Source organism: Ylistrum balloti, unplaced genomic scaffold (assembly GCF_031769215.1).
Source record: "Ylistrum balloti isolate Yb309-2 unplaced genomic scaffold, AGI_CSIRO_Ybal_v1 Utg369772, whole genome shotgun sequence".
Lineage (NCBI taxonomy): Eukaryota > Metazoa > Mollusca > Bivalvia > Pectinida > Pectinidae > Ylistrum > Ylistrum balloti.
Window position 1 is genome coordinate 2,270,741 of NW_026781965.1, and position 123,521 is coordinate 2,394,261.

Genomic DNA, 123,521 nt, shown 5'->3' on the forward strand with positions numbered 1-123,521 from the left:
CCAACAGACACATTTGAGGACACTAGTCTGCTATTGTACTCACCTTTGAAGGTCAGCGACATAAGGTGGAACTTTGAACAGTTCCTCATTAACAAAGACGGCAAACCAATTATGCGATACTCGTCGGATGTCAACCCGATGGTGTTAAAACCAGAAATTCAGCGAATGCTCCAGAGTGTACCGGAGCAGGGAGAGTCGCTAAGGTTTAGAAGTAATATGTGACAGATATGTGTGGACATTTACGCTAGCATTTTATCTTGGGTTAAAAATTACTTTGTGTTTTAATTATTCGTTATATTTCATCTTATTATTTTCATTAATAATTGTGTATAGTTATGGTGAAACTATAAACTACAAATATATTTGCTGATAAGTAGAACTTTTCTTTTATTACCGAATGACGTGTTAACATAAACCAGCGACAGCTGAGGGTTAACCTTGATAAATAGAATGACTTTCAACTTTGTGCATTCAGTTGAAGACTCACTTTTATTGTAGTACAAAAGTAAAGTTCAACACGATGCAAATAAATCTTGTTATCTCTTATTTTGATTTGTTTGCGTTCTTGTTTTTAAGATTTTGGTAATGAGCACCTCCACTTGAGGATCGGGCTACCAGTTACCATCATACCAACATATGACAAAGGCAATTCAAATCAGAAGAAATTATCACTTTTTAAGATTCGTGTACATGCGTGCACTGCTGATTATACAAAATATTAAACTTTCTCATTGTTCCTCTCCTTTTGATTTAATGAAAATGTCATTGCCACAGTGACCAGTAATTCACGTACAGGAACGTTATGACCGATACGAAAACTGATTTATCACAGCTTCAAACTACTCTACTTATCAAAGCGGACATACGTTAATTCTGTTTCTCACTTAATCGGTTGGATCATCTTAGATAAGTTTTCAGACTCTCACTTAATTGGTTGGATCATATTAGATTAGTTTTCAGACTCTCACTTAATTGGTTGGATCATATTAGATAAGTTTTCAGACTCTCGCTTAATTAGTTGGATCATATTAGATAAGTTTTCAGACTCTCACTTAATTGGTTGGATCATATTAGATAAGTTTTCAGACTCTCACTTAATTGGTTGGGTCATATAAGATAAGTTTTCAGACTCTCACTTAATTGATTGGATCATATTAGATAAGTTTTCAGACTCTCACTTAATTGGTTGGGTCATATAAGATAAGTCTTCAGACTCTCACTTAATTGATTGGATCATATTAGATAAGTTTTCAGACTCTCACTTAATTGGTTGAGTGATATTAGATAAGTTTTCAGACTATCACATAGTTTATGGCTACATCGTGACTAGGCATAGCCGCTTTACATCTAACACAGCTTAAACAGAAAGTCGAGCAGAAATCAGAAATGTCCAGAACCCCCTTTATCATTTGAGTTGAAGAAGAGAAATTGTAAAGGAAGAACAGTAGAAATAAACATTCTATATTTACCTACCTTTTGTAATCAATGTAAATGTGATCGGAGGCGCATATCCATGAACACAGTGAAAGAAGCACGAATGAGAGACTTCACCTAAAACTGGCCATGTCTTCATTTTATCTGATTTCTGCTACTTTAAAATATCTTATTAATAAATAAAATGATATAAAAAAAAACAGGAAATGTTTTGATTTCGATTTGTAGACTATTAATACACACACTTGTATATATATATAGATGTTGATTTCATTCCTTTCTAGTATATTCATACGTAGAATTTAGTAAGTAATATCGACAGTATGGTCCAATATTGGTTCTGGATCCTAACAAACACATGTTCGTTGGATGCGTATTCCTGGGATAGATATATGATCAATGAGCTAATAGCAAATTGTTTTATGTTCTATGTATGTAATGTAATTTCTGTAATATTTGTGTCTTGATAAAGGGGCAGGTTGCCTCGAAAGTTGTCCGTACTGTTGCTATTATTTCATTGATATAACACATACATACAAATATATATATGATTTGGTGTATAATTATTGAATAGTGTCAATATATTAGTTTCATTATTAGTTTAAATGCAATATTGCATTTATTTTTAAATCTGAACACACAGAACACAGTGTAATCAAAGACAATACCAAACAGCTTCCAATATCAATTTATTTCATGGAAACTTTCTTCATTTGAATTACTCCTGTACATTAGTGCTTTGTATCCATATAGAGAGTCAGAAGACTTGTTCGCCTTTTACACGAAGGGATTGGTAACTGTATTCGGGAGTTTTGGGGAAACTTTTATCCGTCGCTTAAAGAGGGCTGAGCTAGTGTCCGTTGCGAACTATGCCTTGCTTCCGGTCAAACTTTCATACATTTTGAAAGTTATATTGATGATAAATAATATGCAATTTACACTGCATCAACAAAGGTCAATTTAACCAATAAGATGAACATTTCACATAGGAATAGAATGATGAAAGAGAAACGGTTCAGTGTTGAGACTAAGGTTTTCATGAATGTATTTCTTGAACATACACTTAATGTTATGCATGTTTTAATACCATTATGATAAACCGTTTGAGGTGTATATGCTGTAAAGTACAATAGACAAATAAAACCGAAAATGTTATTCAAGATTATAGAAGGGAACTAAACAGGATCTTTTTTACTATGAAGTTGTCTTGTGTACTGTCCTCCGCTGATTTTGGAGTAGACTGTGGAAGCAATTATGAGTTATCTATTGTTGTGTATGGCCTTAAAAAATAAGAATGATAGAAAAGTCTTAAATACAACCAGAATAGGCTCATTGTACCAAATTAGCACTTGTGGACTACAACCATATAGTGAAATATTGACATTTGAACTGGGAGGAAGGCTCATAAAACATTAAAAAAATCGTTCATGAAAAAGACAACACCTTTTCTTTTACGGAAAAAGACATAGCTTTCCATGCCTTAAACTAGAAATCGGATGGATAGAAAATTAAATGTACACTTATCGTAATTGGTTATATTTTTTTCAACACAATTTAGGAAACACGCGTGACAAACCAATAAGCTATAAGTTTCTGACGAGTATTTTAATTACATCAAAATTAAATATGTTTTTATGCTAAATAAATGTGTGTAAAGATAATTAATAAGTCGATATGATTAACCAATATGGGCAGCCTAACCACTAAGTTATATGATTCCAATATCTTTATTGTGAATCTTCCATTTCTGTATAGCATCAGCCCTTCTTCCCCAACCTATGGTGATTACATGACGTATTTGATATTCAAGATCTGGCACCAGTATCACGTGTTTCGTGCAAAATGTCGAAAACTGACCAACTCACAACACATGGTTTCGAGAGATGCAAGTTGATGAAAATTAAGGTTTCACGGTCGTCATAATGATTGAAAAAAGTCTACTTCGTGTGATATGAAGTTTGGCGTGTTTGACACTCGTCTGTTTACCTGTTCTGTTGTTCTTTACATTGTTCTCATTTGAGGTCCTGACATTACCTACTTGAATTGACCAAGATTTACAATGCGGGTGTCGTCGATGAAACAGAGGACGCTTAATCTTCCGGAACACCGGATATTTTTTTCCATGTACATTTTCAGGAATCTGTGTGTAAAACTTTGTTTTGTTCATATTTTGCCATTGTTTCATTAAATTTGAGTTTGGACTAAGATCATCACATATCGGTATCTATCTGGTCTGAACTTCTCTTAATTTGAACCGGGTGCAATAAACTGTAATATGGAGGAAATACACCGCTTCAGTTAGACTTGCCAATCAAATATGATTTTTGTTTACTCATGAATAAAAGAATATAAATAACAAAATGAACAACAGTCGATAATTTGATATGGGTATCCATTCTGATGTTTACGGACTTGAATACCTGTATGGCGAATAAATCAATACACACCTATCCAAACGGAACCCGTATCAATGTTTCATGATGGAATTAAGCACTGCAATATACCTGTATATACAATTATTGTTATCGGCACTATTTATCTGGTCATGAATTGCAAATGATCAACATTGTCTTTCTCTTTATTGATTAATATGGGGAAACAAGTATATATCTATGTATATGTTAAAAGGGATCAATACTCTCTACACATGTATAAGTTGATAGTGATGACCTTTATTTACCTGTGTATAAGTTGACAGTGATGACCGTTATTTACCTGTTTATAAGTTGACAGTGATGACCATTATTTACCTGTTTATAAGTTGATAATGATGACCAATATTTACCTGTTTATGACCATTACTTACCTGTTTATAAGTTGATAGTGATGACCATTATTTACCTGTTTATAAGTTGACAGTGATGGCCATAATTTACCTGTTGATAAGTTGATAGTGATGACCATTATTAACCTGTGTATAAGTTGACAGTGATGACCATTATTTACCTGTTTATAAGTTGACAATGATGACCATGATTTACCTGTTGATAAGTTGATAGTGATGACCATTATTTACCTGTTTATAAGTTGATAGTGATGACCATTATTTACCTGTTTATAAGTTGATAGTGATGACCATTATTTACCTGTGTATAAGTTGATAGTGATGACCATTATTTACCTGTGTATAAGTTGACAGTGATGACCATTATTTACCTGTTTATAAGTTGACAGTGATGACCATTATTTACCTGTGTATAAGTTGATAGTGATGGCCATTACTTACCTGTGTATAAGTTGATAGTGATGGCCATTACTTACCTGTGTATAAGTTGATAGTGATGACCATTATTTACCTGTGTATAAGTTGACAGTGATGACCATTATTTACCTGTTTATAAGTTGACAGTGATGACCATTATTTACCTGTTTATAAGTTGACAATGATGACCATGATTTACCTGTTGATAAGTGGATAGTGATGACCATTACTTACCTGTTGATAAGTTGACAATGATGACCGCTACTTACCTGTTTATAAGTTGATAGTGATGACCATTACTTACCTGTTTATAAGTTGATAGTGATGGCTATTACTTACCTGTGTATAAGTTGACAGTGATGACCATTATTTACCTGTGTATAAGTTGACAGTGATGACCATGATTTACCTGTTTATAAGTTGATAGTGATGACCATTATTTACCTGTTTATAAGTTGATAGTGATGACCATGATTTACCTGTTGATAAGTTGACAGTGATGACCATTATTTACCTGTTGATAAGTTGACAATGATGACCGTTACTTACCTGTTTATAAGTTGACAGTGATGGCCATAATTTACCTGTTTATAAGTTGACAGTGGTGACCATTATTTACCTGTGTATAAGTTGATAGTGATGACCATAATTTACCTGTTGATAAGTTGATAGTGATGACCATTTTTAACCTGTGTATAAGTTGACAGTGATGACCATTATTTACCTGTTTATAAGTTGACAGTGATGACCATTATTTACCTGTTTATAAGTTGATAATGATGACCAATATTTACCTGTTTATGACCATTATTTACCTGTTTATAAGTTGACAGTGATGACCATTATTTACCTGTTTATAAGTTGATAATGATGACCAATATTTACCTGTGTATAAGTTGACAGTGATGGCCATAATTTACCTGTTGATACGTTGATAGTGATGACCACTATTAACCTGTGTATAAGTTGACAGTGATGACCATGATTTACCTGTTTATAAGTTGATAGTGATGACCATTATTTACCTGTTTATAAGTTGATAGTGATGACCATGATTTACCTGTTTATAAGTTGACAGTGATGACCATTACTTACCTGTGTATAAGTTGATAGTGATGACCATAATTTACCTGTTGATAAGTTGATAGTGATGACCATTTTTAACCTGTGTATAAGTTGACAGTGATGACCATTATTTACCTGTTTATAAGTTGACAGTGATGACCATTATTTACCTGTTTATAAGTTGATAATGATGACCAATATTTACCTGTTTATGACCATTATTTACCTGTTTATAAGTTGACAGTGATGACCATTATTTATCTGTTTATAAGTTGATAATGATGACCAATATTTACCTGTGTATAAGTTGACAGTGATGGCCATAATTTACCTGTTGATACGTTGATAGTGATGACCATTATTAACCTGTGTATAAGTTGACAGTGATGACCATGATTTACCTGTTTATAAGTTGATAGTGATGACCATTATTTACCTGTTTATAAGTTGACAGTGATGACCATTATTTACCTGTTTATAAGTTGACAGTGATGACCATTATTTACCTGTTTATAAGTTGACAGTGATGACCATTATTTACCTGTTTATAAGTTGATAGTGATGACCATTATTTACCTGTTTATAAGTTGATAGTGATGACCATGATTTACCTGTTGATAAGTGGATAGTGATGACCATTATTTACCTGTTTATAAGTTGACAGTGATGACCATTATTTACCTGTTTATAAGTTGACAGTGATGACCATTATTTACCTGTTTATAAGTTGACAATGATGACCATGATTTACCTGTTGATAAGTTGATAGTGATGACCATTATTAACCTGTGTATAAGTTGACAGTGATGACCATTATTAACCTGTGTATAAGTTGACAATGATGACCATGATTTACCTGTTTATAAGTTGACAATGATGACCATTATTTACCTGTTTATAAGTTGATAATGATGACCAATATTTACCTGTTTATGACCATTATTTACCTGTTTATAAGTTGACAGTGATGACCATTATTTACCTGTTTATAAGTTGATAGTGATGACCATGATTTACCTGTTTATAAGTTGACAATGATGACCGTTACTTACCTGTTGATACGTTGATAGTGATGACCATAATTTACCTGTTTATAAGTTGACAGTGATGACCATGATTTACCTGTTTATAAGTTGACAGTGATGGCCATAATTTACCTGTTTATAAGTTGACAGTGATGACCATTACTTACCTGTTTATAAGTTGATAGTGATGACCATGATTTACCTGTGTATAAGTTGATAGTGATGACCATAATTTACCTGTTGATAAGTTGACAATGATGACTATTATTTACCTGTTTATAAGTTGATAATGATGACTATTATTTACCTGTGTATAAGTTGATAGTGATGACCATGATTTACCTGTTTATAAGTTGACAGTGATGGCCATAATTTACCTGTTTATAAGTTGACAGTGATGGCCATAATTTACCTGTTTATAAGTTGACAATGATGACCAATATTTACCTGTTTATAAGAACAGAACATAAATGCATATCGATTCATTTGATGATAAAAGAACGGATCGCCAGTATACCTGCGTTATAAATAAGACATAGTTTGGTAAAATAACATAATCAAAGCTAACGATTTTTTGAATACTTTGAAAACATAATCTCCCATCGCTAATATACCTAGCAATGAAATCAAGCGAATTGCTAACATTTCGTGTTTATCACATTTGGAGTGAAAGCGTTCCCGAAATAGGTTGTACCTGGTGAGTTTACAGGAAATCGTGTCGATGCTTACACATACTGCGCGGTAGGCCTTAATCATAGTCACAATGGAACAACGTCCGGCTCTTCTCACATCACTTATTTTGATAATGGTACGTTGGAGTGCAGAAATGAAAGACCGTCGATGATAACAAGCTTATAAATCATCGTGTATCGATTACCAAAATGTGCATGAATCAGTCACATATATTTTAAATGTGTTACAAACCACATGATTTGAAATATGCAGAAAACTAGCGTTCGGTTCACTTCAAGAACCACGAAAGGATTCAACTAATTACAATCAACAGCGATGTTGAAGATAATCTTGGTTTATATTAAATAATTTTTTGATAAAAGTCTACCTCATCATCGTCATTGCTTAAAGATCGCACAAAGAAATGATGGTGAATAACACATTAAACGACAAGTTAAACTTAAATTTAATTAAGAAAAAAAAATAAATATTTACACGGCTATGTTGGTTTCCTTGTAGAAAAGGATGAAGATAAGTGATTGATGTACAAAATGTCTGTCGCGTCCATGCTTTCCAATTCTGATGGGTATATAGGATGGACTTCGTCAATAATTTTTTTGTTATTAAAAGACGTAATTAATAAATTTTTGTAATATGTTTTTGACCTGAATTGACAAGGTCTTCGATAAATTCAGCCTCGAAAGCAAAAAAAAAAACCACTTAAGTCAACAGAGGGGCACAGTTTGTTCCCGTAGATTTGCCAATAGTCTGTTAAGGTTATTCAGTGTTTTATAGAACACACATGAATAACACCTTTAATATATATTTAGAGTTAGATACTGTAGAACCAAACAAGGAAACAAATCGCATACAGCTGTTCATTTTGTAATTTCCATAGCTCTGATAATTTAAGAAGAGCGTTAAGTACATGTGTATATTCTGAACCACGAATGAATAAAACTTGGCATGCAGATTATTGCAAACTTCGGGAAGTAAAAGTTCGCTAGCAGTGTCTACCATTTGCGATCTGGGAGACTGCACAAGAGACATACAACACTCAGAACACTCCCATTGATACCAACAGGCCATATCCAAATATGCCTTGCAATGATATGTATAGAAGATGATGTAAAAAGATATTAAACTCGTTACACACTCACCTTTTTATGTATTGAAAAACAAACAAAGAGGTTTTCTCCTCTAACCGCTGTGTTTATGTCATTACGATTTTTAAAGATATGACATTCATGTACCCCTCCCTACATCTTTACACGTCCGAGGGAGGTTGAGATGTTATCTACTGTTCTATCTGTTATTGATGCACAAACACACAAATAAATGGCATCTTTCGATATGATCGCGAAAAATAAAACTTAATCTATTTACTAATACGTCTTTTCTGAAGTATATTGTCATGATTTGGGCCAGAAGAATGGAAAACCATGAGAATGGTCAGCTATAATCGCCCAAGCAAAGTTTGAGATAGAGTGATATCCGTCTACACGATAGAATGCAGGGCTAAATCTATGAAGAATAATCAACCCTATAAAGACAAGCTAATCCTTTCATACAAACATATCACTTCGTAACTATAAACTTCCGTTTATTACCTGTCTAGGCGTTGTCATGAACACCAATCTGCTGAAGCAGTGTTGAGAACAAAAAAAAAAAAAAAATATGACATCCGCACGCTTTCACTCCAAGCGATGTTCTAGTACGGAGATCTTTGTTGACTTAATATCTCACTGTATTTTATTATTGGCATTCATATGAATCAATTAACTATCAACTCTTGATAACTATCTACATTTTATATTGATTCGGTTACAGCTAAATTAAAAACGTTCAAACTGAATTGCCACCTAATTACTATGTGTCAACTATGTAGCTGCGTGTCAAGTCAGCCCCCTCTAGCCCCCTCCCCCTCAGCATTTCATATGTACGAAAGTATTGTGTGAAGGATGTAAACAGTATATAGATTTTATATTTGATGAATTGTGATTACAATTTTCCATTTAATGTGACATTAATGAATCAATTAAATGTTCGAACAGATTTACAGTTTAAAAACTGAGAAAACATAATGACATAGAATCTCCGTTACCGATTCCGCTTTCATGCTACACCAGATTTTAGTGATTATTTCGGGGATAGGATAATTGTATCATTTTCCATTAAGGGACAAACAACAGGAAAACACTGTCATAATAGCAATAACGGTGAAACATGAAGGTTGCAATTTTCATTTATATTTTATCATTTTTACGAGGTAAGCAGTAACAATTATTCACATATTAACACATATAATGATTAAATCATGAAATCTGACTTTTAAATTGGGTGAAAACATTAAACGTAGGATACAGTTACAGTATCATTGATATACATACTGCCAAACACATATTCCTCTGGTATCAGTTGGTTACCATGTTCATGTAAATTGGCTTCGTTTTAGTGTCTATATTTTTCGTTATACCATCGAGAGCTGTTGTTCTTTATTTAAAACCATAGACTACGGCACTTTTAGTTTAAAAGCTGTTTAAAACAGTATCTAAGCAACTAACCTACAACCAATCCGGCCTGTACTTTATCTATTAAAGAAAAGTAGTCGATAAGTTCCTGGTGTTTTAAATAGTAAACCATGGGTTGAAACTTCCGAGTCGTTCAGAATCAATGCAATGCGGTAATGTAAATTAAGATGGCAATGAATAGAATGGCAGACGACTTGAATTGTAATTTCATAATATTTATTTATTTCGATTTTTTTCAAGCTGTCACATCGGAGCATTTCTCGATTGCAACCAAGGCTGTCCCCTTATATTAGAACACAGTATATCTGGGAACACAAATACGGGCATGGTGAATAGACTTATCACACCAATCCTAATTCCATTGACAATATATCATTTAAGTGCGTAATTTGTCAATGGACGTGTTTTGTTTTTGAAATCACTATGGACATGGGTTGTCATCGATATGGCGGTTAACGTGTTCTGTTATCTATATGACGATGGGCCAATGACAGTGGACGTGTTTTATTACCGATATGACGGTAAACGTGTTTTGTCGATATGACGATGGACGTATTTCATTATCGATAATCGAAAATCTAATGGATACTTTACAGAAACCATTAGGTGTCCATCATGTTCGAACTACGTTATATTCACTTCCTCTCTCCGTGCTACGAAAGCTTCAAGTGGATTCAGATAATACTGCTTCTGGTGACCTGTGGAAACCAGCTTGGAGACTTCAAAAAATTAATGATGATACGGCACAAATCAGGTTTTTAAACCTGTCCGTACAAATGTCCGCGGTCATCCAACAACTCACCAATTTATGAATGTTGAGTTTGTAAATAAGGGAGTGGATGCTATAAACATCAGCAATATTTTACACCAGAAGTCTGTTCAGGACGACATTCCACCATACTTACAAAGTAGAAACACCCCTCTATATTCCTACAGTTACTCCAAGCCCTTTGCATCTGAACTTTTCAACAACAAGCAAACGCTGCAGCAACTGAATGTAGATGACATTGGAACTATTCCTCCGTCAGCTTCCATATTACTTAAAACTATGGTCCAACTTGGAACATAGTAACTGGTGATTTAAGCATTTTTCAAAATGTTACGCTACGAGAGCTTTTCATGAAGGGTCCTAAGTATCGTGAGACCTTGTCCGTTAATTTAAATGTGAATTTCAGGATACTTATGGATTCTGTTGAAAACCATGCCACAGAATGGGCGAAACGAGAACATGCTGCGTTGGACTTCCTGAGTGGGTTAAGTCCATTCGGTCCATCATTCGTAAAAGAAGTTGCATTTTTAAATCGAAAATGAAAACAAAACACAGTTCAGCTCTCCTCGATCCTGATGTTAAATCCACACTTCAAGATTTACTTGACAGGTGTGTAATTGTGCCTGTAGATAAGGCGTCCAATAACTTGATACTTGTCCGTGAACATTAATAACTTTCCTGTATATAAAAAGAACTAGTCTTAATTGATAACGAAGTAAACCCCACCTTTACATGATGATACATCTTTCAAAAGACGAAATACTGGCTGATCATGCTTCCATATTACAATCATTTAGATCACCTATTAATGATAAGGATACAGACCTCCCCCGTTTATGCTGGATCCCTCAACTTCACAAGAATCCATATCAACAATGTTTTATAGCTAGCTCGTCCAACTACTAACCACCATTCTAAGTACCATCAAATATGTGTTTCAGTCTTATTGTGATGCTGTTTACTCCAGAAATGGAATCAATAGTATGTGGGGTTTGAAGAACTCCAGAGAGCTTTGGACCAATCTGCAACATTCTTTTCTGAAAAAAAAAATTTCTTCTTTAAGAACATTTGATTTTCCTCCTTGTACACTACTGTATCACATTCTAAACAGAAGGAATATCTTCGTTCTCTTGTTATGAAAGCTTTCTTCTCCAAGAAAAGTGAACAGATGATTGTAATCGACAAGATGATGGACGTGTTTTGTTATCGATATAACGAAGGCCGTTTATGTATTAGAGATATGACGATGGACCTGTCATATTAGAGATATGACGAAGGACGTGTTATATATGAGATATGACGATGGACCTGTTATATTAGAGATATGACGATGGACGTGTTATATTAGAGATATGACGAAGGACGTGTTATATATGAGATATGACGATGGACCTGTTATATTAGAGATATGACGAAGGACGTGTTATATTAGAGATATGACGAAGGACGTGTTATATTAGAGATATGACGATGGACCTGTTATATTAGAGATATGACGAAGGACGTGTTATATTAGAGATATGACGATGGACCTGTTATATTAGAGATATGACGATGGACCTGTTATATTAGAGATATGACGATGGACCTGTTATATTAGAGATATGACGATGGACCTGTTATATTAGAGATATGACGAAGGACCTGTTATATTAGAGATATGACGAAGGACCTGTTATATTAGAGATATGACGAAGGACGTGTTATATATGAGATATGACGATGGACCTGTTATATTAGAGATATGACGAAGGACCTGTTATATTAGAGATATGACGATGGACCTGTTATATTAGAGATATGACGATGGGCCTGTTATATTAGAGATATGACGATGGACCTGTTATATTAGAGATATGACGAAGGACCTGTTATATATGAGATATGACGAAGGACCTGTTATATTAGAGATATGACGATGGACCTGTTATATAAGAGATATGACGATGGACCTGTTATATATGAGATATGACGATGGACCTGTTATATTAGAGATATGACAATGGACCTGTTATATAAGAGATATGACGATGGCCTGTTATATATAGAGATATGACGAAGGACCTGTTATATTAGAGATATGACAATGGACGTGTTATATAAGAGATATGACGAAGGACCTGTTATATTAGAGATATGACGAAGGACGTGTTATATAAGAGATATGACGAAGGACCTGTTATATTAGAGATATGACGAAGGACGTGTTATATAAGAGATATGACGAAGGACCTGTTATATTAGAGATATGACAATGGACCTGTTATATTAGAGATATGACGAAGGACGTGTTATATATGAGATATGACGAAGGACCTGTTATATTAGAGATATGACAATGGACGTGTTATATAAGAGATATGACGAAGGACCTGTTATATTAGAGATATGACAATGGACCCTGTTATATTAGAGATATGACGATGGACCTGTTATATTAGAGATATGACGATGGACCTGTTATATAAGAGATATGACGATGGACCTGTTATATATGAGATAGGACGTGTTATATAAGAGATATGACGAAGGACCTGTTATATTAGAGATATGACAATGGACGTGTTATATAAGAGATATGACGATGGACCTGTTATATTATATATATGACAATGGACCTGTTATATTAGAGATATGACGATGGACCTGTTATATTAGAGATATGACGATGGACCTGTTATATTAGAGATATGACGAAGGACCTGTTATATAAGAGATATGACGATGGACCTGTTATATTAGAGATATGACGATGGACCTGTTATATAAGAGATATGACGATGGACCTGTTATATAAGAGATATGACGATGGACCTGTTATATTAGAGATATGACGAAGGACCTGTTATATTAGAGATATGACGAAGGACCTGTTATATTAGAGATATGACGAAGGACCTGTTATATTAGAGATATGACGAAGGACCTGTTATATTAGAGATATGACAATGGACGTGTTATATTAGAGATATGACGATGGACCTGTTATATTAGAGATATGACGAAGGACCTGTTATATTAGAGATATGACGAAGGACCTGTTATATTAGAGATATGACGATGGACCTGTTATATTAGAGATATGACGAAGGACGTGTTATATATGAGATATGACGAAGGACCTGTTATATTAGAGATATGACGAAGGACCTGTTATATTAGAGATATGACGATGGACCTGTTATATAAGAGATATGACGAAGGACCTGTTATATTAGAGATATGACGAAGGACCTGTTATATTAGAGATATGACGATGGACGTGTTATATAAGAGATATGACGAAGGACCTGTTATATAAGAGATATGACGAAGGACCTGTTATATTAGAGATATGACGAAGGACCTGTTATATTAGAGATATGACGATGGACCTGTTATATTAGAGATATGACGAAGGACGTGTTATATTAGAGATATGACGAAGGACCTGTTATATTAGAGATATGACGAAGGACCTGTTATATTAGAGATATGACGAAGGACCTGTTATATTAGAGATATGACGAAGGACCTGTTATATTAGAGATATGACGAAGGACCTGTTATATTAGAGATATGACGAAGGACCTGTTATATTAGAGATATGACAATGGACGTGTTATATAAGAGATATGACGAAGGACCTGTTATATAAGAGATATGACGAAGGACCTGTTATATTAGAGATATGACGAAGGACCTGTTATATTAGAGATATGACGATGGACCTGTTATATTAGAGATATGACGAAGGACGTGTTATATTAGAGATATGACGAAGGACCTGTTATATTAGAGATATGACGAAGGACCTGTTATATTAGAGATATGACGATGGACCTGTTATATAAGAGATATGACGAAGGACCTGTTATATTAGAGATATGACGAAGGACCTGTTATATTAGAGATATGACGATGGACCTGTTATATAAGAGATATGACGATGGACCTGTTATATATGAGATATGACGATGGACCTGTTATATTAGAGATATGACAATGGACCTGTTATATAAGAGATATGACGAAGGACCTGTTATATTAGAGATATGACGAAGGACGTGTTATGTATGAGATATGACGAAGGACGTGTTATATTAGAGATATGACGAAGGACGTGTTATATATGAGATATGACGATGGACCTGTTATATTAGAGATATGACGAAGGACCTGTTATATTAGAGATATGACGAAGGACCTGTTATATTAGAGATATGACGAAGGACCTGTTATATTAGAGATATGACGAAGGACCTGTTATATTAGAGATATGACGATGGACCTGTTATATAAGAGATATGACGAAGGACCTGTTATATTAGAGATATGACGAAGGACCTGTTATATTAGAGATATGACGATGGACCTGTTATATAAGAGATATGACGAAGGACCTGTTATATTAGAGATATGACGATGGACCTGTTATATTAAAGATATGACGATGGACCTGTTATATTAGAGATATGACGATGGACCTGTTATATTAGAGATATGACGAAGGACGTGTTATATTAGAGATATGACGAAGGACCTGTTATATTAGAGATATGACGATATTAGAGATATGACGAAGGACCTGTTATATTAGAGATATGACGAAGGACCTGTTATATTAGAGATATGACAATGGACGTGTTATATTAGAGATATGACAATGGACCTGTTATATTAGAGATATGACAATGGACCTGTTATATTAGAGATATGACGATGGACCTGTTATATTAGAGATATGACGAAGGACGTGTTATATTAGAGATATGACGAAGGACCTGTTATATTAGAGATATGACGATGGACCTGTTATATTAGAGATATGACGAAGGACGTGTTATGTATGAGATATGACGAAGGACCTGTTATATTAGAGATATGACGAAGGACCTGTTGACGAAGGACCTGTTATATAAGAGATATGACGAAGGACCTGTTATATTAGAGATATGACAATGGACGTGTTATATTAGATGATAAATGATACTACACTGAAGATATGACACAAGTTGTTTTTTAATGAACACGCAGTTTGAATCTGCTTCAGTCCTGACCTGGGCAAATTCCTTTCGATAACTAGATGAATTTATCCTAACATGAATTAGAAAAAAGATAAATAAAAAGTGATTGCTCATGTTACAGATCGTGTTTATCACGTGTTCGAATCTATATTAATCGATGCTTTCAACACTTGTCCACGACTCAATCCATACCGCTTTTACAGACTGGATATTTACAAAACGACCTGGCATATCTTGGTTTAACAATACCAAACAATGCAAGGCTGGAACCAAATCGATACAAATGTTTCAGTCTTCCCGACAGATATCTGAAGTCAAACAAGTCGTTGTTGTCCGTTCAGCGATGAAATTTTTTTCATTGTGCACGCTTACAAAAATAAACAAATGAAGTTTCTGTGACACCATTAAATTGATCAACTTTTCAATCACCATATGTTTTTGTTATGACGTGTTTAAAACACGGTAACATCGATACAGATTTCCATAGACGCGATGACGATTAACATAAAAACTGAAATTACAATCAATTAGTTGAAAGTCAGTCCATTTAAATTACAATCAATTAGTTGGAAGTCAATCCATTTGTCAGCTTTTAATGCGCTCCTTGCTCTCTAAAGTATCACAACACCAACATATCAATAGACGGACATTATGTAGTAAGTGCATTAGTAACCAAACCTCAGGTTAATTTATTTGTTATTTGAATTTCCCGTGAAGGTTTTAAAGCCATACTGGGGTAATAACCAAGATGCGATATTTATCTGGTTTAGAATCCGAACTGATACATGGTATCATTCAATTATTGATACCGAATTTCTATCATATTATGCGTAGTTGAGACGTGGAATTAATGAAAATTACCTGTCATGGCCACAACTAAGATGTCTTCTGTTCTAAAGTACTTTTGATATAGAGTGAAACCTCGTTATTAAGACCACTTTTGGGACTGGACAAAAGTGGTCTTAATAGCGAAGTGGTCTTGATAGTGAAGAGGATCAGATTGACCGCAAAGGCCCGTAACTGTGTTTAAAATAAAGACTTTAAATATATATATATATCAATAAGTAATGTACATGTATATTATTAACTAAAATGTATTGAAAATGTTGAATTTCAGGAAATGCATGTAAAAAAGATAAAACTGATGAATTGACAAAAGAATATATATATGTATATATTCCTTAGTTTATATCATAATATACATGTATATTTACTATTGTAAACATTTAATAAAAGAAAACAATCACTTTTAAATACAATAGGAATTAAACTGTTTTTTATTTTAATTTTAAATTCTGTATATCAGTCAACATTATCCTGCCAAAATGACATGCTAAACGTTGCATAAATCAGTAATCTTATATATGTTTTATCTACACTGAGAACGTGACATTACTGACATGGATTGAACAAGATTTACATCACTGTTGTCGTCGATGAAACAGAAGTCGTTTTTCTGGAGTCTCCATGAAAAATCTGACCAAGTTTTATTGAATTTGAATTTGGATTATGCTTCTGTTGTTGTTGTTTCCAAAATCGAAATTATCTTTTTTATATTTTATTTGTATCCTACTTTTCTTACATATTGTATTATCATTATTGTATTATTTATATTTTATAACTAATAAATTTTCTCTCTTATTTCGAACACTTTCAATCCGTTTTCTATATCTCAAAGTTGTGTTTTATAATTGATTTATTTGTATTACAGTATTGATAATCTACGACCAGCAACAACACTGTAAGTTATTTCACTATTTGTGTTCAATACGGATTTGATAGAAATAAATATTAATAGATAATAAAAAAATAATGATAATCCTAACACAGGAATGACGATTGTGCGATATAAATTAATTAGTCCTGCACTATCGTTCTGGATCGCCACATTTTATGGCTTTGTTACCGTTCACCCATAGTTATCTACATCATGGCTGGATGAGTATAACGACTGAATAAGTTTCTATGAGTTGGGTTGTTATAAACACAACACGACTATCGTATTACGTGTGGCTGGTGCCGAGATTATTCAGGTTTCCAGTCTTGTTCATACAATTTTTAGGTTGAAGACACCTTGTAGTTAATCTCTTCATCACCGCGAATCTTAACATTTACAAACAGCATTGTTATAATTACATTTACATTGCAGGTTTCTGAATTATGGACGTGCTCTGTTTTGGTCAAGATATAGGTTCTGTACGTGTTCTTGTCATTATCACAGGATATAATAACTTAAATGTCTTCCGTTTGAACATCTCATTCTGATTCTTAATGATTGCTGTATCTTTGAGTATATCAGGATTTGGTTACTGTATCTTTGAGTATATCAGGGTTTGGTTACTGTATCTTTGAGTATATCAGGATTTGGTAACTGTATCTTTGAGTATATCAGGGTTTGGTTACTGTATCTTTGAGTATATCAGGATTTGGTTACTGTATCTTTGAGTATATCAGGGTTTGGTTACTGTATCTTTGAGTATATCAGGGTTTGGTTACTGTATCTTTGAGTATATCAGGATTTGGTTACTGTATCTTTGAGTATATCAGGGTTTGGTAACTGTATCTTTGAGTATATCAGGATTTGGTAACTGTATCTTTGAGGATATCAGGGTTTGGTAACTGTATCTTTGAGTATATCAGGGTTTGGTTACTGTATCTTTGAGTATATCAGGGTTTGGTTACTGTATCTTTGAGTATATCAGGATTTGGTTGCTGTATCTTTGAGTATATCAGGGTTTGGTTACTGTATCTTTGAGTATATCAGGATTTGGTTACTGTATCTTTGAGTATATCAGGATTTGGTTACTGTATCTTTGAGTATATCAGGGTTTGGTTACTGTATCTTTGAGTATATCAGGGTTTGGTTACTGTATCTTTGAGTATATCAGGATTTGGTTACTGTATCTTTGAGTATATCAGGGTTTGGTTACTGTATCTTTGAGTATATCAGGTTTTGGTTACTGTATCTTTGAGTATATCAGGTTTTGGTAACTGTATCTTTGAGGATATCAGGGTTTGGTTACTGTATCTTTGAGTATATCAGGGTTTGGTTACTGTATCTTTGAGTATATCAGGGTTTGGTTACTGTATCTTTGAGTATATCAGGGTTTGGTTACTGTATCTTTGAGTATATCAGGATTTGGTTACTGTATCTTTGAGTATATCAGGATTTGGTTACTGTATCTTTGAGTATATCAGGGTTTGGTTACTGTATCTTTGAGGATATCAGGATTTGGTTACTGTATCTTTGAGTATATCAGGGTTTGGTTACTGTATCTTTGAGTATATCAGGATTTGGTTACTGTATCTTGAGTATATCAGGGTATGGTTACTGTATCTTTGAGGATATAAGGATTTGATTACTGTATCTTTGAGTATATTCTTGTTTCCCTGAAACTGAGGGGTTCTATGGATAAACTCACTGTCCGTTTTAACATATGTGTTTCTGCGTATCTTTTACGCAATGAAGACCAAAACCATTGTTTATTTAATTTGTTTCTTTTCCTGAAAATAAAAGCGAAATGTTCGTGACACAATTTGGTTTGATTTGATTTACTTTTAGTAAAAAAAGCTACAATGTTATTTTAATCTGTATCAGATATAGCCAAGATTAGCTCCAGAAAGCCCCTATAACAATACCAAGATAGATATACAAACCAATTATCATTTACACATCATCATCATCATCATCATCATCATCATCATCATCATCATCATCATCATCATCATCCATTAAGAAATCAATTAATCAATTAATCATCATCATCATCATCATCATCATCATCATCATCATCATCCATTAAGAAATCAATTAATCAATTAATCATCATCATCATCATCATCATCATCATCATCATCATCATCATCATCATCATCCATTAAGAAATCAATTAATAAATTAATCATCATCATCATCATCATCATCATCATCATCAATCATCATCAATCAATCAATCAATCAATAGAGTTTGGTGAAGTAATAATCAAGTAGCTGAGCTGAGGTTTCAACAAAGGATATTATGACATTTATTTTTGACATTAGGAGTCAAAGTCTACTTTTTCCATGCATTAATTGAAGATTTGAGATTAACTTATTTTTTTAACATAATTCAATTTAGGGATTTCAGTAAAGTCATCAGAAAAGTCAATTCCTGAAAAAGTGAACTAGTTTTCCCCACTGTATTCAGGTAAAAAAAAAGTGTCTTTGCTGTGCCTTTTACTTTCAAACAATACAACATTTGTCCATATTATGTTAAGTTCCGAGATTTTTGAAAAACCATTTAATTTCATTAACAGACTCCCTTAAAGATATTTGAGAACCATCTAGCACTAACCCAGTATCATCTACATACTGTAAATTCAACATAGGTGCATTTTCCACTTGATTTGTCTTAATATTTTCATTTCTTCTCAGTTTTGCTGCAAGTGTTCCAAGCAATGGGGTCGCCTTTACGACATCCACGTTGGATGATGATAAGAGCAGGGATATTACCACCCTGTTTATTGATGAATTAACATTAGAATGAAGTGTTTTAACTAATCTTTTGACATCATTTCCAAAATCTAAATAATTCAAAACATTTTCATAAAATACCTATGAAACAGAATCAAACAAGACATATTACTATTATTGTTCTTAATATGTTTTAGAACCTTACTTTCCTCGTCTATTGATAGCTCTCCTTGAAGGCTAGAAGTCCAAGTTATATCTAACTTTGGAACATTACAATCCCGAAGAAAATGGTCCAAATTACGATCCTTTACATCACTAAATTTATATAAATTTTCATAAAATAAATGTATTTCACGTAAAATATCTCCTTGTTTGGTGATATGTAGTTTCATCGTGTTCCTGAAGCTAAGGGATTATGCTTCGAATAAAATTTCGGTTTTCAAGGCTTGGAAAATAAGATGTGGATTTCTCTCTCTCTCTCTCTCTCTCTCTCTCTCTCTCTCTCTCTCTCTCTCTCTCTCTCTCTCTCTCTCTCTCTCTCTCTCTCTCTCTCTCTCTCTCTCTCTCTCTCTCTCTCTCTCTCTCTCTCTCTCTCTCTCTCTCTCTCTCTCTCTCTCTCTCTCTCTCTCTCTCACTCTCTCTCTCTCTCTCTCTCTCTCTCTCTCTCTCTCTCTCTCTCTCTCTCTTATAATACTTCCTTTAATTTTTCATACGTATACCTCTAATTCTTTTATTTTTGCCAGTAACACCTACCTGGCTGCTAATACTTATATCGCACTCTTAAGTTAATTTCATTTTCTTTGGGTTCTGCTCGGTTTTTATTGGATGCATATGAATTGGTTTTGCCTCTTATTTCCATCAACAAAGTTCCTAAAAACTTCTGATTATTAATCATAAACTGTATTAAACTATCTGGAATCAAAAGAGGATTTCGGTTGAATATATGAAGACAATATTGAAGCTCAACACTTTCGATCAAATTCCTGATTATTTCCAATATTCCTGGCAATACAATAGGGGAATTATTAAATTAAAAAAAAAAACCTTTACCTTTCTTAAAATCATGAAATTTTATTGTAAGCTGTCAACGGAAGAAGCTAAATTTTCAGATATAAGAGAAAAAAAACAAGCCTGGCTGGATTTCTGTGGTTCCTTTTCCACTAAGTAAAGGATCTACTGTCTGTGTGTGATGTTTCTAAATAAAATTTTAATATAATCTTAAAAATGTGTTTAACGAGACCGATTTAACACCGAAGGGAATAGAGTTCCTAACCGTGATTCCGTTTGGATAATGATTTGTTTTGGAAATGAAGCTTTACGTTTTTTGAAACTATAATATTTGCATTACATGTTCTCTTGTTTTAAACACTGGACAGATTTAGCCTACTGATTAACTCCCTTGGCTCTAACGTTATACCATACAGAACAGCAATAAGAACATAAAACTGATCCATTACATTAAAATGTATTCTACTGGCACAACAGTACACCTAGATATTTGTCAGGTTCTTTACAAACAACTATTATCAGAAATGGTACGGTTCAGTGACTTCTTGTTCTATATAGCAGGTCACGCGTAACACTCTTTGTAATCGAAACTTAAATAAATAATAACAAAACTACAATACAGAAAAACCGTCGTAAGCTAATAAACAAGGTTGGACCATTGTGATAATATATTTGTTTATCAGTTCAATTGTACTCCAACTTGTACACAATTTTAAAGACATATTATGTATATGACAAGCAGAAATGACAAGATTTATTTACCTTATTGACTGATTTTCGTTAATGTTACTGTAAATAATAATACCCTTTTTATCGGGAGCATACTTTTATATCATTCCTCTTAATTCTTATTGAGTTTAGTCTTGATGTTTTGCAGTTAACTGTATAAATTCGTATAACTGTGTTTGAAGAAGATTGAAAAGAAATACTAATACTGTTTATGAAACCATTTTATGTTAAGACTGCTGTATAACTATATAACATGAGAATGATCCAGTCATACTTCATTGATTTAACATTGTTTACAGATAGAATAATTATTTAAACAATTAGCATCGGTACTATAGATAAAGGAAAACATTCCAGATATAATGTTGTAAAGTCCATTAAAATTATATGTGACGTTGATGTGTAGCTACTTTATATTTTCATATTTTCCAATTGTAGAGTAGGTTTGAATAGATTGAATTGTTTAAGCGGAGGAAAATTGGCATGCAATTCTTCCCGATCCATTTAACAAACACAACAACGGTCAAGTTACGCTTCTTTTTAACATCCCGTTCAGTACTGAGCGTCGAGAAGGGAGCATATCTAATCCCAGTCAAGTCTAGTAGCATCCGTTACAAGTATGGCCGCTAAACGATATGAGACACTTTCGAGTGAGAAAGCTTATAAAGAAGAGAAGAAAAAGATACACCATGTTCGGTAGCCAAATGGGCTCATAAAAATGTGGAGAACATACACACTGTTTTGTTTTACTTGAAGGAAGAAATATTACGATGGTGATTTCTCAAGTCTTACCCTTACACCGCAAAAGGACTGGGGCCTGTACCTGTAAAATATTCAACAGGAAAAAAAATGTTCTCACATTTCTCAGATTTAAAACAGTGCAGAGAATGGACAATTGAAGAGTATACAAAATATTTAAAAATAATTTCAATTGGGGAGATAGAAATCTATTGTATTATTTCAGCTGGGAAGGACTAGTCATTGTTATAACGGTGTATAACTGGCAAATATTGTAGTTATTCTGTCTCAACTCCTTTTTTATCGTTCTTTGGTATGAATTCTTCAGCAAAGTAATGCTGATTCACCGGCTAATACCTGACGTTCGTGTCATTACGAGGAGGATATATCTGATAAGACAGACATTCCTGTGGGCTCCACTCTCGTCGCTTCGTAAGCCGGAAGAAATGTCTATTGTCTTCACGTACCAAATCATCATTTCGTTGCAGATTAAAAAAATGCTCAGAAACAATTTGCCTTAGCAGAACATTGATCAGCTGTTTAGATTAACGGTGGCTAGTCTTCATAAATACTTAAGTTACAAAAGTATATGCATAAAATAATGCAAGCAATTATTGTGTAAAATGGCAGGGGAAAATGTACTAGCAATTTATACTACGACAGATGATCATAATGTCATAGAAATTTTAACAAAAAAATCGAAGGTTGAAGATGATTTTCTCTTTAAATATATAAAGAGGTATTTTATGTTTGTACAATGTTCGGAAGTTGCCTTGTTTTTCCAATTTCCACTGCTGAAATTTGATATGTGTCACCCGACAACTTTTCCATATATCTTTGGCTTCCTTTTTCTAATTGTTTATGTCTTTGCGTACATGTAATTATATTTGCCTACTTTGTACGTTTGTATGAAACAACCTACCGTTATGTTCTGCATCTCAAACACATGCATCATCATGTGTAGTGGGTACAAAGTTGCTGCCTTCTATGGTAACCAAATTAACACTATGTACACCATAAACACAGGAAGACGACACCAAAATGCCTCCATATCAATCCAACTAATCTAAAAATCGACACAAAAAAGCAAGGTATTAAGAGAAGAAAGATGTATTCAGAAACTTGTATACACAGAGACTAAGACCAGACATTTTGGAAAGTAAAGCGTTTTTTACTTCTCAAACGACACCCTCCATAATGCATGTGTTCGCGAAACCTTCGTGTTTTGAACACATCTGTTTATACAGCACACGTTTTAATTTTATTGCTCGTGACTGTACAACTTACATATGCTCCTGTATTGCCATTTCTACATATAGTCTACCAACCGTTATAACTGTACATTAGTCCAAATTCCAAATGTAGAATCAGCTACTAGCAAAATGTCGTCCCTTTCGGATAGGATCGACGTCCATTTATAATTTCCGTGGTTATTCTGTTCTGAAAATCGCAGTCCTCTCCAAAACGCGAAAACGTAAGCAATTCCCGAAGAACGACTAGACACAAAGTTTCGTGAACTCTTACTGAGAGCAACATCACTTTCCAATGAAATAGGCGCAATTTTGTGTTAAACGTACAAAAAGGTACATTGTAAAATAATGTAATCATTTTAAAAAATGCGAGAGTTTACACTTTTATATCAGTATTCAAGTTAATATTTATGTCTATACTTTTTCAGTCAGTTCCTATTAAAAGATGACACGAGAAGCTATAATGTTACGGTTATTCCTGGTTTGAACGGGTGCTATTCTATTTATCTTGATTACGACAGCACGTTTATTTCTGTTATGAACACTTGTAGTGACTATAAAGACGATGCATTCTATTAGCCGTATATTTGTATGTTGGTTAGATAAGATGTACGATGTTTTTTCCTGTCTTAATTTCTTAAAATTTTAATTATCAGATGCAGTTCACACCTAAAGGAGTTAGAAAAGTATATCTTTCTTGTTGACGTCATTACTATCATTAGCCCTCCACCTCTGGGTCGCGGGTTCGAGTCCTACTTGGGGCAGTCGGTGCTTTTTTTTTCTCCGGGAACTTCACCACTATCTGGCACATCCTTAAATGACCCTGATTATCAATAAGACTTATAGCACCAATAAACCAAACTAAATTTCTCACGTAATAACTCGTACGTCTATTGGGACTCAGGAACTGTATAATCGTAGGAGACTATACAATTTGGGGAATATGATATCTTTACCTCTTTCAAAACAACTTCTTTCAACGCTGTGAATTCTATCGCAAGTAGAGACATACTAAAGATCATTTCATCTTATAACTTCATTCTTTCATTTTATCCCACAAAATAATATTAAATAGACAAGGAAATAACTGACCTTTTTCCAATGTCATTGTGATAAACGGTAGTATTTCCAGGCTTATGTGTAATACTTATTGAATTTTAGTATAATGACACAAAAATGGCCTAGATTGACCCCATCGTCCGTGGATATCGTCGTCTTTAAACTCCAATTAAATACCTTCGTGTTTTGTAGCTTAGGCAGAAAAATCGTTATGGGTCCACATTCATCCTGTCAACACGTCAGAATTTATGATAATTTGTTATTTATTAGTGTTTTTAGTCTCGGGTGTTGTCTTTTGTTGGCTTTAAGCTTGTATTTATTGCTCGTTATTGACAGGGATATATAATAATGTACTGCACATCCTGTTATTAATTGACTAGGTATTACATTTACAAATCATAAACATTATTAGACTGTTGGCACGAATAACCTGCTGTGCTTGGCTAGGATGTAGAAAATTTAAATACATGTGCTCTAAAACCATGGTGTTGGTATACCTTTATACCCAGTGTACGACCTTACACATTGGTTTGGAATCAATATGTGTCTATACTGTTAAAGCCGACATCGAACACAAATACCACGTGACGAACATGTGAATTGATGGCATCAGTAATGTCATGGGTATACGTTCTGTACTTTAATTCTGACCAAATATCTCAACACAATGCACTTATCTACATAAATCTACATGTGTATCTATCGTTATTTTTTTATACGATGATAGTTCATTGATTATCATTAGTCTATTACTTTCCTTTTCAAAATGAATTATGCATCGACGTCACGATCAATGTTGTGACAATAGTCTAAAACAAGAATGATTCTACAGCGTCCTGTTTATATAAAGCGACACCATCGTCTGATTGGCTGGCCCGGGGCGCAGGTGCGTGTCGATACCGACCAGGTATATCTCGACGTAAGTGTTGACCCACACACGATACCACGGTATGGAGTTTACTAACCATCACTATCTCCTCCTTTTGGTGAGTATATGATCTTCTATTTGGTACCCTCTTTATTGCAGTGTGGTAGAACTCATAATTACCATACTCTGCAATACTTGAGATTAAAAATTAACTAAATTGATCTCAGAGGAACAACTGATTGTATGTTTGTCGCATGGTCTAGCTAAATCACTATTCCATCAATTATTGTCTTTTTCTCCTTCCTTACCGTTTTAATTCTACTTTGGTTTTCAAATCATAATGTAACAATACGAAAGGCAATGAAAAGTGACTGCGATGCCAACACTATACTTCAGTATTATAAATGGGAGCTTTGGGATGACGAGGAAATTTATATTTTTTTAATCAAATTTAATGACTAAAAACACTTTAATCAATACATTTAACTAAGAAACGATGTTTGCTTATTAATGTTCTTGTTTCAGTTAGATTTTAATGATATGGTCAAACCATGATGTATTTATTATCAAATAACTTACATGTTTTAAGTGTTGTTTATCGGGCGTAAACAAAAGAAAAGAACATTAAACAATCGAACAGTTGCTGACAATAAATAGTGATATCTAATCCAACTTTTCAAAAACAATAAATCATATCTGGGTCCGAGGAATCTTTTCCTTTCTCAGTATTTTTCTCCTTCGGATATTCACATAAGTAATACACTTACTGACGATTACTGAAGGTATGTTTCACTCGTTTTTGTAAATGTATTTATGCAGTCTCTCTGGAATGTGACATTTATACTGGTATTCCTATTCTTTCCGAACATTAACCTTTATTTTTGTTCTCCTTGGCAATTTAGTTCTCTCCGTTAAAAATTCCCCGGGGTTTGTTCAGTTTTGCCCTGGTGTTGTTCACAGTTTGCCCTGGCGTTCTTCACAATTTGCCCTTGTTTTATCATACTTTGTTCCTTTTTCATATTTTCTCTGGATTACGCCCTTGTTTTTGTTCTCAATTTTGCCATGCGGTTCTTAATATTTTTTGTCCTGTTTTATTCATGATTTGCTCATATTTTGCACTGGTTCTTTCATATATTGACTTGGTTTGATCTTATTTGTATCGTTTTGTTCTCATCTTTGCTGAAACACCAGTTAATAGTCTCGTCACTTGCTTGTTGTCGACGATGAACAAGTAGACGTTTTTTCTTTTGGAAGATATAGTCATATTATGTCCTTCCATGGTTAAAGATGAAAAAAACATAGGTATATTTTTTTTAATTGTTTGGTTGTCGACATTATTTTGCTGTTAATGACTTACATCTAACCAGAAAATCAGCTTTTGTACGTGTACAGATATCGTTGACAGATAATAGCGCTGTATTTAGTTTTGATCGTGTATCGTTGATTGATATTACAGCGCTGTATTAATTTTGGTACGTGTATCATTGATAGATAATAGCGCTGTATTTAGTTTTGGTACGTGTATCGTTGATTGATATTACAGCACTGTATTTAGTTTTGGTCGTGTATCGTTGACAGATAATAGCGCTGTATTTATTTTGGAACGTGTATCGTTGATAGATATTACAGCGCTGTATTTAGTTTTGGTACGTGTATCGTTGATTGATATTACAGCGCTGTATTTAGTTTTGATCGTGTATCGTTGATTGATATTACAGCGCTGTATTTATTTTTGGTACGTGTATCGTTGACAGATAATAGCGCTGTATTTAGTTTTGGTAAGTGTATCGTTGACAGATAATAGCGCTGTATTTAGTTTTGATCGTGTATCGTTGATTGATATTACAGCGCTGTATTTAGTTTTGGTACGTGTATTATTGACAGATAATAGCGCTGTATTTAGTTTTGGAACGTGTATCGTTGATTGATATTGAAGCGCTGTATTTAGTTTTGGAACGTGTATCGTTGATTGATATTACAGCGCTGTATTTATTTTTGGTACGTGTATCGTTGACAGATAATAGCGCTGTATTTAGTTTTGATCGTGTATCGTTGATTGATATTACAGCGCTGTATTTAGTTTTGGTACGTGTATTATTGACAGATAATAGCGCTGTATTTAGTTTTTGTCGTGTATCGTTGATTGATATTACAGCGCTGTATTTAGTTTTGGAACTGTATCGTTGATTGATATTACAGCGCTGTATTTAGTTTTGATCGTTTATCGTTGATTGATATTACAGCGCTGTATTTATTTTTGGTACGTGTATCGTTGACAGATAATAGCGCTGTATTTAGTTTTGGAACGTGTATCGTTGATTGGTATTACAGCGCTGTATTTAGTTTTGGTACGTGTATTATTGACAGATAATAGCGCTGTATTTAGTTTTTGTCGTGTATCGTTGATTGATATTACAGCGCTGTATTTAGTTTTGATCGTGTATCGTTGATTGATATTACAGCGCTGTATTTATTATTGATCGTGTATCGTTGATTGATATTACAGCGCTATATTTATTATTGATCGTTTATCGTTGATTGATATTACAGCACTGTATTTAGTTTTGGTACGTGTATCGTTGATTGATATTGAAGCGCTGTATTAAGTTTTTGTCGTGTATCGTTGATTGATATTACAGCGCTGTATTAAGTTTTTGTCGTGTATCGTTGATTGATATTACAGCGCTGTATTTAGTTTTGGTACGTGTATTATTGACAGATAATAGCGCTGTATTTAGTTTTGATCGTGCATCGTTGATTGATATTACAGTGCCGTATTTATTTTTGGTATTTTTTATCGTTGAAAGATGATACAAATTTGCGCTGTTTTTAGTGTTTGTACGTGTACCGCATGTATATAACAGTGCTGTATATTGCTATTTAGTTTTTGTATCATTTAATATACCAACGCTGTATTTAGTTTTTGTACGTGTATCATTTAATATACAACGCTGTATATAGTTTTTGTACTTGTATCATTTAATATGCAACGCTGTATATAGTTTTTGTACGTGTATCATTTAATATACAACGCTGTATATAGTTTTTGTAAGTGTATCATTTAATATACAACGCTGTATATAGTTTTTGTACGTGTATCATTTATAAACAACGCTCTATGTAGTTTTTGTACGTGTATCATTTAATAAACAACGCTCTATGTAGTTTTTGTACGTGTATCATTTAATATACAACGCTGTATTTAGTTTTTGTACGTGTATCATTTAATATACAACGCTGTATATAGTTTTTGTACTTGTGTCATTTATAAACAACGCTGTATATAGTTTTTGTACTTGTATCATTTAATATACAACGCTGTATGTAGTTTTTGTACTTGTGTCATTTAATATACCAACGCTGTATATAGTTTTTGTACGTGTATCATTTAATATACAACGCTGTATATAGTTTTTGTACTTGTATCATTTAATATGCAACGCTGTATATAGCTTTTGTACTTGTATCCTTTAATATACAACGCTGTATTTAGTTTTTGTACGTGTATCATTTAATATACCAACGCTGTGTTTAATTATTACACGTGTATCGTTTAATATACCAACACTGTATACAGCGTTTGTAGGTGTATCATTGACAGTTTATGGAGTATTAACATCTATTGTAGACATTTGAGTGAGTTCAGGCTGTAGAAGTATTGTTTTATATTGTTTTCATTATCGATAAATTTTTTAAAATTATTACAGACTGTCAATTCGGTTACAAATTGAAATTATAAACTTAATGACGCCAATTGTATATCCTGGCCTGTAATTTTATTATTCTATTTACATAAATTTCATTATCAAAACTCGTCTTCTGCTAATTTTGCTTCTTATTTGCCAACAAAATGAGGATAATAACCTGTTTCTTTAAGAAATTCAATACTTAAATCCCCTATTGGATCACTTTTGACATTTATCTTCAGTGAATGTAGACTGCCGTTTAGTAAAGTCAACGGCCATGTTGCGTACCATAATACATAAATAGAAACGACTTTCAAGGTTATTAAGTACATTGGTATCTGCTCTAAGCGTTAACAGCATTAGAACACATAAAGATAAGTATCCTGTCAGTAAGACCTAAATTATTCACACGTTTAGGCGAGGGACAATAAATATTCAGTACACTTGCTATGTAAAGGTTACTAACATAGGAAAAAACATCCGCACAGAGAAACCGAAAATAAGGTTTCAAGATATTGAACAAATACCGAAAGCGACAAACTGTGAAACAATAACCCAATGTAGTTTTGGTAGAGCGATATTTCATTATTTTAAACAAGATTATACAAAAAACACACAAGAGAACAACAAAATATTACTAATTTATTTCAAAGTAACAGCATACTAATAAATGCTGTTTAAAGTGGGAGTTTCTTATATCCCTTAAAATGACGTCCTAATACACTGGATATTTCTCTTATAAAATAGTTTGCTAGAGGGATGATAGTTTAAAAAAACACTTTAAATGCCTTAATTTTGATATTATGAAGTCATGAAACGAAAACAAAGCCTTTACTATAGACAAACTGTAGAGCGTTTTTATGTTCATTGATACATATTCTTGTCTCTTCATAACGTAGTAAGGTAATTAAATTCAAGTATATAACATCAATAACGGTTAAGAATAACTTGAATAGACAAACAAGATGTGTATTCTTAATAGTGTTTAAACGACTACTGTTACTCGGGATACATAACCTCGAATTAATTTGATAACAACAAACATATCGACTTTCATATATGTATATTTTAGTGTTGAATGGCTCCATATCACAGGTTTCACAGTAATCAATTGGCACTTGTCCTACAACACATTGTCCTCCCTGACCTATAAATAAAAACACATGAATAACTATGGAAATTCAACTGTTCTGATAGCTAATTCAGTAACATGGGTATGGGTGTGACGAGAATTGTCTGGCATGATTATATTGGGAATGATCAATACTATTTACATGAAAACACACCTTAAATGCCAATCATGTCCTATCAATTTCTATCACCCTGCAGTGCTGTTATAATGTGACGTGATACCTCGTATGCTTTCTGTAATATTAAGGTGGAGCTAAAAACAATTTCCGGTTTCCATTGGGGTTGTAACTAACATATAGCTTAGTTCTACTGTAAAGAATATTCCAACACAGATTTTCTGTCCATCCTAATGTGTACTGTGTATGAGATGGTTTATAACCAATCAGAGATAATCTAAATATGAACTGGATACCGTTATAAAATTTTATCTTAAGTGACCATGCTAACCATTGTAAACATAAGTAATAGTAAAACTACTGTTGGTTATCTTTCCACACCTTCTAAGCCAAGTCCCTTCAGCTATGAAGAAAAATCCTTAACTTAGGGGTTTAATTATAAAAGTTTTTATCGCATTTGAAGAAATAGACCATAGAAAAAGACAATAACTTTCGATTCTATAATAAATAATATAATAATTCTATGATAAAAACTTCCTCGTAAAAAATCTGCGTCATAGCCTTTGCACGTTTTTTTCTTTTCTTATAATTTTTCTTTGTTTTGTCTTTGATAAATAATCACGATCTATTATTTATTTATTTTTATTTTTTTTTCACATTTATGTTATGAATCAAAATGAACCTTTTACATTTAACACTCACTTCCAGTATTGATATCAGCAATATTGTACGTTTCATCAGGTTGCCCATTGCAAGTATAATGAGTGAACCATTACTTGATCGTAACCTCTGATTACATGTCTAGCCTACAGCTGAGATGTGAGCAATTATACGTTGTATCGATTTTCTGCTGCAAACTTCAGAGTTTCAGTGTTCATTATAACAAAGTTTATAGATTATTCAACCCGGAGCGAGAATAAACAATTCTAGTTCAGTTTTAAGGCTTAATCAAACTCGTTAATCAAATGGAGAACACAAATGCTTTTTTTCTATCAAGAAGTCAAACTTTGTTACATCAGCGACTTTTTTTATCTAAAGAAAGTTAACATGTTTCCCGTTCATATTTTGCTAAGAAACGAAAAACGAAATCAAATGGTAAAGGCAGTGCCCAGATCAATATACATGTGTTAGTGTCTTGTTTTTGTTTGTTTATATGGATATGAGTGTGCGTTTGTGAATTTTGAACAATAATATTTCAAAACCCTTATGTCTGTGTTAACAATGACAAAATAAGATATGCATATATATTTGTATTTCCATTGAACTTAATATACCTACCAAGATGAACAGGGGATATTTTTCAATGAACTTTTCAATTGTAAATATATAATCTGTCATCTTAAAAGCTGGAATAATCTGCCTTTGCTCCAAAAACTATTTGTAGTATGGCTAGATTTACAGTTGTATGTCAATTTCAAAGTTTAACAACTGCTCTCTCCATTTTGAAAGCGCGAAGGAGAAACCAAATGCATCACTTTCAAAGGAATTTCGTTACCGTCTGTAGCTCCATCGACCACGAGACTTTGTTTATTTTTATTTTATTTACTTTGTAAAACTGGCCGTATTTATTCATATACATTGCCTTTCATGACTTAGGTTGTGTTACAAATAAAAGTTTAAAAATATATAAGAAGTACGATGCATGTTTCGGCAAGTTCTGTGGTAGACTTGCATAAGTCCAATTTTTATAAAGAACTTATGAGAAAGGTTTCAAAATCTTACTAAATATACATGAAAAGATTAAATACGCTGATGTTTATGATTATTAACGTTTGAGGGACTTGAAACAAACTGTATATACTGCGAAGAAGTTCATATGAAAGTCGTCTCCAGGATCATCTGAGGTTTATACCTTATAATCTAAACATTACATTTATCCATCCTTAAATTAACACTGCTGGGACCATAAGTCTATGTTAACATTGTTGGGACCATATGTCTATGTTAACACTGATGGCAACATATGTCTATGTTAACACTGATGGCACCATATGTCTATGTTAATACTGATGAGATCATATGTCTATGTTAACATTGCTGGGACCACATGTCTATGTTAACACTGATGGCACCATATGTCTATGTTAACACTGATGGCACCATATGTCTATGCTAACACTGATGATACCACATGTCGATGTTAACATTGTTAGGACCATATGTCTATGTTAACACTGGTGGCACCATATGTCTATGTTAACACTGATTATACCATATGTCGATGTTAACATTGTTGGGACTATATGTCTTTGTTAAAACTGATGGCACCATATGTCTATGTTAACACGCTTGAAACCATATGTCTAAGTTAACATGGTTGAAACCATATGTCTATGTCAACACGTTTGAAACCATATGTCTATGTTAAGATGGTTGAAACCATATGTCTATGTTAACATTGTTGGGACCATATGTCTACGTTAACACTGATGGCACCATATGTCTATGTTAACTAGCTTGAAACCATACACTGATGGCACCATATGTCTATGTTAACACGCTTGAAACCATATGCATGCCATAATATAATAAACCAAAACACTGAAGTCAAACGAACTGTTTCATCCTTATAATAACACCAATAATTACTGTGATATCTGTAGTACAGATATCGTTTGCCGAAATCTGTATTTTGAACGAATATTGATCCTCGGGTGACTTCATGTAACGTCGTCATGTAATAATTCCCGACTGAGATTACTAGACTTCACCATCAAATATCAATACAATTGTCAACATGTTTGATATACCGTGAAGCAGTGAGGCAGACTTAAATGTAGATGATAGTGCTACATGGCCGTGCCAAATCGATATAACTATTGTCAACATACAGGTAACTGACATTAAGGTGGTACTATTAAATGGTCAGGGACAATTGTCCTTGTTTGGATTATATACCAGTAAATCCATAAAACACGTGAGATTATTACAATTGTTTACCTACCAATTTGTTATATATTCCCATGGAGGATATTCCTTAAATTTATCAATATTAGAACATTGAATATAGTCATTTTTTGTTTGCAAGGAAGAAAAACTTTTACATTTATCCAAAATTAGAAATTCCATCGGTCATAGGTATGACGCATCCTATACTTACGACAGGTTATATACTCAATATTTTTAACAGATCACACACTCAATGTTCTTACAAAGCCAACGCTGAACCGTTACAAATAAATCACACTCGTATCTGTTCGAACAGATGATAACCACGCCTATTTAATAGTCACATCTTCATCAGTTCCAGTAGATCACTCAACATTTCTGATGCTATATCATAAACGCATCTGTTAGAATATATCAACACTAAAATTAGAAATACATCATTACACATTCAACGGTTCCAATAAATACTAGTCTAAACAGAAAATACCTTTAAACGTTCAACACGATTACTGACTCGTCAGTTTAAATCGATTGCAAAGTCGATCGTTGATATAAATCGCTCCATCAAAGGTTTGAATAGACACTCAATGACTCTGTTCTAATAGATCAGTACTTCAACTATGTAAATATACTCCGACAACTGTTCAAATTTTTCTTACTTTGAGCTATTTCATATAAACAGCATACAGTTATACAAATCATACAATTAATATCAGAGCTTCTATAAAAGAGAAAGACAAATAATTTAGTAAGCAAGTAAAATGTAGTGGTCTTGTAGAGAGTGTAATTGGCTTTTTTGCCTTTGGTAAAAACAAATCAAGCAAATTTTTTGTTTAATGTAAGAGAATCCGGAATGAATATATCCAAAAGTGGTTAATAAGACAGGAGATAGATTACATTAGTGTTTCGTTGAATACTCGGTTCAAACATTTCTGTCGGAACTTTAATACAACGATGACATTATAGGTAGTTTTGGTGGTAACTTTTCCTTCGTATTGTAGATCAATATTTTATCGGTTAACAATCAAATATTATTTTTTAACTCTTTATTTATTGAGTTTCATCTTTTCTGTTAGTGATATGCTAGATTAGAAATAGTTTCACATCTTAATTTTCTGATATTTTTCTCTTGCGTCTTTGCAAATATTGGCAGAGGTGGACCGAACCAAATTATTATACGTAAATTTTTACCGTTTGAAGTGAAAAAAATATTGTACTATTATTGATCTATCCATTACCCAGTGGGTGATTTGTTGAACCTTAATGTTGGGAAATAATATCTGTCCCCGTTTCATTTCTTCATCATCATCCCTGTTTGTGTTGAAATAATAATGGGCAACTTTTAATTGCAATCCTTTATGCGAAATTGTATAGTGCCTGTAACAATTATACGAGTACCAACATCAATAATTAAGTGGCAATGGGATATTTTATATATGCAAACTTAAGTTGTTGAAGCAAAACGTATAATAGTACGTTTATGTGCTGAATTAGAATGTGATTTCCTTATATGTTATAAAAGCGATTAAGAAATGCATTTTTTCCCATTCTTAGCATGTGTAAAGCCTTTTTTCTGTTTTATCAACATTTCCTTTTTTCTATGTTGTTGTCCAGCTCATGTTGACGACATTTACAAAGGCTTGGGATATGTAGAATTTTTCACTGGACCCAGCCTTCCTGAGGGCAACTGTCGTGGTTTAATAGCATACTTAAGACATTAGCAAGAACTTACTTATAGTACCCTGTGCCGATTAGTTCTTTCTCATACATCATTTTCATTTAAACTATGTGTTCATCAAATTCTCTATTTGAAATTAATTTTAATGGGTATATCTCCCAAAACCTTCGGACTGATGTCAGATTTCTAGGGAGACGACTTACCAAGTCTAAGATACGTTGTTCGGTACAATAATCGAATTGAGTCATGACGTATTTTCGAAAGCTTCTTTTAAAATAGTTTAAGAAATATTTTGTTTGAAAAAATGTTCTAAAATTTAAATTAAATACATTTTCGAATAACCGATGATTCGGTGACGACAACATCTACTGCAAGTTGTCAATAAGATAACAAACAACGGAATGTTGGATTATTTTTCACTGTAACCTTGGCATAATATATTTTTTCGAAAACTTGTATGTTTAAATGATCCATCTGTAAAAACTCCGAACGTTGTTGGTATGTAACTGTTACAATGAAGTCAATAAAGAGTAATCTATTAATTATTCATCAAAGGCTTAATGTATTGTAAAAAACACGAAATATGAACTGCTAACGATTATTAATTTATGGAGCACCTTAAAGCTCAAAACATGTCATTGGAGTGTATATCTGTGGAAATCAGGAATCATATATCCTGCCACATATTTGTTCCAGAAACGCTACCACGTAATAATCATTTCCAGTCTGTTATATTTTACGCAGGCATGACTCTACATACAATTCAATACAATGTAATTAGCAATTGGCAACCTACCTAATACTCATTAACGATCACTATACACATGGTATTGCTCATATATGACTTAGGTTTCTAAATTGATGGCAAACGTTTTCATTATGGTGCATTCGTCTATTGCCTTAATGAAGATAAACGTCGTTTTAGTCAATGTTTCTCATTCATGTCTATTTTTCATTCGTTGTAGATCTGCCTGATACACTGCACCGCTGCACTTAGTAAGTATAACCTGTTTTTAATTCCCATCACTTACACACTCGTCTACAATCAATATATCGTTATTTATGATTAATTTAGACTTCTCTTTAAGTGAACGTAATCGTGAGATTTTACTCCTAAAGTTTATTTCACCCTTACACAGTGTAAAGTATAGTGGTGTTGAGCCATTAGATACCTTTATCATTGTCTACAACAAATATCATAATCTCTACTGTTTTTAAGCTTTAATAACCAAGAAAACCTAACTTACGTCTAGTTGAGATACTCGTTGATCTAGCTTCCGTAGACAATAGTGTTTTGTACTACTAGTTAATGATGGCGGATAAGGACCATGTTAACGTTGTATCCCACAACTCTTCTGTAATTCTATGGGGAAGTTGTTGGTCTCATTACGTTGTATCCCACAACTATTTTGTAATTCTATGGGGAAGTTGTTGGTCTCATTACGTTGTATCCCACAACTCTTCTGTAATTCTATGAGTAAGTTGTTGGTCTCATTACGTTGTATCCCACAACTCTTCTGTAATTCTATGGGGAAGTTGTTGGTCTCATTACGTTGTATCCCACAACTCTTCTGTAATTCTATGGGGAAGTTGTTGGTCTCATTACGTTGTATCCCACAACTCTTCTGTAATTCTATGAGTAAGTTGTTGGTCTCATTACGTTGTATCCCACAACTCCCACAACTCTTCTGTAATTCTATGGGGAAGTTGTTGGTCTCATTACGTTGTATCCCACAACTCTTCTGTAATTCTATGGGGAAGTTGTTGGTCTCATTACGTTGTATCCCACAACTCTTCTGTAATTCTATGGGGAAGTTGTTGGTCTCATTACGTTGTATCCCACAACTCTTCTGTAATTCTATGGGGAAGTTGTTGGTCTCATTACGTTGTATCCCACAACTCTTCTGTAATTCTATGGGGAAGTTGTTGGTCTCATTACGTTGTATCCCACAACTCTTCTGTAATTCTATGGGGAAGTTGTTGGTCTCACGTTGTATCCCACAACTCTTCTGTAATTCTATGGGGAAGTTGTTGTATCCCACAACTCTTCTGTAATTCTATGGGGAAGTTGTTGGTCTCATTACGTTGTATCCCACAACTCTTCTGTAATTCTATGGGGAAGTTGTTGGTCTCATTACGTTGTATCCCACAACTCTTCTGTAATTCTATGAGTAAGTTGTTGGTCTCATTACGTTGTATCCCACAACTCTTCTGTAATTCTATGAGTAAGTTGTTGGTCTCATTACGTTGTATCCCACAACTCTTCTGTAATTCTATGGGGAAGTTGTTGGTCTCATTACGTTGTATCCCACAACTCTTCTGTAATTCTATGGGGAAGTTGTTGGTCTCATTACGTTGTATCCCACAACTCTTCTGTAATTCTATGAGTAAGTTGTTGGTCTCATTACGTTGTATCCCACAACTCTTCTGTAATTCTCTGGGGAAGTTGTTGGTCTCATTACGTTGTATCCCACAACTCTTCTGTAATTCTATGAGTAAGTTGTTGGTCTCATTACGTTGTATCCCACAACTCTTCTGTAATTCTATGAGTAAGTTGTTGGTCTCATTACGTTGTATCCCACAACTCTTCTGTAATTCTATGGGGAAGTTGTTGGTCTCATTACGTTGTATCCCACAACTCTTCTGTAATTCTATGGGGAAGTTGTTGGTCTCATTACGTTGTATCCCACAACTCTTCTGTAATTCTATGGGGAAGTTGTTGGTCTCATTACGTTGTATCCCACAACTCTTCTGTAATTCTATGAGTAAGTTGTTGGTCTCATTACGTTGTATCCCACAACTCTTCTGTAATTCTATGGGGAAGTTGTTGGTCTCATTACGTTGTATCCCACAACTCTTCTGTAATTCTATGGGGAAGTTGTTGGTCTCATTACGTTGTATCCCACAACTCTTCTGTAATTCTATGGGGAAGTTGTTGGTCTGAGTAAGTTGTTGGTCTCATTACGTTGTATCCCACAACTATTTTGTAATTCTATGGGGAAGTTGTTGGTCTCATTACGTTGTATCCCACAACTCTTCTGTAATTCTATGGGGAAGTTGTTGGTCTCAAGTTGTTGGTCTCATTACGTTGTATCCCACAACTCTTCTGTAATTCTATGAAGTTGGGAAGTTGTTGGTCTCATTACGTTGTATCCCACAACTCTTCTGTAATTCTATGGGGAAGTTGTTGGTCTCATTACGTTGTATCCCACAACTCTTCTGTAATTCTATGGGGAAGTTGTTGGTCTCATTACGTTGTATCCCACAACTCTTCTGTAATTCTATGGGGAAGTTGTTGGTCTCATTACGTTGTATCCCACAACTCTTCTGTAATTCTATGGGGAAGTTGTTGGTCTCATTACGTTGTATCCCTGTAACAACTCTTCTGTAATTCTATGGGGAAGTTGTTGGTCTCATTACGTTGTATCCCACAACTCTTCTGTAACAACTCGTTGTATCCCACAACTGTAATTCTATGGGGAAGTTGTTGGTCTCATTACGTTGTATCCCACAACTCTTCTGTAATTCTATGGGGAAGTTGTTGGTCTCATTACGTTGTATCCCACAACTCTTCTGTAATTCTATGGGGAAGTTGTTGGTCTCATTACGTTGTATCCCACAAGTTGTTGGTCTCATTACGTTGTATCCCACAACTCTTCTGTAATTCTATGGGGAAGTTGTTGGTCTCATTACGTTGTATCCCACAACTCTTCTGTAATTCTATGGGGAAGTTGTTGGTCTCATTACGTTGTATCCCACAACTCTTCTGTAATTCTATGAGGAAGTTGTTGGTCTCATTACGTTGTATCCCACAACTCTTCTGTAATTCTATGGGGAAGTTGTTGGTCTCATTACGTTGTATCCCACAACTCTTCTGTAATTCTATGGGGAAGTTGTTGGTCTCATTACGTTGTATCCCACAACTATTTTGTAATTCTATGGGGAAGTTGTTGGTCTCATTACGTTGTATCCCACAACTCTTCTGTAATTCTATGGGGAAGTTGTTGGTCTCATTACGTTGTATCCCACAACTCTTCTGTAATTCTATGGGGAAGTTGTTGGTCTCATTACTTTGTATCCCACAACTCTTCTGTAATTCTATCCCACAACTCTTCTGTAATTCTATGTGTAAGTTGTTGGTCTCATTACGTTGTATCCCAACTATTTTGTAAGTAATCCCACAACTTGTAATTCTATGGGGAAGTTGTTGGTCTCATTACGTTTGGGGAACGTTGTAATGGGTAACAACTCTTCTGTAATTCTATGGGTAAGTTGTTGTTCTGATTTCTTTGTATCCTACAACTCTTCTGTAATTCTATGAGTAAGTTGTTGGTCTCATTACGTTGTATCCTACAACTCTTTTGTAATTCTATGAGTAAGTTGTTGGTCTCATTACGTTGTATCCTACAACTCTTTTGTAATTCTATGAGTAAGTTGTTGGTCTCATTACGTTGTATCCCACAACTCTTCTGTAATTCTATGAGTAAGTTGTTGGTCTCATTACGTTGTATCCCACAACTCTTCTGTAATTCTATGAGTAAGTTGTTGGTCTCATTACGTTGTATCCTACAACTATTTTGTAATTCTATGAGTAAGTTGTTGGTCTCATTACGTTGTATCCCACAACTCTTCTGTAATTCTATGGGGAAGTTGTTGGTCTCATTACGTTGTATGCCTCAACTGAATTTAGTTAACCCTTAAGATCTATACATCATGGACATACAGACTCTTCTCCATTCCCAGCAAATCTTTTGTTATTCTTTAATATGCCAACAGCAATAGTTTTTAAACCTTAATTGTTGTTGTTGTTGTTGTTTTGTTGTTATTTTTTGTTTATGACATTTCCCCCCAACCAATGGTTGATCATTTCCATACTAGATATCGACAGCTGACGCCAGATGCATATTTATGGACATGAGTATGAAATAATTTCGTGTGTGATATGAAGATCCTTAAGGTTCATGCTCTTGTTTGTTACGTTGTTTCTTTTCTGATTCTCATTTTGAGAACGTGCTATCACCTGGATTGACCGAGACTATCACAACTGTCGTCGATAAGGAGGTTTCCTTTCTGAACTCTGGAACTTTCCTTGTTTTCCTTGCACATTTTCGTGTGTATATAATGTTGTAAATATATTTGGCTGTAATTTTAATGATATCGAGTAAATCCCATACTCTCGTTGTGCACTGCGGTATTTTTATTTTCAGAAAATACAATGCTGAGTAATACCCACAATCGATCATTCAGCGATAGTGATGGCGTCATTTGTATATTTATGCCTTAGTAATTTCTAATTATTTGAGGTTTTTACTTCGTGTATCCTCGGTTCCTATTGGTGACTTCATTTGTATATTTGTGCCTTAGTAATATCTAATTGTTGAAGGTTTCCACTTCGTGTATCCTCGGTGCCTATTGATGTATATCCTTTAACTCTGTCTCTTGTTGATCATACCTCTTTTCATGGTTGTTTTATCTGCTATTTCCTTCCCTTTTTCGGATTTATATTTCCTTTCGGATATTTCCTTGATTCACGATGTTTTTCCTTTTATCAGTGTCTCCTTAGTTTGCCATTTCGCTACATCCTTTGGTGTTTTTGCGGTTCTTACAGCTGTATTTGGGTTTCCGCTTCTTTTGATTTGGTTTTCAGGGAAAACACAGAATTTGAATTCAGCATGAACGCCTGTCAAATACCGTGAAAGATGATTTGTTTACTTTGTTTATCTCCGTCATTTTGTTAATTGCTAACAAACAAGTATTTTGCGCTATGATGTCGATACCTACTGTTTGAATTTTCCGTTACATCAGATAGAAACAGGACGTATTTATCTTCGTCTAAAACGTTATCAGGAAAATGTATCGACTGATGAATTCCTTGTTTAGCTTTTGGATGACGGCAACACTTTAAAGTGAATAAATATACCGTCCCATCGATTATGGTATGATCACCTATATTGGTGTATAAAGAAGTTCGACGCACATCACGTAATTTTATAAAAGGAGTGACAACATGATCGGCAGACAATGCACTTAAATAGGTGAGGTAAATGTCATTCAGATTGTGCAAGCATGTATTCATTACATGGAACGTTTGCTGAGTGTTGCTCTGGTGTCTTCTACTTAATGTGTTGGCCAGATTGTAGGTTGTATTACGTACTTTGTTTTAGAGCAATTATCTTTGATTGGTTGACCAAGATTTACATGGTAGGTAACGTCAAGACGATGACCCTTCCACAACGCCTGGTCTTATATACAATGCACATTCTCCTTGTACTTTGTAAGGGACCCTCTTGTGCTTTTGATTTCACTTGAGATTTTAAGGTTCTACTGACAAGTTGGTATGCTGATTGGTATATATCAATATCAGACATCGAGATAAATGTGCTACATAAAGTATCTAATCTGAAAATACTGTGCCTCATGATTGATCAGCGAAGAGCCAATCTTAGATTATACTTAGTATTCAATGCCAATTGTTGGTACTTCCCTCTCTTTAAAGCAAATGCAAACAAAACAAGTGTGTTAGTTTATTCCAATTTAATTTTCCTATGAAGACGAACAGAAATGAAGCTAAGGCATAAGGCATAAATCTCATGAAAGTCTTTTATAAAGACATTGAGAATGCTAAGTCATTTTTGCATAGTTAATTTGGCCTTTTTGAGATTCATCCGATGACGCTGTTTCAGGCATTCAGTTCTCATATTAATCGGATTTTGTGTTATTGCGGAATGCAATCTCCACATCATTTGAAGTGTTCTATAGTAGGGTAAAAGTTCTCTCCAGCACCCAGTTGTGATCAGGTAAGTCTGATTGATCGACACAAGATGACAAACAAAGGAAAACTCGATCAGCATTCACGTAGTCGCCCATTAAACTGTTTATACTGTAATATTCTGGTGAACGGAAAGAATTCTGGATATTTATTCCACGAATGAAAACAGAGAATTACTGGCGCGTTCGATTGATGATGAGGACTTAATGTTCAGGTAATGACAAATACGGATGTCAGAAATAACCATTGTAGTCCAAATAACTCCTATCAAAGGCAAGATCGATGATGAAATATGTTTAGACCCATTAAAGGCTGGCTCACACAACGATATTAAAGAATAAAAGAACGTCATTCTCATACTGAAGCGATTTTGTCAATACTGTTGAGGGCAAGCCTCATCTGATTTATATATCCAACTCGTCTTTATCTTTCACATCAGTGGACAAACAACAACTGGTCCATATAGTCGATTTGTCTTGGTCATTTACTTCTCAGAGTAAACCTCGCCTTGTCCATATTGTCCACTCGTTTTAATCATTCACCTATGAGGTTAAACATTATCTTGTTTATGTTGTCCAACTTGTCTTCATCAATCACCTCTAAACTGCACCAAATCTTACCTTACATAATATTCTAAACAGAGTACATATACCTCATTGGAATACTTAATATTCCTGTCTTTAGGATCCACCATACCTTTAGGGATTGTCTGTCTATATTAAAGATATGGTAAAATATTCTTATTGTCTTTTACTGTAGAATGAAGGATTTGCTGTCAATATCAAGAGAGAAATGTTTTATCAAAGATCATATTTATAACCCAAAACACTTCTTTTATTAGATTTAAAATAAACGGTCGTGTCAGAAACAGTTAAAGGAAACATATTTATTGCAGATAAAAACATCTAGTGGACTTTTGTTTGTTTGCTTTTCTGATAGGTAGTTCCTAAATTTTACATTGAAAATGAGCGGCTTTCTTCGCTCGGAGAACATACTTTAGAGTTAAATGCTATAAGTCCTATTAACTTATTTCTAACTGATAAACCCATCATCTTACGCAATCTTCCAATAGGTTTAGATGAAAACAAAATTTCTGCAGCATTCATGAGTCGAATGGTGCAGAGGTAACAAGCTTGCCTTGCCCTATCATCCAAGCGATCGGGATTTGAGTTCCCCGATCGGACGTAAACGGTATGGGGTCACCTGCCCGACGACATAGTCTTTCCCAGGGTGATTGCTCCAGTTTGCTCTTTTCCAGTTCACAATTGTTGAAAAATTGATTTTTCGAAAACCACACCGTTTTAATGTACGACAACAGAAAAGGTGAAATTCACCTTCCCTCACATAAAATAATTGGAATGCGATCAATTAACTTAATCAAGTTGCTGTACAACATGTACAAGATCTAACCTTGAAAAAAACTTCAATTTTTATTTACTTCTAACGATTTGTCGCCTTAAGAAGCAGAAAAGAAAATTAAGAAATAGACAATGTGTCTCATAAAGATTGTAATATAAGAGTCAGCATCAGCGGAGGTTAAAAAAAATTCATAAATGTCGACAAATAAACTTCAAACTCAAAAACGATGAAACGAGAACAAAACATGAACCGTTGAAAAAAAGTACAAGGATTATAGGACTTCCGCTTCATAGACGATATCCGCCATGCAAATGTTGGTTAATAAATGTCAAGTTCCCATGGGAGAACAATGTTTATCACAACTAAACCATCAGCCATCTGCGACAAGTAACCTAGGAGTCTATTGACAATTCTGTTTAAAAGCAAATAAAGCTAAAAACTAATATGAAATATTCATAATTTCGGAAGAATTTTGAATTATCGTATTTGTTTCGTAAAGATTGATGATATGATAATTAATTTATTTCTAATAAAAATTCAAAAATATTTGACAAGGTTTTCATATTAATTTAGTACTGAACGTTTAAATGTGAATGATCCTTTTACAACAAAATCTGCATATCCGATCAGGAAATGTTCATTACTTTGACTGACACCTGCCTTTGTATCCATTCCTCTAGACCAATGTATTTTTAAATAAAACCCAGTAAGGTATAAACTAATGCGTCAAAGCAGTTTACTTTCCTTTTTACTAAATATTATTTTTTCATTTTTTTTCTTTTTTGCCGTAATTTCTCATTCCACCAATACCGAGATGACCTGATATCCAATTAATACCAAATGATTGCCAGTATAGTAACATATAACACGTAAGATATTATCCTAATGATGAGTTCCTGTTTTGATACTCTGAAGTACTTTTCTTCCCTTTTTTACCGGGGTATGGGTACTGTTATCAAGGAAGTGAAGATTGCTGTTTATGATTATGTACACGTATAAGAAATTCTTAGAGGTCTTATTCCATCAAAAACTATCCACGTACCATTGCAACCACTCCACTCCTCCTGAACAACTTACAACTGCCATTATTTTCTTCAGAATACCACGGCTGTTTTGAGGTTGATAAACGGAACCGAGTGTTCACAGTGACCCCCGGGGATGTCCGTCCCGAGGACCTCACACCAGCCAACTGTGCAACGAAATGTGGTGTTTGGCTGTATAATTACTGCGGACTTGAGTACGGTACGACTAGCTTCATGATTTTGGCTGTAACACCCTGCTACTTCGACACACGTGTTTTGGTCACATGGCATAAAAGCTGGGTGCGGGGACTTTATAGTGTAACGATGCATACCATCATTGATAATGGCAGAGAGTACGTCATGGCAGAACAAACCATTGATTCCATCTGTTGTCCGATATGATATATTCTGGTTTATGACAACGTCTGATAAATGTTTCACAGTATTGATAAAAACGCCCTTTAATCATTATCGATAATATCACTGTATTCTTGTTGATAATCGTCTCTTTCTTCCTTTACAGTTAACTTCAGAACAATTGTTTTTTAACAGGAAAGTTTTGTAGATGTGGAAAAAATCCACCTCCAGAATCGAAGCGATCAAACTCCTCATGTGTAACTAAATGTATGGGCGACGCATCCAAGACATGTGGCGCGAAAGACTACATGGAGGTTTATACCACTTCTCCGCCAATTGTTGGTTTGGCCCTGAACGCCTCGGCGGGAATGGCAGAACCCGTGCTGACCTTCACAGATATCAATCTATCAATTCACACCGACAGCGCCGGATTGGACACCGCCTTTAGGATGAACTATGGCGATGGGGCGGGAAGGACAGATAAAAATGCGACAGGCATGTTACAACACAACTACGTCACACCGGGCACTAAAAAAATCACTGTGTTCGCCAACGATTACAACGAAACTTTAGTGGTAAGTAATAGTGTTCACCATACGATACTTCTTATTCAAGATTTACGGTCTTTATAGTGATATCATTGAGAAATGAAGTTGGACGTTAGTTTGCCTGTTGGTTCCGTTATTGTAAACTTGTTCTCATTTGGGAACGTGACACTACTTAAATTGACCAAGTTTTACACGGCGGATGTAGCAGAAGGCGCTCACTGTTCCGGAACAACTGGTCTTATTTTCCAGGAATCTCGGTACAATTTTTTCTTTTGTTAATGTTTTGTCTTAGTTTCATCGACTTTGTGTTCGCATGAAGATAATATTGACATATAAATATGTTGACATGTCGGTATTTATCGTTTACTCCAGGAAAAGGTAGTAGCGATAACAATAGAAGTTGTAGCGCCTATAGAAGGGATAAACCTAACCTGCCCAGACTATATGGCTTCGTACGAGACAGCACTGTGTACATTATGGATAATGAAAGGATCTTTAATCAAACTGAAGATTGACCAAGACGTAGACAAAACAGAAATTCTCTCACTCGCAGGTGAGTTGTTTTACATGATGACGTCGATATAAACTGCACCATATAACTGCCACATTCTCTTACACAGTGGCCCCACGAGGTTTTGAATTATAACACATGTAAATATTCTATCGAAGGCTTGCTATCTCTATGTTCTTTGACAATACTCCAGGTTTGCAGGTCTCACATACTTTACGTTCCTTTACCCTGCTTAGCTCTCAGAGATCGTCTAGACGCAACAATCTTACCCTGCTTAGCTCTCAGAGATCGTCTAGACTCAACAATCTTACCCTGCTTAGCTCTCAGAGATCGTCTAGACTCAACAATCTTACCCTGCTTAGCTCTCAGAGACCGTCTAGACTCAACAATCTTACCCTGCTTAGCTCTCAGAGACCGTCTAGACTCAACAATCTTACCCTGCTTAGCTCTCAGAGACCGTCTAGACTCAACAATCTTACCCTGCTTAGCTCTCAGAGACCGTCTAGACTCAACAATCTTACCCTGCTTAGCTCTCAGAGACCGTCTAGACTCAACAATCTTACCCAGAGATCTTACAATCTTACCCTGCTTAGCTCTCAGAGACCGTCTAGACTCAACAATCTTACCTTGCTTAGCTCTCAGAGACCGTCTAGACTCAACAATCTTACCCTGCTTAGCTCTCAGAGACCGTCTAGACTCAACAATCTTACCCTGCTTAGCTCTCCAAGATTCGCTTTTTTATTTCAATTTTGTATGGCTATTTCTACTCCAAGCGACTGATCTAAAATGATTGGTGCAATTCATAAATAAGTTGAAGATTTTATGCTTTAATTCTTTATGGCCCCGTTGTATTTGTTTTTTTTCCATGTGATTTCGAGAGATATATGTTTTGATCATAGTCAATAACAGTTCCGTGTTTACTCTCCTGAAACAGATGCCAGTACTCGTGTCGTTGGTATACCAATACCAGCTGTTGGTCCTGCCATTCCCGGGAGTTCTCCAGCTACTCATATCGTCGCTCAGGCGTCTGAATTCGAATATCCGGGAAAATTGTACGGGATTGAATTTTACGCGGAGGCAACAGGATCCATCTCTCTCAAGGTAAAGATAAGGTCTGGTGATCACGCGTAATGGTTTATACAGGAATAAAACAAACCAGTACGCCAGCTTTCGATTACATTTTAAGTGGATATAGATATACGAACTGCATATGTCTTGGATCCAGAATATTATTTTGATGTGTTAAGTGAAAACTTCTTTGTGGGGTATAATTATTGATCAATTTACAAGCCACAATACGATGACATAACTATATCATACGTATTAACATTGGTCAGTGACAACAGAAGGTAGAAGTTTGACAGATGGAAAATGGAGCTCTAAAGAAGATGTTGTTAGCCACCGAGCAGAGAGCATTTGGCGAGTTTAACTTAATGATTTATTTTTCAATAGGTGTTATGTCCTTCCTGTAACGATTACTGCTTTGCTACCAATATATGTGGAGGAACGTGTCCAGGTGTGAATGACCAAGTTTGTTCCCTATCCCAGCGATATTGTTTGTCCGGTCATGCGTGTTGGAGTAGCGGCCCCTGTGTTAGTCCTTCTCGATATGATGGGACCCAGCGTACAGACCTTTCAGAACTTTACTCCAAAACCCACACTATAACTGCCACCGGATATCACTACCTACCTATCACTGACGATGTTGATGTAACTCCCGGGTGCGTGCTGGGCTTCACGGGAGCCAAATTGGGCGCTCGCTCTACCAATGATGCTACCTTAGCAGATGTAATCACCAGTAACTTCGCTGACAAGACTGCTGCAACTTCTGACTCGAAGAGGCACTTATTACGGGGTTACACATCACAAGGAACAACACTTGAGTATTCAGTTATGTTTTACACATCCGGCACGAAAACTATGACCTTTACTCTTCAGAACGATGGAGTCTCTTCGTTGTCCCCAATCGTCCTAACGAAGACCATCAACTGCGTTGAAGGCGTGAATGCATCTGTGATAACTATCCCGAGTTATGTCCCCGCGTTAGTTCCGGTTCTGCTTGAGACACAACAACACACGGGTAAGTGCAGTCTTTAATGATACACAAATCTAGACCCTTTTTTAAACTCATATCGTACGATGATACTGGTTAATGAGATCAACCACTGTATGGTGATACTTTTAACATGGTTTACGACTGTATCGTGACCCCGTTCAACGTGGTGAAAAATTAAATGCTGACATCGTTTAATATTGTTAAAGACAATATCGTGACAACGTTTTATATGGTTAAAGACAATATGGCGACAACGTTTCATATGGTTAAAGACAATATCGTGACAACGTTTCATATGGTTAAAGACAATATTGTGACAACGCTTCATATGGTTAAAGACAATATCGTGACAACGTTTCATATGGTTTAAGACAATATTGTGACAACGCTTCATATGGTTAAAGACAATATTGTGACATCTTTTATTGTGGTAAACGACTACATGGTGATGCAGTGTAACATAATTAAGGACTATAACGTGAATCCTTTTAACATGGTCAAAGACAATATCGTGACATCGTTTAACATGGTCAGTGACAATATCGTGACATCGTTAAACATGGTCAAAGACAATATCGTGACATCGTTTAACGTGGTCAAAGACTGCATGGTGACACCGTTTAACGTGGTTAAAGACTGCATTGTGACACCGTTTAACGTGGTTAAAGACAATATCGTGATATCGTTTAACGTGGTTAAAGACTGCATGGTGACATCGTTTAACGTGGTTAAAGACTGCATGGTGACACCGTTTAACGTGGTAAAAGACTGCATGGTGACACCGTTTAATGTGGTTAAAGACTGCATGGTGACACCGTTTAACGTGGTTAAAGACTGCATGGTGACACCGTTAAACGTGGTTAAAGACAATATCGTGATATTTAACGAGGTTAAAGACTGCATGGTGACATCGTTTAACGTGGTTAAAGACTGCATGGTGATACCGTTTAACGTGGTTAAAGACTGCATGGTGACACCGTTTAACGTGGTTAAACACTGCATGGTGACACCGTTTAACGTGGTTAAACACTGCATGGTGACACCGTATATTGTGGTTAAAGACTAGATCTTGACATTTAACATAGTTAAAACTATATCGTGACATCGTTTAACGAGGTTAAAGACTATATGGTGACATAGTTTAACTTGGAAAACGACTTTATGATGTAATGTACGTAATGTATGTAACGACTATATGGTGATACAGTTTAACGGTGTTAGCGTTAGGACTGTACAGTGATCTTTATAATCATGTATGATTATGTATCTTAATTACCCTTCCACATGGAAAGCACATGCATCTGACATCAAAATTCAATAACCGGTACAACCATTGTTCTAACTCATCAGTTATTATTCTGGCCTAGCGTAGTTTTCACAATCATACTGGCGAAGTTACTGGTAATATCATACGAAAATCAAATTAAAATACTCAACTTTGTGAAATTATAAAGTTATTAATCACTACATAAATATGATGTGACATATTCTAGAGCAGACATTGGAGAACCAATACTCACTGAAAGGGAACACATACATGTACCAGAACGCAATGTTCACTGACAGGAGACCTGGGTCAGAAATTAGTATTTACTGACAGAGGACCTACACCAAAATATAGTATTTACTGATAGGAGACCCACACTAAAATATAGTATTTACTGATAGGAGACCCACACTAAAATATAGTATTTACTGATAGGAGACCCACACTAAATATAGTATTTACTGATAGGAGACCCACACTAATTAAAGTATTTACTGATAGGAGACCCACACTAAAATATTGTATTTACTGATAGGAGACCTACACCAAAATATAGTATTTACTGATAGGAGACCCACACTAAATATAGTATTTACTGATAGGAGACCCACACCAAAATATAGTATTAACTGATAGGAGACCCACACTAAAATAAAGTATTTACTGATAGGAGACCCACACTAATTAAAGTATTTACTGATAGGAGACCCACACTAAAATATAGTATTTACTGATAGGAGACCTACACCAAAATATAGTATTTACTGATAGGAGACCCACACTAAAATATAGTATTTACTGATAGGAGACCTACACCAAAATATAGTATTTACTGATAGGAGACCCACACCAAAATATAGTATTAACTGATAGGAGACCCACACTAAAATAAAGTATTTACTGATAGGAGACCCACACTAAAATATAGTATTTACTGATAGGAGACCCACACCAAAATATAGTATTTACTGATAGGAGACCCACACTAAAATATAGTATTTACAATAATACCCACACTAAAATATATTTACTGATAGGAGACCCACACTAAATATAGTATTTACTGATAGGAGACCCACACTAATTAAAGTATTTACTGATAGGAGACCCACACTAAAATATAGTATTTACTGATAGGAGACCCACACCAAAATATAGTATTTACTGATAGGAGACCCACACTAAAATATAGTATTTACTGATAGGAGACCCACACTAAAATATAGTATTTACTGATAGGAGACCCACACTTAAATATAGTATTTACTGATAGGAGTCCCACACTAAAATATAGTATTTACTGATAGGAGACCCACACCAAAATATAGGAGACCCACACTAAAATATAGTATTTACTGACCCACACCAAAATATAGTATTTAGATAGGAGACCCACACCAAAATATAGTATTTACTGATAGGAGACCCACACTAAAATATAGTATTTACTGATAGGAGACCTACACCAAAATATAGTATTTACTGATAGGAGACCCACACTAAATATAGTATTTACTGATAGGAGACCACACTAGGAGACCCACATATAGTATTTACTGATAGGAGACCCACACTAAAATATAGTATTTACTGATAGGAGACCCACACTAAAATATAGTATTTACTTAGGAGACCCACACTAAAATATAGTATTTACTGATAGGAGACCCACACTAAAATATAGTATTTACTGATAGGAGACCCACACTAAAATATAGTATTTACTGATAGGAGACCCACACTAAAATATAGTATTTACTGATAGGAGACCCACACCAAAATATAGTATTTACTGATAGGAGACCCACACTAAAATATAGTATTTACTGACAGAAGACCTACATTAAGATGAAGTGTTCACTGACAGAAGACCTACACTAAGATGAAGTGTCCACTGACAGAAGACCTACACTAAGATGAAGTAGAAGACCTACCACACTAAAGATATATGAAGTGTTACTGACAGAAGACCTACATTAAGATGAAGTGTTCACTGACAGAAGACCTACACTAAGATGAAGTGTTCACTGACAGAAGACCTACAATAAGATGAAGTGTTCACTGACAGAAGACCTACACTAAGATGAAGTGTTCACTGACAGAAGACCTACACTAAGATGAAGTGTTCACTGACAGAAGACCTACAATAAGATGAAGTGTTCACTGACTGAAGACCTACACTAAGATGAAGTGTCCACTGACTGAAGACCTACACTAAGATGAAGTGTCCACTGACAGAAGACCTACACTAAGATGAAGTGTTTACTGACAGAAGACCTACACTAAGATGAAGTGTCCACTGACTGAAGACCTACACTAAGATGAAGTGTCCACTGACTGAAGACCTACACTAAGATGAAGTGTCCACTGACTGAAGATCTACAATAAGATGAAGTGTTCACTGACAAAAGACCTAACTAAGATGAAGTGTTCACTGACAGAATACCTACACTAAGATGAAGTGTTCACTGACAGAAGACCTACACTAAGATGAAGTATTCACTGACTGAAGACCTTAATCAAGGTTACGTCATCGTAGACCAAAACCGAATATTACATTTATAATTACATTTACATTAATTACAGTTACTATAACTGAACATATACTATTCTGTTAAAACATGAAAGTAAATGAATATACGTCTGAACGCGAAATGCTTTGACATAAATGCTAAATTTGACGTCATAACTTGAATGTTTAATTGTATAACATTTGTTGACAGGAACTTCGTTGACGTACTACTGGTCTATAGAGAGTGATGGAGTGGTCGCGCAGGTCAACACTACAAATGATAACGCCGACTATTTCACATTTGTCAGGGGGACTTTTTCAGTGTCTGTCATAATAGAGAATATAAGAAGTCGGAAGGAAAACGCGACAACCGTTATAGCACAAGAACAGATCCAGCACCTCGCGCTCACACAGACCAGTTGTGTCGTGGACGAGCTGTGCTGTATCAAACTTTCTATGTCACAGGGTTCGGATTACACTTGTCAATGGACAGTACAAGGTGAGTTTATGCAGGCATCTGAACGGAAGTCACTGTTCCATACGGAACAGACAACTTATGATAATATACCACCAAACGCCTGCTACAACTACATGTTCGAATTTGAGGACCTAAACCAATACACAGTTTCGGTGAGCTGTACCAACGGTCTTGGCTCGGAGAGCAGTTTCACAAAAATTATTGCTAGAGAACGAATACAGAATGTCAATTTCGAACAAACGGGAGCACTTGTTGGTCAGTCCTTTTACTTAGCATTCACATGGGGAAGTGGTAGTACCGATCTAACCTACTCCCTTACTTTCAACAATACACAACCGTCCCTTGTAAAGGACTCCTTTGCGAACAGAGTAAGGACTGTGGTGACGTATCCTGGAGAGACTGACACTTCTAAGGTATACCCTGTTGTTCTAGTAATGACTAACGATGTATCTCAACTCACGATTAACTTCAATTTTGGAATAGAAACCCAGATTATAAATCCGTCCGTTACTCCCGACTTTACACTTAATCAAGATGGGGTTGTTGTTAAGTCTAAAGGTGAATCTGTTAGTTTTTCTGTCACGATGGATTCTGGCACTAACCCTAACGTTCACATCGACTTCGGTGATTCATCAGCTAATGTAACTATGCCTACTACTTCGACCTGGTCAGGAACTCCATTTGTTGGCAGTCATACCTACACTACTTTGGGTGATTTCACTGTGACAGTACGTGTGTACAATACATACAACATGTTTGTATTCACATATAGAGTGCTCGTTGTGAAGAGAGTGGAAAACTTGGCAGTTAATGTGAATGCTCCACAGATTTTATTTAATCCTGCGGTGTTTGCGGAATTCACATTCATACAGACCGTGATAGAGGACGCACCGAATATGGGAACTGTGGTGATGGATGACGGTAGTGGATACCCAGCAGTGGAGGCAACGTTTGCTGTCAATACACCAATATCCTTTCCGTTCTATAGGAATGGAGATTTTGTTGTGACATTTAACATTACGAACCCACAGAACTCTCTCATTTTGACTAAGAGTGTACAGGTGGTAGAGATAATTGGCACCATTACGATAACACCTCAAGGTTATCCTCATGCTCCTATTGGGGAATTAATCAGCGTCGATGTCACACTCGCACGTGGAGACTCTGGGATTGACCTTCAGCTTTCATTCGATCCTGGGAACGGTGACGCGCCAACAACCAAAAACAGAGCAGGTAAGACTTCTTACCAAACCAGTTACAGGGGAGGTAATTCTCATAGCCTGTATCATTAATAGGTTTATTATGTGTTGCACATTGGTTAGGGTACCCAAAGCGGTGAACAGGTACGGTTACACTATTCATCACAGGTATGACAAAAATAAAATCCATAGCATGGAAGTTAAAATGCAGTAAATAATAAGGATAAAAACGGGAAGGCTTCAACATTTTTAACAACACTGATTTTACCTATTATAATTGCTGAATGTGTTTCAGTATATACTGCTAATAAACACGTTGAAATATTGTAAAGCTTTATGTATAAACACATATATACCAGGAATATCAGAATGTGCTTCCAATGTTTTAAGGTATCAGCCCTAAAGGCAAGGACACATTCACAGCCACCTATACAGCAGTAGGTAATTACACAATCACAGTGCAAGCGACAAGCCGGATGGAAACAAAGACACAAACCTACGAGATAGTTTGCCAGACCAAGGTCACCGATAACTTTGTTCTCGTCACTGCTCACCCTCAGGAGTTTCCAACTAGTAAGTCATTCCACATATGACCATGCGAGTACCATGTAATTAAGGGAGAAATATTTTCTTACTTGGCGTCACCTACAAGGTGCCATATTATATATACTGTATAACAAAGTGACATATTAGATATACTGTATGACAAAGTGACATATTAGATATACTGTATAACAAAGTGCCATATTAGATATATTGTATAACAAAGTGCCATATTAGATATATTGTATAACTGTATAAAAAAAGTGCCATATTAGATATACTGTATAACAAAGTGCCATATTAGATATACTTTATAAGAAAGTGTTGATAAACTTATTAGTAGTATACTCTTTTGACTTTTAGATATGTGTACTTTACCACATGTAAATAGATAAAAGGTGATCTGGAAAATGTATTGAGTGATAGTCATCAAAAACCGCCAGTGTGGTTATTACTGTTTTTAAGATAAGGTTTCTCTTCATTATGAAAGGCTTCGTGCAATAAGATATTCTCCGGAAACGCATTGCAGGACAGCTTTTCCACCCAAAACACCATATTTTTAAGTCTCGTGACGTTCACTCTGTTTGTGATGGTATTTAGTGTTAAATGTTTTGAATGAATCAATCAATCGATTTTACTCTCTTTTACAACACAATGCACAGATAATCAATTTGGCAATTCAATATACAATTATGAAGGACAAATGCATTAATAACTTATTCTAACAAAAGTACATTATTTCTTTAAACTTTCAATATTTCAAAGAATTTTGTTTCGTTATGTTTTTTCCAAAATATCTGTCTATATATGACGTTCTGATAATCAAGGCCATTTAAGCAGGTAATGAAATTCGTCACCCATTTATTGTGTGTTACAATGTGGACTTCATACTTAATATCACAACATCTACCAGTTTCAGCGATGAATGTGTGATTGAGCAGTTCATAATCTGAAGAAAGGGACAGAAAAGTCTAACATAATTTCAGCCTAAGCTGACTTGTGTTGTAGGTATAGTGCTGCAGTTCCAGTATAATGATGACGCACCAACTGATGCGGTATACACGATTGACAATGGAGACGGTACCACGGTCGGTCCAGCCGCTCTCAGTAGCTTGGTGGTACATAAAGGCATTCCTGTGGATATTACTACAACGTACACGTTTGATGGCGATTTCTATACAACGATCACCGTTTCCAATCTTGTTTCCAGTTTTTCCCGCACAATCAATGTACGCAGTTTTCTCTTCACTTACTTTTGTCTATGATAAATTAACTTACTAAATTCAGAACTCAACACCCCTTCAATGTTTAAACCTATTTCATGGATGGTTTCATATGGTGTCAACTTTGCTCGAAAAAAAGGTACGACAAATACTAGACAGCCTTGCTGAATCCCACTGGGAATGATCGTAAATCTGCTGCTGACAGAACAGTTATGTAAGATTTTTTAACATTGATTCTGTAGACAGGACTTGAATTCCATAAGTTTCATTAGCACACCTCTTATGAAGCCAGTAACATATATATATATATATATATATATATATGTGTGTGTGTGTGTGTGTGTGTGTGTGTGTGTGGCTTCCACACATCTAGATTTTATAATTGTTTCAATATTAAACGAACAAACAATCGTTTGCAGAGAAACCTTGATTAGAGAAAAACTATTGTTTAACGTTTAATTGTCGAAGAATGATATTTTTGTATATAACTATGTACTAACAAATATATCAGATTTCTTGAATGTTATCAGAGCGGGGTGTATTTACCCTTCCAAGGCCTAGCTGTACAAACAAGGTATAAGCCTGTTGTTGGAAATGACGCGGAAGGATTCGGGGTATCAAAGAACACGTTCCCTGCTGGAGCAGTCAAGTTTTATATGAGTAGCACCCAAGGTAGGGCCTTAATAACATCCCTAAACACCAAGTAATTAATACAAGTGATATTATACACTTTACGATATCAGTAAAAGTTTGTTTAAGGGACAATTTAGTCAAGTTTTATAAATATTTTTTCACGTCAAAAAAATCTCTCATGGAGTTGTACTAGTATTGAACTATGCATGTCCGCTTCCAAACGGGAGCGAGTAAATGAGTTACAGGGTCTCACACCAAACAGAGTACAGACTGTAAATGTATGTGAAAAATACTAATCGCTGTTGGGCCAAAAATATTGAGAAATGAAACTACTGTATGCAACGTATTTAGGTCAATCATAACCCACAGAAAGACTTATATTACCATGCCATCGCTCTGTTCCGCCATCATTTGGATATGTTTACATACAACTTGGTTCCCGCCAGAGGGAGCGTCATTTCGCTCTATATGACGGTTCTTGATATATTTAGCATGGGCTTTCCCAAAATTTGAACAGATCAGATTATGCAGTGACTACGTAGCAAATAACTTTTATACACTAATTTTTTTCATCTGGATATGTATAATTTCGTTTCTACTTGAATTTAAAAAAAAACGATGATTGATTGAATTGTTCCTTTACACCTTCCCATATTGCAGCGTTCACTTTTCAGACAAAACATGCAGTAAATGGTCAATTGTTTTGTCCATTGTTGGGTTTACTTTGTTAAATGTGGCATCAATTAAACAAATATTTTTACTTTAATTGTTCCAATGAGTTCTGTTTAATGGAAGCTGTTACTTAGAACTTACTGTAGCAAATTTAGCACCGTGATCTGTATGTTCCTGTAAGTCACTGTTCTTTAAAGGAATCACTCCGGTCTTTAGCATACAAACACCATAAAAGTGAAAAATGACATCGGTTTGCCTTTTCCAGGAACGTTCGTATATTACGATGTCAGAAAGACATCCAGTGGTACCATTCAAGTCTGCAATATAACAACCAAAGACGTGTTTGAACTCAATTTCACAGTAAGTAGTAACTTAGTCCATTAATCTATTTTATGTCAAACATGTATAACTGCTGATAGAAGTGATTGCATTCTCTCTTAAATAAATCCATTAAAGAAAACACATTAAAAGACTGTATTCTGGATTACTAGCTTCAAGCTGAGTAACTGTTTAATCGTGTTAACACAAACAACAAGCCTTTGTGTTTACTTGTTTGTATTTATACGAAGGGAGGTAAAACGTTTGATATAGTGTCAAATTTCAGCAATTTTACCTCAACGAGAAATTTCAAAATTGAGAACGACCTGGATTAACATTTCCATTGGTGAAAAGAAAAAGCAAATTAATTGCCATCTTTACATTCCTAGAAAGTTAGTTAAGAGTGTAGTCAGTGTAGACTGGTCATTACTTCTGACCTCAACCTCTTTTAACGTACCGAATCAAGGACACGACAGTCTCCTCTACATCAGCCGCTTATCTCGATCTTTTCCTGCAACCTACATGGATAGCTTTCTTCAGCTTTCTGCCAAGCTGTTTGATAATCATTTTGGTCTCAATTTCCTTATTTTGAATTTTCCATTTTTGCATAGCAACAAATGATGCATGATAATGAAAATTATGGAACATCTGAACATTCACTTTGTACGCTTCAGGAGTGGCCGTGTAAACCTTTCTTTTGTCTATATAATTGCCCTAGTTTTATTGAATTTGAGTTTGGATTATGATAATGTTGACATGTTGATATTTTTGTTTTATTTATTTATTTTTCTATAGCAGTAAGAAACTAACCATACATCTAAGTATGATAATCTCGTACATACCAAGTAATAAATTAGCATTATATTAATTATCTGCTGTATGTCTGTATCAACGCTTCACAAAACATGTACTTCCATTTGTTTCAGAGTGGGACATACAACATTGATATCACAGCAATGAACTACATACCATCTCACCAGCAAACAGTTTCTACTACAGTCATTATTCAAGAAGCCGTGGAAATTGCCAGCGTTTCTCATGATGGAGAAACGACGGCTGTAGGTAGTGTTAAGACAATGGACATCAACTTTAATGATGTAGGAGATCTTACATGTGTACACATTGATCTGGATGACGGCAATTTTACTATACTTGGCCATTCCTCTACTTGTTCTACAAGGTATAACGCCTCTATGTTGTCAAGCTACCACCAAAGTACGCCATTAACATCAGTAACTACAATAACCCACACCTACCATCATGCCAGTCTTTTCACGGTAACGGTAACTGCTTTTAATGACGTTTCCGAGTCTTTGGGCACATTAGTGCATGTCGTGGCTGCCACTATGTGTTCACTCCCACAGCTAAGTATCAAATCACCAGGACTCTCTTCTGATATCCATGCACCTGTTAAATTTAGAAGGAGCGAAATCATTGCCTTGCTAGGAGAAACGATAATAAATTGTTCTGAAACATTAAATAACCAGAAAGAATGGTTGATCGTTGCGGTTGATGACTATGGAAATACACAGAGAACAATTGATGTTACAAGTATACTTTCCTATAATACATCTGAATTGGTACTGACGAAGAACTTTCTAGATTTGGGTGATTATAAAGTCAGTTACAAGCTTACCATGTTGCCAGAGTCTAGCACTGTGCCTTTTGTTACGTCTGTCCATACGTATATTCGAGTGGAGGCTTCACCGTTGGTGGCCGTGCTGTTCCCCGGCGGAATGTCTAGGATGCAAGCACAGTATGGGCGGATCCTAACTCTTGACCCTGGCACTCTTTCCTTTGACCCAGATGTACCTTCCGGACAACCATCGGTAATGATAAGTGCAACTTGAATGACAGAAACATGAAAACCATTTGGTTACGATTGTATGGTGGAATTATTCCATTTGTAAAATTGATGTTCTTCTAGAATGATTGACATCCTTAAAATGTGTCAGATCTATTTCTTTTTTTAGAAGAAATTTCATTATGGAACGAATGTCTCTTTTTTGTATGAAATGACAATTGATATTCAAACAGAAATCAACTGCGTAACCGACACAATCTCATTGGTCATAGTATTTCTAGCTACAAGTGGATTGCATACAAATTGTACTCTTTATATGATACAATTGTATAAGTGAATTGTATTTTGAGAAGAAAACCATCTAGTTGACTTATATGTGTCAAAAATGCAGTGCTTTCGATTGGAGTTATCCTATATGAATCATTATATCGCACTGGCTACAACAATACTATGACCTCCTATATATATTGTTTATATTGCAGGAATTCTCTAGCTGCAACTGGTGGTGTAGAAAGTTGCCTGGCAGTTTCGATGAGGGATTTGAGTCGTTTCCATTGTCTAGTGCACAAGTGGCGACAGCGACAGACAATGGTGGTTGTTTCCGACAGGGCAATGGTAGGATTGCTACTAATGCTTTGCAGTTGGAGTTTAACACCGATAACATGCATGTTGGAGATGTTTACGAGTTTAAGATCATTGTGTACAAGGATGATGGGCGTCAGGCTGAAGCTCGGGGAGAGTTAGAAGTGACCGATTTCTTACCGCCAGTAATTGTACCCAGGTTAGTTCGATATGATAGATATTCGGTATGTTTTAACGTTATATTCAGAACTTCTGGACACCACGTCCCTGCGTCCCCAACCTATGGTGGTAACATGTCGCAGTTGATTCGATATTCAAGGGCCTCCGTGTAAATCTTATTTTATTGAATTTCAGTTTGGTTTATATTTATCTTATCATTTTGGTATTCTTGTGTTTGGTGTTGTTTTTTCTAAACCTGTTGCAAAGTACATACTTCGATTTAATAGTTAATAATTAATTACGTTTTAACGTTCTGCTTCTTATCATATTTACACCAATGTAACACAATCTTGCCTGTGACAGAGTACATAATAATGTCTGTAATACGTCTAATACTCTATCTATGGTTACTGCATATAGATGTTGTGCTGCTTCCGAGTGTACACAGTTACCTGGCGGTGTCGAAGTTTCGGCTACAACGAAGTTGTCACTGTGCGCGGACTGTCAGGCCAACTGCCAACTCGTATCCTCATATAAATGGACACTGTCACAGGAGCAGTTCCAGTGGGGCTGGGAGCCGATCCCGTATAGCTTGATTGCGCAGTACATCAACGGTAATTACTTATCTATTCATTGATTTATCATTTATTTTTTATTTATCTAAATTTAACACGACAGTAGCATGTATAACCAATACAATTTGACCACTTTAAACGTCTTCCTTTCACTAAATGCTCACAGGTCGTCGATGAGTGACATGCACGAGCGGTATCTGGATTATTTGCACACTCACTTCTGATAAAGTTTGATTAAAATATGTCACATCTTTATCAAATAAAGTAGAGAATACCTTGATGGATAACATTTACATATATTAGGTAACTTAATACAATTAATGTTTCCTGTAGAAATCTTGGTTCTTACATACTAATTTAGATCTAAGACAATGCCGACCGTTCGAAATGTCGAGGAGAGCTACTTTTGAACCCACACATGTAAAATGCGATTCGTGAAAAAATGTTTCGAACATTATTCCCATGTATTTACGGATGTTGATAAAGTAGTTGTTTGAATAAATAATCACACGATGAGTCCTAGAATCTGGAAGGACGAAACAGATATATGATGCTGTTTAATTTGTTATTGGTTCCACTGTATTTAATTCTAAATTTGTATTGAAATATGTTAACTTGACTTGTGTGTCGTTTTTACAGTCTTCATAATGTTATATTTGTTATCATTTTCACAGTTATAGTACTACCTTCATACCCCATGGGAAAATACCACAAGCAAACGCAGAGTATGCGTATATTGAGTTGCAATATGTATTCATGTAGAAGTGAGGGGGGATTTGTCCCATGTTGATACATAGAATATAATTACACAAAACTGTGTGTTTTTTAAATAAATAAATAATGTGGCATAGGATGGTATCTTACAAACGAGTGATATCCGTAGTGTGACTTGATAACATTTGATGGGTCAATTTCTAGAATTGCAATACAAGCTATGGCTAGGTGATTCTTGTTTCGCCGACGAAGCGATAAGAGTGATTCTGCTGAGTGCTCTGTCAACATCTCTTGTCATTTAGGATGGCTTTCCAATTTTCCAATTTATAAGAGGCGGTCGCAAATTTTGAGTTTTTTTTTTCTTAGACTGCGATATATTAGTGGTAGTGCAGCACTGATGCTGCCTTTATAACACTACTACACTAAAGTATACAACCGGAGGGTGCCCTATAGCCAGCCAAATATGAGGTAGCTACATCGGAGGCTTTAGAGAAAGTTTGTATTTAATGAGCATTTCGAATACTAAATTTAGAAGCATCTTCCGATTCATGAAATAGAGACTGCAATCAAGATTCTCAGGCCCTATCAGCGGGACAAAGAGGAGTTGTCATCATCATCGCCTATACTGAAACTTATCTCCAGTATAGCGTCATGTTCAGGCTGATCAATGGGTCAGAAACAGTGTGCCCAGGCCATGAAATGACGGAAGGCCAAATGATATTGGCTTCTATCTGTAATTAATCACCTGCAATTAAATCCAGTATTTATCTATCTGACTAGTGTTATAACATGTTTTATGCGTTTTTTGCCCTGGCAAGTGTTTCAGTGATACAGATGGATTGTAGATATATGTACAACAAATAATTGTCACGTAAACATGAATTGGTTTTGTAATCAAGAATAGAGAAAACAGTGTAATCTTGCGTAATCTTGGAAGTATAATATGTATGTGTCAAGAACATATATTCCGCACTCACTGTTGCATTTATAACCAATCAATGTCCTACTTTATCCTAGCTAAGGGTGTATCACATTTTCAGACAAATTTAAAATTAAAACCTTAAATTCCTTGTATTGTTAATTTCGCTCAGATTTTCGTAGCCCTCACTTCGTAGATATATCTAGCGTTCATCGGTCGCTGTGCGATTCCATGACTTTATGAAATATATAATTAAATCCCTTATGAAGAAGTAAAACTATTGTTATTGATTGTTCTTATTTTATCTTACTAGATGTGATTGTTTCTGATCTATGTTTGGATATATATAACCTTATTTATGCCTCCGACATTGTCCTGTCTTGAACAGTTTCATTTCAATGTTTTTCTTCACATTGTCACATATATTTAATCATGCATACATATTTATTACGCACCGTTTTCTTTACGTTTCATGCACAGGAGATTTACCATGGATTTTAACAATGTTGATCATGGCACTATTTTTAATATTAATGTTGTTTTGTTTGTTCCAATTTTTTACTGCGCATGCGTGCGGTAATCTGGCGTCATGCGTTTCGCATTTTACAGGACTTCTTGGTAAGAAAGCAAACAAATAGTTCCCCAAATCGCCCCAGTTAATCATTGTTTCTTATTGCAAGACACTATGTTCAAGTTCTGAGAGAGAAAAAAAGCAAGAAAAACGTCATCAGTTTTTCACGCGCTTTTCTAAAAATAAATTACCTAAATTAAATAATGATGCGGGGTTTTGATGTATAATTGCAAGATACGTGATTAATAATGGACATAGTGTCTTTGTAATAAGATTATATGAAGCCTGCTGTAACCACCAAGTAGCTGCGCATCACCGAACTCTTTGTTGTATATAGGACCAATTATAGCTGAACGCTCTACTTCGATACAGACTGCTCTCGTATTAGCTGACGATGTTTAGTCTCCTGCCTTTCTATCTCTACATGTGTAGTTGATACTTTCTCGTGTAGATTATCAGTAGTTCACAAACAAAACTACATTGTAGGCACAACTTATCAAAGAAAACATCATTTTATATTTCAGGAAACAAATAGATATGTCAAGCAGTATGTAAACAATTGTTGTATATTACTTGTATGCTAGAACATAACCTGCAGTCTATCGAACTAGCTTAACTGTTTATTAGACAAACCATATCTTTCCTTTCAAATAATTTTCTGGACAAGTGACAAATTTCTTGATGTTCTGTACCTTTCATAATATCCGTTCTAACGACATCCTAAAGCATTGTCAGCATCAAAATCCCTTTTCTTTGACATTTAGCAATAAAAAAATGGATATCGACCGCCAGTCCAATAGAAGACGGCCATTATTTATCATATCAATCACATTTGATTCTGTGAAAAAAGGCAAGAAAACAAAAAAAAACAAAAACAAAAAAACAATAGCAAACCACGAAAAAAAGCAAGTTGGCCGATCAAAGCAGCAACGACACTCTATGTGAACTGGTAAAAAAACGTGTCCTCCATATATGCAGTAACGTCGCCATACGTTTTGGCAGTGCTTTGCGCCAGTGCAAACATGTTTTGACGCAATCAGAACTCTTTGTAAACTTTGAAGAATTTCTTCAAGCTAAATATCGTTACTTGGTTTTTGTGTTGGATTATAGTGTATGATTTCCGTAAGAATAGATAATTTGTTTGTACATCTTTTATAAATCAATATTTAACGAATACCGTTTCCGGTGTATCCCTTGAAAAAATCATTTATATGAGCCCCAAATGCTGCTTATTTTGTTAGCTGAGTTCGGTCAAAAACCTCTCATTCCGATAGTAGACGAAATTTTCTTAATATGATAACATCTAAAAACGGTGTATATCTCTCTTTTTCACGGTGAAACTCAGTGGTGATAGATAAACATGTTTGCCCTTATCTTGAAAGACAGTTATCCGGTACTACGGTCTTCTTTAAGATCCATGATACTGTTTAATCATATCCTGTAAGATTTTGAGGTAGTAGTTTATAATTGTTTGTTATTGAACAAGAAGTCTATTCTTCCAACACTCGGATATACAATAAAGGAATCCCACATTTTAATTACATTCCATAAAGTTAACTACAGTACGACTGTTTTGTTACTTTTATTCTTACAATAAATATAGCCATAAAGGTTCCACTACAAACAGTTAACATATTTTAGCTTCACATTCATGATCAAAATTAAACACTGACAAATTCGATACTTCGAAATGTCTATGAAATTTGCGGCAATTAGATAATGCGTTTAATACATCCGCTAATGTGTAGGCTTGGCAATTATTCTTATTCTTTAACTGCATATCCCTCTGTCTGTTTGCCATACCTCTCTTATCTCTCGAATTTATCCATGTATATTGATGAAATCTCGTTGTGTTTTGGACGACATCAAGATAATTATTTTCCGTGTAAACTGCTTTACCCTGAGATTTCTTCTCTCAGTTTCGACTTATCGTTTTTAAAAACTTCGCAGTCTTTATCATCCCAACATGTAGCAATGTTCCCGCTGCCAGTTTGACTCGACCAGGTTTTGGTAGAGTTATTGCTCTTTGTTGTTATTAGTTTTTCTGTCTTCGCCGGAGATTCTCTTCAATGGCAAGTAAACGTAGGATTGCTGATTTAGTTAACGTTTGTTTGGTAGAAAGATGGAAATGGTAAAAACTGGGTCCATGAATGCTGTAAATTGGCATTGTTCATAATGATCGTAAATTATCATTACTATTCGCTCCCTTCTTAGTATTATTGTTGTTAAGAACTTATGGGGACAAGGGAAAATACCCAGTTAATTATGACGGTTGCTGTTGCCCGCTATTATCTTGTTATATCATATATTTACCTTCTGTGTTGATATTACTTTTTCTCGTTACAGACATAACAAAATAGATATATAGTGTATATAAGTAGTTTGAAAAAAATGAGCATTTAATGTTCATCAAATGAAAGTTATTATTTCCTTATAACTGAGAGAATCCCATTTACATTTAGAATTGCGACAAGTATTAAAGCTTTTATGTTTCATTTGATTTTAAAGTATAATATGTTCTTTATGCAACTGTTTGTCAGTTGTTTTCTTATTAAAATAAGTTTTGTTTTAGTCAAATATTGACGACATCACCTATAAACCTTTTTATTTCGTTTCTTCTTTTAGCCGATTCGTCTGAACTGATAAGTTTCAAAGAGGGCATTTTCAACACAGTTGCGACTTCAAACCCTATGCGTATCTCGTTGACAACGACCTTGACTAACGGAAACACATCATCAATGTCCCTAGACATCATAGTAAATAAACCCCCTGCTAATGGAACTTGTACTGTTAGTCCTGGAACAGGCCAGGTGACTACCACTATGTTCACGTTAACATGCCAAGATTGGGTAGACGTTGATGGTATCGCACGGTATGCTTTCTACGGTATGTATGTCATAATACCTATAAATATTTCTTTCTAACCTCTCTTTATGCCAGAATCTATAAAAAGATCCTCGTATATTACCGACATGGGCATCACATGATTGCCTTGCGCTTGCAGTGCATATACCGATGTAATATTTTTGCAAATTACACATTTGTTATATGGCTTTATGTGACGTCACTTGATAAAATGACGTCAGAAATTCAGAGGTTGCAACTATGGACACCATATAGATACAGAGTTGATATGACTTCGAGTTTGTAGAAATTCCCATTTACCACAAATCTGCATGATCATGTGTTAAATGGATATTGAATTCTTTTCCATATAAGCAGAAATTTATGAAACCTAACATTAACTTTCATTTTGACTCGCATTTAGATAAAAAAAAACTCATAGACTATATAGTTATATATGTTTATATACCTATGTATATATACATATTTCTTAAATATTTGATAAATAAATGTTCATGATTTTAGTGCGTTCGCTAGTTCAGAAGATATCAAAAGCTATTTGTGTATACAGTGAACCATATTAGTAGAACACACAAGACAACAATACAGGAGACTGTTTGTTATCTGAATAGAAGATACATAGTGTTGAATATAAGCATTCTGATGTGGTCTGTTGTCCTGGATATGTAAAATAGAACTTAGGAGTGAAACATAAAAATATTACCAAATACCACATTATATTATTGTTTCATTATTCATTTGGAAGTGAAGAACTATATATCTTGAATTTCTCTGGTTTTTTGTAATCTTATGACAGTGAAGACAAGTGGAAGTCAAAAAGAGGTAATGCTCGGATATGGGTCGGAGCCCGAGTATAGTTGTAACTTCCCTCTGGGTCCCTCGTATGATAATTATAATCTACATACCTGGGTCCGCATCACCGACACAAAGGGAGCGTCTGCTGAGGTGTACATTGGAGTTGTCACAGTAAGTTAAACATCCTGTCTAGTATATCCCTCTTCATTATCTTAAAAGTGTCATTCAAGTGAAAGCTGGTTTATGAAGACCGCTGAATAAAGACCAAGACCTCCGTTTGGAACTATGGCTTTTTGTCTCATGGCGTGTGTGTGTGTGTGTGTGTGTGTGTGTAGGTGTGTGTGTGTGGGGGGGGAGGGTGCGTTCTATTGCATAACATAATTTTTACAACGACCAATTTTACTTTTTGAAGCCGCTGAGTTAATTCTTGTACATTTTTTGTTAATCTGTTGCTTTTCATCGTCTGTATCGTCTGGTTTTAAGCAATTCATGGAAACCTATTTCTTAAAATAATTAATGAATTGTATGCCCTTTAAGTAATATTATATGAGCTATGTACAATAAGCATTGAGCAACAGAAGGCATTGTCATCTCTATATTTCAGGTAAATCCTCTGAGCGCCGATGATTTAGAGGCGAGATTGATCGCACTCAACTCCGGCGATAACGACGAGATTGATCAGGTGTATGCTAGACAAGACGTGAATGAAGTGTGTTCTATGGTATCTGAATTGGGCAGTTTGGTCAGCCAGCAGAGTAAGGCGACGTTAGCAGGTGCATGATTACTTAGTTTGCATTTAAATAGAATAACCCAATCCTTTTATTTGGAGTGTATTTCAGAAAACATTCGAAATTGACTAATATGATCGACGAATATTTTTTTATATTATAAGTAGCAACCTTGTAAACAGAGCAAAGGTAAGCAACATGGTTGAACTCTCATTACCCACTAGGTAGTTAACAAACCTTCAGCATGGACTAGTTTGAAGCATGATATTAAACCCATAACACTTAGCATGCTAATTCCATCCCCGGAAATGTTTACATGATATACATATATATTTTTTATCCTATGTTTATCAATAAGGCATATTTCTCTCCACTCGTCACACGTCACGGACAACGATGAGCAAACAGTAGATGTTATATCATCTATGAATGAAATGATGCATGCATATCTTATATAATATTTACCTATACATCGGCATGTCAAGTGGATTCTTCACCAAGAATTTAAACAATGTTATTTAGTTTAATATGTATTTAATCGAATGCAGTAGTGTGTGAATCACCTATCCATTACCCAATCAAGCACGATTTGGTTTAAGCATGTATTTATTAATGAAAGTGTTATAGATGTGGCTTTACCAATCAAATCAATTACTGGTGAATTTTACAGTTTCAATTATCTTTGCCGTGTTGAATCATTCAATCATCTCCAAACTAAGCTATGGTTTGCTTAATTACTTGAGAATAATATTATTGTAGAATTTGGAGAGAACTATCCTGCTGCGTTCGGCACACCAAACTACAATGACCCGGGAAATGAAAATCCACAAAAGCTGGACCCAAATGTACGTGGCATATTTGATATTAATAACGGAAAGTGTTTAATTTGTGTTAACGGATATAATGATTAGATAATGAAGTAGGAATGTAAATATGTTGAATATTTTGTTCATTCAAATCAAAAAGTAAGGATTTTCTCCCAGTGAATGTTTCATAATTAACGCCCTGTCCGATCATACTTTTAAGTTTGATAATTTCTTCATTGATAGAATCCAATCAACGAGACGATCCAAGCAGAAGCGGACAGGAAACGGAATGAAGGAGCTAAGGTATAACTATAATTATTGAGATGTCATTTAAAGTGATATAAGGCAAACTGACTACTTATGCTGGGATGGCATATTAGAGACACAGTTAACTTCATGATTCAATAGTTACAATAGTCTGACAGAGTACATACACAGTCAAAGTTATAATAGTCCGACAGACTACAGACATAGTTTAAGTTATAATAGGCTGACAGACTACAGACATAGTTTAAGTTATAATAGTCCGACATCGACATAGACATAGCTGAACTTATACTATGCTGACATTCTACAAGCACAGAGAAAGGTATAATAAGGTGACATGCTTCAAACACAGTTTACTTTATAACAGGTAGAATATCTACAAGCAGATTTACGGTTATAACAGGCTGACAGACAACATACATAGTTAAAGTTATAATAGTCTGACAGACTACAGACATAGTTAAAGTTATAATAGGCTGACAGACTACAGACATAGTTAAAGTTATAATAGGCTGACAGACTACAGACACAGTTAAAGTTATAACAGGCTGACAGACTACAGACACAGTTTAAGTTATAATAGTCTGACAGACTACAGACATAGTTAAAGTTATAATAGGCTGACAGACTACAGACATAGTTAAAGTTATAATAGTCTGACAGACTACAGACATAGTTAAAGTTATAATAGGCTGACAGACTACAGACATAGTTAAGGTTATAACAGGCTGACAGACAACATACACAGTTAAAGTTATAATAGTCTGACAGACTACAGACATATAGTCTGACAGACTACAGACATAGTTAAAGTTATAATAGGCTAAAAGACTACAGACACAGTTAAAGTTATAACAGTCTGACAGACTACAGACACAGTTTAAGTTATAATAGTCTGACAGTGTACATACACAGTTTAAGTTCTAATAGGCTGACAGCCTTCAGACACAGTCAAGGTTATAAGAGACTGACACACTAAAAATACAGTTAAAATTAAAATATACACGGACTACCGACACTAACTACAGGCACTACCTAAGGTGGAATATGTCGACAGACAAACAGACACTCATAAATGGATAATAGGATACGAAACGTGAGAAACGTATATTGTATTTACGACCAGAAATGGTGATTAAAAGAAATGACGTAATCCTCTATTAGAGGGGTTTACCTTGACATATTCCTACGGAGAAAAAAACATGGACAGCTTTCCAAAATCTGAAAAATAGTCCTGATAATTTTGGTTTACCTTTGTGATATTATCCGTATATCCCCAACCTAGGGTGTTGACATATCACAGTTGATTCGATATTTGAAGAATCGTTCCCAATATCAAATATTTAATTTTCTCATAAAATTAGATTCCCGATAGTATATCTTGTAGTTTCACTGTTGTAAACCCGGTGTTATTGGGAATAGAATGTCACATTTCAAATGAGAAGTTAGACGTGTTTGATACTCGTCAGTATCACTGATTGTTTCACGGTTGTTACGTTGTTTTCGTTTAGAAAAAACAACCAGGTATACTGGTATTTCGAGAAAGATTATTTATCACCGAGATCATAGTGACGACGTTTGAATATCCTCATAGTCATCATTAATATACATCTTTCGACACATGAAACTAAGAGATAATGTTCCTCGTTCAGTGTACAAATAGTCTGTTTTGATAAATTCCATTATCTCAAATATCTCGATATTTTCATAATCTTGACTGACCTAGTAACACCTATCTTTGTCTATTCTCTCGGAGAAGAGGTCACAGTTCAACAGCAATGCCATAAACAGATACCCTTATATCGATGTTTTATAAGTGAGAAAACATTGGTGTTATGACCTTTTTCAATTTAAAAAAAATATATCAAATACCGGAAGACTTTGTCTTTGTAATATTTTATCATACTTATGCTTCAGAAAAGACCTTAAGAAAAGTACAGCACGTAGTGTCATTAATCAATTAATATCATTACGATCAAGATATTAGACCGAGATATATGATGAATGATATATATAAAAAAAATGCATCATATTTATATTTTAGATAAGTTCTAAATAAAGTGTATCACGTTCAATATCACATCCTATTGAGTTTATTAAGTAATATATCTAGAATTAAACATTTTGAAACTTTTATGAAAGAATATGTCTATGCAATGAAGCCGCAGATAATATTTATTTGTTGCAGATTATTACTCAAGCTGTCAATAACTTGAAAGATCTACCTCTCCGTTCAACGGAGTCAATCCTGTTGGCATCGTCTGTAGCTGTTTCTATTGCCGAGGAAACACCAGAGTGTTTACCCAGAGAATCACAGGTTTGATTGAAGCATTTATGTAGACAATGTCAAATAAGCTTCATGAGTACATACGACACATAGTAAGATGCGTTGCTCTTATCTATAAGACTGCAGCTACACAGAACAGTACAAATATATCCTTGCCGAGGATCTGGTCTCTTCTTCATTACAGTATACAGTGAATGAATAGAAGATGCTAGTATAAAAACTTGTATAAAAGTTTTTATCAAAAGTAAAATATTGAACTATTACAACTTATATTGATTTGCTGGAGATATGGGGGATGGGGGGGGGAGTTTATCACATTTGTCATTGATATATTTCTCATTGATTGTAACAAACATGTTCTGTTAGATTGGGTTAGCAGATTTCGCAGTGAAGGCGGTAGACACCTTGCAGAATTTAATCGATCAAGATGTTCCCGTTACCATTGAAGAACGGAAAGACATAGCTGGCGTTGTTGTTGGCATTTTGTTTGCGACTAGAGCGGTAAGTCAAAGCAAATAAAGAGAAGCAACTGCTGATGGTAGTGTTGACCTCGCGATTGTTTTCAATGACGTTGACGTCGACGTTGGTGAAAGTGGTAACGTCGGTGTTGTCTGCAGTGTGATTGACATTGTTGTGACATCATAGGTTACGATGAAAACTTTAACGTGTAAAGACAATTTTGTGGCATTAAAGGTTAACGATGAAAACTTTAACGTGTAAAGACAATTTTGTGGCATTAAAGGTTAACGATGAAAACTTTAACGTGTAATGACAATGTCGTGGCATTAAAGGTTAACGATGAAAACTTTAACGTGTAATGACAATGTTGTGGCATTAAAGGTTAACGATGAAAACTTTAACATGTAATGACAATGTTGTGGCATAACAGGTTGCGATAAAAATTAAACGTGTATTGACAATGTTGTGGCATCATATGTTAACAATGGAAGCCTTAACGTGTAACTAAGTAGAGTACTAATTGCACAATACTAGAAGTTAACAACTGGTGGCTTTTTAAACTATACAGTGCAAATGACAACATTGTCCAGTTAAATGATATATCAGTTGCATTAATTAAAGATGAATGAGTATATGAACCGTTTTTTTTCCAACAAGGCTTCTACCATCAATTACGCTCACCCAACTCAGATGGACATCGACAATGTCATTGGAACTGAGGATTATAACACGGATTATGATGCTCCTAGTAAACGTAAGTAATTTAGACAGAAGCTAGCGGAGTCCAACTTTGCTAAACCAGATTGCTTACCATTCAAAATGTTCAACTTTAAAATCATAGGTTATATGTACAATGACATGAACATTTCTGAACAGTAACAGTCCGCAGGAACAGTTTAGGTAATGACAAAACCAACTTCAGTTCATGTGAATAAATGGAATCTAAAAAGATCACTTTTTACAATTTTTTTCAATCAAATCATTGACGCAAAAAGCTATTAGTTACCATAAATACTTACCTGTTGTTGACATCGGCACCCACAACAAAGTCCAGTGCATTACACAATAGACGATGTTCTAAGTCTTGCACTAATTCAATTTATCTTCATACATTCGCTACCAAAACTGATAGTACCTATCACATTGATATAAAACACTTGTGGTGCCATCATATTGATGCCGTGAACTCTTTTTTTTATTTAATTGCATTCGTAATATATTATCCACATTTAAGCTTATTTTTAGAGCATACCAGAACGAATTCTTCTACTAGAGGTACTTCTTTGTCATATGCATATATAAAACCTGTGAACATTCTGCAATATATTAATTGTATTGAATCAAATATTTTTCAGCAATGCCAGCTGATATCGATGATCCTGAGGAGGCCTTTGCTAAACTACTATTTTTCACAAATGAGGATAGACAAAGTGGAGTGGTATGTTGCAATCGCTTTCATCAACTTATGAAAAAACTTATGACAACATAACATAATCACACAAACAAATAGGGTATGAGACCTCTATAAAACTTCCCCATAATTTTCATCAATCTGAATCACTTGAACCCCTGCGTTACGGCAATGGCATATGAAAAGAAATATAAAAAATAGATATTGGAACTGTTTAAATTATCTATATCACGTGACTCCCTCGAGAATTTCTTTGGAAACATGACGTATTTAATTTAATTCTTTTTTTGTTTAATGAGGATTGTGAACAGCGTAACGGGTACGAGTCACTTTCCTCACATTTATCATATAAAATGTACAACGTAATACATTTGTAGACAAGGACATACATCAAACAATAAACAATATAATGATAATAGTAATAACAGACACAATACTGTTACACTCACGTATACATACATATACTCAATCGCATACACACTGTCAAACATTAGCACTCAACCTCATTTGCACTTGCTCACACATCTCAAGTATTCATATACATATGTGACAATAGGAGAAATAATTAGATGAAAGGGTCACGTGAGAGAGGGAGAGAATGAGGGGAAGGGGGTGCAACCAATAGATTCATTGGAATCTAATAGTTGCTTTAATGAGCTCGAAGACAGATTCGAAGATTTTAGTACTTGTTTTCTATCAAGAGTGTCGGACCCATAAAGAAGGAAAGAGCGTTGGTATGATATCAGGTGTAGAACGGTTAGTAGATTGATATTTGGTGAAATATACATATTTGAACTACGGCTTAGAACTGTGCTGTCCATTAACCTGGAGAAGTGATCTTCTTTAGGTCTCCTTGTTTGAAAAAAACACATACATACATACATACATATATATATATTGGACATTGTAACACAGTTAACGAAGCAAGACAATTTGTTTTACCCGTGCCTTGTCCTCGAACTCATATACTAAGGCATCAAAATAGCTAGCCAAAGAAATTGCATACTGCCTAACCACCATGGTATCCCAAAAAGGGATGTTTAATGACAGACAGCAGGAATGTTCTTGACATTATCAGTTTGGCAAAATGTCTCATTACGTGATATGAACACCTGGATCGCAATGTTAATGCATGCATGAATACGAATTTTACATAAAATTAATGAATGCAGACAATCAAGCGGTCCAGGAAGGATCTTTGTTGCTATAGATTTGAGTTGAAATTACGGTTTCTCTTTTTTATCCTTTAGGCATCACTACTCGAAAGTAAAACAAGTGACACTGAAAAGAAGATAGATACTCTGATGTTTGATGGACTTAATCCGAAAGATGACCCGATCGTTTTTGAATCAAGTACCTATGCGGTCAGTTACGAGAAAAACAGTTTGGAAAATCTTTCTGGAAAAAAAATATCTCTTGGAGGTGCAGAATTCGTGCCTCCAGACTACAGTAGAATATTTCCTAATATGCCGAGCTCGACAGCACTTTCTGTAAAGGTAAGCTCTCCTTATTAATGTTTGAATTAGCTTTCATCAAAACCAGTATTTTCAAATGTGTATACACTGTGTATTTGAACGGCTTTTTGTGTCTTTTGTATCCAACCTTTACAACTAACAAACAAATTACAGATAGCGAAAGAAAAGATCTTTTTAATTTGAATTGTATCTCTCCCCTTATATAATCACAAACTCAATGTAACCGCATTACGTTACGTCGTTTGTTCCAGGCTTCATCGTCCGTATTTAAGGTACCAGGTTTAATTGCTGGATCGGAGCCACAAAACCATGAAATCGGCACGATTTCCATTAGTTTATACGACGATAATAACCAGGAACTTAGCGTTACAAACGTCAAGGACCGGTTTGAAATATTTATACCAAGAGATCCGTCCGCGTACAACCCGCCAGCAGTCAATCAAACGCCATTCATCCAGCCCGGCAACGACTTCGCTTTTTTCTTCATCACGGTCTCAAAGGAACGTGCTGCAGTGCAAGCCGTTTTTGACTTTACGGAATCTGAACAACTTCTTGTAGTGGTCCGAGCCGGTGGATTTCCAAACATCACAACAGGAGAAGTGGATCACGTCTGTTTAGTTCCTCAAACATGTAAATATTGACATTTGTTACACTAACACGGTATGACAGTAACACGAAAACAATATTAAATTCTGATTTGTTGTCTTAATTTATCTTCAAAATCAATGAAATGACAACAAAATATGACGAAAACCAATTTAGTCAAGAGACAGTAAAAAAAAAGAGCCAAAAACCAGGTGTTCATGAAGAGTTAACAAATCTTGAATCACCTTCTATATTAATCTTGGTCAACTAAAGTTAGCAATATCATATCCTCTTATGTAAATCAGGTTTACAACATCGAGGTCACCAGGTGTACTAATAAGTTACATTTTATGGTAACTTCTATTTGCAGATGGACAAACAGATGAGACATCAATGACGTGTTCAATCACCACTGACATGCTAGGAGGGTTTAAAGGAAAGCTATATTTTGGAGTTCGCCAATTATTACCGGCGGAACGTGATAAATACCGCTTCAAGGCAGACATTCCGAAGGATTTCTCTAACGTGGCTTCAAACTTTACTTTTAATTACACCTTATCAGTCAGTCAGTCCAACTGTTTGTATGTTAACACCACAACTAACAGATGGGAAACAAATGGCTGTTCAGTAAGTGATAGAAACCGGAAAATAGATACAGTTTTTGACTTATTGAAGACAAATAAGTAGCCTCCGGCATGCTGTTGTGTAAATGACGATGCAGCTAGTGGATTTGAACCTCTAAACAATACAACTATTAAAAATTGCTGAAGATAATGTTTTTAAATCTAAAGTGCATATGAAATAAATTAGTGAAAAATTGAGTTGTATTTTCGTTTAAAATTATAACTGTGAAATGTATTATCTTCCCCTTAATTTCAATAAAAATCATTAATTCCCAGCAAGTTTAATCATTCAAGGGTTTCTTGTTCAATTCAAAACTCGTGTCATATTGTTCATTCTGTTTGTTTTTTTGTTTTTTTTCTAGGCTACTGAGAAAACGAATAAGAGGGGGGTCAATTGCTTGTGTTCTCATCTGACAACGTTCACGGGAGACTGGGCAGTAGCTCCAAACACTATAGACTGGAACTTTGTCTTCTCTAACATGGACTTCTTCAAGAATCCTACCCTGTATATAACAGAAATGGTCATAGCCGCCGTGTATATAGTGGCTGTGATCTGGGCCAGAAGACAGGACAAAAAGGATGTTGAGAAGGTAACCATAAAATGTATACCGTTTATAACATTTTTATTCATTTTACTTCAACTCAAATCAGGTTAACTGATACATGAAACATGTAATATTTGTCATAGCCTACAACAAATGGATACGACAAATCTATTTCGCTTGATAAATGTGGTTTTCTTTGTTTTTATGTGTTATACGAGATGTTTTTAATTACTTGATCGGATGTTATATGTATAAAGATTAAATTAAGTGGACAGAAAAAGCATACCAACTTAAGTGGCAGTTTAGCGTGAATTTCCTGATTGTACATAGTAGATATCATCTCATGAACACAACTGAAACTTCCGTTTAAAACATTCAATTCTTAAATGTCAAACTCGTATACAAAATATCATGATAATATCAAATATGTTCAGTTATTACATCATGTAGGGCATATTCTTTAATTGTCAGTAGACTTTATCTGATCATCTACAGAATGTAGTGGTAAACTGTTAGCTAAGGAAGAAACAGTATTTGATGGAATTTCCATATCCACACTGATTTGGTGTAAACACAATAAAGTAAATCTATTTATACCTTGATACCGACTGAGAAGTTGCTGCTTTATAGAATCAATATGTATTTATTTATTACAATCAATCAACCTTTCTGCTTCTGGATACATTAATATATATACATATATATATGTATGTATGATCAATGAATAATAATATCAGTTGGCGAATCTGGAGCCTATTCGACCATATTCAAAATATTTTTTGTATGTATATATTTTTGGTGCATATAACTGGTGATTTTTATCATTTTTATTGTGACTATATGTACATTCATTAGAAAATTTTACAATAGAAAATATCAAAATAATTCTTTCATTAAAATCAAACGATTCCGTACCTAGAGTGGGACCAAGATTTACCGGTTAACTCGTTTCCTTGGTACACGGATTTTACTTCTTTGCGGCCACAGATATGCTCAGCGGCTACAATGCACAACGTACCGATATTTATATAATACGTTTTTTATTACACCCAATAACTTAAGATGACTTTTTGTTACTTATATAGAGCCTTCGACGTCCATCGGACGAAGGATTTACCGTGACACCTAGATTCACTCTACCGCTCTCGATTTAACTTGATAACTTTGTATTTGTTTTATATCCTATGTATGTAATGTAATTTATGTAATATTTCTGTCTTGATAAAAGGGCAGATTATCTCGAAAATTTGACAATTCACTTGTCCGTACTATCGTTTTTTCTTCATCGATCATATGTCAATTTCAGTAATACCCATGTAACGAACAATTGTTTGTTAGGATCCAGTACAAATATTGGACCATACCGTCGATATTGCTTACTAGATTGTATATATGTGTGTATATCTCTACATCAATTGACATAACATTGGTTGCCTGCAAACTACCTGGATCGATTAATAAATGGACAGTAACGATGTATGAACATTATTAAACTTACTGGATTATTCGGCTAGTGCACCTCCCCATCTGAATTTTTTACTTTTCTTTTCAATGTTGATTTACCTCTCTCGCTCCTTAAACCTCAAATTTAATCAATTTGTACTGAGGAGATCTAGGACAAAACAGCTGCAGGTTGCATTTTGGTCTACTTTTTTGCTCTTCAGTATCTAGATTTAAATATGTCATAAAACATGTTATCGTCTGCCTGTACAATTACCTAACGAAACGAGGCTACAAAAATAATAGGTATTTTGATAGTACATTGAATGATATAAGGAATACTTATGTATATTTCAGTTGGGACTAACACCTCTCATTGACAATGACGTGGCCGATAAGTACTACTATGAAATTGTCGTTGTGACTGGCATGCGCAGGAATGCTGGTACCAATTCAAAGGTATATATTTGTATCTCTGGACTATTTAGGTTTTCGTAGTAAACTATTTGTCATTTTTGGGTTTTGTTCTTTCAACAGATGTCACTCCTTGTAACTGTATTGGCACGTTTATATGTTTGTTGAATGTTACAGTAAAGTTTTGCCTAAAACTGGTTGTCTCGGTGAATTTCGTTTTTTAATATGTACACTGTATCACTGTAATTAACATACTGTTTTATGTCGGAAGGTAAACTTCATACTGTCTGGAGATCTTGATGAGACGGAGGTGCGATGTTTGAATGACAGCAAACGTAAAGTATTCCAGCGCGGAAACGTGGATGGCTTCCTAATGGCTGTGAAACGGTACGAACATTTACAAAAATGTCAACATAATTTCTTTAGCAAAACAGCGTTGTTCCTAAATATACTTATGTCACGTTTGTAACAAACGTTTTGTAAAAGAATGCTTTATCACATCTTCACTTGATTTGTTAGTATGTATTACTAGTTGTATTTCATTTCAACGAAATTGTATCGTACAGAAGCATGTAATTGGATCAGGAAACGACATATAGAGAAAATCTATATAAATTTTCTCCCGATATAAATAGATGAATTTAAATTTTGATAGAATCAATGGAAGGATATAAATATGTACATAGGAGGTTGGTCAATTCATTGAGCAGTAATTGGTTAAACGGAGTTAAATTGGTTAATTTCCAATATGTTGCCAATAGAAAATCCAAAATTATATGTCATTTTTTCATGAAGTTCAAAGTTTAAGTTGATATTGCCTCTCCATGATATATTAATATTACTTAATTCAAAACTGATGAACCTATCACAAATGAACTGTAAAACACTATATTGCACTGATTAGGATCAATTACATAAGTACTTTTCAATTAATGATTAAAATACAAAGCCATATTAGTCAGGTTCTGAAAACGCTAAATGCTCGAAAGAGAACCACAATTAACAGGAGGATGATCAGCGTTATCTGAGTAATAAAATCCACATTATCCAAGAATAATTGCATGCCTGATTGTAGTTTTTATTATATCCTAGTCTTAACGGTCCTCTTATCTGCTATCATATTTGTTTATTACTTCATATTATTGTCACTAGTTCTTTGTTCTATCAGTCCTCTTGGCCCTCTAAACTACTTGCATATTTGGCACGACAACTCCGGCAAGGGTAACACAGCGTCATGGTATATGAACACCATGGTGGTACGAGACGTACAAACGGATGAAAAGTACATATTTATTAACAATAAGTGGTTTGCTGTGGAGGAAGGCGACGGAATGGTAAGACCCCCTGCTTTTTCAGACTACTTGATGGAAAGTCGATGTAATCTCTTATAAAGAAATTTCCTTTTGAAATGTTTTCTCACTAAACAACAGTTACGTTTCACTCGTAAGCTGAAAATATTTCGTAATGTCCTCTTTTCGAACATATTTGATTATTAGTTTGCAAATGAAATATAACATGTATGAACAAACCGAGATGAATCTATTTAACACCAGTGTCGTATTTGCTAATTTCTCATTTAGATTGATCGAATCATCGCCGTAGCCGGGAAGGAACAAATGACAGAGTTCGGGCACCTGTTCACTGAAAAGACTACAAAGAATCTCAATGATGGTCATTTGTGGTTTTCGGTGGTAGCTCGACCACCGCAGAGCCGTTTCACGCGTGTCCAGCGTGTATCCTGCTGTCTCTGTCTCCTTTATGTTACCATGCTGTCCAATGCCATGTTTTATGAAAACAGTGCTGCTGAATCTGGAAACTCATTTACGTTTGGTCCTTTCAGCCTATCGCCTACTCAAGTAAGTCACCTTCACTGTTGTCCAGAGTATTTTAAGTTATGTCCATCTTACCATATGATCTACGTTGAAAACGTTTAACTAATGTTTTATTCAATATATACTAAACTACATGATTTACCTTATCCTTATTCTCAATATTACAAAACAATGTCCTCCAAAGGATAATTTGCCGCGAAACATTTTATCTACGGTTTAAGTTTACCAACATACAACGTTTTGGCATTATATGGCATCTCCGCACATAGTTGCATTCAAGTGGGACTTTATATACAGATGATATGTTTAATGTCTTTTATTCCAGGTCTATATTGGTGTAGTCTGCAACCTGATCGTGTTTCCAGTTAATTTCCTGCTCGTGTACCTATTCCGACGTTCAAGGCCACGGAGCAAAAGGCCGTCAAGAGTAGAAGAAGCCATCAAAAATAGTTCGCAAACAACAGCATCAATGACAGATGTCAACCCCAGATTAAAGAGTGCCGCCAACACCTCGGGAGTAAGCTCATCCATGCTGATAGAGAGTGGGAAACGCCCAGATACGTCCATGACACGTGCTTATACGTCTTTATCTGTCGCTGATGTATCAAATAAAGGCAAGAAAAAGAAGAAAAAGATGGAGTTTCCTTGGTTCTTTACAATCATTGCTTGGATTATTTTATGGTTAACTGTCCTGGTTTCTGCCGCATTCGTCACTTTCTATGGTGTAATGTTCCAAGACGTTAAATGCAAGCAATGGATTACGTCCATGTTGATATCTTTCTTCGCCTCAGTTTTCATCACACAGCCTATCAAGGTAAGCCTAATTGGCACGCCAAACATGAAAAATAATCTTTTTCTTAGTCAAACCTCTTGGTCCCGGTCGGTCAAAGATAAGCAAGTGATTGGTGAAAAAAATCAAATTGTTGCTTACGCATCTATAAGGGCGTTAATATAAAAAAACAACACTCAAAACATAGCAATCTTGCCTCTCTTGACAAATCTACAGCTTTTAAATGTTAAGGAATGTTTGAAAATTTTTACATACAACTGATTATCTCCAACCAGCATTTGACCAACCAAGCCAGAGTACTTGTATAAATATAATTCCCTACCTGGAAGCATCTTAACTATAGGTATTTAAGTTTTGTTCACCTTGTTTCATGTGTCGAAATAACTTTATGATTTATATATCATTAAAACATTATCTATGTCATTTTATAATTTATCTTTATACATTATTTTCTATATACACTAAGTAGGCTATTGGATTACCCTAACTCATTCCTGTTTGTAATATTCATCACATTGTATGCAATTTTACAGGTGTTTGCTGTTGCTATACTCTTCTCACTCATCATCAAGAACCCCGGTGGAGACGAGGAGGAAGATGCTGAAGACGAAGAAAAACCGAAGAACCTTGCTAATGACGAAGAATATTTACACATGGACGATTTTGGTAAATTTTTCAGTGCTTAATATCTTACCGTAATATCTATGAGAGATGAGATTTGCACAAATTTCATCACACAAGCGTCATTAAACAGGATTTTTATCTTATATATAGATAATCCACTTGACTGTTAAATAAACTAGCAATACATAACGAAGTTTCAACAAAACCCCGGTTATTTTGGTACATATGTATGTACTATGTTCGCTTGGAACTCCACGTGCATGTGTTGGCGGGCGGGCGGTCAGTAGTAACCAAACGATTGTATACAATATGTTTTTTTTATCCCTCAACAACTGTAGTTTCAATTTATAACATAGCATAACACCATAAATGTCTTGGCCTGACTTGATATTGATAATTAGTAGAGGTTAAGTAACACTTCCATGTCGTTCATTCCTTTTTTGTTACAGGTACGGGAGTCACAAAACCGAAAAAGGCGTCATACGTACCTGCTGATAATCAACTTCTTGACAAGGCACGGGAAGTGCGCTTGAAAGAAATCAAGATGTGGGCGGTGATAAGGGAAATAATTTTTTATTCCTTTTTTGTTTGGATACTCATGGTTATTAGCTACCAAAACCGAAATACCGACTCGTACCTTTACAAGTTCAGCATGGAACAAGTCTTCATCATCACGAATGACACCAATCATAAGTTCGAAAAGGTACAAATTTTGAATTAAGATACGTAATTACTTTTCCATGCATTATGTCGAGACTATGTTTTATGGTTCCTGACTTTGTATTTTGTTTATGTTCCCTGTGTTTTATTTTCGCTGAAGTTTGTGTTACTCCCATTAAATGCATAGGTTATTCATTAAGAAGTCAGACATAAAAAGCGGTCACTTTACTTGGATTGACAACATCAAATGTTAGATATACATAATGAAGTTGATTTACAGATTATCTGCATACAAAGATGTAAAATGGTATAGTATTCATTTTAATTAAGATTAGCTTCCGTTTCGTCTCTGTGTTTTAGATTACAAATGTGCAGAACTTTTGGACATGGGCAAAGACTGGAATGGCTACTGGAATACGAGCTAACAAATGGTACAACGATGATCATCCTCTATTTCTAAGAGGATATATTAACGACAAAGTGTCCCGATTAATGGGCTACGCTACTATGAGACAGTTGCGCACCAAAAAAGGTATATCATGTACACCTGCATTTTAATATATTTATTATCATAAATATATGCTAGTTCATATCACTTGACTGGAGTGGTTGATGTTTGATAATGAAATCGTAAATGCAAAGCATATAATACACGACTAAGAGTCGATGCTGAATCGTATAATGAAGTCAGCCTCAGTAAATACTGGAAATTTTCTAGTTCTTAAAATATGTCCAGTATGATCATTAGTGTTAACACCAAACGGTTTCGGTTTCTTTCTTCCTGTTTTAATGTATACTACCTTACCTAAAGGCAGATTCTATTGGAACTTTCATTAATATTTTGATTCGTAATTATCTTAAAATGCATCTGACATACGATGTTTATAAAAGTTCCATTCTCTCACAGCACATGTTTTCAATTGTTACCTCGTGTCTTCTTTTTAGATACGTGTCGTATTGCCGACGACATAGCCAAAGTGATACCGGAATGCAATGGTGAATATACTATCATGGAACAAGATGAGGAAGAGTACCAAGTTGGCTGGAGGAAGATGTATGGCAACTCATCTGACGAAACAAGAGAAGAATACAGGTATACTTCAGCTGCGGAACTCGATGGTTTTCCATATTGGGGTCAGATGGCTATGTACGCTGGAGGTGGTTACCTGGTCAGGCTTAAGGGATCGTCACATTCAATCTCCAAGAAAATGGCACAATTAGAAAGCGAGGGATGGATCGACAAGTATACCAGGGCAATTTTTGTCGAATTTACAGTCTACAACCCTGGTGTGAATCTATTTTCTATATCAACATTACTTGCAGAATTCCGACCAAGTAATGGAATTTTTCCATCGTACCGATTCGAACCTGCCACACTCCTCCCTTACATGAACTCAGTTATGTTGTTCCAGCTTGCTTGTGAAGTCATATATCTCCTTTTCACTCTTTACTTTGTCATTCGTGAAACACGAGGTATCATACGAGAGAAAGCAAAATATTTCAAACAGTTTTGGAATTTGATAGAATTTGGAATTTGCGGGATGTCTGTCACCGCAGTTGTTTTGTACTTCTATCGCCTGATCATCACAAATAAGCTTACTGAACGATTTAAAGAAACCCATGGAAATGAGTACATGAAGTTCCAGTATGTAGGATATTGGAGTGAAATATTCAGCTATATCATAGGATGGCTGGTATTCTTTGGTACACTCAAGTTTTTGAAGTTATTGCGATTCAACAAGAAGATGTCTTTGCTGGCTTCCACCTTGAAAAATTCATGCAAAGATCTAATGCATTTTAGCATTATTTTTAACATTGTGTTCCTGGCATTTATTCAATTCTTCTATCTGATCTATGTGGCACATATCAGATCGTTCAGCACGTTCATCACAGCTTTGGAGTCCGGAATTGTCATGATGATGGGGAAATTTGAAATCTACAGCATGTTAAGAGTTAATCCTGTAATCACTCAGATCTCTCTGTTTCTGTATGTTGTGGCGATAACATTTATTGTTGTCAATATGTTCTTGTCAATCCTCAACGAGACATTCAGTGCTGTGCGTTCCGACATCGACAAGCAGAACAATGATTACGAAATTGTTCAGTTCATGCTCGAGCGGTTCAAGTTATGGACTGGGATCGGTACGGTTGACAAAAATACATTAAAGCCAGACGACGTCAGGAAAATCAAAGAGGAAAGCATGGCAGGCAAGATCGATGAATTCCCAGACCGTATCGACAGGCTCCTCAACTCGATTTCCAACGTGTACATGGAAAAGGACCGGATCGACTCAATATTTGAAATGAATGCAAGAGGTGGAAAGAGCTTGGGTCTTACAAAAGGAGCTCTAGCGAGAAGTTCCTATGCAAACAGGACACCGACTGGGATGACCACAGTCCATACTAACTGATAAAATGCAAAGAAGATGGAAACATAATTAGATACGTTGTACATACTCGTTTGAAGTAGTATATTTTAGAAATGTGAGTAGATAAAACTATTAACTGACAACGTTTAACCTTTCAAACTGCTTTTTTTCGATCGTGTTGCGGTAACCTTATTATTGATGTGAATTTTCGTAGCAATTCGAGTCCTAATATCTGATTATACGCTAGGAAATAAAACCACTATTAATAGCTGTGTTTCCCCATGGATGATTTCTTTCATATAACTTGTTATTTATGCATCTTTCTTGTAATCTAAGCAGTCTTTAGTTCTGGCACCTTGATCTATTGATTTTGAATATCCCCATTACTTGCAAATACGTCACTATATACCAATCCAGTCCGTTCACGTGGTTCCTAATATGGAACTATTATAGAATGAGTATGACTCATGTAAGCAGGGCTAGTGTGGTATTTGTTCCGTGAGGCATTCGTCATTTTTTATTAGACAGGATGGCGCGATATCAACTCAAACTCACAACATTACAGGAGTACATGATCGCAACTTAATCTCACGACATTACAGGATCACATAATCGCAACTTAATCTCAAGACATTATAGGATAACAATGCAGAATAATCACATTTCAAAAAAAAAAATCTAATGATCACAGTACTTTATAATGACATGAGGACCAAATTACACAAATACCAGACATTTTAAGATCACTTGATTGCAATAAACATTAACTACATTACAAGATCACAGCTCACCAATAACCAAACATCATTACGGGAAGGAATATTGCTGGAGGTTAACACTATTATGTTACAATTAAACATTACACGTGGTAACAACACTGGCATTGTGATTTAAATCATCAACACCACAAAAGAACAAAAAACAACAGATGGATTTCAAAATTGTACAAAATATCGTTAAAACATATTATTACTACTTTGAACATGCTTTATTGTATTTAATCAAAATTCCGTCCAATTATTACACGTAAAACTGCTGACAGTTCTATTGTAAACTTGGTCAAAATTTCTGATGCTCTCTATGAACTGCTGATGAAAAAGACACGTTATATGTACTTGTAGAATTTTAACGAAAGTTAAACGTATTTTTACATTTAAATTAAATAATTACAATACTGTGATAATTTACACACAAAGTTAATTTTGAGGCGATGTCATATATCAGAACGATGCAGCATTCCTATTTTACATGTGCTTATCTAGTATTATAAAACATTATTATCTACATTGGAATGACTAGGTACATGCATGTACAAGTTATTCAAAAGAAATATATGAAAAGTAAAACGTTTCATTACACGACCTCGAGTTAGATATACAAATTAGAACGATTTTACAAATGAATACATTGAATAAAATTGGTTCAACAAGGGATGCCTGGCTACTTACACAATGTATAATGAAACTATTACATTTAGAAAAAAGAATAAGGATTATACAGAAAGAGGACTTTTTATATACAAAATTCAACTGTTTTACTCCGAAAGAGATAGTCTATAAAACCAATATTTATATATCCAGAGCGAAATGTCCAGATCTTAGCGAAGTAAAGCAAGCTTTGTATTAATATTCGGTTGTTTATATTGTATTCCGTCTACAATTTAATGTCAGATCACTGGAATGGGATAGGGGTTATATATCATGTAATACAACGGTATCTAACTATAGTTGTAGCAAATACTGATGTATTCAAGTCATATATTGTAAAACGTTAATTATTGTGACCAGTTATTGATTCATTGTTCATGTTTTAATATTTTATGAATTTGATTGGAAATAAAGTGATTGGTTATGCCGTGTTCGGTTTAGTGTTGTACTTTTGCAGTAAACACTGAAAGGGGCCAACGTTTCTCTTTTAGCAATTTTAAGGTTGTTGATCACAAAGGAGATGCATAAAGTAATTTTAACAATGTGTTTTGGTTTCGTCCTGAATCTAGACTACATAATACAAGATAGTATTAAATACCGGATTTCTAGATAAAGGAATTATATATACCTAAACGTCAACAAACAGTTACACACCAAATGACTATATCCAATAACGTTTTTATCACAAAAAGACAATCTGTCCAACAACGTCTCATCACAAAAAGACAAAATATCCAACAACGTCTCATCACAAACAGACAAAATATCCACCAACGTCTCATCACAAACAGACAAAATATCCACCAACGTCTCATCACAAAAAGACAAAATATCCAACAACGTCTCATCACAAAAAGACAAAATATCCAACAAAGTCTCATCACAAACAGACAAAATATCCAACAACGTCTCATCACAAACAGACAAAATATCCACCAACGTCTCATCACAAACAGACAAAATATCCAACAACGTTTTATCACAAACAGACAAAATATCCAACAACGTCTCATCACAAAAACACAAAATATCCAACAACGTTTTATCACAAACAGACAAAATATCCAACAACGTTTTATCACAAACAGACAAAATATCCAACAACGTCTCATCACAAAAACACAAAATATCCAACAACGTTTTATCACAAACAGACAAAATATCCAACAACGTCTCATCACAAACAGACAAAATATCCAACAACGTCTCATCACAAAAACACAAAATATCCAACAACGTTTTATCACAAACAGACAAAATATCCAACAACGTTTTATCACAAACAGACAAAATATCCAACAACGTCTCATCACAAACAGACAAAATATCCAACAACGTCTCATCATAACAGACAAAATATCCAACAACGTTTTATCACAAACAGACAAAATATCCAACAACGTTTTATCACAAACAGACAAAATATCCAACAACGTCTCATCACAAACAGACAAAATATCCAACAACGTCTCATCACAAACAGAAAAAATATCCAACAACGTCTCATCACAAAAACACAAAATATCAGACAACGTCTCATCACAAACCGACAAAATATCCAACAACGTCTCATCACAAACAGACAAAATATCCAACAACGTCTCATCACAAACAGACAAAATATCCAACAACGTCTCATCACAAACAGACAAAATATCCAACAACGTTTTATCACAAACAGACAAAATATCCAACAACGTCTCATCACAAACAGACAAAATATCCAACAACGTCTCATCATAACAGACAAAATATCCAACAACGTTTTATCACAAACAGACAAAATATCCAACAACGTTTTATCACAAACAGACAAAATATCCAACAACGTCTCATCACAAACAGACAAAATATCCAACAACGTCTCATCATAACAGACAAAATATCCAACAACGTTTTATCACAAACAGACAAAATATCCAACAACGTCTCATCATAACAGACAAAATATCCAACAACGTCTCATCACTAACAGACAAAATATCCAACAACGTTTTATCACAAACAGACAAAATATCCAACAACGTCTCATCACAAACAGTCAAAATATCCAACAATGTCTCAACACATAAGTAGATTACATACTATAGCGCCTAGCACATGACAATCAATACCACGGCGTCTTCACACAATAAGACGACGCATTTCTCAACGTCTACACATTGGGAAACACACATTATACCGCATCATCAATAACTAATCAGGATAGATCCCAATGTCTGTTCTCAACAAACCATAGCGTCTGCACACTGAGAAAGAATGTACGACAAATGAAATACGAAGACGAATTATACCTTTGTGTCTACAGACAAGGAAATATTCGAAATAGCGTTAAATATAAATTAATTTGTAAATATTATCTAGCACAACTTTCTAGTTTCTCCTAAAGGAGGATTAGTGTTTGATGGTCTAGATCTTCACTGATGTGTGATTATATGCCCACAGGTTTCATAGAAAAGCATTCCCGTATTTTTTCACAAGTTAACTATCAAAACAAAAAGGTTCTCATCCCTGTATTTTATCCAAGAAGGATGTGCTCTTTATACACGTACAAATAGTATGTAAATTGTTTGGTCCTGGTGTTGAATAAACAAAAATAAGACTCCAGACAATAAGAAAATCAAATTTAATACAGAGCATATTACATCAATAGTTACCGAGGTCAAATCAGGCATTACAACCCGTTTTCAACGTTTCGAAATATACAATATGAAAACAATTAACGTGCCTAATTATGAAGGTTACAGAAAATCTAATGTAATTGCATGCTGTCTCCATATGACCAGTTTTTGTTGAAACGTAATAAACAGCCTGCTTTATTGGAAGACTACATTATTTCACTCAACGGCCAGATCTCTTCATTCAAATGCAATCTTATTTCACTGACGTCGAGATCATTGAACGAAAGGCAATGGTGCTACACATGACAGCCAGATCTTTCATCTAAGGGGCCAATTCTTTCAAATGAAAGTCTGAAGTGTTGCAAAGAGCATCTAGTCCGTAGAACCACGTGACAATCAAAATGTTGAAAAACGGAAGAAAAACAAAAACAAAAAACACAACGTTCCGCTAAAGGAGTCTTGTGTTTTGTTTGAAAGGGATATTGACGACATTCAGGTTAATCGATTTCACTGCCTGTCAAAAATTTTAAAGTAAGTAGCTTTTTTCGTTTGAAAGAAGTTCATGCTAAATATTTTAATGGTTCTGACTTACAACATAATAGCTGGTTCAAATACAAGAATCACACGCGGAATTTTATGGACCAATTAAAAAATGATAAAATAATGTATGTATGAACTTAAAACAGGTCAATTAGAAAACTCGATGAGTGCCGAGCTACTGTATCAGATCAACAATTAACTTTTGAAATCTATTCTAGTAACTCCTATTGTTCCAACAGTCGCCATGTAGATCTTAGATGTATTTTGCTTACATGGTAACTCGAGCTCACAGCGACTAAGTGCGAACTGGTACCAAAACATTACTAGTTATCTCTCATCATTCCTTCAATCAATTTCTGTATAAAAAGATATTTTTGTGATGAGTTTTTGAAATCGTCCGTTTTTATACTTACTGAAATTACTTCAGATAATATTATGATAATAGATAGCTATTTTTTGTTATGATTCACTCTCATGATATATACAATAAAAATTTGATAGAAATTATATAAAGATATAAAGTATGAAAGAAACATATTACGATCTTTGGTTTTTTTATATATATATATATATTGACACCGATAACATTACGACAATCTTCAAACGTTAAGAGTAATAGGGAAGTCTTTACCCGTTGAACTTGAATGTCCCATATAAGATTTATATTACAACGAATACCAATTACTTCAAAGAAGTATCAACCTGAGTCTTACATACGGAAAGGAAAGTTATCGTCATTTACGCAAAAGAGAAACTGAAAGTAGCGAAGACTTATCAAAGCCAGGAGCTGCAAAATGTGGGGACCGTATGAAGGAAATAATGTCTATAAAAAAATCATTAAAAACACATAGAATTCATTCATAGTGTTTTTTCATATCAATTATAACAAAAATTACGGAAAACGTAATAGTTATTATTGACAAAGATCTTTTTCAATGATTGCAACCGCAAAATACTACTTATGAAAATATCATCATTGATGTTTTTGTTATATACTGCTGACGTTATCGATGAAAATTTCTTTTAGAAAAAATGCTGATTTTAAGCGGCATGGGAACAAAGGCAAGAAACCACAAGGGTACGGCAGGTACTAGAGTCACATAATTTAACATTCTGAAGAACAAATATAATATTGGTGCCAACTGATTAATAATGAATGTTAGGTATATAACTGAATGTTTACAAAATATTACATTACATATATCAAAAATGAAGGCATACAAATGTAAAAACATTGTCTAAAATATATATAAAGAGTAGAAACATTTACTATAAACTAAACGACTTGATCTTTGGTACATATCAATGTGTGTGTGTGTGTGTGTGTGTGTGTGTGTGTGTGTGTGTGTGTGTGTGTGCCTTACAAAAACAAACCCAATCATTTCTTTATAGATCACTAATTTAATGCTGCCTTGCAATCTGCCATTATTGTGTTGCATATTTTGTTATCAGCCATGGAATTGTGAACAAGCAGCGTGCATGATAGATTTACATTATCGATAAGAAGCTTTATGGTTTGATTTTGGTCACAACCTATTTTGAAAATCACAATAAAAGGGACATTACTCTATTTTACAGTGAGAAATTGTTTCTTTGGTTTCTGAATTCTGAACACATTGTGTAAAAGTAAGATAACGAATTAATAATTGAAGAATAATAAACTTAATCATGATATAATTTTATGAGAATTTCGGAGCACATTTCATATCGCGTTAAGAGCAAGTTACTCTGCTTTATCAGCTATAAGATGAAATACCGAACCCATTTAATGACTAAATGAAGGACTGATAGAAATAGACACACCTGATTAACAGCCAGCTGTTCGATATACGTTTCAACACTTTCTGAAAAGTCATCGTTGCGTCAAGAATTTATCATCAATTTACAAAGGGTCTTTACCAATTATTGACAAATGTATATCGAAATATATAGCTTATTCAATTTTTTTGCCATTTATGGTATTGCATATATTTAAATAGGTCAAAGTTTAAAGTTACATCTCAGCATGTTTTATACGTATTTTAGAATAAAGATTTGATTTATAATGTTTCTCATACAATAAGATACATACTAATACCAGCAATAGAACATGGTTTCAACATACAAATACAAATGTATTACATTGTTTAAAAAATAAGTATAAAATGTCAATAAATGACAGTATATAATGATGGAAATAGTATTAAGTATAACCGCTAAGTATCTATCCATAATAAATTAACTTCTGACAAACATATCTATATAACCTATTACAGTGTCTTTTCTGTTAAACGAGACCTTACTATGGTTCATTTCCGAGCAATGTTCAAGTTTACAGTGATTTATCTTAATTTTATTGTATAATAATCTGTTTTGTCAACCAATACCTGAAGACATGGATACCGTGTCAAGACAAGAAATTCATGTAAAGTTCAGCAATGTCATAATCTGCATCGGGTTAGGATTTCCTTGTTTTGCCCAATTAGGTGAACGATACTTTTCACCCAAACCCTATTAACTTTTATCATGTTTACATAATTTTCCACATTGCATTACTGTATCATAATATAATGTTAACTAAACGCTTATGATGTACGGTTAAGTGAAGGATCATCTGTCACAGAAGGAGAACCTGCTTAGAACTTTTGATTCAAATATAATAAAGATAAATACAAAATGTACAGCTGTATATAGTACGTCTCCTCAATGTTTTTGGTCGTACGTGCCCTTGTCCTTGAATGCCTGGACGTATCCATCTTTTGGGGTAGTATCCACACGTCCATCCTTTCCCTTCCCTTTACCGCTGTCATCAAACCGTTCCTTGTGTGTCCCGGTGTATGCCGCACTGTCTGTGAAATGGCTGACGTTTCCAGTCTTTGATTCTTTCTAAATACAAAGTAAGACAGATTAATTACATAAAATATATGTTTATCAGAAACATGAGTCCGGTAAAAAAAAAAAAGAGTCTGTTATTGCGATTTTTTAGGAATCTCTTTCTTAATTCATTCGGAATATTTGGTGATTGTTCCAGATAAATATAAAGTTGAGCAGTGATTTTTTGCTTGAGATCTTGGCGCCCACCATTTTGTGATCTTTATTTGTTATTTAAAAGTTCTTATCTGTTCTTGCCTATGTTTTTGTTCTAAATCATGTGAAATGTGAAAAAAAAATCAACCGAAAAGGTTGTTGAAAACCTGTAGCGAAAAGGCTGATATCATTTCTACCATTTCTAGTTTTTTTTCACAATTTATTGGGCCTTAAAATGTACAACACACCTGCAGTGTAATAACATGTGCAGTTAAATTTGAGAATCCGTCAATGAGGGTTTATCTCCCTTGCAATAACCACAGTCAAGACTAGTATCAGGATCACAGGGGTGAATGATAAAGAGATCTTAACAAATAACATAGAGTGGGTAGGAAGAAATTATTAGATATCTGTATACTTAAGTACTGATTACTCGATATATCGGTCAGGTGATTCCGAGCGTTTAGGCTTATCGGTCTCTAGTCTCCTTTTCGACCCCTTGGATTTGATCCTTGAATTCGTCTATAACAGTGTATACTGAACAAAAAAAGAAAGGTAACACTACTTTATTCTGTGATTAATTTATTAACCCCTTCATAAATCCTTACCAATCATGTACAAATAAAGTAATTGATCAATTCTGATAAAACTGCAGTCATGGTTCATTATAAAACTTTGCGTTCAGTTGATTTTATTTGACTGTAGAGGACGTTGGGGTCAATTTCAAAGGTAACACTATTAGTAACGGGTATGGCCACCGTTTGCGAAGTAAACAGCATTGCAGCGTCGTCGCATGGAACTCGTAAACCGGCGGATAATTCGAGGAGAGATGTTGTTCCATTCAGCGATCAAGGCTTGGGCCAGCTCCTGCAAGTTTGACGGCTGATTTTGACGTTCTCTAACGCGTCGCCCAAGAACGTCCCAGACATGCTCAATCGGTGACAAATCAGGTGATTTAGATGGCCAATCTAACATCTGTGCGTTATTCTGCTGCAAGAAAGTTCTGTTGACGCAACTGGTGTGCGCTGGTGCGTTATCCTGTTGAAAAATGGCGCCAACGCCATGGCGTCTTAAGAATGGCAGAACCACTGGTCTTAAAATTTCGTCCCGATATCGAATGCCGGTTAAATTGTCATTTAACACAACAAGCCTGGTACGAGTCCCCCCACAAATACCACCCCAAACCATTACACTTCCGCCGCCAAAGCGGTCCCGTTCTGCGAAGCAGCAGTTCGCATAACGCTCCCCTCGTCGCCTCCACACTCTGCGCCTTCCGTCACCGTGTTGCAGACAAAACCTGGACTCATCTGAAAACAGAATTTTGTTCCATTGTCGTAAGGCCCAACGATGGTGAACACGGGTCCAGTTACGCCGATTATTACGGTGACGTCGCAACAAATTGGGTCCAGTGTAGGGACGCCGCGCTTTCAATTGGTAGGCCCTCAACCTGTTGCGGACTGTTTGGGGAGACACACGACGCCCAAACAATGTCCTTGTAGTCTCTACTGCGGTTACGAATCGATTGCGCAAGTGTATCAATTCTCAACAAATGTATATTACTTACATAGTGGGAATCTCAACTGTTTCTATGCGACCACGAAGTCAATCATTAAGTCACGAGTGTGTGTTTGTCTCTTGTCTCCCAACAATGTTCATGTGGTTGAAGAGTGGGGATTTCCATTGTTTCCACGAGTTGACCTCCAGGCTTAGACCCCGAGAACTAAGGATGGTCCCTTGTTTCAGACTGTAGGAGCCATGGAGGAACCTTGGATCAATTCTGGACGCATGTCTTCTATTTATATTAGAATAGTTTTACGATTGAACGTTCCATCATATTTCTACCGGGCTGTACAGACATTAGCAACGGGTGATGAAAAATAGGTTTCATTTAGGTTCCATTCCGGGTCCATTTTCAATGCGGGTCTATTTTCAACTTGACACCGGACCACGGATAAAAGACGACTTAAACACTATTACATCTTAAAGTAGTAAGCCAAAAATCATCACTGAACAAAATTGATTTATCCGTTTTGTTATTGTATGATGGAAAGCAAAACGACCTTGAACTATGTATGTAATTACCGTAACTCCTTCCATTGTCGGTGGAGCCAGGAGGGTTATTAGTTCCATTTCCCACGATGATTCCTTCGGTTCTTTTCCCAGAGATCTCATCTTTGTGGCACAACGTCTTATGAAATCTTTAATTTTCTCGTCGTTTATCAGCATGAATCTAAGCAAAAATATAACGAGAAGATCCAACACTACGAAATAAATCATGACAAAATATGTCTCTCATAATATTAGATTAGATAATAGAAGATTAATTTCTGGAAAACCAGGATCAGGTTGTATCTTTCTATTATCATTGTATTAATTTGGGAACGGGATCATTTCCTCGGTATTTTATCGTCATCACTGTATAGAGCGTAACCATGCAGCACTTGGATAAAGTCAGCAACTTCGACACATATTTAGATGAATAGATTGAGATAATTGATCAATTACCTCTGTGCAATGTGGACAGATTCTCTTAACTCTCGGGTTTATATTTCTAAATTTTATCACTCGATAATGTCTTGTGATAAGTGCAAAAAAGCACCCGAGATATCATTGATCATAACATACACGGGAAGGAAATTCCATAAGCCATTAATGTATTATTCTAGTCAGTGTTGTCGATAGCTGACACAACTATTGTCACGTTATATAGCTACTAGCAACATCTTAAATGTTAAAATCACGTTAGTTTTTTACATTACCAAAGCCAGATGTGTATTACTAGCTAATGATCTGAAATCAGCGCTGAAGTTGTCTTCAATTTAAGAGGAATTGAGAATGATAAAGATAAGCATTGAACGCCAATGATAGGATGCCTACTGAAACGAGGTAATTTCAACATGGTCAACGTGCATGATTGTATTTACCCTTATCTTTTTGGCATCCATATACCCATGAATGCCAAATGAAAGCAGTTCAATGCTTGAATTATGTTTCCTGGTTTTATGTTTAAGATTACAATGGAACTTCAACATCACTTTGTAACATCCCTATGTTAAAACTGTGACTTTTCAAAACGTTATACATCTACCAAAATTAGCCCATGTAATTCGTCTATCTATTTCCACGTAATCCCTTGAACAAGCAAACATTCAATATCAACACCATGACAAAAGTACTGAAGTATGAATGAAATGTAAAACATACGGTTTTCCTTGTTCTTTGCATGCTGGGAAAGCAACTGTGTCGGTATATAGACAAAGCTCCTTCGGCCAGCATTTCTTGGTCAGCTTCCCGAGGGCTTTGGAGTTGATTTGGTCTGGACTGGCTGACTTACTGGATATTTTCATGTAACTTCTGAAAATTTCTCTGACTTTTTTAATCTCAGCTTTACTCAGTTCAACATCGCTGGAAGACATTGTCGTATTGATGTTGTTAAGTCCCGTACCAGAGTTCGACTGTAAGACAACATGGACAGCATTACGTTTTATATAGACTTGGGCTATAAATCTTTAATAAGCAAATGGACACAAGTTATTTTAGTTAACATATGTTAGTTAATTCATTGAAAGAGTTGATGACAATATTCATATCCTGAATCACTGAAAAGTAATGATAGCATTCAACATCTGCTTACTAAATCTGTTATTGATAAGAACTAGCAGCAGAAGTACAGCTATCTAGTTGTGAACCATACTGGGGCGTATTTCGTCAAAAAAACGTCAAAGACAAGAAGAAATAGTATAACTTGCTTATTTTGCAAACTGGCATCAATTCAAAATAAATTTAACCGACATATATTTTCGTTATTCATATCCGTAAATGCAATATGTGCTATGCAATCTTATGGCAAAAACGTTGTATTGTATACTGAAAATGCATGTTTTGAAAAAGTATTTGGTTGGGTGGTAAGATCTTCCGACAGACGATACACATGGTAACAATCTGTGTCCTCTTTAATAAACTATTTTGGGTTGTTTTTGTTTTTATACGAGGGAGTTTTTTTTCTCTGTTAATGCCTAGTATACAGCATGGCCACGTGTTGCTTTTATAGCAGCCCTCAGAACACCGTATATCATCGATTTGTATTTCAAGGCGATCCGCATTGTTTACCTTTTTTGTTTCAATATCCACAAAAAGTCTTTCTCAATTGATAATTAACTACTGAATATTACCCTGTAACTACTGAATGTTACCCTGTAACCACTGAATGTTACCCTGTAACCACTGAATGTTACCCTGTAACCACTGAATGTTACCCTGTAACCACTGAATATTACCCTGTAACCATGGAATATTAACCACTGAATATTACCCTGTAACCATGGAATATTACCCTGTAACCACTGAATGTTACCCTCTAACCCCTGAATATTAACCACTGAATATTACCCTGTAACCATGGAATGTTACCCTGTCACCACTGAATGTTACCCTGTAACCACTGAATGTTACCCTGTAACTACTGAATGTTACCCTGTAACCACTGAATGTTACCCTGTAACTACTGAATATTACCCTGTAACCACTGAATGTTACCCTGAGTGTTACCCTGTAACTACTGAATGTTACTTTGTAACTACTGAATGTTACCCTGTAACCACTGAATGTTACCCTGTAACTACTGAATGTTACCCTGTAACCACTGAATGTTACCCTGTAACTACTGAATGTTACCCTGTAACCACTGAATGTTACCCTGTAACTACTGAATATTACCCTGTAACCACTGAATGTTACCCTGAATGTTACCCTGTAACTACTGAATGTTACTTTGTAACCACTGAATGTTACCCTGTAACCACTGAATGTTACCCTGTAACCACTGAATATTACCCTGTAACCATGGAATATTAACCACTGAATATTACCCTGTAACCATGGAATATTACCCTGTAACCACTGAATGTTACCCTCTAACCCCTGAATATTAACCACTGAATATTACCCTACAACCATGGAATGTTACCCTGTCACCACTGAATGTTACCCTGTAACCATGGAATATTACCCTGTAACCATGGCATATTAACCACTGAATATTACCCTGTAACCATGGAATATTACCCTGTAACCACTGAATGTTACCCTCTAACCGATGAATATTAACCACTGAATATTACCCTGTAAATATTACCCTGTAACCATGGAATATTACCCTGTAACCATGGAATGTTACCCTGTAACAACAGAATGTTTCCCTGTAACCACTGAATGTTACCCTGTAACCACTGAATGTTACCATGTAACTACTGAAGTTACCCTGTCACTACTGAATGTTACCCTGTTACCACTGAATGTTACCCTGTAACTACTGATGTTACCCTGTTACCACTGAATGTTACCCTGTCACTACTGAATGTTACCCTGTTACCACTGAATTTAACCTGTAACTACTGAATGTTACTCTGTAACTACTGATTGTTACCCTGTAACCACTGAATGTTACCCTGTAACCGCTTAATGTTACCCTGTAACCACTAAATGATACCTTGTTAACACTAAATGTTTACCCTGTAATCACTAAATGTTACCCTGTAACCACTGATTGTTACCCTGTCACTACTGAATATTACCCTGTAACCACTGAATGTTACCATGTCACTACTGAATGTTACCCTGTAACCACTAAATGTTACCCTATAACCTCTGACTGATACTCTGTAACCACTGAATGTTACCCTGTTAATATGGAATGTTACCGTGTAACCACTAAATGTTACCCTGTAACCACTGAATGTTACCCTGTAACCGCTTAATGTTACCCTTTTAACACTAAATGTTTCCCTGTGACCACTAAATGTTACCCTGTAACTACTGAATGTTACCCTGTAACCACTGATTGTTACCCTGTCACTACTGAATGTTTTCCTGTAACCACTGAATGTTACTCTGTAACTATTGAATTTTACCCTTAACTATTGAATGTTACCCTGTAACTACTAAATGTTACCCTGTCACTACTGAATGTTACCCTGTAACCACTGAATGTTACCCTGTTATCACGGAATGTTACCCTGTAACCACTGAAAATACCCTGTCACTACTTACTGTTACCCTATAACCACTGAATGTTACCCTGTAACTACTGAATGTTACCCTGTGACCACTGAATGTTACCCTGTAACTACTGAATGTTACCCTGTGACCACGGAATGTTATACAGTAACTGGTTGATAATAAATAATGTGATGATTCATAGAGTATTGTGTTTACTGTAGTGCATTATGTGTATACGAAGGGAAATTATAAAACGTTTTTTATACAAAATTCTGAATGCCGTATATCGGTATGTGCTTCCTCATGTTACACATCACATAGCTTGTTTATACACATATTCTGAGCTATGGCCAATTCAAATTAGCACTGCTCAGGTCACATCACTGTGTGAGGGTATACTCGGAGTATGTAAACGTCCGTCCTTTGATTAGTGTGGTAAATATAAACATGTGTATCTGTTGGATGAGAAAAGCAACAGGAGTGCTTGACTAAAACCTGTAAATATAATTTTAGAATTCCGAGTGAGCCGCTGTGATAAGGAAGATGGGAGGTGAAGGTCTACATCGCTATGGTATCGATCCGGTGCGAGTTCTAAATAGGGCTCTGACTGTTTTCTGAGGCTGAATGGCAACAGTGTCGAGGCTCATGTATTTATACTAGCAGTGTTGGCAAATATTATTTACACTATATAGGTTCAAATACTATTTTCAAGGATTTTGCAATGAGGTAATTTGAAATACCGGATATATTTTGTCAAATGTTTACATCTAGCTTGTATGAAGTAGGCACCACAGCTTCCCTGTCACCATTTCGTCTCTTACTAACGTATGCTAAATATCAGTACAATACAGCAGTTACCGTTTCGACATATAATTGATAATTGAAAAGTTTGAGTTTAAACATGAAAACTTGATTAATTACCTACCTTGCAACCTGAACAATAACAACAACTTGACGATCTGCTTATGATCCGTTCCTCTGCGTTTGTAAGAAAAGCTATATTTAGCTACAGCAGGCGGTCATGTGACATCCAGCATCCGTTCAGATTCATTATGCTTCAAAATGATATGTGATGTGGTGTACTATATATAAAGCACACAATACAGAACTTTATATTGAATGTGTCTGACTTCTCGTCTTGTGGTTTATCACCGTGCAGGTTAATATTATAAGCATTTAATTATTATTATTTTTTTTTATTGTAATTGTAATATAATATAATTGGAATATTGGTATACCAATTCGTCTCTGAAGTTCAACTTGCTAAACAGAGGAGTCACCTGACAATTAACTTGCCTTTGTATATATAGTTTCGTGGAAAGCGTTCTTAGGAGTAAGGATAATACACAAAAATATTATTCGGAAAACATCATGATATGTTCCGTATAAAAACAACACAGATATATTCTGGATTAGCATAGCGCAAACATGAAAATATTCGTTCAAAGAACGAAATCTGTCCCCAGGATTTTAAATTTTGATTATAGTTAAAGTTTACCACATCCAGAGAACATTTTTATTTCTTTGATAAAAAAATAACGTTTGTGGAATAAAAGGATCTCTTTCACTCTTGTCTTTCAAAACCGACCAAACAAAGAAAGCCGTTCTCAAAGTAGAGACAAAATCAGCGAAGGTCTTTGCGCTTCTAAGGCCTGCACATTTACAATGCACGTAGCAATTTGCTGTCAGCCTGTCGTTGCTGAGGGATACGGTCGTTTGTCGCTGTTGACCTATTGGAAGGTCGCGTCTATCATTGCTAATTGAACTATGGCTACTGTTATTGTTGAATGCTCTCCCTTGGGTAAATAGTTTTGCTTTCAGAAATGAAGCCGGTTTAACCCAAAAGCTGGATCATTTCTTACATCAGATGAAACAATGAGACTAAAAAATATCAAAGGAAATATATTGGTGTTGACTACTGCTTCACATCATCATTAATTTCTGATTGTTTATCATGATAAAATTTAGATGGCAATTCTCAATGAAAGAATGAGAGCTTATCACCGATACAGTAGCCTGAATGTATGTTTTAATCGGAATTATCTATAATCTAAGCAAGGAGACGACAGATGATGAGAGACATATCGGTTTAGGAGGCTCTGTTCCCTAGTTGGTAGCTAGAACGAGGCTTCGCTGTGTCCCAACACCTAATCTGGAAACCATGAATATTTCTGTCGGTCATGACAAAAACTTGAACACATTTTCTCTTACAAATGACATCATTTCAAGATAATAATCCGAAAACTGTGTACTTAGTGAATGTCGACAAGAATCCTTTCGTAGTTTTCTTTCTAAGGCTAAGAGGTTTATTTCTCAGAAAGGTAGCATAAAATGTTTAACTTCAAAATTTGAAAATGAGACACTTTTAAATTGGATCCGCTGCATATCTATTGTTGTGAATATGTAGTAAACCCTAATGTATACGTTTCATATTTTCTGTGTCCTAATCTGTTTAAATTTTCTCGTTAGGAATAAGATTGAGAAATCGATCCAGTATTCAAATTAGTGAGGAGACTGTAGGTGTACTATCTCATCAGTAAATAGACTGTAGGTGTACTACCTTATAAGTAAGTAGACTGTACGTGTACTACCTTATAAGTAAGTAGACTGTACTTGTACTACCTTATAAGTAAGTAGACTGTACGTGTACTACCTTATAAGTAAGTAGACTGTACGTGTACTACCTAATAGGTAAGTAGACTGTACGTGTACTACCTTATCAGTAAGTAGACTGTACGTGTACTACCTTGTAAGTAAGTAGACTGTACGTGTACTACCTTATCAGTAAGTAGACTATACGTGTACTACCTTATAAGTAAGTAGACTGTACGTGTGCTACCTTATCAGTAAGTAGACTGTACGTGTGCTACCTTATAAGTAAGTAGACTGTACGTGTGCTACCTTATAAGTAAGTAGACTGTACGTGTACTACCTTATCAGTAAGTAGACTGTACGTGTACTACCTTATCAGTAAGTAGACTGTACGTGTACTACCTTATAAGTAAGTAGACTGTACGTGTACTACCTAATAGGTAAGTAGACTGTACGTGTACTACCTTATCAGTAAGTAGACTGTACGTGTACTACCTTGTAAGTAAGTAGACTGTACGTGTACTACCTTATCAGTAAGTAGACTATACGTGTACTACCTTATAAGTAAGTAGACACTGTACGTGTGCTACCTTATCAGTAAGTAGACTGTACGTGTGCTACCTTATAAGTAAGTAGACTGTACGTGTGCTACCTTATAAGTAAGTAGACTGTACGTGTACTACCTTATCAGTAAGTAGACTGTACGTGTACTACCTTATCAGTAAGTAGAAGCTTATAAGTAAGTAGACTGTACGTGTACTACCTTATCAGTAAGTAGACTGTACGTGTACTACCTAATAGGTAAGTAGACTGTACGTGTACTACCTTATCAGTAAGTAGACTGTACGTGTACTACCTTATCAGTAAGTAGACTGTACGTGTGCTACCTTATAAGTAAGTAGACTGTACGTGTACTACCTTATAAGTAAGTAGACTGTACGTGTACCACCTTATAAGTACGTAGACTGTACGTGTACTACCTTATCAGAAAGCAAACGGTACGTGTACTACCTTATCAGTAAGTAGACTGTACGTGTACTACCTTATTAGTAAGCAGACTGTACGTGTACTACCTTATAAGTAAGTAGACTGTACGTGTACTACCTTATCAGTAAGTAGACTGTACGTGTACTACCTAATAGGTAAGTAGACTGTACGTGTACTACCTTATCAGTAAGTAGACTGTACGTGTACTACCTTATAAGTAAGTAGACTGTACGTGTACTACCTTATCAGTAAGTAGACTGTACGTGTGCTACCTTATAAGTAAGTAGACTGTACGTGTACTACCTAATAGGTAAGTAGACTGTACGTGTACTACCTTATCAGTAAGTAGACTGTACGTGTACTACCTTATACGTAAGTAGACTGTACGTGTACTACCTTATCAGTAAGTAGACTGTACGTGTACTACCTTATAAGTAAGTAGACTGTACGTGTACTACCTTATCAGTAAGTAGACTGTACGTGTACTACCTAATAGGTAAGTAGACTGTACGTGTACTACCTTATAAGTAAGTAGACTGTACGTGTACTACCTTATAAGTAAGTAGACTGTACGTGTACTACCTTATCAGTAAGTAGACGTGTGCTACCGTGTACTACCTTATAAGTAAGCAGACTGTAGAGTAAGTAGACTGTACGTGTACTACCTTATCAGTAAGTAGACTTATAAGTAAGTAGACTGTACGTGTACTACCTTATAAGTAAGTAGACTGTACGTGTACTATCTTATAAGTAAGCAGACTGTACGTGTACTACCTTATTAGTAAGTAGACTGTACGTGTACTACCTTATTAGTAAGTAGACTGTACGTGTGCTACCTTACTAGTTGCTAGACGATATATCTTCATTTGTGAGTAGAATATTCGGTCGTAGATATGTCAACAGAACAATAATCATTTAAGCTGGCGGGCGGAAATAAAAGCAATGAAAATGAGATAGAGATAATTTGATAATTTTCACATATCCGTAGACGTATTATAAAGAAGATATTATCACTAAGATATCCATTTGTTGTGATAGCTGATAGATGATATATTTAGATAAAGATTAGTTAACTTACATAATGATTTCTTCCATTGTTGACTTTTGTAAATTAAATTAATTTTAAGGATCTACAAGAACGAGAAAACTTTGGATAAATGATCTTTATTCGACACACATAAGAAATAATAGGTACACCATCGATAGAATTAATATTGAGACATACATCCTCAGACTTACAGGCTAACCTGGTAACAAAGTATCACAATTTGGACGGAAACACAACATAATAGATATATGATCAATGACGGGTTGGAAATATAAGTTTAAACGAATCATCTAAACGGAGTCAAATATGTGTACAAGCTTGATCAGATGAAAGTTTACATCAGCAGGTTATGTGCTTAAAAAGGCACATTTTCTTTGCCGATATGATGTTGATAATTTGTAATGATAAATTCTCCTATTAATTTAGTCAATGCTTATTTGACAAAACCCAGCACATATTTTCGCTGCAAAATAAATAAAAAATAAAAATGCTGACTACAGCCTTATGTTGCTGCTTGTCAAACTTGGTGATAGGCAGTGGGTACAGACAAAAATATGTATACGTACACCTTTCTTAATGAAAACTTCTTTTCGGCATTTGCAAGTATCTCCTACAGTCCTGTCTCGGTTGCTTAATACTCTGTCACACACTAAGGTGTACAGCAGAGGTAAGATCAAACTTATATTTTATTTTTTCATTTTACTGTCATAGGTTCCTGCCTCTTTGTAAGCTCCGACGTATCCTGAGTTATCTACAACATCCACGCGGCCGGCTGCACCTTTGCCCTTTCCTTCCGCGTCGAACCTTTCCTTATGTGATCCAGTATATTTGCTGGCGTCTGTCATGCCTTTTACATTTCCAGTTGCGGACTGTTTCTGTGGGTGAAAATCAAAACAATTTCTTTTTACTTGAAAAATTTTGAAAATAGTTCTTCTGCCAGCTGACATAACTCCTCCCCCTTCTCTCTCTCTCTCTCTCTCTCTCTCTCTCTCTCTCTCTCTCTCTCTCTCTCTCTCTCTCTCTCTCTCTCTCTGTGCAAGTAAATAGCAATTAGGAAAATGTGAAATCTAATGTGGGAACAAAAGTTACCCGAATACGATAAAACGAGTGCTAAATATTATAACAATTATTACAAAAATTGTGTATTTGTGTTGTATATGTATTTCTGTTTCTTTTGAAATACATCATGGTTTTTCAATAAACCATCAGAGAGATAAGTGACGAAATAATGTTACTCGCTATGTGAGTTTGGAGGATATAGAAATTTACCGTCTCAGTTCCCTTCAAATTTCTACATTCTCGCTTAAAAATTATCTATACCTCTATATGTACAGCGTTACAAATGACGGGTCGTATTTAGGACTTACCGTGGTCCCAGTCATTTTCACATCTTTTAGATTTTTCAGCAATTCTTGTTTCCATGTGCTTCCCTCTGGTGGTTTCTTCCCTTTTTTCTTGGCTTCTAACTTTTCACAGGCTACATCAAGAAATCGCTCCGAATGTGTATTGTCTATAGTCATAAATCTGAATGTATGATAAAGATCAAAATGTCTTAAAGTTCAAGGTCACAATATTCCAAAATAGTAAAAATAATAAGCACATGAAATCTGTTGAATTATGGGTAACGTGAATTACTTCATCCAGATTATGACATCAATCTTTTTTTATTTGCCACAGTCGTACCTTATGTTTCAAAACTAAGCCCTAAGCATTAATAATGAGTCCTACATGGACGAAACAGCTGTATGTTGCAGTTTAATTCAATAGGTGGCAATAATGTATATAATTCTTAATACGCATTGAAAAGTATTATTCACTTGTAGGTCTTTCTTGAATTAGAATTTCCGTTCACCTGAACAGACGCCTAAATAAATGATTAACGTCACTTTAAGATACGTATCCTGGAGGAGTGATCTGCCCTTTAAACAAGGTACAGCGTCCAATCTTCAGCATGTATAATATTACATTCGTGCGACTTGTGTGTTAATCACCAATAACGCTCTCACAAATATAACAACTGACAAGTAGTGAAATTATTTCAACAATTATAATAAATCTTCAATCACCTCTAAGTGTTGTAAAAAAGTAAGTATATATATCTACATACTAAGAGAATAGAGGGACACGTTCACTGGCACGTGCAGATATGGTATATATCTCTTTCACCACTTTGGTTAGCTAGTTATGCCGATATCGCCTTGGGCTAAATACAGAAAATGTGTATCCACTTTGTATTGCTTCTGATTTGACATATAGAATGATGTGCATGTTGTGAATGTTAAGATTTCTTTTAAATAGATAACATAAATTTTGTATACAAAACGCTTGGTAATAAAATTGATAGGAAAAAATAATGTAACGTCAACTGATGGCGTGTGCCACCCGAGATTACCAAAGGAATTAAAACTAATCATTACGACGGAAAATCTACCTTTCCCAAAATAAGATGAGTATTATATTTCGCTCTCACCCTTTTGGGGTGAAATATGATCAAAGCTAAAGGAATGTATTCATAGGCTATTACTATTCAAATGGCAATCAACCCTTAATTCCCTTTTCCCAGTTTAACTGACCATGTGAGTTGAGACAACTTTATTTCTATTTCAGTGATGATTCATAATATAGAAGTAGAAATGTTTGTTACGGACTACTTCATTAACCCGTATCCGCCAAACGTTCCCACCACATGGACATGATAAAATATTTTTAAAACTTACGGTTTTCCCTTGTCTTTACACACAGGAAAAATGGAACTATCCATTTCCGTTTTCAATTCGCACCATAGTGGGTTATCTTTTGTTATTTTCCCACAAGCTTGAGAAGTCATGTTGTCCTTGTGACCCAGTTTAGCATATTTCGTCAACTTGTCACACAATTCAGCGAGCTCGTCTTTGTTAAGTTTGGAACTAGTCGCTGAAACAAAAGTATGCATATACACCATCACTGAAGTATTAAGTCAAACATGTACAACGCATAGATTTTATAACATGGAAATATTAATGAATTAACAAAATTACAACACTAAGGTTGAAAATAAATATCTAATATTTTTGATTAATGAAAAAAATTATATATTTATTTATAGATAGAAAATTGTTAAATAACTAGGCCTAGTGCACTGCTTTCCGGAACTTTATACACGTCATACTATTCTACTTCTTACTATCATTTCAACGTTTCCGATTATAATGTTGTTAAAGTGCAAATTTTCAAAATGAAGAAGAAGGTTTCTGGATTACACACGTCGATCGACAAGTTTTTCAAACAAAATAAAGTCTTTTATTTAGTCAGGGGTTGAAGTTTATTGTTAAATAATTATAAAAAGACTGTCTGAGAAAACGATTCAAAACATCTTTGAAATCATGAAATTCTTTTTCCGTCCGGGGGCTTTGCCCCCTTCATCTCCCCACCAGGGCCCTGCACTCGACCCGCTGGGGGCCTAGGCGGCCAAAGACCCCTCGTCTGGGATCACACACTTTTGCTGGGCTAGCTACGCCCCTGGCAGTATCACACAGGTAAATTGACTTAATATCCAAATGTAATACTAAAATAATAAGTAAGTCTGTGATACACCTGGACGTGTATAGGTAAGTCTGTGATACACCTGGACGTGTATAGGTAAGTCTGTGATACACCTGGACGTGTATAGGTAAGTCTGTGATACACCTGGACGTGTATAGGTAAGTCTGTGATACACCTGGACGTGTATAGGTAAGTCTGTGATACACCTGGGCTTACATAAATCAGTCCGTGATACACCTGGACGTGTGTAAGTAAGTATATAAGTACACCTGGACTTATGTAAGTAAGCATGTGTTACACCTGGACGCCTATAAGTAAATCTGTGATACACCTAGATGTATGTCGGTAAAAAACATAATGACATCAAATCAAGAACAATACCTACAGTATTTAATGGTAAAAAACACTAACCAGCTAGAGTGTGGCAGCGCCTTTACATACGATACCATATATCACATTTGATGTGAACGGGGATGTATGGACGGACCATTGGCAAAAAGAGAAAGTTAACGCTGCAAGCATTATAATTAGAATAATAAGTCAAAGAAAGACTTAAACACACCGTTAAATTATCTACCAGCCAGGTCGGACATGGCCAATGTTTATTCACTAAGACTCTTAAGTACTCGCGTACGGCCTAGCTTGGTGTATGATTACAGGTAATCCCTCTGTTGAATGGGTTTGAATACACGTAAACATTGCTTAAAAGCAAATCTTAAAAGCGTAGTGGAATGCGACAGGAAAACCAGCTTCAATACCATACCGAACACTGAATTTTAACTAAGGTCGTTACTACTCTCTTCTGGCTTCGTTAGCATATGAAAAGTAGGTTCGGCGAGTTTTAATTAAATGAACGGTAGACTGGTCAACGATGGCGAGTTCCCCTGGTGAAAAAGTAGTTCTATCAATACAAATAACTCATTGTTGTGTTATCGTAAACAAGGTATACGGTTAGCAAAACCACACGATGTATTATATAGGTGCATGTATCATTGAATACGTATCTGTACCTACATAGAATTGTATCAGTCAGAGAGTAACATCAAGTTAAGTAAGTACTAGATGTGTAATCGGATGTAGATTTGTAATACATTCGTAATTCGGATCTTATAACATTAACGTTAGGTGCAGAGGCTCGCCACTAATGTCTTTCTATACCCTCGCCAAAATACAAGTTATCTTTTAAGATACTGACCAAGTATTCTCTATATAAGGGTTGTTGGCACTGGTAACTGATTAATATCGACCAGTTAGGCACACAGAAGGCATTATAGCTAGATATCATGTCAGTCAAATACATACTCACCCATTTCTTATTCCAGCGTACCCTAGCGTGTTTCAGCGTATGTCAGCGTATGTCCAAAAAGTCCATACGTTCCTCATACGCTGGCTCTATACGCTAGAGTGTGACAGAGCCTTTAATAAAAGCTGTGATGGTGCACACTACCGTAAACTCAATTACCAGATGTCGTGTGAGAGTGTAAAATGCAGTTAGTGAAATATTTACTCACCCATTTTTAGCTGTGGTGGTGCACACTGCCGTTAACTCAATTACCAGATGTCGTGTGAGAGTGTAAAATGCAGTTAGTGAAATATTTACTCACCCATTTTTAGCTGTGGTGGTGCACACTGCCGTTAACTCAGTTGACAGAAATGTGTCGTGTGACAGTGTAAAATGCCGTTTCCAACGTAAACAGGTCCGGGTTGTATCCGTTGCCGACTGAAATCTGTGTATGACAGGAGCTGTATATTCAGCTGATATTAAAACCCGGCCAGTTTATTGATTGCAAGCACACTCAAACTGGATCGTCTAGTAAGTATTGCCAGGACCTTTAACTTAAGGTGGACATCACCATTAGCCAGGCGCTCAGGACAATCCCGAATTACGGCACCCAGGGTTAAAACACCCTAGTATAGCTTATATACATGTATAACAAACCGTTCGATTTGATAGGAATATCCGTAATTAACTGTTATCACAAACATAATTTCAGCAGTACAGTTAGAATTACGGCAAAGCTGAATGATGGTCTGTTACAATATATCTAAACCCTAATTTGTTACATAGGGTTTAGATATATTGTAACAGACCGAACAATGGCAAAAACAAATATAACAGCTTCTCAATACATAATCTGCTTTCTTTTACAGTAACCTTGGCTACCAATAAAAGTTCTTAGAATACGGCATCCGTAACAAGAGCATTGACAAGCTACACTTACATGTTATTGGTTTAGAATATCAATAATTATTAACAACACAACACAACGACGTCTGAAACTTTTCCCTTTTTCGATGTCACCTACTTTTCATTTCAAACATGTATTGGCATGCACCGTGCAGATAGAGGGGTACAATCTAATTAAATTCGTGTATTTTCTTCCGAAATTTCCGGAGCGCCATACGTCAAAGGCAACATTAGGTTATCAAAGTGTTCTAAAGTCGAGGATATAATGCGAGTAATATCAGGTCATGTACACGGTATTGATGCTCGCGAGCTGATTACCTGATTTTTTTTTTTTTTTTTTTTTGGGGGGGGGGGGGGGGGGGGGGGGAGGAGGGGGGAGTGGATGTTCGCAAGCCGAGGCCGTAATGCGACCTGCGAGTCATGAGTGACACTACAAAGACTTTATTTGTTGGTGGAATATCATTGGATCATGACTAGAAAGCTGTTCGAATGCTACTCCTATGTCTTAGAGTCATATTCACAACAAAGGGCAAAGGTAATTTCTTAAATCTATATGAATAGATGCCTGAACTGCGTCCGTCGTGACAGAACATGTGCTGCCTTCCACTTCCATATTCCTTTCGGGTCGTAAACTCAAATGTTCATATCAAATACACCTTAACACTACTACCCATTCCCACATGCAGCGGTATGTGGTATAAAGTCATTTAATTTGTATATAAAAGTATGACTTATCAATGTCGTATGAAGTCGCAGTATAATGCCATTAAACCATGGGTGTGTCATACCCGAATGTAACGGTGTGTCATCCGGAACAGGTAAGCTGTCCGTATCTATATGTACTACGATCAATTTTATTTCAACTCAATTTAATTTTATTCCGTATACAACAAATAACACGGCCACAATTCAAAAAACGCTATCACTTACATCGTTGGTGCCGAACACCAAAGAGGTGTTCTTCGCAGAATACGGATCCTTTATTTGTTACCATGTAGAATACCACACAACGCATTCATTCTGATATTTCGCATAGTTTACGTAGGATTCAAGTCCACGTCAACACAAAAAAAACTTCATTACTTTAACCCTTGTATAGAAATATATGGTCGGGTGGCGCAGTGGTAACGTAGTGGTAACGTAGTGGTAACGCACTCGCCTTTCACCTAGCCGACCGGGGTTCGATTCCGGGAACGGACGTGAAAAGGTAAGGGGTCACCTGCCCGACCACGTGGGTTTTCCCCGGGTACTCCGGTTTCCTCCCACAACAAGACCCTCCTTAGAATTATTTTGTTTTGTTCACATCCTAAAGTCCCAGACCTCAAAGTCATAGTTCAAAATGCATGATGTGTAAAATATTTTACCTTTTGCCTTGTGTAATTGTGTGGCATGGATAAATTCACCCCTATAAAATAAACTAAACTTGAGTAACAAAATGATTTACCAACTTGATAAACTCTCCACAAAATTTCCACTGCTCGTTTGATAAGTATCGCTTACGTTTTTCTAACAACCAATATTTTCGTCTTACCCACATCCCATAGTCAAACCTCAGTGCTCTGTATTCCTCTTTCAAAAGCCTAGCATGATTTGAAGGTCAACAATGACGTCAGCTCAAATAAAACACAATAGCGCTTATATTACATGATTAAAAATGTAGACTTTGATAATAAAATCCAGTTAATTTTAATCGTTGGTAAAATTCCCCTTGTAATTATCCAAGCTGTAAGCCATACATTGGAAACATTTCACCGTGGATGGAACGTTACAAAAGATCAAACGCTTTCATATATGTAGCTGACGTTAACCAACAAACGTCCTCTTAGAAGACATTTCCTGGTAAAACAATAAAATTATAGTCAACATGTACAAAGAGATGCCTTTTGCTGTTTAATAATGATGTAGTAATGTTATGATGGAAACTGTGTTTCTGGAACAACTACATCCTCTTTCTTACTCTTATAAATGTAAACTTTCACTTAGAAGGTAAACAAATTACAGTGAAACCTCGCTATTAAGACCACTTTGGGGACTGGACAAAAGTGGTCTTAATAGCGAGGTGGTCTGAATAGTGAGGTGGATCAGACTGACCGCAAAGAACCATAACTCTGCTTGAAATATATATACAATGTATGTGTGTTACTTATTAATTGTACCTATGTAACTGTTAACATTATTTTATCACCTATATTATACAAAGTATCACAACTTTTTCCTACCAATCTTTAGGAAACCAAAAAACATATGATACAGCGTTAAACAATTTCAGTAGAACAGCCATTCTTCCGATGAAATATTCATTAACGACCCGGTCTAAATGATTTATGTTCCTCATCTGTAACGTGGGGTTCCGTATTTTCAGAAGAAGGTTTTTTTTAATATCTTTACCATATACGTTAAAAGGATCTGGAGATAAAGATTCCACCTTCCAGAGTCAAAGTTTAACCTATCACTTTCACTCTGAACAAAACTACGTTTATACCTGGTTTCTCATTTGTCGAAACAAAAATCTCTCTATTCTTCTAAAATAACTCACACGTTAAGGACCACACCAGGGTTTGTAAGGTTTCTTTACGTTTAAACCGCTGAAGACAATGAGTGGTGGTTCTAAATGTATTTATGTTGATACGGTCCTTGAACCTATCAAATGAATAATATGTTATACTCAGTAAATCAGTCACTATGTATATTTCCTCTCCCCTGAAGTTGCCTTATCCCTAAAGGTGCTTTGTACATGGGCAATACATCATTGCGATTGTAAATTCAGGCTTGACAATCACGAGGCTTGATATACAGAAACAAAAAAAGGTGTAAAAAACATTCCTCGACAACTTTCTTATTCGTAAATTTTGTAATATCTTAAAATCTGAAATTCATTTTTCTTAACTTTCGATGTAAGATAAATTAGTTAAGTAGACCAAACTTTGAGTAACTTTGGGTAATCTATCAACTATTTTGTCGTCTAATGACCCAAAACACATGCAGGGCATGTGCCATTTTATTAAAACGTCAACTTAATCTAGGAAGATGGGCTTGCACAATATATAAGCAGTCTATAATATATTCATTTATGTTTGTTAAAGTTGTATGTAAATGTTAACATAAGTTTTGCTATCGGTCGTATTGTTTATATAAAACAATGTTAATTGATTATGAAATCAGGATTTCGATATATTTTATAAAAGATATATTTCCGAAGTATTGATCTGAAGAATGAAGACTGTATATAGTAAACAATGGTAGGAGTTCAGTTAAGCATGGCTACCCTTACACTTACTTCTGGTCGTACGTTTAATACTACTAACAATGAATTCTTTGTTTACATAGACTGTTAATCCTGTGCTTCTGGAATTTATCCAAGCTGTATTGTTCTGTTTCACAAAATTATTTTCACATGAATAAATCTCTTAACGTAGCGGTCACATTGAAAGTAAGCAAGGGCAAAGGTCAACCAGTGACCAGGTACAAAGTTAGGAAACAACAACGGTATACATGTCGGTGTATGATATATGAATATCCTATCTCATCTGGCTTTGTCTGGTACAGTATTTAATCATACCAAAGAACATGACCGTTTTGAAGTATTCTAATAGAGTATAACAAATCCGTGCTAACGTGACGTAAAAGGTGTGAGAATCTTTGTAACACAAGGACGAGTAGACAAAATGTCAATGTCAGTTTACTCATGTAGTATCACTTTATATTGGTTATAAAATGTATATACCTGGTAATTCATTATGCATTTATTACGAAATTCTGCGTTGTTTGTTAAGGATTTGATTCCACAAGACTGAAGCAGTGATACAATAAGCACCATGTTACATGTTAAAAGCGTTCGTTACAAAATGCAAAAAATTAAAAACTTTATCATCTTTTTCATAGTTATGGTCATTTAGTGCCAGCATTTCTAGTTACTCGCTGGATGTTATGTGTATTTATTCTACGACCCAGTCGTTAACATGAACACATGTGGACACATTGAATTTAAACACTTTTCTTTTCTATCTTTCTTGAGAGTACCAAATATGACATGGTTTTTTGGCGAATAAATACATTTGTGTTTCATTTTACTCTAAAGCATGCTAATTCTTCAATAAAAACCTTGTTATCTTCCCAAAGTATTAAAGTTTAAACAGTCATCCGCTGATATTCATAAAGTGTTACTGTTGTGAATACGACTTTTGTGTGACCAATACGACAAGAGTCAATTTGGATTTTGTATTTCAACATCAGACTTGCAGACACTTGTACGAATTATTTACAGCAAAGTTTCACAGAGAACCGTCTTAACATAACAAACTTTTCTATACTTGTGTTGAATCCATAATGAATATGAATGATGGTGTATTCTGTGGTAATGGGTAAGACTTATACATGTCCAAACATGGTTATGGTCCTTAAGGCTTTGTATTTCATGTACGTGCACAGTTAGAGAGCCTCCTAATGGCTTTATAATATCAATTTCATATGGAATAGTGGAGAAGGTTAATGAGAATGTAATGAAAGTGGACAAAGCGACCATGAATAATAGAGATGCTATATTCACCATATCGGTTCAGCACATTGGTAGGACTATGGCAGCGCGCCAGGTCATCGATCATAATAACGTATGTACATTTATTTATACATGTGATACTGACCATAATGTCAGCACGACTGATTGTCACTGTACCACAAGGTCTGTACATTGATATACTGACCATCACAATGTCAGTCCCTATACCATACAGTCTGTACATTGATATACTGACCATCACAATGTCAGTCCCTGTACCACAATGTCTGTACATTGATAAACTGACCATCACAATGTCAGTCCCTATACCACAATGTCTGTACATTGATAAACTGACCATCACAATGTCAGTCCCTATACCATACAGTCTGTACATTGATATACTGACCATCACAATGTCAGTCCCTGTACCACAATGTCTGTACATTGATAAACTGACCATCACAATGTCAGTCCCTATACCAAAATGTCTGTACATTGATAAACTGACCATCACAATGTCTGTCCCTATACCACAATGTCTGTACACTGATGTACTGACCATCACAATGTCAGTCCCTGTACCACAAGGTCTGTACGTTGATGTACTGACCATCACAATGTCAGTACCTATACCACAATGCCTGTACATTGATGTACTGACCATCACAATGTCAGTCCCTATACCACAATGTCTGTACATTGATGTACTGACCATCACAATGTCAGTCCCTATACCACAATGTCTGTGCATTGATATACTGACCATCACCATGTCAGTCCCTATACCACAAGGTCTGTACATTGATATACTGACCATCACAATGTCAGTCCCTATACCACAATGTGTGTACATTGATGTACTGACCATTACAATGTCAGTCCCTATACCACAATGTCTGTACATTGATGGACTGACCATCACAATGTCAGTCCCTATACCACAAGGTCTGTACATTGATAAACTGACCATCACAATGTCAGTCCCTATACAACAAGGTGTGATATTGACATTCCGTGGTTGTCACTCTGCCATATTCCCTCCTTACAAAACGAATATTCTTGTTTGATAACGAATGACACCCCTCCCTCCCTCCCTCATAATATCAAATGAACCACATTGCTGTTTCCCTAAATCATTCAACCAGACCTCTATCTTAAACCCCATTCATACGACGCGATTTGCGTACCTCAGTATATTTTACACATATGTAACTTTACTTTCATGTGCAATTTTTGTTGTATGAACTGATTTGCTCACATGTAAATTCTGCACAGTTGAATAAATTTGCACCTGGTCAGGACTAGGTCCAAATTAACTTTTGCATGCATGTTGTCGCAAATTATTTGCTCCCATTTGTAAATTTTGTCGTATGAACACGCAGCAAATTTACTTATGTAAGTATTTTGTCATGTATATTGCATCAGTCTCTATTTTAAGCGTTGTTATGGTTGTGTGTGCTTTGGCGGGGAAAATATGTCTATAAACATGACGCCTTTCAAACGACCTAACGAATTTTCAATGGTCATTCGTGCTCTACTTAAACGATAGTTGAAAGTAGACCGAGTTTCTGTAAGGGTAGATCTGTTGATGTATGGCTTCAAAATCCAAGTCTTCAAAGGATACGCTAGGTCACCAAGAACTACTGGCATAGTACTTTCCCCAAATGGCTTTCGCCACTCTGGAAACAAGGAGCCATTATCTCCTTTGAGATAAATTTCCGAATTTGCATCATGGACCCTTCCTGGCCAAGTTATATTTATGTCTTTAAAGATAAAGCTGTGGTCGCAAACATCCTGCAAAATCAAGGAGTAAAACCCTTTCCAGTTAAAGTAGCCTCCATGGGAATGCTTAGGAGCTATGATGGAAATATGCATGCCAAATTTTTCAGAAAATTTTAAGAACGTTTCCTTTTTCATTCGAAAATTCTCATACCAATCTTCGTCCTTAAAGTCATTAAGTACGGTATTGTCGTACCATTCAGTGGATCGGACTTTCCTTCTAGTTTCCTTGATTCGGGAACATCCAATAGCTAATCCTATGCCCAAATAGCAAGGGAATACCCCTTTTTCTGTGAAAATTCAGCAGTCTGAATCGGTCCATCTCCATATTTCAAATGACAATGTGGGGATTTACTGACGGTACATAAATCGCTTGTGAACGCATAGCAAATCAACTTTTATATATAAGCAAATTTTCGTCGTATGAATGGGGTTTTAGATTCTTCTACCAGTTTAAGCATATCAATTCAGGGTTACAGTCTTATTGTCATTCCAGGAGTGAATTGAATGAATGAATGCCGATTGTGCAGATCAATCTATCTTGAATATCCGCCTTACTCTAACTCAAACCAACACCTCAGTTTTCTTGTTACAAGATGATGAGTGTAGATGAATAATCTGGTTGACAGTATCAGTACCATCCACCAAACTGTTGACATACCTATTAACGTTGCAACTGTGGCATAGTGTTTTATAAACACGTCCTGTTTTTTAAGTAAAGTTTTTTTTTTGCAATTGGAATCTAATACCTGAGATTTTATGTCAATTTGTTATGTATCAACACATGCATTAACCGTTATGGTCAATAACTTGTATTGCTAATGACGATGAAAAATTGATATTATTTCCAATAACTGGAATTGTATCGAGAGTTGAGCATCACAGGTGTGTAGTATACCACTGACAAGTAAATGTATGAAAGAATATTGTACCACTGACCACAACAGGTGTGTAGTATACCACTGACCACCACAGGTGTGTAGTATACCACTGACCACAACAGGTGTGTAGTATACCACTGACCACCACAGGTGTGTAGTATACCACTGACCACAACAGGTGTGTAGTATACCACTGACCATCACAGGTGTGTAGTATACCACTGACCACCACAGGTGTGTAGTATACCACTGACCACCACAGGTGTGTAGTATACCACTGACCACCACAGGTGTGTAGTATACCACTGACAAGTAAATGTATGAAAGAATATTATACCACTGACCATCACAGGTATGTAGTATACCACTGACCATCACAGGTGTGTAGTATACCACTGACCACCACAGGTGTGTAGTATACCACTGACCACAACAGGTGTGTAGTATACCACTGACCACCACAGGTGTGTAGTATACCACTGACCACAACAGGTGTGTAGTATACCACTGACCACCACAGGTGTGTAGTATACCACTGACCACAACAGGTGTGTAGTATACCACTGACCACCACAGGTGTGTAGTATACCACTGACCACAACAGGTGTGTAGTATACCACTGACCACCACAGGTATGTAGTAAACCACTGACCACAACAGGTGTGTAGTATACCACTGACAAGTAAATGTATGAAAGAGTATTAAACTACTGACCATCACAGGTGTGTAGTATACCACTGACCACCACTGGTGTGTAGTATACCACTGACCACTACAGGTGTGTAGTATACCACTGACCACCACAGGTTTGTGGTATACTGTTCAGTATTTAACGTTTATAATGGTATCAAACTATTGGCCATTACAGATTTGTGTTGTATAGTTTTGACCGCTACAGTTGTGCATTATTAAACTATACCATTACCTTATAATATGCAAGGCTTAAGGTATACACAGAGATTGGCCGTCACGGGTGGATTTTAACCTTGACACGTGTTTACTGTTATTGAGCTACCGGTCAATGTAGGTTCAATAAAAGTCCATAGTGTACAACCAATGAAATAAACAGCGTACAGTCGTGGTATAACACTAGGATAACTTCAGTAAAATTGACCTCCACTAATGTGAGAATCTGTTACTGGTCAATTACTGACAGAAAATGTAATGCACATGTACTTCACTTGGTATAACGTCATTTATTTATGGCTTCGTAATGACATATTCTGTCAACATTTCAACACAGCCTTCTTTAAAGATAGGTAATTTACAACGATTTTCTATCTAGTTACGTATATTAAGGACACTTTCCTTTGGAGTATCAAATATATTTCAGTTGGTTGTTAAAGGGTTGTAAATTCACATATCGGGTTTTGGAGCAAAGGTGTTACATTTTATGTATGATAATCATCACACACTGTTTCCCGGGCGGTCCGCTATTTATATCTATTGATTACATACACAGAGTACAGACAGTTCAGGTGTTGTGAAACAGGAAAATATCATGTACATGTCTGTACTGAAAAATATACTCCATCAACAAGAATGCTTATAGCTTAAAGGATTTTTTATAAGGAACACATAATATGAGTAAATCATTAAAAATTCATTTAAAACGAATCGTTTCAGGTGGAAAGATTGTTTACAACTTACCATCGACCAAATGAAGGAAATGTTAAACACACTAGTTCGTCATATCTTTTTAGTCATGTATATGTGCAACTTGACATTTATGTAGCATAACAATCTGCATGAAAATTGTGTTTTAGTTTGATAAGTTGAAGCAGTATTATAGTTCGTTTCGCAGATGTTTCTTGAACACCACTAAGGAATACTCTTACACTGCTAATACTGTCCGGTGTTGAAGCACTTCTCTGTTTAAACTTATCCAGGTAAATACAAAATCAAGTGGTGTTTGGATAAACTCTAGTCTGCTCTAACCCATAGACATTACCACGGTTGACTGCAGCTGACTACAAAACCAGGAAAACGTAAATTATTTAAAAAAAAAAGAAAAAAAGAAAAATAAGACATTTAAAACAGATTGCTTTCCTGTTACTAAATCTGATTAAAGCGACAACATGGCCTATGATTACGAAATGCTCATTAAATATTCGTTTTCATTCAAATTCGCAACCTTATTACATAAGCTAACTAATGGACAGTTTGTGTGATTTTCTAGTGATTCGAAGCTTTCAATACATGTGTACTGTTGCGTCTCCCCGACAACAAGAAAACACAACCGGATATGCATTCCTACCTTAAATATTTATCATCCGACAATACAAACAAGTTGTGGCCAAGCATATTGAGCTCGACGACTCCCTGGGATAACAACTTACTCATCAGTTTTTCTGCGAGACTACCCACAATATTTGGGTTCCCATTTTGTCTTGGAAATATGTCGTTACCAAATCGAAAGTCCGATGTAAGCTTTGAATTGATTGATTCCAAAAAATAGTTATCAATGGCTTTATCGTTCTGAAAGAAGAACTACAGTTAAATCAAAGTAGGCCAGTTTTACAGTTAAAATAGATCTACTGAAGGTTTACTTCCATCTTGCATCGCTCATACATCAGCATTGCATGATTCTAGCAGTATTCATTACAAACAAAATGTATCCAAATGAAATGATGATGGTTATATACTGTTTTCTAACGAGAAGCACCGTCCATGTACCGATTTTTCAGCGAGCTGATCATATTCCGCGTATCGATTCCTAGCGACTAACACCGTCCATGTACCGATTTTTCAGCGAGCTGATCATATTCCGCGTATCGATTCCTAGCGACTAACACCGTCCATGTACCGATTTTTCCGATTCATATTCGTATCGATTCCTAGAGAGTAGCACCGTCCGTATACCGATTTTTCAGCGAGCTGATCATATTCCGCGTATCGATTCCTAGCGACTAACACCGTCCATGTACCGATTTTTCAGCGAGCTGATCATATTCCGCGTATCGATTCCTAGCGACTAACACCGTCCATGTACCGATTTTTCAGCGAGCTGCTCATATTCCGCGTATCGATTCCTAGCGACTAACACCGTCCATGTACCGATTTTTCAGCGAGCTGATCATATTCCGCGTATCGATTCCTAGCGACTAACACCGTCCATGTACCGATTTTTCAGCGAGCTGATCATATTCCGCGTATCGATTCCTAGAGAGTAGCACCGTCCGTATACCGATTTTTCAGCGAGCTGATCATATTCCGCGTACCGATTCCTAACGACTAACACCGTCCATGTACCGATTTTTCAGCGAGCCGACCATATTCCGCGTACCGATTCCTAGCGACTAACACCGTCCATGTACTGATTTTTTTAGCCAGCCGACCATATTCCGCGTATCGATTCCTAGCGAATAACACCGTCCATGTACCGATTTTTCAGCGAGCTGATCATATTCCGCGTACCGATTCCTAGCGACTAACACCGTCCATGTACCGATTTTTCAGGGAGCTGACCATATTCCGAGTACCGATTCCTGGCGAGTAGAACCGTCCGTGTACGTTTCTTCAGTGAGCTGATCATATTCTGCGTACCGATTCTTAACGAGTAGAACCGTCCGTGGATTTGTTTTCTACAAATCGTAACTAATTATGAACGACTGGACAGGTTTTGATAAAGTTTAGTCAGAAACATCCTTTTCAGTTTTGTATAAACAATAAGCCTCACCTCCCAGAGGCCTGAGAGGCGGGGCCAAATAAAAACCAAGCTGCATGGATTCGATCCCAGTTTGATCTGATGAAGAGAATTCAGTTGTGTATAACAATGAGTCCGGGTTCCCTGGGCCGAGAGGAGTGGAGACCTAAATGAGAAATTATTCAAAATCCTTCTTCTCTCGGAAAATTGTTCAAACATTTTAAATGTTTTCTGTTGATATCTTGGTATTTTCTTTGTTGTTTTTGTTTCAATTCGTTTAGATGAAGCAATTTCAGCGAACCAAACTTTGTGAGCGATTCAGCACATAAGGGCTTCTAGTAAATACATATAACGTACTGGCATATATTCTATGTCAATCTCTCCATTGTAATTACTTAACTTCACAAGATTTTCTACATACATCAATCAAGTGTTTTAGTCTTGACATCACCAGTTTTCAGTTTTAATGTTATATGGTTACTATGAACAAAGTAGTCGAAATCGCTGATTTCAGCGTCTCTGGAATATCTCCAAAACCCTGCAAAGTAACTCCACAAAACGTCCTATCCACATCAGTCATGTGGTCTAGTAGTGCTTTTTGCTATGTACCCGTTTTTAGTTTTAATATTTTCATCGTTACCATGACAACAAATACTTCATATCACTGACTTCATTGCGACTGGTCCTTTATCACTATCTTGTTGTCCTTCGACCAATCAACACTCACGGTTGAATAATGGTATGTAAATATTCAGATTTGTTTAAATGAGGCAAACCGACGCGATTTTTTTTTCGCGTTTGAAAACCATTGAAGTACAGTTGTAAGTCCACATACGAACAACCCTTAATATGACAGGGTATTTCTTTGTTTTAAAATTTATTTTATACAGGGCATAGAATGTAGACAGTCTTTTAATGAAAAAAATGTCTGGTAAGTAAGTGGCGGTGCCAAGGACAGTAAAACATCAACAAACAGGTTAATTTACTGAATGGAAATGTCAACTGGTTCTCTCTCTCTCTCTCTCTCTCTCTCTCTCTCTCTCTCTCTCTTACTTAAATATTCTTGGTTTTAATACCATTTTACCCGTAATATAAATGTATATGTCAATGAAATGCAGTCTTATAGAGAGTCGCATTAATTTTTGATGTCAAAGATACCATTAATTGTAAACACTGTACTTATTAATGTATAACACATTTAGTGGTCATATAATTCCATATAATCGTTGTTGATTGTATCTCGACAACTTTCACTTTAAACGCAAAATCTGTTTCAAATTTCGAAAATTATATATGAATGTAGATTTAAACCTTAAACTGTTACCAAATGGTATAATACAGTCAGTATAAGTACAATTTTGGTGACAGATGAATAGATGTCTTCAGTAACAGCTGTATACTACCATCTCGCTTAAATATACTGGGTCATATTTATAACTCTATATATACTACTGTATTACTGAAATATGTTATATCAATTTTTTTCTTATATGAAAACTAAACCCAATTTGCACCTAGACAACATACATAAGTGACGCGCAAAGTCACAGGTGATGACGAGACACTTTCTACATCGACCAAATACAGTCCATTCACATTCATCACCCGATACGGTTACATGTTCACGCCCTCTCCACACCAAAGCTTCATCATCTTCCTCATAAAAGCTTGTCGGGGTGCAAGCATTGGCCTGTTGGAGTCGGAAGATGGTCTAGTTAACAATTACTATGTAGGCATAGATAGGCAGGGGATCCGAATTCATCTCCTTAAAAGGCCATATTACCAACAATATACTGCACTGCGATGAGTACAGGACATTCCGGATATCCTGGAAGAATAATGGAGAGGTAGCCCTTGGTCATGGAAATGCTGTTTTTCATGACGTCCTTCTAATACTCAAACAGCAACGATATCAGTATCAGGTACGCTTTACTGGAATCACGACTGAATGGGGTTCATCAGGAATTTGGAAATTTCCAAGACTGAGTAAGTATTTAATATTCCAAGCAAAAGAAATAGCCTAGACGAGAAATATAGTATTTTATTTGCCTATCACCAAGTTTCTACTTACCCATAAGTAATACGGGAGAGATGACAAAACCGGAAGCGCACTGTTATCATTTTAAAAAGACGTGCTCACAAAAACATTCTTTTATAAAGTATCGTTTGCATAAGGTTCACTTTCCTTCATCAGTCCATGAAAGCAACAAAATATACAATCAATTCCTAAAATCACATTAACCATTTAGTGAATCTCGCCTCTCGAACGCCCTTTCTGTTGAATCTACATTACAATGTATTGTCATTTTGTTGCATTGATGCAGTTATTGTACATGTTTGCACATATACGCAGCAGCTGCTAGCTAGCGTCATTCGTCACTGGGCATGAATGAAATATTGTTCTAAGACTCAAATGAAGTAAGTATTTTAAGATTTTACTTTTGTTTTCAAGGAATAGGAACACAGATTTTATAATAAACAACTTCCTAAAGTGTTATGATACGGGCTTGTATCGCACAACAGTAACAACACTACGAGTTTGTGATTCGGTCATGCCTCAAGCGAGTCCAATGAATATCTCGGATGTACCGTTTTGGAATAGATTAAATTGATAAAAGTGAAATCTTACGTAGCCATACGCCTAAACAAAATTATGAGAATGCAGACATGTAAGCTCACGGTGTTTTTGTTTAAGAAGGTTTTAATTTGTTGACAGGAGGTCGAAGCAATTTCGCCTAGGGTTTTAGGGACACATTACGTAATATAATATACGGTAGGGTCATGTAGCCGTGTCCAGGCAACACTTGATGATACCTCACTACTAACCAGCATTTGAAATTCTATGACGACCGTGGAAACTTCCAAAGGTGATCTGGAGGAAGGGCTAATATTCCAGAATGCTTGCAGACAGCAGTAGGAATATTTGTACCGAAGAAGCACTCTGCAACTTTTAAACAAATTCAGGACCATAAACTCTTAAGTGTAGAAGGAAAGATCTTCTTTTGCTATACTCGCAAGAAGGATGACGACGTATATGACATCAAATTAGAAAATCGATAATTCTGTGCAGAAAGGAAGAAACCCAGGATTTAAAGGATGTTTGGACACACCAGCGCAATCACACATCTGATCAGTAAAGCCAAGATCAACCACGGAGACCTCACAATGGTCTGGTTAGACCATGCTAGCACATACGGTTCTGTCCCCCACCAATAGATCTTTATAGCACTAGAACATTATCACATTTCTGAACACAAAATTGTGAAGACTTATTGCAACAACATCAGGGTCAGGTTCACAGTAGCAGACATGCACTTGGAAAGGATTTCGTGACAGGATTCACAATATTTGTCATATCTTGATCATCAAGGCAGCACACAGGGAAACTAGAGGACCTAAAACTCCATAAAGGACAAAAAAACGAGGATGTACGAAACCACGACCTTACACCAACATCGTAAGGTCTGGAGCGGCGAACATCAATGTGACAACAGCGCATCAGCGAACTGATTTTGAGAAAGACTGGTATTCTCAGAGATAACTCAAACAAATTTATCCTACACAGGTCACAGCAAGAGGAGGGAATGATCATTATAGAACTTACTGCCTCCTAGGAGGAGCGATGCTTAAAGCCTTCTTGGACAGGGCCGTACCAGAAAGATCGAGCTACTCTCACAAGAGATGGCAAACTGCTGCAAAGAGGTTTCGCGTTGAACCATCTTGAACCATATTTAAATTAGCAGCAAAGCAGCCGCCGACAAAGAGTTAAATATGGACCAAGAGGTCAAATAAGATCATATCCACTTCCCAAGCCCTACTGACCCTGAAAACGATGTTCATACAACGACGTTTACACGTGGTATTTCTCCGAAAGTTGTAGAAGATGCGCTAGTCGTGATCATATCCAATGACCATTCATTGATGGATGTATGCTCAAGAGAAAATTTTCCAAAAGTATTGATCAAGGCGAAACTCTTTCCACCGAGGCATCCGCATTTCCACATACTGTCAACCTAATTTACGACCTTGGGTCTAGCAATGGACAGAGTCCAAAACCCTTTTTCCGAACTTCATTGCGACATTTTGGGACTACAAGGCTGTATCCTTTTTTAAACAGCAGGTACAGGACTATTTGATAGCTACAGTCACCCTTTATTCAGATCGTGAATGTTAACAACATTCATTAGGTCACTGTCGGCAGCTCGGAGGACGGCGATTCTGTCTTAGTGTATAGCATTATGGGAATAAACATCTTCCGCAACTTTAGAAAAAAACTGTGTTGAACGTGTCAGGACGGAAGCTGCAGAGATGCAAATCGGTCACAATTCGTGACATCAGCAGACAGATGGCATGGGTTGTGGTTTATTTACTATCGCAAATGCACGGCCGTCGTCTTGGGACAAGAACCGTCGGTGTACATTTAAGATCAGTCGTGAATGACTTCAACAATGTTTCAGGACTAAATAAAAAAGTAACATACAAAAAGAGATGAGGTAATACCAAACACGGTGATAACCTCCTACAGCGTCACCTCTGTTGGGCTTGGTACCATTACAGATGTCCGTCGGATGACCCACATGTATGGGAAAGAAAACAAAAAAGCCCGGTTCGCGTGCAGAGCTTGCAACAATAGCAGTACGGTGAAACATTACCCACTAGGCCCTTCAACTTGTGAGCTTATGCAATGGCGCGGCGTTCGTCGTCTGTCCGTGTACGATCATATTTCAAGTGCCGATTCCTAGTAAGGAGCACCGTTCGTGTACCCTAGCGAGCCGAACACATCCAAAATATGCGTATCCATTCCAAATAAATCTTAACATCGAAAATCCGGGTACCCATTTCAAATAAATCTTAATACGCATATCTATTACATAGCGAGTCGAACATATAAGATACGCGTGCCGATTCCCTGGTGTGAGTCAAATGGTTACAGTATTGGAAACGCCCTTATCCACATGGTTATGCAGTCATAAAACATTCAAAACAGCTTGACTGATATCTAAAAACTAAGGTCTCATTTCATAACTGAAGTAATCTAAATGTGATCGCGACACTCGATACTGAATACATGAAAGTTAATTCGAAATTATATTTTATTTAAATCTATCGAATAACAATTCTTATAGAGTAATGTTTATGCATAAACAATAGTTTGGTAGCCTGTTAGGACAAATACACTTTTGTTATCTATTATTAGCTCTCATGTTTACCCGTTCCCAGGTGGGTCTTACAAATCCCTCTCCATGTCTGACCCTATCTAATGCCTGTAAGTAGGAGGGGTAATTATTCTACAAGGAGTGTGCACAGTTCATTTAAAATTTTAAGTATCAATGGGTTTTTTTCATGTTTATTTTTCTTTTGGATGATTCTTCTGTTTTATGTGCTAAATGTACACTATTCACTTTAATAATTTTGCGCCACATTATTTTATTTAACCAAAGACTCAACGGCGACAAATACGTAGCCAAGTAATGTTTATGTATAAACAATCGTCTGGTGGTCTGTTAGGACATATACACTTCTGTTATCTAACACTAGCACTCAAGTTTACCTGTTCCCAGGTGGGCCATATATATCCTCCATGTCTGACCCTATCTAATGCCTGTAAGTAGGAGATAATTATTCTACAAGGTGTGTACGCAGTTCATTTTAAATTTCAAGTATAAATTTTTTTCCTGTCTATTTGCTTTTAGGCGAGTCTCTTGTTTTATGTG

The 123,521-nt window shown here is 35.6% G+C and overlaps 4 protein-coding genes across 4 annotated transcripts in view; 2 read left to right on the forward strand and 2 right to left on the reverse strand.

The window, feature by feature from the left end:
- The window catches only part of LOC132543981 (glutathione peroxidase-like), a 5,032-nt gene extending 4,810 nt beyond the window's left edge, over positions 1-222 (forward strand). Inside the window, exon 3 of the mRNA XM_060207537.1 lies at positions 1-222. This exon is cut by the window's left edge and continues 15 nt beyond it. Coding sequence (XP_060063520.1) covers positions 1-222 — 222 coding nt within the window.
- A 25,539-nt stretch (positions 223-25,761) lies between these two features.
- LOC132543982 (uncharacterized) lies at positions 25,762-83,117 on the forward strand. Its single transcript, XM_060207538.1, has 38 exons — positions 25,762-25,827; positions 36,275-36,305; positions 44,536-44,679; positions 45,012-45,391; positions 45,737-45,917; positions 46,810-46,976; positions 47,328-47,955; positions 51,922-53,421; positions 53,778-53,960; positions 54,939-55,159; positions 55,684-55,825; positions 56,724-56,818; positions 57,703-58,605; positions 59,063-59,361; positions 59,742-59,935; positions 62,139-62,147; positions 64,726-64,986; positions 65,762-65,931; positions 66,365-66,533; positions 67,248-67,333; positions 67,538-67,597; positions 69,750-69,878; positions 70,215-70,349; positions 70,965-71,061; positions 71,663-71,745; positions 72,969-73,214; positions 73,445-73,823; positions 74,149-74,405; positions 74,764-74,991; positions 76,744-76,845; positions 77,072-77,187; positions 77,969-78,134; positions 78,381-78,656; positions 78,958-79,446; positions 79,956-80,088; positions 80,496-80,749; positions 81,067-81,238; positions 81,652-83,117. The coding sequence occupies exons 1-38, from the start codon at positions 25,762-25,764 to the stop codon at positions 83,115-83,117; spliced, it is 10,617 nt and encodes a 3,538-aa protein (XP_060063521.1).
- A 4,025-nt stretch (positions 83,118-87,142) lies between these two features.
- On the reverse strand, positions 87,143-97,659 carry LOC132543889 (tubulin polymerization-promoting protein family member 2-like). The gene is made up of 4 exons (XM_060207427.1): positions 97,592-97,659; positions 93,874-94,124; positions 92,752-92,899; positions 87,143-90,528 (listed from the first exon to the last, which is right to left on the reverse strand). Exons 2-4 carry the CDS (start codon positions 94,083-94,085, stop codon positions 90,346-90,348), a joined length of 543 nt encoding a protein of 180 aa, XP_060063410.1. The 5' UTR covers positions 94,086-94,124; positions 97,592-97,659; the 3' UTR covers positions 87,143-90,345.
- Positions 97,660-101,393: 3,734 nt separating this feature from the next.
- LOC132543931 (tubulin polymerization-promoting protein family member 2-like) lies at positions 101,394-106,345 on the reverse strand. Its single transcript, XM_060207484.1, has 4 exons — positions 106,327-106,345; positions 104,011-104,206; positions 102,661-102,817; positions 101,394-102,168 (listed from the first exon to the last, which is right to left on the reverse strand). The coding sequence occupies exons 1-4, from the start codon at positions 106,328-106,330 to the stop codon at positions 101,980-101,982; spliced, it is 546 nt and encodes a 181-aa protein (XP_060063467.1). The 5' UTR covers positions 106,331-106,345; the 3' UTR covers positions 101,394-101,979.
- Positions 106,346-123,521: the final 17,176 nt, after the last annotated feature.

What these genes read in the sequence shown, in the direction of transcription:
- LOC132543982 (XM_060207538.1), top strand. Translation starts at nt 25,762, where the DNA reads ATGATTCTACAGCGTCCTGTTTATATAAAGCGACACCATCGTCTGATT. An exon ending in CAGGATCCATCTCTCTCAAG is followed by an intron (nt 46,977 to 47,327) that starts GTAAAGATAAGG and finishes ATTTTTCAATAG; the next exon opens with GTGTTATGTCCTTCCTGTAA. An exon ending in AGGATAGACAAAGTGGAGTG is followed by an intron (nt 71,746 to 72,968) that starts GTATGTTGCAAT and finishes TTTATCCTTTAG; the next exon opens with GCATCACTACTCGAAAGTAA.
- LOC132543889 (XM_060207427.1), bottom strand. Translation starts at nt 94,085, where the DNA reads ATGTCTTCCAGCGATGTTGAACTGAGTAAAGCTGAGATTAAAAAAGTC. An exon ending in TGCAAAGAACAAGGAAAACC is followed by an intron (nt 92,900 to 93,873) that starts GTATGTTTTACA and finishes ATTTTTGCTTAG; the next exon opens with ATTCATGCTGATAAACGACG. An exon ending in CGACAATGGAAGGAGTTACG is followed by an intron (nt 90,529 to 92,751) that starts GTAATTACATAC and finishes CTTTGTATTTAG; the next exon opens with AAAGAATCAAAGACTGGAAA.
- LOC132543931 (XM_060207484.1), bottom strand. An exon ending in TGTAAAGACAAGGGAAAACC is followed by an intron (nt 102,818 to 104,010) that starts GTAAGTTTTAAA and finishes TCATACATTCAG; the next exon opens with ATTTATGACTATAGACAATA. An exon ending in TGAAAATGACTGGGACCACG is followed by an intron (nt 102,169 to 102,660) that starts GTAAGTCCTAAA and finishes TTTCACCCACAG; the next exon opens with AAACAGTCCGCAACTGGAAA.